Source organism: Anas platyrhynchos, chromosome 1, assembly GCF_047663525.1.
Source record: "Anas platyrhynchos isolate ZD024472 breed Pekin duck chromosome 1, IASCAAS_PekinDuck_T2T, whole genome shotgun sequence".
Taxonomy (NCBI): domain Eukaryota; kingdom Metazoa; phylum Chordata; class Aves; order Anseriformes; family Anatidae; genus Anas; species Anas platyrhynchos.
In genome coordinates this window covers 185,988,654-186,117,627 of record NC_092587.1, presented here as the reverse complement: position 1 = coordinate 186,117,627, position 128,974 = coordinate 185,988,654, and the positions used below count along the sequence as shown (strand labels likewise).

The 128,974-nt window shown below is 41.0% G+C and overlaps 2 protein-coding genes across 11 annotated transcripts; one reads left to right on the top strand and one right to left on the bottom strand.

The window, feature by feature from the left end:
- Positions 1-7,314: 7,314 nt before the first annotated feature.
- WASF3 (WASP family member 3) lies at positions 7,315-72,676 on the top strand. 4 transcript variants are annotated; one of them, XM_027469517.3, is made up of 11 exons: positions 7,315-7,409; positions 7,662-7,770; positions 27,471-27,563; positions 48,084-48,224; positions 53,667-53,801; positions 56,300-56,453; positions 58,213-58,330; positions 66,028-66,194; positions 67,043-67,306; positions 68,953-69,323; positions 70,049-72,676. In XM_027469517.3, the coding sequence occupies exons 4-11, from the start codon at positions 48,092-48,094 to the stop codon at positions 70,204-70,206; spliced, it is 1,500 nt and encodes a 499-aa protein (XP_027325318.2). In that variant the 5' UTR covers positions 7,315-7,409; positions 7,662-7,770; positions 27,471-27,563; positions 48,084-48,091; the 3' UTR covers positions 70,207-72,676. The 4 variants fall into 4 exon arrangements, with proteins under 4 accessions (XP_027325318.2, XP_027325304.2, XP_071888759.1 ...); XM_027469503.3 differs by lacking the exon at positions 66,028-66,194 and adding an exon at positions 64,022-64,197; XM_072032658.1 differs by lacking the exons at positions 7,315-7,409; positions 66,028-66,194 and adding exons at positions 7,555-7,579; positions 64,022-64,197.
- A 20,208-nt stretch (positions 72,677-92,884) lies between these two features.
- On the bottom strand, positions 92,885-104,917 carry GPR12 (G protein-coupled receptor 12). 7 transcript variants are annotated; one of them, XR_011806479.1, is made up of 4 exons: positions 104,729-104,917; positions 100,351-100,573; positions 97,701-97,822; positions 92,885-93,514 (listed from the first exon to the last, which is right to left on the bottom strand). XR_011806479.1 is itself a non-coding variant. In XM_027469529.3 (2 exons), exon 2 carries the CDS (start codon positions 104,121-104,123, stop codon positions 103,119-103,121), a length of 1,005 nt encoding a protein of 334 aa, XP_027325330.1. In that variant the 5' UTR covers positions 104,124-104,138; positions 104,729-104,916; the 3' UTR covers positions 102,194-103,118. The 7 variants fall into 7 exon arrangements, 2 of the variants coding, with proteins under 2 accessions (XP_027325330.1, XP_027325346.1); XR_011806480.1 differs by having other exon boundaries at positions 92,891-93,514; positions 100,503-100,573; positions 104,729-104,910; XR_011806478.1 differs by lacking the exon at positions 100,351-100,573 and having other exon boundaries at positions 92,895-93,514; positions 104,729-104,894.
- Positions 104,918-128,974: the final 24,057 nt, after the last annotated feature.

The following is a 128,974-nucleotide window of genomic DNA, read 5'->3' as shown; positions in this document are numbered from 1 at the left end:
GTTTCAGCCAAAAAGCAGAATAAAAGCTACAGAATTTAAGTGCCAAAGCTATGTGTTTAAGGCCAATTAAAGAACAAGTTTCATAAAAACATCCAAGAAATGTAACACTTTCAAACTGCATTACAAAGAAAAAAATTGTTGTTTCCAAAATTAAAAGCGTGCTTGCTTGTGAAAATAAACTTTTCTTTCCCGTTTCCAAGCTCTGCAATTTAGACTATCAGTTGCATCTCAGCTTTAGCTAATTTCAGTAACATTCCACACCATTGGGCAAGTCCGTTCTGTTGGAAGAAGTAATAAGTTGAAACTGTCTTGATAATTAAACAGTTTAGTTTTATATTTATTTGCTGAAAAATCCTCCAGTGACATATTAATTATGCATAAAGCTTTGCCTTGTAAAGAAGTTAGCTGGTTTTCAAATACCCATCTCATCTCTATTTATTTTTAGAAAGCTGATCTTTCAAACTGACAGCATTTCAACCATTTTAATACTTTGATGAAGATCTAACTTTCACTCGGATTATTTTTCAAAATTAATATCTAGCGTCTTTTTTTTTTTTTTTTTATCACAATACAATCACCGTTACTTCTGAAGCTGGAAATAGCTTGGATTTTTTTAATCTTGGTTTTCTTTCAGCTCTGCCTTATTCAAGCCATTTTCTTTCACCAGAGGGCTGCTCAGAAGATGACTTCAGTGTATCATAGCTGGAGCTGCCAAAGAACAAAACCTTTGAAGGGCTTATGGTAGAAAAATATGCATAGAGCAATACATCTCTTTGAGAAGAGTAAGGTGAATATTGAAATATCCTGAAGACTGCTAATTGTTCCAATTTATCACACCAGATATCACTGATCAGTCTTTGCAGTGATAATATCATACTCTTTATAAAGTCCAGGCAAAATTTTGTAATGTCAACTAACTTATTGCTGACAGTCAGGCTAATATTTTCCAGGAAGGCAATATTGCCTGACACTTTACTGTGGGATACTAGGGAAGCCTAGGGAAGTGATAATTTGCAGTATTAGAGATGGAAGGAGGCATTCCAGTTTGAGTAGAAGTGATATTGACCCTGAGTCATGTGAGCAAACACTCAAATACAAATTACGTACTGCATGCTCAAAATCTAAGGACCTTATGTGAGTGAAAATCCTGCTTTTGCCTACTGGTGTCCTAATGCCCAGCTTTCACCAACAATTTTGAAACATCATTTTGTGTCTCTTGTATGAATATGTGTTGTGTGTATACTAGATACAAGAGAGAAGTAATAGTCATTAACATAACCACGAATATTAAGGAAATGTCTAATTTCGGTTACCTTGAAAATGTTGGTATAAATAGAGGTTTTTTACATCGCTATGTGACATAAACAATATGGAGAAAACCTGGCTGATTTGCCTTCTTTTCAGAAGCTGGAGAAGACTGTTTGGAAAGCAATAATAATAGAATGGTTATCAAAGGTTCACTGTTACAGTGGAAAACTGTTGTCTGAGATTCTCCAGGGAGTTACCAAACCTGAGTTTGGTAATGTTTCGTATTTCCTTCAGTGACCTGGATGATGCAATAGAAAGAATGCTTATCACATTTACAGATGGCACAAACCTGGTGGAGTAGCAATCAAAACAATCTCTACAAATGGGGCAGCTGGTCCCAAAAATTAGGATGAACTTCAAAAAGGAGAATGCAAGGTCTGCACTTAATCTGGAAAAAATGAATGCATTAACACAAGATGGAAAACAGCTGACCAGGCAGAAGTTTTGCTGAAAAAGATGTTGAGGTTACAGTGACTCACAAGTTGAATATGTATCAACAATGTCATAGTATTACAGGAAAAGCAAACATGCAGCATCGGTATTGAGTGCTGCGTGTCTAGTTCTGAGAAGTGAACTGCAGCAAATGTGGAGGCAATCCGAAAGAAAGAAAGGAAAAGGACCAGAGAATTAGAAAACATGTCCTGTGAGGCAGGACTGAAAGAGCGAGGGGTTTAATTCATTGAATGACTGACTGGAGAGACATGAGAAGCCTTCAGACAATAAAAGGTTGTAATCTGTTGTCCAAGCCCATTGTTGATAGCACAAGAAAGGAACATGCTAAAATTACATCATGGAAAAATTATGTTAGACACTAGTAAAAAGTTTTTTGCCATAAACACTAGGCAAGAATGTGGGAGAAAATTGTGAAATCTCCTTGTTAGATTAAATTCTTTAAAACAACCAAATATACATCAGTCCAAAGTTTTCTCTCTCTTGTTTATCTAGCCTTGTCACGGGAAGGTGGATTAAAAGATGTCTTGATGTCACTTTTGCCCTCTTTTCTAAGTCTGTCTCACTAATATCCCCATTTAATTTTAGTATGAAGTTTTCTATTTGCAGTTAATTTATATACATTTTTGAAAGGTCGTCTAAATAAAAATCTGTCTCACCTTGTCCAAACTATTTGAGATCCATGCATTTGATTTTCTTCTGGTGTTCCCCTACTTTTACCTCCATACTTCAATTATTTACGTATCAGCTTTTTCCACTCTGGGACCCCAGATATCAAGTCCACTCAGAAAGAGGAGTAGGAGAAGGCATCCCAAATGGAAAACGTGGCCCTTAGCAAGGCACTGGGAGAAGTGCTTGCAGCCTGCAGCCTTTTGTCATTCCTTGTCGTATACCAGAATATAACAGTGCATGTAACAGTGCACTTACCATATGACTCTTAAACAGCTTCATATATTGGGCTAGGGAGAGGTTCAGAAGTGTTTTGTGCTAGCATTGAGAAAACTTAGACACACATTTGGTCCTTGCCATGAAGGCTGTAACCTAAGGATGGACTTTTAAATCGCTGCGCGTGTTTCGAATTTGATTTCCATGAGGTCAGTAATTGAGGTGTTACCATGATTTTTTTTTCTGATGAGTTAAGCATACTTCTATAGTTGAAAGACTGGTATTCTATTTAATCTTTCACATTTTTTACATTTTTATTCATTTTTGACTGTACTCTCCATATTTGTTTGCTATGTAATGTGCCTCCTAACAATTTCATGACCATATACTCTATTGGTACCCACTACGATTTTTACAGTTGAATAAAAATGATGGAAAATCATTTAACTTAACTTTCAATACAGCCATCTCCTTCACCATCCTTCCCTTAGCCTATCTTATACCCTAGACTGCAGCTAATGTCTGAAGAGGTAGGACACTGCTGTGACATTCCAAGATCTTGAACAAGTGTGGGTCTGAATCTGAACTTTTGCTGGAAAAAAACAGGGTATTTTTGACCTCTGTAGTTCCCATCTGCATCTTTCTATGGTTCTTGTTCTGAGCCACAAAACAAGGCAATACTGTAGATTCTGACTCGCTTGCTTGATAGTTTCATTAGTCCTACCAACTCTAAACCCTTGAGCATGGAAGAGAAAGAAAAGAAAGAGAAAGAAATGGAAACCTTGTGATAATATGAGATAGTTCTCTGCATGTGTGGACAGAGTTCCTACAGAAGTTGTATGGAAAGTAAGGGAGGGTACTTTGAAACTTGCTCTTTTGGGGATTGGTTCCTTGTATCATCCATGCATCATACCAAGTATGGTATCTGAGGAAAATGGCATCTAAGGAAAATGACAGAGGTTCAAATACAGGCCAAAGGCACACGATGGTCAGATAGCCTATCTTCATGCTCTGGCTGTGTCTAACTCTCCCCCTCACTTTGCTGAAGGGAAAGACGTTAGCGGAGTATAACATTGATTCCCTGATTCATTGGTGTGCTTCTGTGGACTAGAAGAGAGATTTCTAAAGGCACATATGTGAGTTAGATGATAAACTGTTGCTGAAAGCCCGTGGGAAGTGGATGATTGCAGCCTGAAATGGTAGACCTTACTCATGATACTACAAGAAAGACAGACAAATCAGATGGAGTGAGGCTACCAAAATCTATTGGACATCAGTATGGGAGCAATCATAGTTACCATAAATCTTTCAATATCCCTGTCTTTTTGTGGGCTCAGTAGAGTGAGAAAACAGCTATAGGCTTCCCAGAACTCAGCTGCATAAATCCTCTGAACACTGAGCAACATGCTGCTGCTCCTTACCCTTTCATTTTTTACCTGGGAGAGCCTATTTTTAACAAGTAGATTTCTTCTCCTTTGATACTACACCTCCATTATAATTAGTTTAGTAAAAGACTGTAAATAGCATACCTTGACAGTGAATCCAGACAGAAGAAATAAAACGTAGCTTATTCTTAGCTGTTGGAGAAGTGCTCTGTACAGCATACTTTGAAACTTCTCACATAGTCCTCCTCTCAGAGCTTCCCTTCCCTTCTCCTATTTCAGACTGGATATTTAGCCCATGGTTTTTGTTTCTTAGTTTTATCCCATTAGTCCCAAATGTGCCTTGCATAGTACAGCTCCTAAATCAACAGCCTATTCCTAGTTACAGCTTTCTGTATTTCATTTTTTAATCTCCAATGAACTTGGAACCGTGTCTTTTGTGTGCTTGTGTTTAAAAAGGGAGCTTGTTAACTGACAATGCCATAAAACTATTAAGAGACTATGTCCTCTCCTGCTATACATCACTGATCCCTGCTTCATGGGGTATCCTAATCCACTGCTGTACCAAAGCGTCAGAGCCAGCAAAGAAAAATGAGCATTTTGCATAGCAAATACTTTTTTATGACTTACAGTTAATGGACCTTACTATTAATTGGCAGAATTACAACTCTTGATTAGTTGATGAAAGTAGCTGTCTTGAAAAGTTATTAGCCTTCCTTTTGTTCTTGTTTTTCTACATTTTTTTTTTTCAGGAGATTGATTACACAGAGTGCCTCTTTGAACTTATATTGAATGTTTCCTTTGAGGATCCACTTGCATTGTGTTTTCATAGACTTTGTTAGTTTTTCATTATTCCAGCATTCTTGGTGTATTAAAAGGAAAAACAAAACAAAGCAAAAAGTAGAATAATTAATAGTCTCAGGAAAATATTCCTGAAAAATATGAATAGTATGAAAATATCAGTAATTAAATTTGAATATGCAATACCATGAGAAATACTTACACAGATTTATCAAGGCTAAACAGTTTGTGTTAATGGAAAACAAATTCCATTAACAGAGATGTAGTAATTCATGAAGCATCTTCTGTTGTGCATTGCATGCATCCTCTAGCTGTCTTAAATCAATTACCTCATTCAGGACTTGGAGGCCCTTTCTACAGGGTGAGGCTGTGGCTGGAGGGAAAGCAATTTATTGCAAAAGCTGATTCAGCAAGAAACTCTTCAGGGACCCATCAATGTTCCATTATTAATCAGAGATGCTGTAATGATTATCAGTGGTGTTGTAAATCATTTGCGTAACACTATTTATTTTAACATTACTCAGCAATTCTGTGTTTCCTGAAAGACAAAAAGATTTCCAAATCATGAAACATGCCCTTCAGAAGGAAGCAACAAGCAATATAACAGACTTTCAAAAGATTGTTTTGTCTTACACTTTCAAGGCCAGGCTGGATGGGGCTTTGAGCAACCTGGTCTAGTAGGACATGTCCCTGTCCGTGGCAGGGGGTTGGAATTTAAGGGGGTTGGTCTTTAAGGTCCCTTCCAACCCAAACCATTCTGTAATGTGATGATATGTTGTGTGAAATTGACTATTCAAGAAAAGGAGGTCCTTTTAAATTTGATCTAAGTCAGTGTGAGCAAATACTAAGAATATTTCATGCTCGCTTCCACTAACTCATCTTGACTTCAGTCTCCAATAACCCTGCCGTTTCATTACCCTCTGAAGCCTGATTCTACCTTCAAGAGAAATTAATAGCAGAAAGATCAATCCTGAACATCTCTTGGTGTGTCAATCCAAACCTGAAGGTTCTGGCTTCAGAGGGCTTTTCTGAAGCATAATTTTACTTGAAAATATTAATGGTTAGGACAAAAGCTTATTAAATTATTACTTGCAGATAATTTAACCACTTTCTTTGTGTGTGTGTGTATGTGTCTTAATGAAAACTTAATACGGATGAAATGCAAATGGTTTGGCAGATTTGCCTTATATGCAAATTCTAAGGCAAGGTCAAAATTGCAGTAATAAAGCTCTGCCTGAGTTCCATTTTTACAAGATTTAGATATTAAAAATAGCTATTGGTGCTGAAATGTCATGAATACAGAGGAGAAAAATGAAAGCTGAGAAGGAATGCAGGAGACTGGAAAGCAGGTGGAACAAAATAAATGTTGGTTAATATCTTGCACCACACAGGATACTTGCTTCTATTGATGGAGCAGAAAAAAATCACGGTAGCGACAGGTCTGTGAAATTAATACTTTTTCCAGCCTCAAGATCCCATTTTCTGTATGAAAAAAAAAGCATCACTGAATGAGTACGGTGTTTTAACAAGGCAAGGTCATTTAGCATGTTTTATTTCACAGTCTCTGAAGTTTCCTCTTTCTTGTTGCGGGTGTTTTAGGGCAAACAGCCTCCTTTTTAACAGGAGCTCTCTGGAAAGTTGGGGGCTGTTATCCCCTTACAATTTGCGTCCTGGCGAGCCGTGATGCTGGATGACAAGACCGCCACCTCCTTCTTGTAGGGTTGTGTTATTCGGTGATTCCTTTTCTGTTTTTTTTTTGCTGTATAACCTCCTGTGCCTACACTAGCGGCTGCCTCCTGCCACGAGGGGTGTCAGTGCCTTGCACACAAACCATTTAATGTAATTAGCGGCATTACCGAGTACTGTTTTTTTTTTTGGCGAGGAGCTGCCTGTGAGCCCGTCCCTGCTGAAGCCGGAGTTGAGCAAACTTCCAGCCCCCCCAAATGTCCGCCCCCATCACCTCCCCTCGCAGCCCTGACTCTTTTCCACAGCGCCCCGGGCCCTTAAAGTTCGCCTGGCGATTGTTCGGCGCCCGAAATGTCATTGGGATGATAAACCCGGGCTCATTCCCCCCCGCAGGCTCCACAACGAGCAACAAAAGCCGTTGTCCCAGCCACAAAGGCCGAGACCCGGCCGAGGGGGGACGCAGCGCGGGGGCAGCTGCGCCTCTCACAAAGCCCCGCTGGCACCGGGCAGGCCCCAAAACCCCCCCCTAACACTGCACGGGGCCGTTTGGGATCGGGATTCGCTGGGAACTGGGTCAGCGGGGCGGGCAGGGCGGCGGGGAGCGGCGGGGGCAGCGCGGCCTCTCCCCGTCCCTCAGCCCCCCCCCTGAGGGGAGGCTGAGGGGGGAGGCGGGAAGCCCCTCAGCGCCATCCCCCCCCCCAACTCCTAGCCATGATTGACAGCTCCAACCCCTCCCTCCCGGCCTTCCCATTGGGCGGCGCGCACGCCACTCACGAGGGGGGCCGAAGGAGGGTGGCGAGGGGGCGGGGCCAGCGGGAAAAGGGGCGGGGCTTGGGGGGGGGCGAGGCAGCGGCGGCTCGGCCCGCGCAGGGGCTCGCGCGGTGGCGGCGGCGCCAGGTGGGTGCGGGGCCCCCTCCCCCCCCCCGGCCGTTACCCCCTGAGGGGCGCTGAGGGGGTCCCGGCCCCATGGGGGGGGCTCCGGTTTGAACCCCAAAACCGAGCGGGTGGGGGCTGCTCTGCCTCCGGGGGTCCTCAGAGACCCTGGGGATAACCCCCGGGAGCCCTCGGTGAGTGAGAAGTTTTACAAAGCGCTTTATTTTTATTTATTTTTATGTTTTTTTTTCCCTCCCCCCTTCTCTGCTGGCGCAGATGAATTCCCGTGAGGTGTTTGCCCCGAGTGCCGCTGAGGAGGAGCGGCTGCAGCAGCCTGAGGACCGCGGATCGTCGCTGCCGAGTGCCTGAAGCTGGCTGGAAAAAGGTTAGAAAACGTTTACTTTTTCACATTTCCCACACAATTTACTAATTCCTGCGGGTACCTAACAGCTTGGGACCCGCTTTCATCCTCCTCACCAGCCCGTGAAGCGGGGCCGGTGCCCGTGTGATGGGCGCTGGGCTCGGCTGTGAGTTCCCTGACAGAAAACACTTCACAAACGGTTCAGTTTCTGTGCCCTGTGTGTGCAGGGGCAGGGGAAAGCGGCCTCGCTGCGCTTCTTTGTGCTGCTCTTCTGGACTGGAGGGAGCCAGAGGGGAAGCCTGCCTGTTAGAAAAAGATGGGAGCGAATTGTGGAAGCAGCCAGGAACTTCCCAGAGACTTTAAATTGAGGAGGAGGATGTTGTTTTGCCTCGCCTGTCACGCCAGGCTGGCCTTCTGTATTTTATTTTTAAAGCTTTACGTGGGGAACCAGAAAGTATTATTATGTTTATGTGAGGCAGACTGCTGTTTTGACTGCCCAACACAGTATTTTCCGTAGTAGCAAATAGTGTGTGCTTGAAGAAGGGAGTGAAGTAATGGAATAACATTTGCAGTCCTCATCCTCCAGCATGCTCTCCCGTGCTATGATCTGTAGTTCAGATGCAGAGATGTCCAGATACATGGAGATCAACATAACATAGAATAACTATATAGACTAATACCCGAGTTATTAACCTGTAAATATAAAGTTACAAGTTACAGTGCTTGCAAACTTAAAGATTCGAAGGATTCAACCCTCTATTTGAGCTGTGGAAACGAGCTTTTTTAGGTGTTATGTTCAGTTTCAGCTTACTTCTGTATTTAAGTTCCCATTCGAAAGAAACATTCATGTATATGTGGAAGGACCCATCTACACTACGATGAAGGCAATAAGTCATTTCTGCTCGGAGAGCATAGCTTTCATCAGGTCCTGAAGGAAGGATATTCAGTCTGCAGCTCTTCAGTTCGACACCAGGACCAGACCGGCTTCTCCTTAGGCAGTGTGGAAGCTGGATTTATTTCCAGCAGAATTCCGGGGACAAGTTGTGCAAAGCAAGCTCTTCTTACTGCTTGCTGAAGGGCTTTTTTGGTGTTTTTATGGCTAGTGGAAATATGAATGTAGTTACTAAGCAGTGAATGGAGAGGTTTTGTTGTACATGAAGTAATAGTTGAACAAGTCCTTTTTCTTTTTTTCCACAGCTATTTTCTACAAATAGAGAACAAATAGAAAACACTTTTTAATACAGAATACAGATACAGAAACAGTAGTCTTGGTTATACTCAATAGCTAATGAAATTACATGGTCTTTGCTAATTTTTCGGTTTGTCCATGGAAGTAATAAAACGACTTTATATGTTAGAAATAGAATTGCTTGTGCTTTAAAAAAGCATGCTTTCATATCAGGAGTACGGTATGGAGGCTGTGTGTTTGGTTTATATGGTTCAACATGTCCTACTCTCAATAGCAGCATAAACCTGCTTTGTTTCTCAGTGTATGCTGTCTGTACGCCGTACTTCATTTTCAGAGCACTGATACAAACTTCTTGTAGACTGGTTGCTCTTTGTGACTACTTTAGCTCAGGTATATACAGATGGGAAGGTGCAGACCACGTATTTATATGAAATAAGTGTCTGTGGGCAGTACTCCTCAGTGAAGGAAAGTGCAAGAAAGTCATCATGTGACATGGTAGAAACTTGGAGCTAATAGTACTTGTATACAGTGACTAGCAGGACAGGATTTCTAACAAGCAAACCAGAGCAGATATTTCAGAGCAGAATGAAGAGCTAATGGTAATTAAGTCGTTTGTGTTACCTGGGCAGTGGGTAGCTCGAATGCCTCTGAAAGTCTTAATTTCTAAATTAAATGTCCTGCATGGACCCTTCAGTCTTGGTGTAAATTGAAGTGAATGGAATAGTAACAAGCCTTGAAGAACCGCTCGTCTTGTAAAAAGATAAATGTATGCAGTTAGATCTTTGTTCTTTTGAGACCTCCCTTAGCACCACCTTCTAAATCTCTCCTGACTACTTTTAGTGAGGAATGAGCACGAAATTTGTTTCAGCTAAGGCTGTCCTTGCAGAGCTGTCTCTAGTTGCTGGTGGGAGTTCAGTTTGCATGGTGTGGTCTTGGTACTGAACCCAAATCTGAAACAGAGTGGATAACACAGCACTGTTTGTCTTTTTTTTTTCCATTCCAAGTTCTGTTCATATCTCAACTAATTGATACGTGGCGCCAGTTAAAAGTTTTGGGCTTCATGGACTTCATTGCTAAGACTTGGTTTACAATATTGACAGGGAGACACTGTCTTCATCTGGCTGTCTTAGTTCTCCAGTTCTGAAGCCATCCAGTATGTGGAGATGTTGATAGGACCAGACTGCAGCTAGGTGCCTTCCAGCCTTATCCGCAGCTGTACTCTACGTTCAGAGGCTTCCTTATGCAAGGGGTGCCAGGTCACAGGTAACAACTGCTTGAAAGTAACAACTTAGTCTCTTAAAAGAGCAGAAATGCAAAGAGGGAGAGGGTATTAATTTCTCCTCCATATGGAAGTCTCATAAACAGAATTTGTCATGTAGGAAAATCAGTGGCTTAGCTAAGAATCAAATAAAAGCACCTTGAACCTTAGCTTTGTTGCAGAACTGCTACGCCACACATTTTCTCCTGAGAACCTAGCCTGTGTTTAGAGATAATGATGAAAATAACGTGAAGTTACACCATATTTATTTGCTCAACTTTAACCTGTGAGCGCTTTCCTTCACACTTATTTTAGATCCAGCTGTTCAGAAGCCAGCCTGATGTAAAAGCTATTGAAATGTTGCATCGGAGTGTTTTTTTTAACTGGAGAAGCAGCGTGTTTTTTTCATCCTTCTCTTAGAAACTCAAGTTGCTGAAATATTTTTAGCTGCTGATAGATGTCATTTCTTTTTCCTCTGCCAAAAGGGGAACAAAACATTTGGGAAGAAATTAAGAAATTTGCGTGTAGAAACAGCTGAAGATTAAAATGGAAGACTTTGTGGTCACTTAAGTAGTGAAATAGGAGGTTGTCTTGCTTGATTTCTTTATTTTTGTCAGGTGACAGCACCGGAGAATTTTTGTTGAAGGCTTGTTAGTATGATGAGCATGTATTAGATGTGTTTGTGCTTCTGAAAACAAATCTAGTTTTAGGGGTTTCAGTGTTAGGTTTTTAAAGGGACTCTCAAACACTCAGCAAATCAGTTTTCCGATTAAATTTTCTGCCATTAAACATTTGGTATTTTCTGTGTCCAGAGTCAATTGTTGTATTTATTTTTTTAAGCAGAATTTTAGTTACTTGTCTTCAAGATTTTGGAGCGCCTTCCTGCCGGTTGATTACAGATGTCATCAATTTGTTCTCTTAGGGTTTTGATAGCCAAACATAGCCATAGGGGTCAAGACGGGGGGCAGTGGGTGTTAAGTATTAAGTGTGGAACATCTTTATGCTAAATGTAGTTTATTTTTGAGTTGTCATTACTCATGCCCCTTGAGAAGGCATGCTTTAACTCTGAGTTAATTATCTTTTGTAGTTTAAAGAATATATCTGAAAAGCAGAAAAGCTGAGTGTTACTTAGGATGAACTTGATTAATGTTTGTGTTATTTTTGACTGGCTTCTGTGTTTAAAACAAAAAAGGAGTGACATGTTTTCCCATCGCTTGCATGCTAACAAATGTGTTATATTTAAAGCGTGTTGTTTTTCTCCTAATCATTCATAGTTTTGAATCTCCTTGCAAGAGTGTTTTGGTTGTTGTTGTTGTTGGAAGTGCTGCAAAGAACTGGCACAAGAACTGTTGAGTGCTGAGTTACAGAATTGGCTAGGAATTAGTGAACACAGTAACATAACTAAAATAAATGTCTTGGACGTGGCCAGCATACAAATATTTTGGCCTCATTTTTTTGAATTAATCTTGCATTCTGTAGATAGTTAGGTTTTATAATAGTTTTCAGAATATGTTGCAGCCTTTAAAATGCTGGCAAATGACATAAAGTACGTGTAGATATCAATGGTAATTTGAATCTTTCCTGAGTTCATATTTTACAGTCATCCTAATTGTTACAAAGAGGAGTAATCTATGCTAAGGCTAACTTCCATTAATCTGTCAGAAACAGCATTTTAGGCTGACTCAAATTAATTTTTTTCTTGTCCTAGTAAAAACAAACAAACAGGGTTTCATATGTGTGCCTGTCTTTACTCTCTAGTTCCAAAAATGAAAATGCTATTTCACTGTTTCTTTGGCATGACCTTTTATTGCACATCCCTGTTGTTGAGGTTATCCCAATGTGGGAACTACAGAATAATTAGTTGTGGTAAAACTCTATCAAATGTTGTTTATTTACACAGCAGTACGCACAGATAAATTCATGTTGATGAAAATATTTATCCCCATGAAGCTCAAACGAGACAAATTTTCTTGGAGGCATACACAGTAGTTGTTTCTTCCCATGCTGTTGCAAAAGCATATTTAAAGTTGGTTTGACTGTTGTAACTAGTGTTAATATGCTTTTGGGGAGCTTTTTGGGTGTCTGAATATGCATTTGGTGTAGAGCTCTATGTGTGTTATGGTGACTTTTCAAGTTCTCTGTAAGCCTTATGCTGCTTGCTGATAGAACTTCAAAATCAGGCAGGAAAGTTTCTGGTGTAAGTAGTGAAAATGCTGTTTAATGCATGAGCTAAATGAAATTGGTAGATAAAGTCTTTAACTTCATCGCAAGTGTTACTAGTGATTATAATTCTTCAGACATTTGAAATTTTACATGAGCCTATTATATGATAATTTTCTGGTAGGTGAGGAAAGCTGAAAACTCTTCTGCTGTCATCTGGCCTTTTGTCTTTTTTTCTTCAACTTTCTTCTTCAAAGTCATTCCTCTATTCTTTTGAAGGCATTGTCCAGCTTTCGGGTTCTTGTCTACAAGCACATGTAACTATATTCTATATATCCTAATGCTGCTTGCTGAACAGTTACATATTAAAGCGGGGTGCTATTTGGATCAGGGCTGTGCTAGCAAGGTGCGGGGGCTTCTGCATCGTGTTGGCTTGAGGTGGTCTGCTTGGGTGACCGTGCTTCAGAGGGTGCTGCATGTGCTCTTCCTGTTGGGTTTGCCAAAGCCTTAATCTTTCTGGGGCACGTTTCTTAATACCTAACACAGTACTGCCCCGCTGTTAATGTGTTAGAGGTGGCTTGTGGGAATACTTCTTTCTGTGTGCTTGTTGGGAAATGGAGTGATGCTGTTTTCTTGGAGTGCTGTAACTTCTTTCTTGTGTTCATATCTTTCTACGTGCTGCTTTAGCATCCTGTCCTTTGGGTTGCTGGGTAATTAATTGGCTGTTAACATCCAGTAATATTATGGATTAAACTGTCATGTTTTCTTCATGGTTTGTGAAGCATGTTTAATGATCTTCTTGTGCTGGTAGATTATGAAGGCAGAGGTCACTGATGGCATAAGTATGCCCCCAGTGGATATCTAACATGACAGGTAGGATGTAATAACGTTCTGGAGGCCACAGAGGACTTGAGTTTCAGAGGCTGTTTATGAGATAGCGTGTGCAGTGTGTGTGATGATAGGAGCTTGAAAGTCACACGTTTCTGAGCTGGGATGTTAGAAATTTCTCTTTGACATTGGCAATGTTAGCGGTGTGCTTGTCTTCAGGAGCAGCCCTGGCATTGTGGCTGCCTGGCCTCAGAGGTGGAACTGGGTGTTGCGGTGTGATTGCACTTGACAGGAGTCCTGCTCTAGGCACTGGCTGTACAGGATGTACTTGGCCAATGGAAGAAAATTGGGTTTTCTTAAACACTGTCATTCCTACTGTCTTTTATGTGCTATATACAAAGAGAAGGCTGTATTTATTTAAAGGTAGTCACGTTATTTTCTGTATGTCATGGCAAACTGAAGAGCTAGTGGATGCTTGTGTGTCCACATCCTTGGGCTGATGAGGTCATCAAAGCATAACTGTGTGCTGATAAAACTATCTGCTTGTAGCATAGAAGTGCAAAAATATTTCCTTTTGTTGGTGATATATTCATAGAAACTGAAGCTGAGCGAATCACCACATCAGTGAAGACTGAAAACCTTGTATAACCTCATGAAAATGTTTTATGCAAGTCTAGTTGCTAATGCAAAGAGGGCAACGTGAATTAAGGCTGTGTGTAAAGGACATTGAGTAGAAGTTGGGAATTTCTGAGCTGTGCCATATTTATAGCTGGAGAACATTACATGAACTGTGGCCGTCAGGACTTTCTTCCGTTGACCAGTTAGCCGATTGTCTGTCCCTCACTTGCTGTAGAGGGACTGTTAGTAAGGGCTGGGCTTCAAAATGAATCCATGGGTGAAATTTATTCTGATGCTGCTGATGGTAATGGCCTGCATGAGTCTGAATACCCCCTCATGAGTGTCTGTAGTTTAATGCCTGCAGTCAGAGGTGCTGCATGCCGCTGTTGCTCACTCCTCCTTGTTCAGTAGCTTTTTCTTGCAGCCCAGAACTGCTGTTCCTGTTGCAACGCCTTCCTTTGGAGGTCAGAAAAGGGCAAACCTTCTTTTCTGTCTCGTGCTTCTTATGTCCGGTAAGGTAAGGACAGTTTGGAGTGCTGTTGTGCAGCTGAGCAGAGAGCAGCAGCACAGGTTAAGCAAGTGAGCAGTATATAACCTCTGTATCCATAACAGGCAATGGCTGGAGGATTTGTAGATTTCATTGATGACAGACACAAAATATCCAAATGTTAACAATATTCCAGCAAATGTTGGATTATTTTTTTTTTGTGTGGTTGTTTTAAAAACCTGTAGTGGAAAAGGTCACTATTTCATGGTGCCAAGCAAAACTGTTCATTTGCGACGGACTTGATGTTTTCCTACCAGAGCAGTAGGCAGTGGTGGAGGCCTGGAAGCTTGTTTTCTTCTGAAACTTCAAACAGATTGTTTGTTCAATCTGTTTCCAAACAGATTGGAAAGTTCTTCTGCATCATTACGTGTGAATGAAGAGTTGGAACTTCTGAATTAAATCAGGGGCTTTAGTGAAAATTTGGCTTCTTAGTTCTTTCTTCTAGTAGTTCGAGCTTACTGTTGAGCTTCCTAGCAAATGCTGAAATTCTCTGGAACTCCTAGCAGCATGGGTTTATTGCAGAATGATTTCCTGGGAAAGTAGTGCTGTTCATTTAAAGGTTGGCTGCTGCTCTGAATGCTTGAACAGATGCAATCGTGGAGGAGATAACACCACTTCGAATGAAGCCTACACTTGATTGTTTTAACTTCTGTGCCGAATTTGAAGGCACTCGTGTATTACTTTGTTTGCACACAGCTTGAATATTTAAATCCATTCTAGTCAACGTGTGCCAATTTAAGGGCTGGAATGGGGCTGCAATTAATCCTAACTTACATTTTAACAGGTTTTCTTGCTACAAATGTACTAAGTGGTTTAGCATCAGTTCCAGTTTATCCAACTTTGTCATAGGAGTTCAGTCATTTGCCAGGCTGTGCTAGCAAAACAGACCTGCAGGTATGTGGAAAGCCTCATCCTTTCTGTCTGCCCTTCTTTTTACAGCAAGCAGCAGGGAATAACATTTCTCTCAGCAGCTTCATTTTGTTCTTGATGGTGGGGATCCTGTCTCCTTCAGCTCAGCCAGCTTGTTTCTCTCGAAGCTCTCCATTCTGCAGATCCTAAAGGTCTTGCACATCCCCATTGCAGCGTTGCATCATATTTACAGCAAGCTGGAGAGCTGCTGTGTGGCAAGCATGAAATACCACAATGTTGAAGCGAGGAGGTACAAATGCCTTCAAGAGGAGAGTCTGAGAATGCACTAGGGTATAGCTGTCCAGTCCTGTGCAGATATGTAGCTATTACAACCTTTGCCTCTGTCATCAAACATTGCTCATGCTCTTGTAGAAAATCTGTCTTGAAAATTAAATCATTCTGTGATTTGGGCTGGGCAACTCCACAGGTTTGTAGATCAGATTAGGAGAATACTGGGTTACACCTCAACCTACTGATGCTGTGAAGACAGCCCCTTGTGCCTCGCTGCTGAATTTCTCTGCTGGATTTGCCCTGCTAATGACAGGAAAAACTTCCATGTTGGCAGACCAATAAGCAGTTGGGTATTTTTATCTGCAGGATTTTTATTAGGCTGAAATAGCTGCATCTGAAATGTTACTGGAAGATTGTTGGAATTTGATTTGCCATACAGCTGTATGCTGCACTTCAGACTCCTGCAGAAGATACACGTTTTGCAATAGTGTTGTTCTGATTGCTATACTAATAACTCTGATGGTCTTTATAAGCTCCTGAGGCTTCTGCTTGTGTTGTGTAGAAGGTGGTAGTTCTCGTGGTCACGCGTAGCTGTGTGGCTGAACTGCTGGCTGCCTGGCTGGGTGCTGGGACTGGGTCAGCAGCCTTCAGGAATCTCTGTACCTTCCAGAGCGATGGCAAGGTCCTGTATGAGGGGATTTACATCTCTAGTTGCAAAAGCTGCTGGGAAATATTAATTAAAATTCCATCGCTGGGGAGAGTTTCAAAACTTCATTTGTCTTAGAAGATGCTTCAGAAAGATTTTCTTACATTGCCTAGTGAATTGGTCCAGTTACCATTTCTGTGAGTAATTAACTTCTACAGCATTAATGAAGGATGAAATACAGTACTGCAGCAGCTTGAAATGTTGTCTTAATATCGTGGCTTTCTGAAATGCTCCGAAGTGTCTCTCTGAAGTACCTGGTTCAAGTTGCACACTTGTGTTACCTTTGCTGTCTCTTCATTAGCAAGTGTTGCAGCAGCAGTGGTGAAAATGCTTTTGAAAGGCAGATAGTGAGGTGGTATTGGTTTTTATTTTATTTTGCATTTTGTGGTAGTGGCAGCAGAAAACCCCAAATACAATCGTTTCCTCTCCCTGCCCTACATCGTGAGATAAAGCCGTTACCACTCTGGGTTGTGTGGTACTTCCTCATCTGGATTTTCTGTTCTGCTTCCTCAAGCTGCAGATTCACTCCTATGTGCTTCTTCGGAATTCTTCTTTTACTTCCCTTTCAGACTTTCTCTTATATCCTACTATTCCCTGCAAGAAAGAAATGTGTTGTGGTAAACTTCTGCTTTATGCCATTTCTGGTAAAAAGCCACAACCCACAGATGCTTTTTTTTAAAAGAGTGAAATGCTTGGAGATGTGTTTAAAAAACAAACAAAGAAAGAAGCACACAAAAAACCCCAAACAAACAAGAAAGTCCTCCCTCCCCTGCTGCAGTCATCCCAAAAGAAACTTAAGATGGGGGAATGTAGATGCAAGACTTCAAACGCCTTGCCAAACGTAAGCCCTTCTTTCCTCTGCCGAGCGAGCTGCCTACTATCAGATTTCTTCCAACCACAGAATGTTGTTTTTGGCAGGAACATCAGTAGGAGTATTCTCTCTTTTAAACAGTTGTTGTTTGGAAAACAAGCATATGTCTGGCATCATCAGGGGTTTCTAAAAGAGGAAAAAGCGACTCTATTTTCAAAATGTAGTAAAACCGTGTTCTCAGCAGAATCGGATGTTAAATGGTTTTTGGAAGCTTAAGCGTAATGGCGCGTCATTACAGCTGCCTGTCGGGGTTGGAGCAGGGAGCACAGTTAGACCTTAAGCTGCTGAGTGTTAATCACAGCCTGGCAGCAGTTCTCCGCTGAGTTACTGGGTTCTCAGGAAGCCCGGAGTCAGCCTTTTACAGAAAGTCAACTTCTTGTAATTTGTCAAAGCTAGAATTTAATGCTGAAGTTCGGATACAAACAAAGAAGCTGTCAATTTACAGTTGTTGTAATTTTAAAGTTACTTTAAAAACCTACGTCTATAAATCTGTAGCTTGAGCATCCCTACTCTCTGTTGTCTTGGTTAGAGCTATGGCTCTTAAAGCCTTTAAATAAGCATCAGGAAATACACTGAAGTAAGCCTTGTGTGCCTAAGGGGTGACAGCCTAAACAATGAACAGCTTGGATTTGTCGGTCAAAGATAACTTTATTCTGTTTTACAGGTGAATAAATACGGCAGGCAGCAGTCCCAGATGTCTAATGAAGTTAGCTGACATTCATTAAATGTCAGGATAAGAATGGAGAAAAATAATGTTTTAGTACAGGGAAACATTGAGGAGACTTAACTGTGAGGGTAGGAAATAGGGGTGTTGAACCTGCAGGAAGAAAAGCAGTGATGTTAATTGAGACTTACTGAAAGTGATTATATTCCCTTTATGATGTTCAACCTCCTGATATTTTAGAACTGAGATATATATGTAGAAAACCTTGACACTAAAGCTTGATTGAAATGCAGACCTTGAAGGACAAGCCTTCTTTTGTTAGAAATGCGTTTTTGAGTCTTCTAAATCCACTTTGAACAAAGCATTAATAAATGTTAAATAAATGTTATTGTAGGAAAGATAAGGCTGTAGAAATAATTGAATTCTATTGTGAATTAATTAATTCGCATGATACCACTAGCATTCCATAAAATACAACTTCGTACACTTGCTGAAGTGAGCAAAAAAGCAATGAAGTGTTGATCTTCTTCCCTTGTTCAAAGCACGCAGAACTTACCGATCTAAATCTAATTTTACAGGGTGTTGAAAGGAGAATAAACTTAGCCGAAGTGGGAAGCTTGAGTGTTAATTTTTTCTGTACGCTTGAAACAACTTCTGGTGATTTTTGAGTAAGGAAAAAAAAAGTGACTAATTGAACAGCTGGTCCACAAGGGTGAAGTAGTTTCAGGTACCTTATCTCCCCCACCCAAAGTGTGTTAGTTAATCGTTTTGTGTAAGATTGGGAGTAACAGCAGTTCTCTCCAGGGATGGCTACTGATACCATAAAGGGTTAGGAGAAAGTGAAGATCTCTCCCTTATTAATGCACAGTCTTTGCCAAAGAGATTTTTTTTGTAGCCAAGAAGAGCCTTCATATATCAATCAACTGCTCTAGTAATAGTTTTCACCCACTCTTTATCTATTTTTAATAGCTTTTGTTCCTAATGGACAAATAAATCGTGCTGGAGCTGTTTGTGCTTGGGGCTGAGAGCATATCATCACTTCCAGCCATTAAATCAGTGTCCTCATCTTGTGCAGGAGGAAGCAGCCAAGTTGCAAAGGGGCATGAAATCCAAAACCACGCCTTTTGTGTGGTCTTGCATACTTCTGTTTGAATTTTGCCTAATCCCTTTTATTTGGCTTCTTACTTCAGAAGTGCAGCTGGTACAAGATTACCAGTGGTGGGTGGTGGGCATTTTATTCTGCTTGTGGTTTTTGTTTTATGCTTTAGGGGAGGACATCGCTGGTGCTGCAGCAGCAAGGTGATATCTGGAAAGTTATCTTAATCCAAACTGTAGGGTGTTAAACCTCAATCTCGTGGGGAGCCCAGCAGGGCGAGTATTGCTCTGTGGGTTCTGGTGGTTGTTGCTCTGGCTTTTGGCAAGGTGCCCTCCTCCATGGCTGCCTACTTGGCTCTGGTTTCTTTATTTTGGCCTTGTTTTGAAGGACTTAAACATGAGGCTGTTGGCTGTCCTAACAATACCTTGTCTACTTGGAAGTGGCAAGGTGTCCTTTTAAAGTAGCAGTCCTGGTGCAGACCTTTTAGGTACTTACACGTGAACCTGATAATACCTACTCTTAAACAGAACCCGTTTTGGAGGGCAGGGCATCTTTGTGCTATTGCTGTCCCTGAAAGTGAGCTGGGTGGGAGGTTTGCTGCCTTGGGTTTTCTCTCATGCATGTCAGCAGCATGATTAAATCTTTCTGGAAGTCTTCTTTTGATCAAAAGACACCATGGATATAGCTGTCTGGCTAGTAAAGCACATGTGTATGTAGAGGCCAATCTTAAGTTTGCATTGGTATGGATGTCCCAGACATAAAGATAACACAGTTAGCACTAACTATTTAGTACCTGCTTGGCTTGGGTCTTCCCTGCGTCGTTTCTTTTTAAGTGGGGTTCCTATGGAAAATCTGTAACAAAACACCTAGAATAAAAAAGCCAATATGCATCTGTACGGTTAAAAGAGAAAAAAAAAAGGCAAAAAAACCCACAAATGTGTCCTGTGAAATCAGGAAACACTTTGTTCCTCTTTGTTCCTGCAAAAGATAATTAAGAAAAGGATTCTGCACCTTCTGGGATGACCTGGTCCATCCATGGTACTTGATGCAGAGTTTGCCAGGAGTTTTGTAACCTGTGATAACACAAGTGGTCAGCTCAGGTGATGGTGATGCTTATAGCACCACACTGAATTTTGCTCACAGACTTTAGCTATGAAGAGCTACATGAACATTTCACATCCAGATGACACGTGGTGGAAGAGCAAAGACCTGAGGAAGCTCTGAGTTCTCAATCTGCTGTGCCTGTACGTGCTGGCTTCCCCACATCCAGCATGCACGTGCCTGTGTTTCTGAGCAAAAGCTCAATGCACTTTAATACCAGCACTTCTCAGACTTTCAACTGACTCTCCCTTTTCTCTAGCAGTTCGTTCCTCTCCTGCTCTTGCGCCAGCCTCAGCAGCTGTTAAGCAGGAAGGAGGAAGCCATGTGTGTCACAGCTGTGCTGCTCCGTCCCTGTCCTCCGGGATATGAAGCCGCAGCCCCAGAGCACTGCGTGTTCCTATGGGAAGATGTGGATTTGAAGCTGTGCCACATTCCCTGCAGTCCTTTCCCTTTTTTCCCTTCCTGGAGCAGGGCAGTCAGCGTAACCAAAAGACTTGATAGCTTCCGTTTTCAAGCATGAGCCACACGCCTGCTTCGGACCTATTTGCTGCTGCCTGGCTGGGCATGGCATCGGCTTGGGCACGTGGTTCCCTTCCTTTCCCATCTGCTGAGTGGTACAGAGTAGCTTTTGCTCTTTGCCTGAACCAATTAATGTGGATTTCCAGAAGGTCACTGCCTTCCAGCAAGCAGTTATCCCTTATAATCTAATTTTTTTTCCTGAAGTCAAGATATTTCGCATCTTATATGTTGCCTTCACAAGTTAAATGCAGATTTACAATCTACGTGTGTCATTTTCAAAATCTTGAATAGAGGAAGGCAATGGGATAATTGCAAGCATCACTGGAATGGCTGTTTTTATGATTTTTATGGAAGACTGAAGGGGGAACATAGGCAAGAGACTGAGAATAGTGTGGCATACCTGCAGTTATATTAATACGAACTGCTAGGGGAGATCGAGAGTACACATATAATAGTGTACATACTAAGAAATTCAGGTGTTCTTTTGGAATATTAAATTTGTTCATTAGATACAGTGTTTTTCATTGTTTCCAACTGTCTTCATGGAAATTGTGTTTGTAAGATGCTGGTTGCTTCTCCCAAGCAGAAATGCCCTCCAAATAGAAAATACTGACCGTATAATACTGACCATATCTATGAAAATAATACTGAAACAATCTGAACAGTAAAACTTACTGGACTGGTGAAACAGGGAACAGGCCAACTTAATCTCTTGCTTGGTTGGTGTTGAGGCTGATGGTAAAGCAGTAGAGAACCTAGATGAGTTAAATGGTTAGGATAATGAAGTTCATGAACTGCTTTTCCTTCCTTAAACATTGCAAAGCAGAAGTGGTTTTAAAACTCCTTTTCATTAAAAGAGACTTTAATTAAAACCATAAAAATCTCCTAACAGCAGACATGATGGTGTTAAGCTACTTAAACTCTTTTTTTCAAAAGAAGTAGGTTCTATTTCAAGTGCTTCTCTGTGATTTGTTCAATCTTCCTGAACTGCTTCTCTACATTGAGTGAGACTAAGAAGGTCATAGATCCATGCAGAAGTGCTCGAGTGACTGGCCTGTAAGTAGAAATATTAGTAGTAAAAAAGGACCAAAGCAAACAAATGGTGCATCTGGCCTTCTTAAAATAGAAAGGTTTAAAAAAAAATTAAAACAAAACCCCTTGAGAAATAGGGATGAGCATGAACCATGTAGTTAATACTAAGGTATGGTAATCTCTTTCAAGAGCAGCTCCCTAGCTGGGGCGTAAAAGGAATAATTAAATTATTCCCTTTATTTTAATTAGAAACTTCAGCTGTTAAGAATACTGTCATTCTTCTTTCTCCCTTCTCACCCTCATTTTTTACACAGTAGTGCTCTTAATTGAACCTCATAGGTCACTGTGTCACTAACTATTTAATTCCATTGAGTTATAACTTTATAAGTGGTGGTTCTTCAGTGATTTGCAAGTACGATAGCTAGGTCTGTCTAAAACCAATTCAAAACACCTTTTGAAACTAAGGTGGGTTTCGTTTTTTTCCAATTTCTCTTCACAGATGTCTTCTACTATGTCCTGCTGACATTGGTTCTAAATAATGTAAATAATTACTGTAATTATAGAATAAGGGAATTTGAAGAGGTTACTTTGTTCACAAAGCGTTTTCAAGCACCTGCAGACTGTAGAATTTCCTTCTTTTTAGAAAGCATGCTGACTTTTCTGATTTTTTTTCAGTGATATACTTTATACACGCGTTTATCATTAAAATATGTATATGTGTAGATACTTCAGCCACTGAATAGTTTCTGTGTTTATATGCTAACGCTTTTAAAGGAGTTATAAGAACTGTATGGGAATGGGAATAAAGCAAAATGATTACCGTGGTGTCTTTTGATCGCAAGTTTTATATCAAGATATGCTGGATTACTGTGCTCTAAAATAAAAAGCTACAGGCTATTCTGTGGCACCTTTTGAGTGTTTGCCGTGTTGTCAGGCAACTAGAATTTTATTTTGGATATGAAACTAATCCACTGCAGTCAATGCCTTTTTTCTTAAAGTAACTCTTGTCTATGTATTGGATTTTCATCTGGTATGTATCTAGCCCTCAAATCTTTGCATCACTGAAGGAAAAAAATCAAGATAGCTTAATGTTTGTCTCGTACTTTTTGAATTTCAGAAATGTTTTATTTTCCTTCTTGTAAATGTAAGTCATCTCTCTTAAATATTAGGATGCCATTTAATTTAGGAGAGAAGACTACAGCACCTGCCTGGAGTCACTTTCAGTTTATTCTGTAGGCCTGATCCCTCTGACTGAAAGCAGGGCGCTGGACTAAAAAGTCAGTTTAGCTAATTCTGGCGTTTGCTGTAGTCTGCTTTTTCATTCCACATTCCTGCATAAAAACTAAGTGTTTGGAGTAGTTGGGAGATGTTGAGCAGATAGAATAGGTTTTAGTTGCTGTTTAGATGTTCTTAGGCTGCTTGGGACTTAGCTATCAGAAGTTTCAATACATCTTCTAGGTGAAAACTGAGGTTTACTTTTCTAAAAGTAGGTTACTAGATGCTATGTCTTGAATGAAATGGGGGAAGGGAGTGCACAGCAGACAGCCCGGTGCTTGCTTCAAACCTGAGCAGAGTCACTGACGCTACAGCAGCCCACTGCTGTAAGTCATTTTCATTAGCATATGAAGTGAGTAGATGAAGAAACTGGGAAATGACTCGTCGCTGATTATTGCGGTTTAGTTCTCACTGTAAAGGCCTTGTGTATAAAAGATGTGTGTACAGTGATTTTTATAGATATCTGTAGATATATCTATAGATACCTAAAGCCATGATAAATGGTTGGAACTAAACTGCAGTGATACATACATCTCATGCATACCAAAGTATGTACATATGAGAGAAGACTGTCGATAAGAGATGATAAATCAGTTTACAAATAGGTTTCTTATCTCAGCCAGGTGTTCAAATAAAGGATGTGGCCTCTGAGAACAGCACCAGAGTGAAGGGGAAATATTTCCATGATCCCAGGTCTATGCCACAAAGCATCTTTTCTGCTAGGGTGAGGGGTGTGCCTCCTGTTCTCTGACCAGTGTTGAACTGGAGTGCTCTTCTATTTCTTATACACTTCCCCACTACATGGAATTAACTATGGAGTGATGCGAGTGGTTACTTTCAGCTAAATCCAGAAGTGTAAATGTCTTGTCCCTGCATGGGGCGTGCCAGGGAGAGCAGCCGCTTTCCTGGTCCAGCCTGTGACCATTTTTATAGCTCTGGTTCCACAGAATGAAGCTGGCTGTTGGCTGTGTCCTGTGGCAGCACTACGATACCAATAAGGGCAGTCTCACTGCTGCTTCCTTCCCTGTTGTGCTGCTTCATAGATCTGATGTCTTTCCTTTAAAAAAAAAAAAAATCACATCAGTTCTGTTTGCCTTTTTTCTTTGGCATTCTGAAGCCTTCCAAACTTCACTTATCCCCTTTGCCACATCCACTGCTCTTTCTTAGTGGAGCATTTAACTTGAAGGCTTGTATCTCCATCTTTCTCACCTAGCCTTGGGCTAATCTCTTTAATGATCCCACAGGTTTTCTTTCTCTCTCGGGTACTTAAATATACATAGCACCTGCCTGGATGTTCATGCTTTGCAGTATCTGCTAACCACAAGAAATGAGCTTGCTCCAGAAAGCAGAATTTAATGGGTTGTTTTATTTTAAGAAGCATGTTCTTAAGTCTTAACTGACAGAACTATGCTATATAAAGCCCCTGTTGGGTGGGCAGGCAACAACTAAAAACACGGAGCCTCTGTCCTCTGGGGAAGGTCCATCAGAAGCAGCAGTGTTACTGAAGTGGATCTCCAGTTTGCTATAAAGCCAGCAGCACTCTTGAACAGAGTGCTAGGGGGCATCTCAGGGCACTGGGGTTGGAGCTAGGAGGGAGCTCCTTCCACTCTCTCCCTTTCTGTAAAGGTACGTTCTGCACGTCTCTGAAGAAGAGTGCTGGCTGTGCTGAGAGAAGGAGCAAGCTAATAAGATGGAAGAGTGCCGTGAGGTTAGGATTGTTCCTGATGAAGGTCTAGAGACTGTAAATGCTGCCAGAAAGCACTGTTAGGTGTTTGACATCATCTTGACATCCCAGTTGACTTTTTTTTTTTTTCCTTCTCAGGGATATTAGGCATATTTCTGTGTCAGTGTTTGGGGAATCTCTTCAGATTGAAGATGAGAGAGTGCAAGAGTTGCAACTGGCTGTTGTGTTTGGTACTGGTCTAGTAAGAGACCTAGAAGGCAGTCATATTTGTGGACTCTCTTTGGACTTGGCTTTGTTTGCAGCAGAGGATCGGTGCTGACTGCTAAGGAAGAGCACTGTCTTGGGCAAGCTCTCGTCACTGAGGTGCCAAGGAGGTGAGATCTGGGGGCTGCTCAGTGCTAGGATGCTCCTGACCTGCTTGGGATGTCTGACAAACCAGTGCTGATAGTGGCTGTCCTCTGTAGGTGGTGCAGTCTCTGAAGATCTGGTGGAATTTATCTGCCGTTAAACACTTCGTGTTTAAGATTTTGATAGCTTCTGGTTCAGACAGATCTCCTCTGTCAATGATGGTCAGGCAGGGAATATTTTTTCACCATAATCCAGTGATTGACAAGGGATGAAAGAGACACTGGTTATTCCAGAACAGGCTGAATGTTTTAGTTTTGTTGCCTGCTTTAAAGACAAGTTCCAAGAGCCTAAACTCATTTGGAGGGAATTTGTCACAGCATCCAGTGCTCCCACTGCCACCAAGGCATTTCTCAGAAAGATACAGAGAACAAAGTTGTCCGTGGAGAGCTCAGAGGGCAGATCACTCTCCGCAGTCCAAGGACGGCGTATTTTTCAACTGAGTGCATCTCTGGATGTCTTTGGAGGTTTGGAGTTCAGACTAGACAACAGCAGGTGAATCATAAGTTGAAGACCACTCGGCAAACACTGCTGTGTCTTCCTCCTTTGTGCTGCACCTCTGATATGCCTGAGTTTGAGACTGGGATCTTTAGACCTAGTCAAAACATAAGACACTTTCTAGTTACCTGTATCAATCTCAAACAAACCACTGAGGATGGACCACCAGGAACCCCCCTGGTTTGAAGTAATGACTTTTAATAGCTCTTCTGCAGGAAAGAAAACAAAAGCAAACAAAAAATCCCACAATGGAAGTACTTCAGACCAAATGGGACCTACTCACTCATTGATGTATGGTTCTGCCTTTCAAAGACCCCAGAAACTCTCTGGGTTTGCCAGATGACTGCTGTAGAGGTTCAGTAGTTCACAAGATTTTAGTTGCATGCTTTAAGATGGAATGCATGCAGGAAGCTACCGAGGCAAATCAGTACTGAAGATCTTAAATGCTTCCATGGTGAAATAGGAAAGCAGCTGCTGCTTGAATTCAAACTCCAGCTTTGGATGTCTGTATATGAAACCATGTTTCAAAAACCTTCCCCCCATCCTACAAAGCAGACTTGAACATAAAATCCTTGTTTTACCATTTTGATGATGACCCACTGTTTGGATACTTTTAATCCTCAATCTGTATAAAAGTTATGTCTTGCATTAAATCCTTTTTTTTTTTTTTTTCCATGGATTTCAGAGTTAATCCCCTGTATGGCATACAGCTCATTCTTTAGAGTGCTTACATACTAGGAGTCCTGTTTAAAAAGTTTTAAAGCATTGGTTTTAAACAATATTCAGCTATCTACACATTCGTAATCAAAGCTCAGCGTGTCACACATTCTGTACCTCTAAAGTCTTACCCTGTTGAAATTGTTCAGTACTTTCTGTAACTTAGTGACAGTAAATCAAATGGGACACTGAGCAGGGGAGTCACTGATACACTACATAATAAGCATGTTTTTTTTTTTTAATGCTTTTGTTGGGGTTTCTTCTTGAAGATTTTATGGGAAAGAAATAATCCATTCATAAGGGAGTGTGTGCATTCAGTTGTGCCAGTAGATGGACATTGCTGGGTTGTAAGGGTGTACTGAGATGTCTGTATCTCACATTGCGTGCACCTGCAATATATTTGTAGTCATAGTTGTGTCTTAATTATAGAAGACAATGAGAAAGTCTTGTGTTTCTTCTCTTATCCCCCTCCTGTGTTCTCTGCCTTGTTTTGCGTTTTTAGTTTAATATTTTATTTTTTTAAATAAATAAAAATCAGAAAAATGCCCATTGAGCACACAAAACTTACTGACATTGGCCATGTCTTGATTTAACTGTGCAAAGATTTATACCTACCCCTGAAATGTATGTATGTAAAGATAGTTAACCTCACTTCCCCATGAAAAATGAACAAAATTCGCATCATCACTGTTGATGTGGTAATTGTTGGCATCCTCCCCATGGGAGCTTCATGAGGACCAAAACCTTGGCCACCTGGCAGATGTTTGTAGCCAGTTAACAAGGGGGCAACGTTGTCTGCAGTAGGTGTCCACTGCACCACCACTTTCTGTAACTGAAGTGGGGGCACCATTGTGTTAAAGCTCTGATATTTTGAGGATGAAGGAAGCTTAGGAAGGGTGGTGAATTATTCTCTTGGAGCTGGGGTCTGCAATACTTCCATGGAAACAATTCTTAATTTTTGTAACAGGGTCTCATGTTTTTAGGTGGTTTGTTTTAGTGAGTATGTGTTTAGTAATATTTAATCTAGGGTGAAGTATCTCACTGGGACTTAAGCCTGGTGTTTTTATTATGCTTGACTGTAGGCCATTATCTTCCATTCTCCTATCCCCGTAGTCTTTAAATGGGCACATCATGTTTTCTCTGTAGATACTTCCAGTTAAAAACAGAGGCATTGATTATAAACTAACACAAGCAATCTTTTGACCTTTAAAAAATATAATTAGGCTCTAGCATGGTGTTAGTGCTTAGCTCAAAATAGTTAAAAGCATGTGTAGAAACTCATGCATGGTTTTTAATATTTTAATGGATCAATGATCCTGTGTGTTTGTTTTTTTTTTAATGCATATCTTCAGATTGTCATTTTGATACTGAAAAACAAAGTTAAAATTACTTTGATTTTGTCTTTCTCTTTTGCAGATAAAGCCACCTGAGTGCGCTACCAAGTTACGGAACAGCTGTCTTTTCCAACGTATAAACAGAAAGGATATTTTCTGCTTCCTTTTTTAAATGGTAAGTCGTTCAACTGAGCTCTTACTGAACATTGTCATGTACGAATCTGTTACACAAGCTTTGGAACTGTGATAAGTCCTTAAGCTGAAGACCAACGAGGAAGTCTAGAAACTGTCCAGAAGGTTTTGAATCAAGATTGGAAAGGAAGCTTATTTCTCTCATGTCGAAAATATGCTGTATTAGGCCGAGAAACAAACGTCAAACACTGCTAGCCCAGGAGACTGGTATAATCTAAATGCTAATCTTATTGTGTAGAAAACAGAAATACATTTGTGTTTGTGGATATTAATGAAATATCAGATTTAAAATTTGCATCTGCTAATTACTTTTGCCCTATATATTCTGTGCTTTGCTGATGTGTCATCATAGGGATTTAACCCAAATCTGATGAAGTTATGTTTGACTGCTTGCCTCGAAAAGTGTTAGCACATAATAAATTACTTAAATTTATTGATATTAAACTAGCTTTCTGTGGAAAAACCCTTCATCCCCCAACTATCTTGGCTGGGGTGTACATATCCCACAGACTTCTAGATGGGGAATACCTTTTGTGTTGGTGAGAGAGTATGGAAACAGCTGTGGAGCACTTTCTTCATTGTGTGATGCAAGATGATGCATGCTGATTGGCAGAAGTCCTACGTTTAGCACCAAAGTTTAGGCAATTTTTTTTAGCATAAGTAAAGCTGATTTTTTTTCTTTTAAGGGACTGCAGGTCTGACTACTACTGCAGTGGGAGGTAGAGAAACCTTTTAAGCAGGGGGATAACGTGGAAGGCAGGTTTAGTGCCCTTCTGCAGGGAAGGGGAGGTTAAAGATAGTATTAACTACTTCGTAGGAGAGAATGCTTTGCTTTCCTCCAGTCCTGCACCAATTTGTGTGAGCACAGGTCTTCCCTGTAGTTAGTCCTTACACATGGTCACTCCAATAGCTGTCTTTAAGGCACCTGATCTCTCCAGGATCTGGCCCCCGGACTCTCTAGTAGCTGATTTTACAGACTTCTACTGTGTATGGAATTAAAGATGACTGTCACATTAACTTTCACTATTTAGGATTTTTTTTACTACTATAACCTTAAATTGTAACAAAATTCACTTCAGATGTATTTCATCCTTTGCTTGTTTTTATTCATGGGAGATTAGAGATGGTTGTTACAGGAATAAGAACCTAGTTTTAGGATTTTTTTTTTTTCTATGTAAGTCATGTTTATTCATAAAACTTTAAGAATTATTTTGAGATTTGCAGTTCATACTCAGTGTAGTATTACAAAATATCTCGTGCAGGTTAAGCATGATTTTCATGTGGAGTTTAAATGAAATGTATCCAGAGTTCAACAGTCTGGTGTTTAATATAGCTGAAGGGTATTTAAAGACAATGCTGAACACACTTGAAAATAATCAGCCTTTTAACAACAAAGAAATGTTTTTTAGCAATTAAACATCACTTTGAAGGAAATAGTTTAAACAGAAAGGAACAGAAGAATACTAAAAGCTAATTATAGTAAACATAAATTCTAATTCTTTGAACACTGATTGTTCATGCATCACAAATGCTCTAATAGAACATACATTTGGCAACTCCTCCTGGTCAATAAATGACAGGCCTGTAGTCAAATTAATGACTGATTTCTAAACAAATGTAGTTATTTTCAGCTTCCAGGGATTTCCCTTTTAATTCATAATTTTTGAAGTGTCTTAATTGGCCTATTTTGCATATATAGTAAGATGTTTTCATTTTAAATCAAGTAATTCTTATTGTCACTTGGATTGCAATTGTGCCTCGTCTCTTATTTCTCTTATTGATTCTCTGGATTTTCTAGTGTACTTAAGTAATATAAACACCCCCAAAAGTTGTCAAATTATTCAAAATGAAATACAACTGTTAAATGTTTGAAAAAGGTACTGATTCCATAACATGCCATCCTATGTAAGTAGTGCACACTTTTTTTTTTTTAAGCTTCCATTGTAATCCTACAACGCTACACTACAAAAGTGAGTCCCTTAAAGAGCATGTAGCCAGGAAGGAAATATAAAATGTAGGGCTTGGAAAAAGGATTGTGGTGCTTACCAGCCCCAAATGTCAATTCAGTAGACCAGCTGAAGAACTCCTGTGTCATCACATACAAGTAATTCTAAGAAATAAGTGTTTATAGTTAGTATGGCAAATACAAATGTTTTGTATTTAATTAAATTTTATGAAGCCAGATGTTAAAATTTTGTATGTATTGCCATGTGGATAAGACTGTTCCAGTCTTTAGAAATGCTTTTATTGTGAGAGTACATTAGATTTTTTGTCAAGGTTAAACCAAATTTATTTGCAAAAACTTCTGCCTCTGCTGTTGGACTTTTCAATCATATAACCTGTGTTCTTCATGGTTGGCAAATTACAGAATTATTTAGTAACTTGTGTTCTTGATTTAAAACAAACTGTTAAGCAAAGCTATCTCCAGATCTTCTTCGGAAGACTACAATTAGCATATTCCCAGAAGGATGAAGCTTTTCAGCACAGGAGAGAACAAATGTGAGGCAGGTTGTGTAGAGGAGACATAGGCTTCTGGGAAGTAGGAGGAGGGTTTTGGGCTACTCAGCCAGCAAAAAGCTGAAGGTCACTAATAATGTAGCAGTGTATGGAGGGAGGGGTAGGACAATGTTACCCAGATGGTGTCCTGTTGGGCAGGGAGGGGGAAAAAAAGCTGTTTGAAAGAGGACCACGTATCCCAAAATCCTTGTGGTAAAGCCAAAATGAGGTGGAACACTTTTTGGGTAGAAATGACCTAAAACATCAGAGAAGTCTGATCACAGATTCTATCTTAATTGAGAGGTGCATGCGTTGTCTGTGAGCTTTGCTGCTTTCTGTCTGATTTTGATTTTAAGAGACTCAGTAGTTGGGCTTAACTGTTGTCAAAATTGGGTTAGAGTTCTATTCAGCGCTCACTTACTTGCTTTAGACTTGACTGATGCTTGGAGTTGAGGAGCTTTATATTTTTAAACTGCAGCCTGTCAAAATGGATTTGATGGTAGTACACGAGGAATAATTTGCAAAAGCTGGCATCTGCGCAGTGAGTAAGCCCATACTTCTCAAGATAGTGGTTTGAACACATTCTGCTTTATGACTGTATGTGGGCAGTTCAACGCCACTTCTGTAGGTCAAATAAATGCAGTCACAGACCTCGTCTTTGAACTTTCTGTGTGATTGGCATCATTGTAATTTCCCTTCTGAATTATACAGCTAGTGTTTAGGGATCTGCTTGAAGATGAGGTTTAAATCTTGGTTGTCTGTGCAGTGATTAACTAAATCAGTTTCTAAATTTAACTGATGCAGCTAAATTGCTTCTTCAACTGCGTGTAGATTAGTCTCTAGTGGCTCGATTTTTTTTTTTTTTTTAACATACATGCAGCTTGTAGTTTCTGTAGATTGCATTGACTATTTAAAGAGCAGTTGAATAGCAATGTGAGTATTGATTGGTGCATTACGTAACTTTGTGGTGGGGGTGTGGAGGGTCCATGTGATCTTAAATTACTTAAATGACACTTTCTGAATCAAAAGGGTGTCAAAGCTTTTGTGCCTAGCTAGTATTAACCTTCCAGTACACAAAAACTCTGGTCTGTAATGCAGTTGCACAAGTTCTGCTCGGTTTGGTGTTATTCTCAAGCAGCCTTAGGCTGGCTGCTGGCAGTCATGACTCTGCCTCATGGTGCCTCATCAGAGAGGTGGCGGGAGGAGTACTCATCGTGCTCAGCAGCCAGCTGCTTAGGGCTATCATCAAGAAGTCCCCTCTTCTTGGATTGTGGGGCCTCGCTGGCTCAGTGGGATTTAAACTATTTGTGTTTTCCAAGAGAATATCATACTCACCAGGATAACAGCAACAGCAGCACTGGGATAGAGATGTGCTTCTTAGCTTTTTGAGGCTGTGAGGTTGGGAATGCATTGTTTGAAGGGAAGGAAGAGGACCTGACTCTGCTGTCTGATGAGGGGCGTCCTTGCGTCTAACTTTTGCTCCTAGAACTGTTCACGTATCCTTCTTTTAAATAATATGTTTGGATAAAAATGTAGCCCTGGAGGGGGGAAAAAAAGAGTCTGCATAGAGGTTTGAAATATGGACAAGATGTTTTCAGATGAGCTCACTTTGGGGGAAGTGAGCAATGATGCATGATGATGTTGGGAACTGATGATGATTATCTCTGACCTGGTGTACAAAAAAAGATTGTTGTGTTGCATCATCTTAAGGATTTTTTTTTTGTTTTTAAAAGGCATGCATTTCACTAAAGGGAAAATATCAGCACAAGTCTTGTGACAAGATTTGTGTAGTGACCAAAGGTCACACAGGAGGAGAGCCTTTTGACTATCTTTGAATCCACTGGAGACCCTTTGTCTAGGTCAGCTGAGAAAAGGAAAGCTGGGATGTATCATATGTGTGGAGGTTAAACATTCCTGAACTGATACGAAAACTGTATGAAGCTTAGAAAGCAACATTTATATGTTCAACTCTATCTTTTTTCATAAGGCTTGGATTGCTATTCAAGTGCTAATGATTTGTTCAATGAAAAATTAATGTAGTATGAAATCTTAATGTATGTTTAAAAGGATTTAATTATTTTGTTTCACTGCTTGCAGTATTGAGTAATGAAGCCATACCTAATTTTCGGATGTTTTGAGATATGAAGGGTAGAACTAGTTAGGCACTACAATGAATGCATTTTTATAAAACTTTCTTCGTATGGGTGGATAGAGGCAATCTGTAGTGTAGTGCCCAAGCCTGAAATCTGTATCAGCTGACAAACATAAAACAATCAAACTTACTTTGGTGTTGCAATTTTAATGGAAATGATTAAGTATTTTAAGTGAGTAAAATGGAGTAATGAGCTATTGGAAGGGAGAAAATTTGAAAGGGCAAGCTTGTAGTAAGCTGTAGAGTTCTACATCTTGCTTTCTGTTACTTCAGGGTGTGGTTGTTAAAGTAAAACAATGTCATAGACATTACAACTGCAGAATTTAATTTTTTTGTTGTTTCACTTCAGTGTGTTTGGGTTCAAAATGTACTTACTGGTGTTAAGAATGGGCATCTGGTTGTAGGAGACATCTTCTCTTCAAAACGTTTTCATGATAGATGAATATTAAAAATGTTTTGTCCAATATGCAAAATATGTTGAAGCAACTCATGGCAGCTTTAGGACTAAACATTGTGGTGTGGGAGTGGGGAAAAGTAATCAAAACTTTCTTGGAAACAGCCATTTAAGAGTAATTTCAGTCTACTTTTCACAAGAGCCTGCAGTGATTGTCGGGAATCTAGATGGTTGCTATTTCCTCTTTAACTTCAGGAATGCAATTAAAGCATGTTTTATCCATGCTTGTTGCAGTCATCTGCCTTTTCTTGTAAATAAAACAAGCTTGGAAAACTTCTTTACTGTGCAGCTTGTTAGGCTTTTACAGAACTACCCTTAAACTGTGTTCATCTGATCGCAGCTACACAGCATTTTCATGTAGCTGCCTCAGCTATGTGTTAGAATGGTTTAAAAAAAATCCATGTTAATGTTTATACTTTAGACAAATAATTTAACATTGCTCGTAGGAAGCATTAGTTCATACCTCTCCTGTTAGATCCCAGTGGCTCCAGCTCCTGTTGGACCAGATGACAACTGCTGAAGGAGCTGTGAGATGTGGCACTGCCAAAAGCAAGGAGCACAGAGCAGAGGCCCAGCTAGTAAACTCTGCTGGGTAGAACCCAGGGGCTGTGGGGTGCATGAAGGGCACAGCAGCCTTCCTTGCTGTGTTGGAAGCTGGAGTGGAGAGTATACAAAAGGCAGCGGTCCTGGAAGTGAAGGAGAAGAGAGGCCTGTCGGTAGGGTTCCTGTTGAGGAGGAAAAAGTTGGGCTAGTGCTCTGAAATGTGGGCAAGGCGCCTTATTAGCCAGTAGCGTGGAAGTGATTGGCTTTTCGTCAGGTGTTTGCTGAATTTCGATAGATGGAAGTTCTCTCAAAGTATGAAATAAGAATGATCAGTTTAACATGTATATACTATTTGAAGATATTTGATGACTAAATAATGGGACACAAGTTATGTTAAGAAATGTTGTGTTTGCTGTGACTTGGAAGAATTGAGGTTTTCTAGACTGGTATTTCAAAACATATAGTGAGTGGGTTCCTTTTATTTTTTATTTATTAATTTTTTTTGAACGGTTTATTGTTAATTCAACCCCACACATTTGAAAGTTTTTTTTTTTTTTAAAAAAAAAAAAAAGGGCCATCAGACTTGAGCAGGAGTGACGAGCAACTGCTTTTCTCAAGATGTAATGCTGCCTTTCATCTGACTGGAGACGTGCTGTTCCTGAAAAGAAGGCAGCAGTTTCTGCTGAGTTTCTACCCACCCTTCTCTTTCAGGGTACTGTCTGTTTATTAGGGGGAAAAAAAAAACCACAAAATGAATCTTTTAAATAATTTGTTTTAAAATTTTTATAGATACATGCTTTTTTTTTTCCTTGCAAATGAACAGTTGAAATCAATATATACCACATTAACATTTACCAAAAGCACCTTTCTATGAAAAAGATGGAAATGATGCAGGTATGAATTTTTCATTTGGCTAACAAAAGACATAGCATTTGTAATGCATGCAGGAGAAATGTCACGTCCAAATACAGTCCTTACAACATGACAGATGTCTCTGTGACTCTGAAGAATAAGTGTATACAAAATGCCTATTTTCATATGTCTGATAAGATTTTATTGGCTTCAGAGTTTACTGGGACTCCTAGGTGGTTTTGGTAAGTGTGACAGCAGAGGGTGACAGAAAATTGCAACAACTCTGAGCTCTTTATTATAGTTCTGTTTTCCTACCAGTAAGGTGGACGAGACTTGAATCCTCTTTGTATGACAATGTGAAGAGTTACTTTCTTGTGGAAAGCAGTTATTAATCTCTCAGACCAATACATCTGGCAGGTCTAGTTACAATATTGTAAGTAATTGTATTCATTTAGCTTTCTATTCACCTGTGCAGCTAAATGTAACCTTCTTTTGAAGGTCTCCCTTCTGTTTCAGTATGAAATGAGGTTAACTTGATTCACTGTTGTTTTCCCCTTCGTTCTGAAGCAGATTGAGTGCTCTCACTGTCACTTACGTGTCTCAGCCATAAGGACAGTAACTCCATAAACTGCTTTGACTTCTTTCCCCCGGATTATGTTTCTGCTCACATGTGACTGATTCCAGCCCTGAAAGCAGCTCAGCCAGGAGCAGCAGCTTCAGTGGGAGAAATGTTGAAATGGAACGGGAAGAGGAATCCGTTTAATTAAAGCAAGGAGTGGTTGGCTTACAGCTGTCTTAAAAAGCACAGCTGTAAGTGGAGTGGGTCCTAAGGCAATAGCTGGATTTTGCTTTTGAGAAGGAAACACAACTCATCTTGTGGTTAAAGCTGCAATGCTAAGGATCAGTGTGATCTAGGTCCAATTTCCAATCCTTACACAGGCTTTGTGTGCTTCTGAGCATCAGCAAATAGCTTTGTTTCCCAGCTGTGTAGCTGAGATGCTGTCTGTCTGTGTCAAATTTGGAGAGAAAATTTAATGTCTAGGTGTACAGATCGTGTAGTAACACGGGTACCACGTAACCTTACTGTAACAGGCTTTCTGAAGCTGTTTTTTAGGCAGTCCATTTCTTTTTCTTTGCTGTGTTTTAGTTGGCCTTATTTCCACGGCTTTGGTGTGTAGCTTGCTGCCAGCAAGATGAGTGAGGTGAGGTTCTTCCCCCAACGTTTGGTGGCCAAATAAGTTGTAGGCAAAGAGAAGGTAGATAAAGCCATGAATTTTGCTTAGCATGGAATGCCTTTATTCCTTTCTTTCCCATGGAACCTTTATTCACAAAAATTGGAGGGAGATATATTTCAAAGCTACTGTGTGGCAGGTTTTCAGCCTTCAGATGATGGGATTTTATCATTTCAACCAGTATTTTCCCTTCCTATTTACCTTGTCCCCAGAAAAGCAAAAACAAATGAAAGTTCTTTTTTGACCTTTATGTAGTGAATAGACTTTTAGGGTGCATTACTATCGCCTTAGTTTGGATCATGTTGGAGATCTGGGGACTCCAAGTGTGTAACACTGCAAGTTGAATTTACATTTCAGAAAGAAGCTTTAATTATGACTCTAGTGAGAACATTGGGACAGCATTTCCCCCTCTGCAGTCACTTGGGAGAGAAGAAGGGAGCAGAGACCCAACCTGTATGCTGTTCCAGAGAAAGAAGGAGGTGAGGAAAAGCAGTCATTGCATTGTTACCAAGGTCAGATACACATCCCTGGGAGAGGTGTACTCCTGAAGGAGCTTGCTAACTGCCACAAATCCAGGACGGGATCAAAAAGTGAATATGGAGAGATGCACACCCAGTATTATCTGAGCTCAGAAGTGGGGGGTTGGAAACAACCACGGACTGTGAGCTTTTAGGCAAAATGAAAGTTCTTTTAGTAAGTATGAACTTCTTAATCACACTTCTCAAATTTTAATAATTTTAGCACCATAGTCTGGTATTTGTTGATGCAGCTGTGGAGTGTATCAGCTATTTTTGGTGAGTATCAAACTGTAAGGTTCTCTCTAGGAGACGAGAATCTAATGGGCTGTGATACTTTGAGAGCTAGTTGGGAACAGTTAGAGAGCTGTCAGTCAGTACGATGCTTCCACATGCTTGGTGTTAGGCACTGAAATTTCGTAGACTCATAAAATCCGAAGTTTGCATCTTCAAAACTGTGAGGAGTAGGAGTGTGTGAGGGGTGGGAGGAAGTGGGTGTGATAATTATATCAACAATACCCACGTATTTAAAAATAAGTTCCACAAAATATATTTGAATGCACCCATTTGAAACAAACAAAGATGACTTCAAAAAATGCGTTGGTGTTATTGGTCATCTCTATCCCCAGTAACTAACTGGAAAAAGTCACTTAAGCTTCTTCTAAGTGATAGGTTATATATGCCAAGACTTTTTTATTCCTTGAAGCTGGTTTCTGGGGCACTTCTACCCTGCCAGCACCATGGAGATGTGTTGATCCACTGCCAGATTTCACGGAACACAGCTTTTCAGCCTTCCGAGCCTTGAAAAGGGATTCTTACAGAAGGCCAACTGCTGTATTTGGTCTGAGACTCATGATGGTTTTATAGTAGCTTATTTGTCTCACAATGGGAGTTACTGTATGCGTAGTGAGGAAATCTCTTCAGTGCTGCAAATCAGATTTTGTAAGCCAGTATTGCTGTATCAAAACGTTACTTTTTCTAATGCCTAATGTACATTTTAGGCATTATTAGAAAAAAAAAACAAACACACACACAACCAAACAACAACAAAAAAGAGACAAAGATTATAGATTGAATTATTAGGAAGCTAAAGCAGAGCAGAATGTTGACGTACATATTTTGGATGCTAGTAAAAGGGAGAATGTGTGACAAAAGAAGCAGAGACACCAAGGGGAAGTAATGTTTTATATCTGGGGAGATGCAGCTGCTTTTGATCTTTGTATATTAACATGCTTCATGTACTAGTTAAATCAATGTATCACATAATTCAGTTTTTTTTGTGCTACACTGCAGATTTTTCTCTTAGTATACTGTTCCTGGTGGAAGATGTGAATTGGTATCTGTCCAGGTAACTCAGTTTTTGGAAAATGTCTTCAGTAGTGATGAGGCAGGAAAGGGGTATGATCCCTTCTGATCTCTGCTGGACCCCGCGTGTTATTTGATTATAATTCAGTTATTGATGTATACGGATTTTGTGTGGTTCTAATAACTGTGTGCTGTGCCATCTGTATGCATTATTATTTTAATTTATGAACTGGAAAATTACGAGTTGCTATTTTCTTGTTTCAAAGATGAATGGTTTTTGTGGTTAGCTCGAAGATGGTAACCATGTGGAAAGCACAGAAGAAGGTTACCTCAGAGAGGAATTGCATCATGAGTGCTCGAGTTACCAAACTGTGGCAGATAACATGTAGGAGAGATGTGAAAGGTACCCCTTCTCCGGGCAAACCTCTACTCAGAGCTCAGCCCTCCGTAGGCACAGAGGCAAAATAACCATGCAGAGCTGCAGAACACATGGCTGCATTAATGCTGGAGCTTAGTTAAGACTGCTTCGTGTTTCATGGGTTGTGTGCTTGTTTTCCCCACTGTCTTTTGATGTACTTCTGACACTCGTGGCATCTTTCTTGACTTACGCACCAGACCTCCATCACCCAAGGCTTTGTGATGTGCTGCAGTCCATCTTCTGGTGACTGGCGTGCTGTGTGGGAACAGATGGTGTGCTTGGCTCGGGATGGAAATAGTTGGGAGTTTTTACGTTGCTTCACTTAGACTCAACTGTTAATAACAAGATGTAATCACATAATATTTTCCCATTTTTCTCCCTTAAAATGAACCCAAAATAAACTTTTTTTTTCCCCACATAGACTTATCAGAGATTTGGAAGGGGCACTTACCTAGGGAAAGAGGAATATTGGTAGTAGTGTCCTAATCGGGAGAATTAGGGAAATCCAGAGTTCAGTGCTGGAATCCCTTGATGGGAGTGGGTGGGAAGCTCTGCCTTGAGGAATTTTAGGCTTGCTGGTTTATGTTATGTTAATGTAAATCTTCATGAGTTGTCTTATGCTGCGGACATGCCAGGAAGTTCATGCTGCTGTCTCAAAGGCCTTGGTTGTTCAGGTGCGCCCTGCGGTTGCTTGACTTCGAGGATTTTTAGGCATTGTGATGTACAGTGGTGGCCTGAACACTGTTAGAGATGCTTCCCAGTGGGAAAGTCTGTCCTGCCTGGTGAGATCTGGGACAACGGGAGGCACACTAGGAGCTGAGGCGAAGATTAATGCTGAATTGTCAGGGTACAAAATGGGTTTTCTTTTCCAGTTTGACCTATGTTATTGCACTCTTCCATCATCCCAGCAGTGGCATGTGTATAATAAACATATGTATAGATGTACACAGATATATATCAAATATATACATGCACATTATATATATACAACAACTAAATGTGTGTGTATACATGCATGTTAGATTTTTGGTCTCTTTTGAGAAATAGCTACGAGAACTTAGCACTTCCCCATGATATTTTAGAATAACTGCAGAGGGAAAAGTTTGAGAACTACATACTTTTCTGAAAAAATGCAGTCCTGAAAGGATTCCGATGGTAAATAAATACTGTATTATAAAGGAAATAGGGAACACTGTGTTGCTGTGAAATGGGTGTTATTGGACATGGAGTGGATCCTTCATCGCTTTTGTACTTTCCCCTGCAATTTAGGGTTAATTGGAGTCCTGAGAAGCAAATTACTGAATTCACTTCTGGTTTAGCTTAAGGTGATTTGAGGATTTGGACTCCGTGTTCTCACTGCGGGCTGGATCCTGAAGGTCTTAATGTTATGCCTTTGTCACATGGGCTGTGACCCAGACAGGTATTTCAAGCACTTTAAATCCAGTAAGGCTCTGTTAAATGGGATCAGGGTAAGTCAGCAAGGCCTATCTGCAATTTACATTTTCTTTAATCAAGGAATTAGCTTCTGATAACAGTTAGTGGTTGTGAAGGAGGAAGGTTGGTACAAGTGTGTTCTAAACAGGCTCCAGGAGCGATTTCTGCATTATTGTAGTTTAATTGTGAAGAAAAGGCATGTTTAGCAGTGCAGTTTGTTAGTATTCTCTTAGAGAAGTTGTTCCAGCATCCAGCTGCCTAAAGTAGCCTGCAATACCTTACAGTAATGATGCTGATGTCCTCATATTACCGAACTATTAAATTTTTGTAATACACAAAAAAGGTGACTTTCCATAATTCAAAGTAAACTGTTAGAAGACTATGTATTGAAATGCTTGCCTGAACTCTGGTTTGGTTGCCTAAGATACAAAAGATTCAAGATATAATTGGTTGCCTAAGATATAAATGATCATTATTCGGGAGACCTTATTGAAAGAATTGCAGTTAGTTACAGAATTGCAATTACTATAAACTCCTGGTAGTTTATAGTAAATTGGAAAGTGGTAAGCCGCTCTGCCCTTTTTTTTAATCATCAGATGGATGAAGAGGGAATCTGTGTTTTTAATGATGCTTTTGGGCTGAAGTCCTGTCAGATCCTGAAATGAGCAGGTGGTGAACAAGACAAACCTTCTCTAGGTGGGAAGGAAATGTCCTGGTATGCTTGACTGTTAGCTGAATAGCATTATTTGTGAAATAATGATTTTCTTCTTGTTGGTGTTAGATTTTACTGCCCTGTAAAGAGCAGAGTAAAAGAAGCAGTCAGTAGAAGAGAAAAGAGTAGCAGTATATGCTAGAAAAATTAACAGGTACTGTGTAGGTAGGAATCAGTAGTGTTTTAAGTGTATCACAAAGTGTTTGAGCCATGATTTCCTTTAAGGCTAGATTTATCTTAGCTATGTCACGGGAGTGCTGCTGCTGGGTGATATGACACGTGGATACTTTTCCAGATACCTGGGCTGCCGAGTTTCCCCGTAGTGAGGGTGAACTCTGTGACTTTATCTACACAATTAACTCCGTACTCAAACTTGATGAGATCCGTAGAGATGACATCTGGAAAGAATTTTGACCTGGTATTGGATGTCGGTTCCTGACCTAATTAGCTTGGCTGTATAACTAGCTCTCCACTGCTTTGTGATTGTGCTACTTCTGACCTCATACAGCTCTCTGTCCTCGCTGCATGTCATAAAGGTGAAAAGAAAATTAGATTTTACAAGATGCCGTTTTTCCAATCAGTGCTCTTTCAGTACTTGCACATTTTCATATGTGTAATCATTGGGTTTTCAAAGTAGCAAGAGCTGAATAAATCTACCCGACGTATGGTCTGCATATGCTGAGATGATACAGAAGCTGGGGGGGAGGGAGGAGATTTTCAAACCAAGTCTTTGTTGTGCCCTAGGACAAAGCGTTTTTGCTTTCTTAACTCAGTGCTGAGTTCCTTCTCCTTGTTCTGGCTGAGTGCTTCTTTTCAAGAGATGGTATGTTTAAAGGCTTGTTTGAGAGGTACACTCCAGTGCATGCAATGAAGTATCTTTGTGTTTAATTCTTTCACCTCTGCTTAAAAAATGAAGAGCTGCCACTATTTCTAAAATGCACAAGGAAAATATTTTTGAGTTGCTGTACAAAACTATTGAATAAAATTTAAACAAGCTTCAACAAATGCACGCTGTGTATATTTTCAGTAAAGTCAAACAGAAATAAAGAAAAACAAATGGTGACTCAGTTCAGTTCTGTTTGTTTGAATAGGAGAAGGGATGATAAATTCTTGGAGTATGATACAGATTTCAAGAAAGGTCATATGAAAGAAAAATGTTTTCAGTGCAGCCTAAGTACTTGCTTTATTGAAACAAGTCCATTTTTAAGATAGCAAAACCCAAGCAAATGCTCTTGTGTGACTTGAAAAGCCATTTTTTCTTCTGCCCACTTGTAACATTTACACTGTAGTTGGTGTTAGCGTAGTAGTATTAAGTTGGAAGAGTAAAACTGATGGAGGCAGTAAGGTTTTCTTTTTTTCATGTATAAAGGAAGCTGAACAGATGTGCAGAACAGTATGGGATATTCCTTCTTCCCCAGCCCACCATCCCTCTCACCCCACGCCATCTGGAGAGGACTGTGCAGGATGAGCAGCCATCACACTAAGCGCACCACCGACGTGTCAGCATCTTTTGTTGGTGCTTTACACTGGTCACCGTGTATTCAGGGGAGAGCAACAATGTGAGTTGTTGTTAATTATCCACCCGGATATGGAAAGAAGATGAGAAATTTTTGTTTAGACTGAACAATGAAATACACTTCATGGTGGTCAGTCTGGATTTGCACTCATGCAGGCACAATTCAACCTTTTTTTTTTCCCCATTGTTTACTGTGCTACAGTGTTGCAGCTGGCCACCTTTTACCCTTAAACACAGTGACCAGTTAAAACAGATTTAATTTTACCCATCGTTACCATTCAGTAAAACTTTTGTATGTTTTTCCAGTGCTTTATTCCATGCTTTTAGTATCCTGTTCTATTTTTAACTATTTTCCAGCAACCAGTGGTGGATGCCTCCCAGTTTACTTTGATTTCTCTAGTATCCTGTAGCCTTCCTTAATTTGAGAGAAAGCTTGATCAGTGTTTTGGCTTAATGAAACAGATTTTGGTTAGAGAAGGGACAGCTTACGATCTTAGAAATGAGGGACTCTGGTCATGTGTGAAGGTGTCCTGGATCATCTGTTTCCTTATACAGGATGAGTAGAAAGGAGTAGATGCAACTTGTACACGCAGAGTGATTGAATTCAGTACAGCGAGCACTTGTATTGTGCGATCTGTGAACCTTTACTGAATTTCAGGGGTGCAAATCTTTTCCTAAAGAGATATCTCAGTAAAAAGGAAGGTAACAAGGAGGACTGAATTATGTTAATGGATGAGAAATCTTATTTAAAAATATAAGAATTTCAGTGGGACGTTGTTGTTTCTTCCATTGTTTCATGTTTCTTTTTATGGAAAATATTTTAAAGAATGTGAATCTGACATTTGTTTCAAGAAGGCTACTCAAAAATGAAATGTTTAAAGCCTGAAATTAGTAATAATGTAGTACAATAAACTACTTTAAGTGAGAAGGTGAATCAGAAGTTGACTACCAAACAAATATCTCAGGTGGCTTTTGGAGGAAAGATAAAACATAGGGGTTGGGGGAAGGATAAAATTGTCTGGGGAATATTGTAAAATCCATTGATTTGGATGATGAGAAAACTTTAGTACAGGAAAAAATGATATTCCACGGATAATGCTGTAGTTAGACCTAAAAAGAAAAATAGTGCTGTTCTCCAGAAATGAAGATAAAAGCAGTAACCTCAGTCACACTGCTGATTGTCTGTATGCTTGCTTCATTAGCAGAGCATGAAGTATCTTTTATTTCTTCCTCTTACAACTGCAAAGCCACTTAATTGTATGAGATGAATGTGATCCTTTATTTTGGAGCAAAAGATGAAACATCACCATAATTTGTCTGTACTTCGTATTGTCACAATTTTTATCTCCTTGGAAACTGCTGGGGAAAAATGATTTGGAGAAAAGTTAGTGTTAGGATTGTGCCTCCAAAATGATTTATTTCTGTTGGGAAGAAAGAATGTAAAGCAGTAACATCCCTCGGTCTTGTTCCTTGTGGCGTGCTTCGTGGACTGTAGACACAATCACGAAATCATGGAATATCCTGAGCTGGAAGGGGCCCACAAAGATCATTGAGTCCAACTCCTGTCTTCACGGAGGACCACCCAAAAGTCAAACCATGTTTCTGAGAGCGTTGTCCAAACATTCTTTGACCTCTGGCAGGCTCGGTGCCATGACCACCTCCCTAGGGAGCCTGTCCCAGAGCCCGAGCACCCTCTGGGTGCAGACTCTTTCCCTAACCCCCAGCCTGACCCTCCCCTGTCCCAGCTCCATGCCGTTCCCTCGGGTCCTGTCGCTGTCCCCAGAGAGCAGAGCTCAGCGCCTGCCCCTCCGCTCCCCTCGTGAGGGAGCTGCAGGCCGCCATGAGACCTTTTGTCAACCTGCTCTGCTTGGGGCTGAGCAAACCAAGTACTTAAGTGGAAGTTGTTTGAGATCTTTGATGCTATTACATCTTGGGAGATTAATATCTTCTTGCACTGCAACCAACAGATAATGCAAAGTTGGGGTTTTAGAAAACTAAGAAAAGAAAAAATCATCTGTCAAACTTGAGAGAATATAAGGCAGATTTCTAACTTGCCTTCAAAGATGTTTTTAATAGTTTAAAACAACTTTTATGTTATAATCCTTAATTTAATGGAAAAAATAACTATTCAATTTCAGGTTAACCCATTCTCACAACTTTTCCTCTACATTAATGAATGTCATCTTGTGTATGTTTGTTTAGAGTTAATGTTAGTGTAAAATCCAGGTAATTGCAAACTGAAATGTTCAGTGCTGTGGAGATCTATTTACATTTTTTTTTCCACTCCCAATGCTTTAATTAGAGGAAACTTCTGAATTAGTGTGTTCACCTTTTAATGACTGAGTAAACTTTGTGTTGCTGGCCCATGGTGTTAGCACAGGTAACTACTGACTCAACAATTTTGTTACGCTTTCCATAGGATTTTTGGGTATGCAGAGGGTTGCCTAGAGAAACAGAGGCCCATAAAATAGGTTGTAAGTAAACAAAACCAAACTCTCTCCTTCTCTGTCCTTTCTCTTGTCGTTACTGAATATCTTTTTCCTTCATAATATCACTGAACCATACGATATGCTCTGAAGAGCTCAGTGCAGACAAAACCCCAGCCAAATTATAAAAAAAAAAAAAAAATAAATCAACAAAACAACACCCTCTAAGTTTATAAAACCTCAGAAATAGTTTACTGCAACAACTATTACAGTAAGAGCTCTGTTAGCATGGAGAAGGAGAGCAAAAACTGCTCTGGGTTCATTCATCTTCCTGCTTTCCCCCCTTCTCTCATTTAACATATGCAAAGCATCAAGAGTTATAAACACGACTAGGAAAACAGACAGTACTACCGAATTGGGTGCAATGCACAGATGGAAATGTAGGGTTCTCGGTTGGGATGGAAATGTAGGGTTCTCGGTTGGGTGTCAGGACAGCGGGTATTGCAACATGTAGCTGCCTGCAGACATCTGAAAAGTTACAGCACCCTACGCATAGAGGCAATGGGATTTAAGTAGGAGGCAGTGTGATTTAGAGGCAGGGAAACCTCTGACATTTCTGTCTTGAGAGGTGGAATTCATTCAGTTTTCCATTCAGCCACCTAAATTCAGGTGGCTGCATAGCAGAGCTTATGCATGAGGAATGCGGGCTCTCCTTATTGTGCTTGTAGCTACCCATCAGTAGATGCAGTAATGTAGCTCTGGGCTTCTGAATTCTCATGAGAGACACAGGCACGGAGCTGCTGTGTGTGTAATACAAACGTAGGTGTTTAATTTTGAATGGGATCCCATCCACTCCATCGCTTCCAATGAGCTGCATAATCAGCCATCTCTTTCTTTGCCACAGAAAGTGAATTGTGGTAGTTCCTCCTTTTTTATAGAGGGCTGTGAGATTCATCAGTGAAAAGCTCTAATGCTTCCTGACAATAATAGAATGTATTCAGAGAAAAATTGGGATGAATATATGGGAAGCTCTTTTTTTGTGGCAAATAGGTTCAGCTTTGTTGTATTCTGCTGGAGAGTAGAAGAAGTAATCTCCTCTCAAGAGCTTTAAAAAAAGGAATCGAACAATGTCTTTGAGGAAAATGAAATAAGGGAACATTCACATGGAGAGGGACTGTATAATAAATTGGTGTTCATTTCACAGAGTTAGTGATTATATAAAGAACTTTAATATTGTAAGAATCGTGAAACCCAGTCGCCTACTTCAGATGTTGGTGGGATGTTTTTAGTGTAAATGGCAGTGCCTGTGGGGGACGTGGAAGGGCAAAGGCAGGTTGTAGGAGCAGCTGTTGGTTTGAGTTTTTGCCAGTTCAAATACTTGAAAAACCCGGCCTGCCTCTTATAATAGCGCGGCTCTGCTGTTGTTTAGAAAGATTGCACATTGTGTTTGTCTTCTTTCATCTTTGTTACTGTACATCTGCTTCCGACTCGATTTTTTAAATCTGCCTCGCCAAGGCAGCGTCAAGCTCCTTGCACGCAGTTTAACAGCTGCTGGCCGCAGGGAGTCGGTCTGAGGTGACCTGGGGCGATGCTTTGGAGGAGCAGGAAAAGCACAGGAAGAAAAGCACCGATTCCTCAGTTATTGCGTGTGGAAATTGAGTTAACTGTGCTCTTGTTGATGTCTGTAGGGTTTGGAGAGCAGCGTCTGTTTGTGCTCCAGTCAGAGTTGGGTCCAGAGAGATGTCTCTGGTCTGCATCCAACACGCCAGCACACAGAAAGCATCTGTGGATGTAGGGAGATGTTAAGTGATGCCCACCCCTCTTTTTCTTCCTCCCCTGTATCATTGCTAGTGATAAGCTGAGGCTGAAGAGTGGCCTGAAAAAGGATAGAGAAGAACGTGGAACTCAGTGAGCCACCGTTACCATCACCATATTCACTGCATGCCACAAACCCAGGGAGGCTGCTTTTAATTCCCTGAGATTTCCTTGGAAAATACTACATCTTAGCCTGCCTAATGACTCCTAATGCTTAAATTGGGAGAGAATAATCTTGCTGATGTTTATTTTGGATACAGAGACTTAGTTACCTGTACCACGAGTTACAGGCAAGCTTTATTCTAGGACAGAATCCACTGTAGATTATACATCTAAAGCAAATGTCTGATCTCTGAAAGTCCATCCAACGTCTCTGCAGGTGGTTGTTGTTTGGGGATGGTTCTGCAGAACTGAAGCTAAAAGTGTGCTCCTCAGAGGGGCAGCGTGCACCCAGCTTCTGGCTAGCCCCAGCACCTGGCGTGGGTGGTGGGAAGAAGCCTGCTAACTGCAGAAGGTGAGAGGGGGCTGGCTTGGGGCCAGACAGAAAACCACAGGAAACCAGGTTTTATTCTGCTGTTTTGGGGTCTTTTTTATATAATATAAGTAAGACCAGTTTAAAAAAAAAAAAAAAAAAAAAAAAAGAATGAGCATGTATAGCAAATATAGCAATACAAATTTCCAATAACTTGAAAAACAAAACAAACCCACAACCCTACAGTATCATGGCTGCCTTCTTCAGTACTGTGTTTTAGTGAGGAGTTGCACGTGAAAACTTTTTCCAAGGAAAAAACACTTCGTGAAGGTAAGTCACCCATCAATATTTCAGAAAGGGCTTGTATTTCCCCCATAGTTGCAATGCTGCGTTCCTAAGATACTCCTTAATTATTTCCAGTAATACTCCTTAATTATTTCCAATAATTTCCAATTTTCAATTTATACCTATTTTGCTCAAGTTCAGCAAACTGATTGTTGGACATTAAGTAATACTTCTAAATATCTGTGTAGAGGAATCCAAAAATAGAAAACAGAAACAAGCATTTAGATGGTCTAATAGAATAAAAATTGTTCCTCTGTTGTCTTTGTTATATTACTTAAAAATTAGCAGGCTCAATTGGCTTTAAATTATGCTATATTCAAATGAACCATTTTATATTAAATATAAAATGTGATTCAAGACTGCTGCTTGGAAGTCATGAGCCTATTTCTCTCTGGGCTGTTATGAAGTCATCCTATAGTTCAAATAATTTGCTTTTTACTAATTAAGATTTGTCAGCTTTTTATAAGTGTCCTTGAGAAGAAAATATTTTAAACCTTTGGGGGAAAAAAGTCATTACTAAAATTGCTGTACCACATCTGAAAAGCAAAAAGGTCCTTTTTAATTTACTAATATGATTGTAATTATAGAAATTGGAAACCCGTTTTAATTGCTTTAGTGTAATAAAAAAGAAATGTTAGTTAAGTCTCTTCCACATGAACTTATGCCCTTGACAGTACTGTGAATTTGTCACTCCAGAATATTTTAGTGCTTCATGGTCTTTAAATGGGATGTTATTCATATTTTCATGGGCATTGAGTTGTTAGTACTGGAGCAGGCTAATCAAGTCGACTCCTAATTGTTTTAAGCGGTTTTGTTTAAAATGGCACTACATTTTTATTTTTTTTTAACATGCTCACCTTTTACCTTTTGGAGGAATTCTGTCGAAGTTGGGCATTCTTGTTGTCAGTGTTGAAGAGACATTTGGGCAATGCCCTCTGCAATATGTTTTACCTTTGGTTAGCCCTGAAGAGGTCAGGCAGTTGGCCTTTGATCTTTGCAGATCACTTCCAACTGAGCTTTTCTATTCTATTTTCTCTATCCTAGTTTTTTTTCTGGTTTTCCAAGAAGGCCAGTTCTAAAAGCCTTTATTTTCTCAGAAAAATGTCTTCCCTCATCTGGCTTGTGTCCAAAATCTGGTAAATACCCGCTCTTACCTGAGACTGCTGTTCAACAACACCGATGGAGAGCTACCTTTCTCATCACATTGCATTTTCTTTCTTAATCTCACCCGGTGTATTTCTGCGTAGGTGCAACGTCCTTATCTGTCAGATGAGTTTATCATTTTGATTGAAAACCTGTCGGAGCAAGGTTTGGTCAGCATCTGACGCAGTTACAGGGCTGTAAAGCGTGGATGGTCAGCCTGGGGCCTGCTGGGCAAGTGCTCTGTGCCAAGGCAGTGACCCGGCTCGCTCCAGACAGCATCCATTCCCGTGAGTCCTGGGGGAACTGCCACTTTTTAATAAATGCAAATGTGCTCTGAAGTCCAGTGATTCCACGAAGCATTTGTACGCTGTGACACAGGTCTCTGTATGCAATAAACAGGATGCTGGCGTTGGGTTTTGTGCACGTTATCTATGTTGACTGCATCCTCTGTGTGTACCTGCACACCTCTCATCATGTTCTGGCTCGAGTGCGTGACTCCCGTGTCTCTGTAGGAATGGCACAATATCTTACAGCAATATCTTAAGACTGAAGTAAGTGCTTTAAAAGAAAGATTAAGTTTTGTAGAAGAACACTGGATGCATGCTATGTAAATTCCTAGCTCATATTTCCATTGTTGTAAATACACTCTTTTTTTTGTGTGTGTAAATTCCAGGTTGAGCCATGCCTTTGGTGAAAAGGAATATTGAACCAAGGCATCTCTGCCGAGGAGCTCTGCCAGAGGGAATAACTAGTGAACTGGAATGTGTAACGAATAGTACCCTCGCTGCTATCATCCGCCAGCTAAGCAGCTTAAGTAAGTATCTGTATCTTCCTGCAAGCTTTTGATTGCTGATGGAAAAACTGAATAAATGGAAAGTGCTAAGATAGCTTGTTTTAAATAGCAGAACTACGATACAGGACACTGTTACTTACAATAATAAAATGCTACTTCATTGCTTTTATGCTCTCATGAATTTTCAGTTTTGTACAAGCAGACCCTCTCTAGGTTTTTTAATTTTTTTTTAAGGGAAAAAAACCCAACAACTATGGATAGTAAACTAGTGATCTGTTTTTAAAGTGTAAGAATTTGATGCAGGAAACAAAGCTAGCACTTGAGTTGTTCTTGGCCTTCAGTTGTATGAGATGAAGGCAGCCAAGTCTTCTGCTTCTTGTCATTAAATGACATTTGACTGAACTTTCAGTTTAAAGTGTTATTTCTTAAGACTTCTCTTTGTGTGTGAAGGATTAATATGAACAGAATAAAAAACATGCATCAGAAGAATAGAATTCACCATAACAAACCTGCAGACTACACTTAGCATTATCTCCACAGAGAAGAGCCTGCACTGTACACCCATCAGTTGACCCTACAGCTAGCAATTCTAGAAGCATGTCTGGAGTGCGTGCAAGAAGAATAATACTTCTTAATGAGAAGACAGACTTGTTCACAGAGTGTTTAACAGTCAGCAGCTGTTGTTTGTGTCGATAATTCTGGTCCTAGAAAAGAAATGATCACTTCATCAGTTTTTTACTTTGTAAATGTAAACGGTTTAAGAGCATTAGAAAGTCCCTGTGGTTAGACTGTGGGTCCCACTAGCCCGGTGTTCAATTTGTGATGATAGCAAATAGCCTATGATTAAGGAAAGAGTACAAGAAACACATCATGTTCCCCTTCCCAGTAGTCAATGATTAGGGAGTTTTCTAAGCTGGAGGTCTATCTGAATCATCCTACGTAACAAGCATTTGTAAACCTGTCATCTGTGGAATTGTTTAGATGTGCTCAAATAGGATTGTACTACTTTCACGCACGGTGACCTATGGCAAAATGTCCCACAATAGAAATTGTTCCATTTCTTTTTGATACCTACAAAAAATAATGGAAAGTGATTACCTCCCACATACTTCTGTATTAGCTGTGATTTTATAAATCATTATCGCGTCCTACTAGTGATATCTTTTAAAAGTTGGAATGTCCTGATCTGTTAACACTTTTTTTTTTTGGATTAGAAACCTTTTTTTGTAGTTCTGATGGTGGTTATTTCTGCCTTGTATATCAAAGTTATATTATTTTTAAAATGAGGAGCCCCATCATATTCCAAAGAGTGTCACAGTGACCTTTTCTCATAAGTTCCCTAGAAGTTTATAAATTTTTTTTCCCTGCTAAACTTCGAGCTGATGCTTTCAGAAAAGTCTCTAAGTAATTGTCAGATCTTTTTTGAGCAGTAGCTGCTAATTTAGAGTCTTAAGTTATTTATAGTTAAAGTGCATTTGCATTTACTGTCACTGAGTTTCACTTACCATTTTATTAGGCAGTTTCTCAGTATCAACATCCTTCAGTTTCAGAAGATTGAGAAGAAAGGCTGATGCCTCCTGATGACATTCAAGGATATCTGACCTTGTTTTGGTGCTATGCAATGATGGCCAGAGTGTGGGTAGTGCCTTCCACTTCTCTGGCTTGTTAAATCTTGCTAGAAATGTCTAGCTTTCACTTCTTCAGATTTGATCTTAGGGCTAATATTAATTAGTTAATGTTAATTTGTGTTTTCAGATCCTTTTATGACTTCTGCTGGGGAACAATTCATGCCATGCTGTTTTCATTTAGCAGATTTTTCAGGTTATCAGAAGTCTCTTCAGACAACCCTAATGTACTTTATTCGTGTCAAGTTAAAGATCTATGCAGATAATGATGCGTTGTTTGTTTTAACAGATGAATTGTTTTTTTTTTTAACGAGTGAAGTCTACAACCAGGCTTATCCGTGGTCTAACAGTAAAATCCGTCATGTTTGCAGAGGTCTTTTAGTGGACCGCACTTGTTTTGCCTGTTTCAAGCCAACTGGGAGCAAGGAAATGATTGCAGAAAAACATTGTGCTTGAGCTTAAGGTAGCATGTGCCACTGATGGTATCAGAGCTTGTGGGTGTTCCCACAGCTTGAAGAACAGGGAGAGAGTGAGCACAGGTCCATCTCGCAGCCGTGCTGTGTTTTAGTGTTGTACTGAGTCTGCTGTGGATTGTAAAAGCTGGCAGATCTGTGCTGTTGTGTACAAATTTGGCTTGCTTCTGCTCTTTTCAGGAGACATGAATAAGTTCCCATCCAAAGGGAATGTGCTCTCAGTGGAGCTTTTTTTTTTTTTCTTAATGTCTTCAGATTTGGGTTTGTTAGCAGCCAGCTGGCTTGGAGCACTGGCAGAGTGAGCAGAGTTCTGCATGAAACTCTGCACTTTTATGTAAGGCAAAAGCTTGCCTAGGGGAGTCACCTCCTCTGGGGGGAGAGAATCTGCTGTGTGGGAGGACTGGGAGCATTTGCAGCCTGTACTTTTAAGCATTATGTTTGCTTTACCTGGTAAGTGCACAGAGTGAAGGCTTTGAAGAAGCAGCCTATGCAAATAGTCCCGAACTTTTGGCAGTGGAGATGGACCTGGAGACAGCAGGGCTCTAGTCAATGAAAAAGCTGGACTCTGCAACAAGGTCTGTTGCACCATGGTTTTGTTACCAACTTGAGCTTATGTGGATATATGGGGAAGAAATAATTACATCTGATTACCTTTGAAGAGTGAATATTACCCTGTATTGAGCATTTTAAAATTAGATTTCAGCCTGTACATTAACATACTTCTTCCAAGTTACATTATCACTTCCTGGCTTCTTTCCTTTCCGTGAGTCTGTAAATATCTCTTGTTTTTTATCTTTGGCTTCTCCACTGATTCGCATACTACCTCTGAGGCTGAAGTCTTGTTTCTAGATGGACAAAAACCATAGCCAGTACAGAGCTCCTTTCTTTGAGCCACGTGCAAGTCTGATTGTACAACATATAAAGGGGAGACGTGTCATCTGTGGGGAGCTGAAAAACATTTTCTTCCATGGAAGGAGCAGTGCCCACCCAGTTGTTTCCTAGTATTTTCTTCAGGCTGTTGGCTCAGAATTTGGCTGTTTTGCACACAGGCCCGAGTACACCGTGTCCTGCTTTGTGTGACTGTTCTTCACTGCTAAGCTGGATGAAGTTATGAAGCTGGTTATTTTGGCATTGGTTACGATGATCTAGGTCCTGTGAGGAGTTGGGTGATTATCAAGGCCTGGTCAGTAACAGCCTGCTACTTCTGCTTATTTACACACAAAAAAATAGAAAAATGGAGAGTGCTCTGCTAATGTTAATTAACCTGGTTACAAATGGGTGGATGGAATCACTGTTTCCTGCTCCGTGTTATGATGAAGTGGACGCATCCTGGGTGAATTCCAGCTTACAAAGTGCCAGCTAGCTCTGTGGGACTCTGGTCCTTCTCTAGGACCCAAGGAGAGCATTAGGGCAGCACCAGCTCACCTGGGGGCAGCGCTGGTGTCATCTCTCTTCTGGTGTCCTTTAGAACTGACACATGAATGCCAGGTGATGACATGGCTCACCTTTTGTCATTGCTCACGTACGTTCATGGTAAGAAAAATTATAGGCCTTTAAATCTGTAAATCTTAACTGGAATGTGTTCTTCAGTGTCCGTGTGCTGTGGAGCAAGGAATGGAAAGGAATGCTGCACTTTCAGGATTTGAATCTGTGAAATGGAGGTAGCCAAAGTAATAACACAGCTGGGTTTCTGGACCTCAGATAAGCCAGCATCATTGTTTGATTTCTTCTGTTACAGCACTGCATGCTTTGATTGCGGACAAAAGATAGCTTTGGGGCAGCACGTTCAAAGTGTTAGTACCCACCTTTTTGTGCAGTGTGTGTGAAAATCAATTGTAATCAATTTAGATGGTGTCATGTCTCCACTAGAGATTTCATAAGGTGATGTGGCAAGATGACATTCCATGTAATCACTGCAGAACTTGACTAGAGGTATTATGGTTTCAATTATTTTGGAAATCGTGACCTCCAGACATATCTCACAATGCTTGGAAATTTATTTTTGTGAGCAATCGAACATGTAGCTGTATGGTGATTATCAGTGGAAGTGCTAGAGAGAGGCACTTCTGTTAGTTGATGTTAAAACCTTTTGAGAGCAGGGATTTGGTGAGGCAACTTCGTGACTACATTTCAACTCAACTATTTCTGTGGGTGGAGGAAGCCTTAAAAGGACAGACTATGTAGTCCTTTGGTGGTGGTTTTTTAGTTATTTAGGTTGCCTATACATTGAGATGCACTTAATGGTTTTTAAATGAAATCTTACGGTACCAAAACCAGCTCTTAAGTTGCAAGACGTATACTTGTAACTTAGGGTAGTTTTTCTGCTCGTTTGTATTGTTAAAAGTAATTAAAAAGCTGGTAGTATGGAAAACGCTAAGGAAGTATTGTTTTCTTCTTAAGTTAGAGGATCATGTTAATCTGAACAGCATGTTCCAATATTAATTTACCATGTTGCTGTGGGTTTTTTTTGTTTGTTTGTTTTTTACTGACAAGAGCAAATATTCACTTATTTTAGAATAGGAAGTGGTTTTTTAACCATCATGATGAGTGCATTCTTTGGGAGGAGGTAGGAGTAGGGAAGGAATGGGCAAGCACAAGGACCTCTGGACCAAGAAGTGGTTGGTGTTTACATATGGCACTCCTACCCACTGCAGCACTTCCAAATAGGATAGGATTCAAGGCTGCTGATCTGGACTTCACTATTTACTGTCAGAGTGATTAAAAAAATAGGACAGATGAAGGGAAGGCTGAAAAGGCTGTAGGCTTTTTTTGTGCTGTGTCAAGTCCAAACAGGCCATGGGTAAATGTGGGCAATGTTACCTCAGTCTCACAAAGGAATTCAGTGATGGAACAATGTATAGGGTGAGCATATGTCGAGGGAAGTGCATGAGGACTCTTGCATGAGGAGCCTCTTCTGGTTGTTTCTCTTTGCCTTCGTTTTGATGTTGGCTTGTGCTCACGCATATAATGAAATAAATCTTAACTGTGGATTACTAGATCTTAGTTCTCCGAATTTACTTCAGCAGCTTTTACAGAGAGCAATAACTTAGGCTCTTCCTTTTCCTTCTGGAAGCAGGTCTTAATTATCAGTTGTATGAATGTTGGCAGCCCCCCTGTGTGTGGGGTTGTACGTTTGCTTCATTCTTTCAGATGGCCAACCAGGAGAACAGACTTCAGGTAGCAATTGGGGTGCATTTTGAGATTTTGTTCAAATCTATTGTCCCAAACTTTGCTGAACTAAAGAACTGTGCTGTCATAATTCTACACATACTGTTTTATTATAACTGCAGGATATTAAAGCCATTTGTCTTATGTTTTATAAGTCTCTAGCAAAGGGATTTTCCTGTCTCTTTTCTTACACACAGGCAAACATGCTGAAGACATATTTGGTGAATTGTTTAATGAGGCTAACAGCTTCTACATCAGAGCAAATTCCCTTCAAGACAGAATTGATCGCCTTGCTGTCAAAGTTACCCAGCTGGATTCAACAGTAGAAGAGGGTAGGTAATTGCATGGAAGCGTTGAGCCAGAAGTGATGTTGACAAGTCCACGGTATTTAATTACACAACAATCTCTCTCTTTTCAAAGTAATCCTGAACTGATATTTCATCTTTTCTTAGTAAGACAAGCTGGGAAAAATCATGTTAGCAGGGAGGTGGAAGGGGGAGGGAATTCTTCAGCTGTATAGCTGTCTTCATTTTTGACTTAGCATTACTTGAAGAGCCCCTGTAGTAATGGAGCCATTAGCCTGCCTTTTTCTCAGGGAGGACTTTTAGTCTGTGAATATAATAAATCATAAGTGAATAATCATACTGGAAACAGATCGGTAAACTGGGAGAAGTTTGAGACAGTAAGACCTATTTGTTTCAAGATAGAGCTGTGACAAACTAATTACTAGTGTCTGTTCAGGATCGCTGATTACAGTTACCTAAGATCTTAATAACACTCCTTTCTAAAATGGGTCATTGCATGTTTGCCCTGACCAGCTGAAATTCTCTAGGGGGTTCTAGTTGCTAGAAACAGCAGTTTCTGCTGTTGTGTCCTCACTTGCTTATGTGTTTGGTCACTTATATCATAAATAGAGCAAAAATGAAGAATTTAGGTAATGCCATTTCATTGTTTGAAAGCACTTCACCGAGGTAAGTAGAACATATTTCTCTGTCTAGGCATAAAAGCTGTAATGTGCATGTTTCCTGACATGCTTAGTTTGCCTGTCTGAGCCAGCCATTGCATGCGTGTCCTGTTCAAGTAATTTCTTCTGTCTTCCAGAAAAATAAAAAATCTTGACATTTATGTTACATCAGGACAATAGTTTAATTCTTACACAGTAGTAAATACTACTTATAATATATAAGCTGTATAAATAGTAGTATTAAATATATTTAGTATTGCTATTTATGCCAATATTAAATGGTACTATTGGTATTTAACAGTATATTTAGCCCTCCATTTCTAGCTAGCTGGTGAGTAGAAACTCTTATGAGATGTATGATTTTTTTCTGTTTTAAAATTGTTAACTGGCAGAGTATCACAGTTGATGCTAGCACCTCTCTTTGTCTAGAGAGGTCATGAGCTACGTGGAACATAAGCTAAGCTTACAGAATCACTTTTTAGCTTAGATTTTGAGGCATGTTGTGGTAATACGAGCAAAGTAGATGATATTCGTAGAGGGAACTTATTCCATGCTGAGATGGATGTTGTCTGTTTTCATGACTTTCAAGTACATGATTTTTGGGAACACTGTCCTCATTGGAGGTGTTTTTTTTTCTCGTTTGAGCACCTTTGTTTACTTTTTCTAACATCTTCTCATTAGTTTACAGAGTTTGAAGTTATTAAGAGTCTGCTGGAAGGGGAAACTAGTGAATGGACTGAGATTGTCATCAGATTTTACATTAAACTGCCATCAGTTTATATTTAATGCTAATCATCTTTCATGTTAATAAGCTGTATGTACATACATATGTTTGTATGTATTATATACAATCCATTCAAGAAATGGTTAGTGTCATTGTAGACAAGCCAATGAAGACTTCAGTTCTCTCTTTGACTGTAGTCAAAACAAACACACACCACCAATCCATCAGTATTTTGGGTTGCCTAAGAATAGAAGATAACACGGAGAGCGTACTAGCACTGTTAAATCGTGATTGGCATTATCTGGATCTTTCTGGTGTTGGACATTCCATCTCAGGGAAATATCTAGTAAATGAAATATGTAGTAAGAATGAAAGAACAAGAAATATGTAGTAAGAAAGGAGAAAGAAAGAAATACATAGTAAGAAAGAAAGTCTATCCAAAAGTGCCAGCAACTTATATCTTTCATTCGAACAAATCAAGGAAGAGGCTAGTATTATTTTCCCCAGAATTGCGTACCATAAAAAAAGATGGAATGAAAGTATGTTATTGGTCTGTATGAAGAAGATATCTATTCCTCTCTGTAGAGAGATGAAGAAGACTTTAGATTGAAGGATGATCAATTATATGGAAAGATTGGGAATTTAAAGATTGTAAAAGATATGGAGCTCTCTCACAGGAATTGCAGAGGCCGTAATTTAGTAACCATAGAATGGGATTGAATGTGGATGGATACCAGATGTAACTATAAAACATGCTGTGAAAAAAGAATATCAAACTTTGTTCCATGGTTGAAGCCAGTCTTTCTACTACTAGAAACCCAGTTTAAACTTGCTAAAAGGGGAAATAATTGCACAGCTGCATGTGACAGGATTCCTGTCACGACTTCCAAGACAAACAGTTTGTGTTCCTGTTATTTTAAGTGAAATTCTGGATCAAGAGGGATGACGATTCTTATGTGCTCTTGTACTTAAATATCATGATTACCCCTGAAAGTAAAAACAAAACTTTGTTTTCCTTCTACAGTTTGCTACAGATATTTTAAATAGCTATTATTATTATTATAGATATTATTTTTATGGATATTTAAAAATTAATTTTCACTTAATTTCAGATGTGATAAATGTATTTCTGTTTGTAACAGTATCTTTACAGGATATCAACATGAAAAAAGCTTTCAAAAGTTCAACAATTCAAGATCAGCAGGTAGTTTCAAAGAACAGCATTCCTAACCCAGTGGCTGATATTTATAATCAGAGTGACAAACCGCCTCCTCTGAATATTCTTTCGCCTTATAGGTATGCAAACATTCAGTGCTTCCATTCTTCTGCTTTTTATATAGAGAACAATTACAGCCAAAGAGAAAATCTTTGTTGGTTATTGAGGTATGTTTTTGAGGACTTCCATGTTCATGAAAACAAAAATTGCTGTTACCACACTGAAAGTCATAGGCTGTACCTGACAAAAAAATCATCGTATTTCAGCATAGCAGTGTTACATGGCATCATGGGATCAGAGAGCAAGTGCCATTCATCACTTAAAAAGTTAAAAGAAAATTAATGCTACAATGAACAATGATTTCTTTGGTTTATTTATCTAGAAATTAGGATTTTCAGCTTTTGCTTTCTCTTCCCTCCCAACGTAGACATATGTGCCTGCGCACCATCTCTACCTTTCTTTCTCCTGTTTACAGACTAGTGAAGAGATCAGCAAGCAGGATTTATTTCACTTCCCGTTTCCTTTAAGTTTATAGCTGTTCATGAAGTCAGTATCATCTGTCTGAAGGGTTGTAGGCACCGTGCTTTTACTGTGTCCTTTAACATTTGAAAAGTACTGGATCACCAGATTGGTGAGTTTATCTGTAATAAAGCAGCTACTCAATCTGCAGTTAACTTACTGGATTTTTTTTAGTAATGTTGTAGAACACTTGCAGTGTATTTTTTTTTATTTTTTTTTACAGCTTTTGCTTGGGAAGTAAAATTGTTAGACTTGCAGCTGAAGTACAGTTTTTTCCACTGCTGTGGACAATTGTTCTGTTATTTACAATCACCCAGTGAGTTGTTATCCATCAAGTGTTTGGTACAGTTATGGTCCAATATGTGTCTGGATGATACTGCCAGTGAGCTTTATTGCGTTATTCCTTTTATATTAGGGATATGTTAGTGAAACTTACTTTACTTTTATTTCTTAGTAAGTCTTACACCTACTGAATTTAAATTATTTTTATTTGCCTCGGCCAGAGTTTACAGACTCTGCAGTGCACCAGTTTAGGAAGCTAGACTGGCATCACTGTTACATGCTGTTCAAGCCATGCCAGTTGCTCCGTCATGTTGACCCCCCTCACACACACACCTATTCCTTCTTAAGCATGTAGGACGTCAGAAGTTTTCATATTTCTGGGCCACCTCAAATTAGGATTTGATAGCATACCCTTTCTGTGACCTCTTAGTCTGTGTGACCATGGCTCCTGCTGCTGTTTGGAGCTACCAAGCCCAAATCAGCTCTGTCTCAAATTCTCCTGGAACAGTTTGGTAGAACTGTGGCAGAACTTCAGTTGTCACCCCTTTCCTAGCCCTTTTCCAAATTCAGAGTAGCGAAAATAAGTGCTTCCTGTCATAAGGGTGAAGGTACTCAGACTTACCTTGTTCCTAAATTTGGATCCAAAAGCCTGTCTGGATTTTGAGCCAAATTCCCCTTTTCTGTTTTCTTTTGAGTCAGTTGATTTCCATTCATAACATATGCTCCTCTGTCCCCTGTGCATCCTGTTTTGGCACGGATGTTCTTGTAGCGCCAGGGTAGTTCACTCCAGCAGTCAGCTCCTGCCTGGGAGCATGCCTCCTGAAACGCTGTTCATTCCAGCCCTTTTCCTTGAAATTCTTGGCATGAATTAAGCCAATTGCAAGCTGTAATTACAAAGAGTGGCACTTCGTGCACTTGGCATGCTGTCATTTTTATGATGAAAAAACAAAACATTTTGGATGATCTTTGAAGGTAAGTTTTGCAGGTTTAAAAATGCTGCTTGATATTTTCTTAGCTTTTATTCTACTGTATTTTCAGGGATGATAAGAAAGATGGATTGAAGTTCTATACCGATCCTTCTTATTTTTTCGATCTTTGGAAAGAAAAAATGTTACAAGATACGGAAGATAAGCGAAAAGAAAAGAGGAGGCAAAAGGTAAAAGCAGAAACAAAATAGAAAAAACACGTATTAAAATCCTGTGTACACTTGTCCAGGCATAAAAGTCGATAGGGCATAGTTTGTGTGTGTGGAAAGACTGTCCACTGTAATACATGGTTGTGGACTCTGAGTTGGTTCAGTTTTTATAGCTCGTGTCTGTTTTAAGTTGGCAAATTGAATGCTAGGAGAACTATAGTTATCTTCCAACATACTTCCTTTAATCCTTTGCCAGTATCTGCTTATTAATACTCAGTGAAGTAGCCCTGTTGTGCTTCACAAAAAAAGACCCTATGATTTAGGTGGTGGGGGGAAGGAATTAGAATTACAGTTTCATTTTCTTAGTTCTTTATCCAGCAGCAGCAACTGCTCTAGCAAAGCATGGGCTTATTCAGAAGTGCATATTCATTTTTAATTCCATTATAGTGACTCTTCACTTTTCTATGCATAACAAGCTAGCAAGATGTTAATACACAGCAAAAATCTCTGGTTTAGCAACAAGAGACGACTCACTCAGTAAGTTGTTCACTTCCTAAAAATTTGAAAACAACAAAAAGGCTTTTTCATAGACAGATGTCTTCAGTCCTGGACTCTTTTCAGCAGTTTGATCCAAAATGTGCAGTTTGAAGCAATCAAGATTTCTTCTTTTAATGGTTTTTAGTTTTGAATGAAGAAGTTGCTACTGCTGCAGCTTCTTTGCTGTCAATTTTTTGATCAAATCTGAGAACCATAATAAGACTTTTGAAGATAATTCTAAAAAAAAAAAAAAAAGTGAAGAAGGGAAGTTTGATGAAGCAATGACTGCCTATCTTATCCAGCAGCAGGTGCCCTTCTAGATGGGTTCAGTGAGAGATAAGGGATTTGAATTGAGAGGAGTCCAAACAAGGTGGAAAGACTGTTCAGAGGAAATAGAAAGAAGTTACTTAGTTTTCAGGACATATATATACACACACAGACATTGTAGATGAAGACTTGCTTTAACTAAAACAGTTGGTGAATTTGTGATTCTAAAAGTTTTGGGAAAAAAACAAATCAGATCTTCCTGTTAGGAGAATGAGTCAAGAAATGTTTACTGTTTTGACAGGTATCTCAGTATTAAAGTATTAAATATAGTTGAAAAAGCTAAGAAAACATTTTCAGTACGAGATACTGTCTGAAGTGTCGTATTGGAAAATTTTCACTTGGTTATGTGTATAATTGTAAACAAATGTATATGCAGGGTTATAATCCTACTCTATCCTTAGCATGATAAGCTGTAGAGTTGATAGAAAGATGGGAAACAATTACAGCAGCTTCTGTTTTCCAGTTCAGTTGTCTTTAAATTTAATTCAGTATTTCTATGTAGAAAAAAATACATAGTGGTAATTAGAATCTTTGACTTTTTTTTTTTCCTCCCAGCCTTTTTTCCCCTTCAAATTTAAAGCTTGTCACTAGAGAAAGGGATAAAAAGAAACTATTAACCGCTAAATTTTTCATTCTGATTTGAAACAAAAAAGGGGAAAATTACAATAGTGTTTTTTAAGCTTTAACTAATTTCATTTGAAAACACTGATAGCTTTAGAGACATTTTTACAGAACCCTTTAGAGACTTGCTTCCAGACTACTTTACGTAATACATCTCACTTACTTCCACCCATGGTATATTTTTGGTAGATTTTAATTGCTGTATCACAGTCTACAACCAAGATGCACAATGTGTTCAGTTACAGGATTATCAAGGTGTTTTTGTGATATATGGCTATAAGTTCTACCTGAAATGCTGTTTGGATCTTTTTTTACACGTATAACAAGACCATCTGAGAAGAAAGCAACACACAGATTTAGACCTGCATACATAGGTATGACTTTAACAGGTAGAAATCAGATTTCCAGAAGTTGGTGTGCAAATCAGCGTATTATTATCTGAACCTTGGTGGAGCTGCAGGGTTTGGGTGAGATGTGTCTCAGCCACTGTCAGATTCACAGGTTGATTAAGACTGGCCTTTTCTTTTGCTCTTGGCCCTACAATAGCAGTGAGTGGGAATGAATCCAGGGTATCTAGTGACATTTTGTGGCTAAAGTTATGTTTTGAATCTATGAACTGACACTTCCACAAACAATTTACATTTTACAGAAGCACAAAATATAAAAGCTGTTGATAAACTGTGTGCAAAAGAAATAGATATGTATAGGTTAGTATATTATAAATTAAGCATCCAAATGCTGTCCTTTTCAGCTGACCAAATATAGCTGTTTTTTAGCCTCAACTTTTTGTGGGGTCAGTGAAGAACAGGCATTGCACTGGAGGATTTGTTTTCCAATTTTATTTTGGTAATTCGTCTTAAGTGCTCGAGTTACTGTGGCAGGTTTATGAGGCATTTCATTTTCCTGCCTTGAAATATCACACTTCGTGTTTAACTATGGAGAATTCTAACAGACTTTCTTTGCTTTGACTCTTTCACATAAATGTTTTCTCCAAAGGAAACTGTGATTAATTCTTTTTAAGTTGAAAATCTGTGGTATACTGCCCATTTTTTAACTTCCAAGCTTTCAGTAGGTCAGTGCGTAGGAGGTCAATGAGGTTAGTTTTGACTTGTAGCTAACAATAATATTCAGAACTGAATGTCTGCAGACCGGTTATTAATTGCTGGTTAACTAAAGGTGAGTTGTTCTACCTCGCTTTTTATTGTTCTCCATATTTTCACAAGGAGTGATTAGTTATTTAAATAATTAAAAATCTTTAAATTTGAGTGTTTATATGCTTGCAATTTAAAAATTCTTGATGACTTGAGTTTGGTGTAGGATCCTCTAAATTTCCGAAGTCAGGAAAATATGCTAGGCTCATGCTTCCATTCTTTTTTTGTTTTGAAAGTAATGAAAATACTTGATGAAGCTCCTTTTAGTTACCAGTTATTCTTTATAACAATGCTTGATGTATCATTTGCTAACACTTGATGCAAATATGAAACTTAAAGTTACTTTGAGGGCACTAATACACTTGTGTGGCTGAAACCACTTCCTGCCAACAGATAAATCTTGTACCTGCTTTCTGGTTTAACCTGCAGCATCCATTTGTCTACCAAAGCTTCTACTACATTCAACTAAAAGGGAGTAACTCTTAACAATGCTTAACATTCCTAAAAAAATGTTTCTAATTATAGTTATTTTAAAGGCTTCAGCTCCCCTAGAACTCTGTCCTTGCTCTGTGTGTTAAAACTAGAGCTGTCACCATTGTTCTAGTCCAAAATATAAGAACATATATATTCCTTTTCCTGGAACAACAGAAAGCTGCTCTACTAGAGGTGTATATGGTTTTGTCTGCTGCAAATAATTGGCCTGCCCCACCATTTGGGAAGGAATTAAATGTTTTAATGAAAATAAATGTCTTTATACAGTACTCTAAAAATCAATACAAGTAGGGTCTACTACTGTTTGAGTAAAAAGGGTTCCAGCATATTCATTCATTACCATACCTATGTTTGGAACAACCTATCCAACTGAAGTATGAGCCAGTAAAATCAAACTACTTTGTATTTACGAGACTAAGTATTTATTTACTTATGCGCACAGTTTTATGAAAAAGGTAAATACATAGTGGTCTCTTAAAAGTTTGCTCCTTTTTAAAAAGGGTAATCATGTGTAAGCAGTCATGTAAGCATTCCTGATTTGTATCAAAACGATTCTCTTCCAAGGAGCATTGTAGATGGTTCAGAAGTCTGATACTTATATCAGAAACTTAAAAGAAATACATAGTAGTGACCTTCAGAAGATGGAGCTACTATCCTGTGAGGAGAAATAACTAAAGGAAGTTTTCAATTAACCTAGAGGTTTGCTTTTGCTTCTCCAGTGTTATGAATTGGTAACAAATTCTAAATAAATGAACCAGGATAAAAGATTGCAAATTAAATTTTGCAGTGATCAAATGAAAAAGACAGATGTAAAGCATTTTGTAAGCATATATTCAGACATGGGGATTAGAAAAAACTTCATATATTTAAAATAAAGCATGACTGATTCTACCTCCCTTGTGCTCTGATTCCTGTATTGGGAAATTTCAATATGAAGAAATGGTATTGAAGGAGAAGATAATGTTGTGTAACCTGAATAAATAGTGGATTGATGCTAAAAAGTTTGGGAAGGAAAAAGAGTTAATAGGTGTATAAAAAAACAAACAACTGAGGTACTGATCTTTACTGATATTAATCAGGTCAAAAATCTACTCCCTCCAGGATATAGGAACGAGCAAGTGTTGTCAGGAACATTTAGATGTTGAACTTCAGAAGGTTTTTTTTTTCTGTCATCCTTAATGCTAGCAAACATGGATCAGCAGGCCCAGGACATAGACATGCACAAAAAATCCAGAGGTCCAAAACAATGACAAGCATTTATTTGGTAATTTATTAATTGCATAATGCCAAATAAATTATTTCAGAATCTTTTAATTGGTGGTGTTTGACAGCTGGAGAAGTACCAGTGTGCATCTGTGAGCTATCATTTTTCCTTTTTTTTTTTTTGGTGGGACTGTTTGGCTTTCCAGCCATCATCCCTTACTTTGGAGGTAGAGACTCAACGTATGCTTCCGTATCAGTGTTTTTCTGAACTCCTGTCTAAATGAAATTGAGTATGAGTGCGTTATCAGAATACCAACATAATGATTTCGTAAAAATCTTCTTGTAGCAGCTGAAAGGTTAATGCCAAATTAGAAATAGATGAAGAATCTTTAACCTGTTCATGAACTAGTATTGTAAGATGTGGGATCTAGAGCTGGTTTACAAGGGCACTGGGTTGTTTCTTTTTTTAATGTTGAGAGAAGAAGTAGCACATAAATATGTTCCTGTTTGGATTGTTCAAACTTCCTTATTTTCCAGCTGAAGCACCAGTATGATCTTATATTCAAACTGAGAAGCTTAGAGGTAGGTGGACTTCCAGAGGTGTGAAACCACTGAGTCCTGCTGTTAGGGGAGCTGCTAGATGATCACTGACATTGACTGGGCCTGAAATGATATAGAAAAAGTCCAAAAACTAAACTGACTGCTTTGTCATGAAGCTATCAAGCTGTAGTATACCACTGGCCTGAATATTATTGACATGTTGCAGAGAGGATTACTGCAATTCATTTTAATTTATGATAATCAGAAACAAGGATGAGGAAAAACTAGGAGAAATTTTGGTAGTTTACCAGATCCATGAAGGGAAGGCATGTTACAATAAAATGAAATAATTTCCTATAGAATCTTAGCATGTGACAGAAGAACGTGTTTCTACTTTTTCTTTACTTATGCAGGGCCTCAGGTGTTTGTGACCCTAACAAATAACCAAAATATCCCTGAGCACACTTAATGTGAGTTACTTGCAGAAGGAAATCATAGGTGCTTCAGGACAGTCTAAATAAACAGTTGTCATATGATGTCAGAAGAAGTTAAACTTCTGGCTTTTAAAACAAGTCACATTCCTGTCTATACTGGGAAAAACAGTAAGTCAGTATCACACTGGCATGTGCATCCTACAGAAGAAGGGCAAAGCAGAGCAGTCTTACTAGTAACGAGGTTCATAGTTTTAAGGAGATAATCTCGTTTTCAGTCATTTTATGAAGACTTGGCTTCATCTGTAAATCTGGTCTTATTTTCATGCGCTCTAACTGCATTTTAACCTGCTTTTTTCCTTTCCTTTTTTTCTCTCTTTGCATGCTTTATTTCTTTGTTTGAACATCAGGAGCAAAAGCGTATAGATGGCACCACCCGTGAGGTGAAAAAGGTTAGAAAAGCCAGAAACAGACGCCAGGAGTGGAATATGATGGCGTATGACAAAGAGCTTAGACCTGACAACAGGTTGTCTCAAAGTGTGTACCATGGAGCATCTTCCGAGGGATCCCTGTCCCCAGATACTAGGTCTGTTTACAACAAAGCTGCTTGTTATGCCACAGTTGTATGTTCAGAAGCACTGAGTAGATTTAGGTGTTTTTACAGGCTGGGAGTAGTTAGAAGGGACAAAATGTACATTCTGCTTCTTAAAGCTCTTCTCAAAAATTATTTTAAAGCATAACTAACGTAAACTCTGTAATTAATGATTTTTTTCTTCCTCAGCATCAGATGAGCATTTTGTTGTCATAATTTGCTGTGCACTGGAATGAAATAAGTATTTGCTTTATGTTTTATATTCGATCTTGACTAGCTGTAGTTGCAAAAGCATTTAAATTGGCTTCAACCAGATAACGTCAATGCCTCTTTCTTCATGACTACTTGTCACAGGTTACACTGCTGATAGCTTAATAAAGATTTTTTTGTGATCAGTCCAATCAGGCACACTCTTGCCTTTAACAGAAAGCTTTAACAGGGGAATAGGCTGCTCAGCTTTATCCATGTTCTGTTTGTCTGTAAGACAAGCTACAAAACCAGATGCAACATTGCTGCTTGTGATATTCCTCTGAAGAAAAATCTCTGCTTAGAGAGAAGCAGCAGAATTCATCTGCATTGTGTGAGTTTCCCTTTGAGCTCGGTGGGAGTTACCTTCTCCTGGCGTGTACAGAAGTCTGAGTTTGTTCACTGAGCTGCTCTCGCTAAAGGATTTTCTCTCATTTTATTTCTGTTTGTCAAGGTTAATTGCTAGCAGCAGTGTTAGGAATGAACCGAACCTAGTGGAAAACTTGGGCAATTTATGTTTAAATTGTTGAATGCTAGGATAAGGAAACAACTGAACTGCAAAACTATGCACTAATACCTCAAATCTGCTGTCCAGCTGAGCTAAAGAATAGAAAACAAAACAAAAACAAACCTTCTGAAATCTCTGTAAACCTCGTATTTCCATGTTTTTGAAGATTCTAAGCAAAACAAAATTTGTAAAGACAATTTCTACCACTGTTTCCATGTGTTCAGATCCCACTCTCTCTAAAATCATGTAACCATCTTTTTTTTTTTTTAAAGTTTCTAATGCAAAATGTTGTCTCCTGGTTGTTGGTCTGTGGTATTTCATTAAGACTGTGCTTTCCGTAGGTTGATCTGATAAGATGACATTGATGTTCCCCTGTGAAATGCAAGATGTGGATTTTTATTATCTCTGAGCTCTGCCTTTCACATGTTTCAAGTCTCTTTTAGGGCTTAACACTTTGCTTCCACAGTTCCTGAGTTTAAATAGGTGCATTGGAGTTACTTGTTTTTCTAATCTCTGGGCAATGTCAAAGTGTATTTGACTATTTGTAGATACCCCTAATAGTTGCCATCTGTAGGATTTTAACTGCAACAGTTCTAAAGATCATGTTGGGTATAAATTTCGTGGTATGGTTGGATATTGGTGCGTATTATAAAACTTCAAGGGCTTATAAAGTGGAGAACTTCAAGTTTCAGTGAATCAAGTATCAGTGGTTAAATCCTAAAATCTATTCCATGGGTATGAAAGGTTAATTTTGTGACTAGTACCAACGTGGAGAGAAGGTTTCCTGTTGTATCTTGGGGTAGTGTCAGTTGTAGGAACTAAGCTCTGGAAGGCATGATGCATACAGAAATACTGATTTCAGAGAGGTTTTCATGCTGACAGCTACTGTGTGAGCAGTGTGTAACGCTTCTTTAGAACCTTATTTGTATTTACTTGTGTTGTTTTTTAATGTTAAAAAAGGCTTATTTCTCCTAGTTTGCTGACTGTAAAACTTGCATGTTAAAGGTTGATGTCCAAGTGTCCAGACTGTGGCAATTTACAATGTATTTGTTATACTTATTGTACTTTAGAGAGAGAAACACAAGCTGAATCCAAACAGAAACCAGCAAATTAATGTGAGAAAAGTAAGAACAAGAAAAGAAGAGTGGGAGAGAAGGAAAATGGGCATTGAGTTCATGAGTGACGCAAAGAAAATGGAGCAGGCAGGAAGCATGAAAGAGGACAAAATGCCCAAAGGGTTTGTCATTTTGTTTTACTCAAAGCCCTGGCTTTTTGTTGCTTACCTTGCTTCCAGTCTTACAGATAAGTGCATCAGTTTACTGTGTTCACTAAAAGCCAGGCTGCACGATTGCTTGATACTAATACAATACAGCTCTGTGCAGTAATGGGACGAAGAGATCCTTTTGCTCCCTCTCTTGGGCTTATTCGACAGAGCATCCTAGACTTTGTATCTTTATGAACTCTCTGCTCAACTAATATTTACGTTTCCCAGTTTCTCTAAGCCTTTGCAACAAAATCATTTGTGCAAACCAAAAGCGTTTTCTAACTTTCAAAATCAGTTGTCTCTGCTTTGGTAAAATATATTCTTCTGCATAATTGTGAGTGCTTGCAATATTGCTTTCCTTTTTCTGCTGCTGCTGTTAATGTGAGGCCAACCTGATAAGCATTAGTACTTCAAACAATGGACTGTCAAAGTCATCGACCAAAACAACGTGCTTCATCGTGGCTACTAAACAATTGTAAAACCTGGATAACTTCTTTTCTTGCGTTTTTAAAGTCTTCCCCTATAAGGGAGCATTGTGCATGCGGTTAGTATGCTGAAATATTTAGAGATTTAGTCCTTTTATGCTGACTTGTCAGACTAAATTTATTTTCAAGTCCTGTTAAGCTGAACCATGATTTTTTGTTGCGTTTGTTCTTGTGCTTTCCAACGGACTTAGATGGGAATGGTGCTTGACAATCAGGGAGTCCTGCTGCAAGAAAAAATAATTCTGATTATATTTTTAGGTTTTCTTGTGAGCTGTTCAGATAATGCCATTACACTTACATAATCTGTTCTTCTACATCCATTTACTTTAATTTTAGGTCCCATGCATCTGATGTTACAGATTATTCTTATCCTGCCACTCCGAATCATTCCCTCCATCAGCAGATAGCAATGCCTTCATATGGAACAGGAGATGGTCCACAGTACATGGGAGTATCCCAAAGCCATGAGCATGAATACAGACCACCTTCTACCACAGCCCGACATGCTACTTTAAACAGACCTCAGCAACCACCTCCACCTCCACCCCAGCCTTCAGATGGCCAGCATAGCTCAGTACCTGTGGTACCAGCAGAATATGGGTAAAACTCCTGATTTACTCCAGTGAATTCTTGACAAAGCTAGAGGGATGCATGTTTTTCATAACCATCAACACCAAATGGCATGCACAAAAAAAAAAAGTACTTCAATATCGAGTACATTTCGTTGAGGAGAACAGAACCAGTTTGATACAATTTTTATATATGAGTTGAAATTGAGTGAGGAAAGGGTGAAAGCAGAAATAATTAGCTTCATATTGAATGTGGTGAAATCAATATATTTGTAACACGTTAGAGGTCCCTAGTATAATTTAAAAAGGGCATAATTTTCCTTTGTAGTAAAAAGTAGTTACAACATAATTAGGATATTTTAAACTCCAGGAAAAGTATAGGGAAAGGTACTGCTGATTGTGATTAATATGACCATTTTTATGCTGCATCACTGAAATGATTTTTAAAGGAGCTTAGGCTAGAACAGGCAGGGATCCCTTCAGACACAGAATCAAGTTCCCTACTGCCACAGACGTCTTTGTAATTCTGTTTATGCATTTATCAAACTCCTTCGTAAATATTTTGCCTGAAAACATTTTGAAGAAAGACTTGCTCCAGGGTACTGGTTCTCTGATGGCAAGAAACCATTTATTTTCTAACAAGTCTGTACCTATTTTTTCTTTTGTCCTTTTGTTCAAGTAACTTACAGTTTCAGGTCACAACCCCAGTAAAGTTGTATTTGTTCTCGTCTGTGTCAGTTTGAGCTAAGCTAGCCAAGCTTTTTCAACCTCACTTGATGCATCCCGGAATAGCATTTGCCTGATTAATGACAATATCATGCTGTAGATGACTCAGTTATGCTATGAGTGACTGCTCCAACCTGCATTTTCTCTCTGTTATTTCCAGTTTTAGCAAAAATACTTGTGGTTAGTCCCCAGGTACATGACCACTGGTGGTGTGTCATTGCTGTCAGACACTGACATCTGTTGCTGAATGTCATTGACTTTACTTCATCTCCCGTATCTAGTTCTTTACCTACTTTGTAACTCTTATACTAATTTCCCATTTTTTCTGTTTAACTCTGTTAATGACATTTTAACAAATAAATTAGCTCTTCCCTGTTCTCTTCCCTGCTTCTTTAAATTATCAATTAAATTTACCAATTTAATTGAATGATACTTACATTGATAAACTTGACTAAAGAAGCACATGAGATGCATGATAGACTCTCGGGTAAATGTTGCCATTCCTACTTTCCTTTTTCCTCCATGCCCATCTCGTATTCTCTCTTAATATTCGTTCCAAGGTTGTGTTTTATGGAAGTGCTATGCACAGTATGCAGTTTTCTTGGTCCCTTGTTAATCATAGGCACTGTACGTAATATTTTTACAGAGTAGACGTTGAGTAACAAACATAGCTGTATAGTTAGCTAGGCAGCAGTAATAAGATAATTCTAATTTTTTTGTGGACTTCTAAAAGGAGGTTGCCCTTTACTACTACTTCTGCTTTAACTTTTGATATTATCAAGATTTGATAATTTACGTGCCTGTGGTCATTTACATATTTAATGCACCAGTTGAAATTCCTTTCAAATTTTTGGTTTGAGGTAAGGCTGGGTGAGAGCAGTTTTAAGGGGGTGATGATTCTGTAAATCCTAACTTCTGATGCATTCAAGATTTTTATTTTGTTTGATACAGGATGGTTCCAGCTCAGATCGTGGATTATTACAATCCTACGGGGCCTCCCCCTCCTCCTCCCCCCCCAATGATCCCTTCAGCACAAACCGCGTTTGTGAGTCCCCTTCAGCTTCCTGGGCCACCTTCCCATTCCGGACTGGTGACGGGCTCTACATACGCAGCTACTCATCCTCCTCCTCCTAGTGGGCTTGTTGTCACTGCTCCTCCTCCTCCTGGCCCACCTCCCCCCCCTCCAGGCCCTCCTGCTGCAACTTCATCCCTTTCTTCCTCCCCCATGCATGCTCCTCCCGCTGCTGAGGCGAAGCGCCATGACGCTGCACAGCCACCAATAAGTGATGCGCGAAGTGATCTTCTTGCTGCCATACGGATGGGTGAGTGAAGGCTGAATCTTGGCTATTTCTTTTTTTTTTTTCTATGAAAGCACTATTTTCCAGTGCTCTGAGTTCAAGGTTTCTGTCCTTAGTTAGGCTAAATTTCATCGAGAGAGTGAGTTGACCACAACAGGTACCCCACACACATTCTGACATTTGTCAACTTTGATCCGTTTCTAAAACCTAATTTTCCAAGATCTTCAGCTTTGTTAAAAACGTTCTGATATTTGTGTGGATGTAATAAAACAAAAATGGTATTCATGTTTATCAGGTAGAACTTCTGTTAGAAGCACATGGATCTGTTCAGAACTGAGTTACCCAACACCAGGTTTCAGCCTCGTGATTTTTAGTCCATGACCAATGGCTGTTCCCCAGTTGGGTTATGCTACAGAGCTGTACTTCTTAATGGTTTTTCCAAACACTTGTGAAAAGTGACCTCTTCAGATCAAAAGGATATGTATTGGGTATAAAGGACATTCAGTCTTGAATATTTAATTTTAACATACTGTTGGCAATTTTTGAAATCTAGAAGCACTTAGGCTCTGAGAATGGATCCCAGTCTGCCTTTTTTTTTTGTCTTTGTCTATTCTTTGCTTGGGAAAACCCTCTAATTCAATGCTTGTTTTCTTTTTCTTCCTGAACATACTGCTAGAATACAAAACTCATCAATAATGATGTGAAATGAAAAGTCTGAAAGCTTAATTTCGGCATATTTGTCTCCACAGGAATTCAGCTGAAAAAGGTGCAAGAACAACGCGAGCAAGAAGCAAAGCGAGAGCCTGTGGGCAATGATGTGGCAACCATCCTTTCAAGACGCATCGCCGTGGAATACAGCGATTCTGACGACGATTCAGAATTTGATGAGAACGATTGGTCAGATTGAACCTGCTCTAAGCACACTGGCAAGTTCGTGAAATACTTGGCTTCAGTGGTTGCTTTCTTAGCACGACGTAAAGCAGGATGTTGACATGTATTAAGGCTAGTGATTGAAGTGCTAAAATTGAGTTGGTATTATTCAGAATGCTGTAGCTTAGCAACTCTGGTAATAATGTGATTATGCTTATGCAGATCAGAAACTTGTCTTACTTTCAGTATTTACCGCATAATACTTAAGTGCCACTAAATGTAGCAAATCATGTGCTGCGTGCAAAATACGCTGCAGTTGTTGCACTGTTACAGAACCAGCATTTTATTTTACTTTCCTGATCTTAAGGGATAAAATATATTTTTTTGACTTTGCATCTTACTCTTTTAATTATGTAAACAACTTGGGTACTTGTGAATTGGTCTGCTTGTTAGTCTTTGAGGCCAGTTAACCGTATGACTGGGTGAAGTGCTGAGTTCCATAAACACACAACTTTTAGCTCTTTATTAGATGCTAATTATGCCCATGTTAAAATGCAGCAGACAGTAACTAAATACCTACTTAGTCTATTTTTAAGCACATCTGGGCTTAGTATTTTGCATACGGATTTAATTTTATATAACTCAACCTTTTTTAATATTAAAAATGTAGCAGATGATGAAACGTGTGCTTTGAAGAAAGACTCCACGTGATCCAAAATTAACTCGTTATGAGCCGACTGGACAAATTTGTAACAGTAATAGCCCTAGGTTGCTGCCTGCTTGTTGGGTAGAATGCTGGGAAGCCTCAGGTGGGTAGTGAATGTGTGTCGGTATTACAAAAGAGGGTTAAAACACCTGCACAGCTTTTCAGTTTTATGATACAGATCAACTGGACACAAAAATTTCAGGATAGACCCAACTGAAGCCACGTGGTTGTTGCAGTGTAGAAATGTTGTGCTGTTACTGCTGAGGAATGGAACTCTGCCAGTCTACATCTAGCAATCAGATACATTTCACAAGTATTAAACTCGGTCCTTATGCTTGTAGGTACAAATATTTGTAAATAAGTTTTGTTGGTTGATTTGTGTATGTATAGTCATGACAGATTGTTTTTGGTTTCCTGTAGCACATTTACTCAAAACTACCATTAATTTGAATGTATTTCTTTCCTAGTACATCGCATTTATGTAACAGTTATTGGCAGATAAAGCAGTTTTAATGGCTGTTTAGGTACTGTGCTGTCTGTGTGCATTCTTTTTCTCTTTCCCCTGGAACAGTTGCTGACATAGTCTGCTTCGGCTGTTTCCTTTAAAAGTAAATCATATTTTTTTTCTCAGTACAATACAGTATTAAAATGTTTTTTTTTTCTTTTGGACTGGGAGTAGGGCTGCTGCTTTGCCTAATGAGGCTTTTAAAATGTATTAATAAGAAGAGAAAGTTATTTCATTAACAGATTAATTTTAATCTTTGTTACAGAAGTCAGCGTAATTCCAGGTCTAAACATTTGGTAAAACACCTTTGTTCTGCGAGGCCCTGTCTGTTCTTAAAAATTACAAAGAAAAAGAGTATATAAAAATGAAAACAAATAAAATGAAATGGAAGATGATTATCTAACCTCTGTTTACACAATTAACAGTTTTTAGTCCTGAGAATGTAACAGCCTAACATGATGTTTGCATGCAAGCTGCTGGATATTTCATTGCTGTTGAACCTGCATATATTTTTTTCAATTTGTGATGGTTGTTTATATGGTAGGGTGGCAACGTGCTGCCTCAATGTTGATGTTAAAGATTTATCTTATAAAGTACAACCGATCTCTGCATAATGCAGTCTGCAACTACAGTTCCTGTTAATCAGTGGCAGCTGAAGGTACTCATCTCAGTTTGCTAGATCAGTTCTCGTCTTTGCCTTAAATACAAAGCTGACTTTTTGCTTTATTTTGTGCACTGGAGTCTGAGGTCTGCGTGTCCACAGAGGCCGTAGCTTGATGATGGTTTCATTAATGCACGAGGGATGGTTCATCCTGATCATAACGACGCACTTGCATGGTGGCTTGCAAAATGGTTCTCCAGATGAGTCGGATCGAGGCGCGACTCAGACTGCAGTGTTACGCTGCTGTACAGGTGGGGAGAGCACTCAGTATTCTTTTACTATGCGTTGAAATATATCAGCAGAAAATTCTTTCCATTCTCCTGAAGTTTGATATGACAGAAGATTTATTTTATGAGCACAGAGGCTGGGTGTATCTGAAATTTTGTAATTTGTTGTTTTTAAATAATAAACGTTAAACAAGCAACCAGTTGTGACCGGTTAAGGTGGTGTAGATTTTTCAGTCTTAGTAGCCAACCTGTTTTTCTGAACCTGCTATGTTGTCATTTTCCTTTCAGTATTAATTAATAAAAATGTGAATTTAGTGATGTAAACTAACATTCTAGGCTCTTTTTATCAGTTTTATCATACTTTGGGTTGTGAATAAGTAACAGATATGAATAAAATCTCACTTTTGAGCCTGTCTTTCTTTCCTTAGATTACTAAGATTTTACCGTTAAACGTCATCCCTTTGTTGAATAACAGAAATGAAAATAGAACACTTCTAAATGCTGTCTGTGATCCCAGGAGCCACAGTTTTATTGGGACATAGGCCAGAGTCTGCGAATACAGACTTCATTAAGGCACTGCTGTGCCTAACTAATGTTTTTTTCCTAATTCACTTTTGTTTTCTTTTCAACCTGGATTCAAACTCTGAGTTACAGTTCTTGGCTGGTGTATACAGGTATTAATTTCCCTACAGATAGGTTAATTTTTTTTAGGGAAACATTAAGCAGCACCTTGGCTCTCAGAGAGAACAGGGCAGAACATACCAATGGTATTAATAAGCCCCTTTCCCCCCACCTTTTTTATAAGGAAGAGTCTTTGTAGATTAATGATACCAAGCACACTACTGTAAAATGCAAGGCCATGTTTGCCTCCTACAGAGCATTTGTAATTAAATTTTTTAATCGAGTTAAAACCTCACATGGTAACAGGATAAGCTTTTCTATCATGATGGGAAGAACTCACATAAAACTATTGAGTAACCTAGTAGCCTAACTGCAAGTTAAACAGATTATTTGTGCATTTTAAACTTGGTTGTTCCCTGGAAAAATGAATTCATTTTTACTCAGAACTGAAAATTCCGTCCTTCTAGTGCACATTTTTTTCTCTGATTTGAACTTAATTCAGGTAATTGAGAGCAGAGACACCAGTTCTAAATACAAACTGAATATATGGACTTGCAACTCTGATTCAAAGGCTCATTTAGTAAAGCCAGCTGATACCAGTATTTAAACACGGTAAATACTCATGTATCAGTTGGACTGATGATTGACATCACTCAGCTTACTGTTCTCTACAGCTTTTATGGCTCTTTTTGGATATTAAATATTATTTAATATTTTGAATGTTAAAGAGTATTTCCCTGCAGCTAACCTGACAGACCAGTTGGATTGTTGGTTTTTCAGATTTCTCAGAACCAAGATGAACTGAATGGAGATCTTTATTGTAAGAGAGGTGCATGCAGTTTCAGAACAAGCTCAAATCTGATCCAAGTTTGCGGTGTGTGAATTGATTCAGCAGGAAAGGAAGAGTCCTTGTTGGAAAATCTGTTTTTGGGATGTATTTTTCAGGTGCTGCCTCATCACGTGCTGGGCATTGTTTTTAAGACGAAAGAGGTGTTCCTTTCCACTTGACACAACACACCTAAAGAGTGCAGCGAATGTGTTACTTTAAAACATCAACGTACGCTGAAGGGGGTATAAACCTGCAGATAATGGAAATTCAATGCCAGTCTTGCGGCTGAGAGCCATGCAAAGATTCCTCTGAAAACTACACAGAGCTCCAACCTGGTGGGGTCAACTCTGGGGAAAGTTTCTTGCCCTTTGGAGGGCAGCCGGGCTGCCTTGTTAATTCTGAGCGAGTTTGAGGGGTTTCTGCTACAAGTACTTAGGGATGTGCACACACACACGTGTACAAGGAGCTTCTGCAGCATCTTGATGCAGCTTTGTGTTCAGGTACTGAAGCATTATCAATGTGCCTGGCGATGTACGGGGATGGAAATAAATGATCCCTGCTGGAAGCCCTCAGGCCCTGGCATCAGCCACAAAAGAACGAGCAGAGCTTTGGGCAGGTTGTTCAATGAGGACTTGAAAGGAAGTGTGGGGACTTAGAAGGACTTGCTGTAGGTTTCCAGTCAAACATCTTTCTTTCAAGAGGGGAATAGAAAGAAGGGGAACACTGGAAAGAAAAATGTTAAGTGCAGGACAGGGAGAAGGAATTTTGTATTTGCCTTCTTTAGCTGGAGGCAGTGATTGCTCACGCGCTATCCAATATCTTCACATCTCTCTGGAGCTGTGAGTTCTTGTCCGGGTGATGCGGGTGCATGCTTGTACGTGGGGGAAGCAGTCTCAGATGTTTGTGCCGGGCTGGTGTTTTTTTTCAGTGCCGTAAGAAAACAAGTAGCCTTTAAGACTCTTAGCTAAATATAGTAGTCTCTGGAGATTAATCCTTAATGTCGCAGATAAATAAAGAAGTTCTTATCTGATTAGCTGGAGCAGGAGGGACTCGTGCTCTGCGCTCCTGGGGAGGCCACATGCAAAGTACTCCAGGGATTAGGGCTGAGGGCAGCCGCTCCTTAGAGGTCTGAGCAGCTTGGTGTCCTCTGCGTGGTGTGACAGTGCTGCTGAGTGCCTCGGAGGGACACACAGCTGCCGTCCCGCTCAGCGCTCACTCACACCAACGTGATGCAGGGGAAGGGAAGGAAATGAGGGTTGGGAATCTGGCGAACCTACCCTAAAGCAATAATCCTGGGCTGTCCGTCCCAAGTGTCTGTGAGAGCAGCTCTAGGAAGCAGGAGTCCCACAGTGTGTGCTGAGGGATGTGGCAGAGCTCACCTCGCTAGCTTTCCTCCAGTTCTCATGGAAGCTGTGATGCCTCGCAATGGCAGCCAACTGATTCATTCTTCATTCATTTTTCAGGGTAATTCTGCTGCTAATGCTTTGTTTCTGTAGTAAATTTTCTAGTAAAAACTTCCTAGTCCCTTATCAGTTACCTTTCTCTGACTTGAGTTGCCTGCAGCTCTTGCTTTTCACCCTTAAATTGGATGCAGTCGCCAACCCTTGCAGCATTACCTTTTGCTTTTCTGAAGTTACTAGTCCACTGCTGATTTTCGCCAGCAGCCTGTCCCTCTGCACCATTCTCTTTTCTTCCTTCTGGTGTTTTGTTTTCCTTCCAAATTTAGCGTACTTCCTAAAACTTTTTCTTAGGCTGGTTTCAAGCAGCAGCCTAAACCGCTTCTGATTTCCATTATGCTGTGGATGTTGCTTCTGCATTTGGGCAAGAAGAATTTTCTTCTGTGTGTTTCATGTTCTTCAAAGGGCAGCCAAAGGGAGGTGGTTGCACACCGATGGGCAGCAGAACCCCACCACAGCCCGTCTCTCCTTGCCCCTCAAAAGAAGAGGGAGAGAAAATATGTTGGAAAAGGGCTCAAGGGCCAAGATAAGGACAAGGAGATTGCTCACCACTTACTGTCATGGGCAAAACACTCAGTGTAAAGGAGCTGCAGCGTGGAGATCTGCTCCATGTGGGACCCATGGGCTGCAGGGGGACAGCCTGCTCCACCAGGGGCCTCTCCACAGGCCGCAGGGGAACTGCTGCTGCCTGCCTGGAGCACCTCCTGCCCTCCTGCTGCACTCACCTGGGGGCTGCAGGGCTGCTGCTCTCTCAGCTCTCACCCCTCTCTCCCAGCTGCCGTAGCTCACCAGATTTTTCCCCCCTTTCTCAATCTGCTCTCCCAGAGGTGCAAACATTGTTCATGGCTCGGCTCTGACGCGGGGCAGTTTCTGGATTCTTCTCACAGAGGCCACCCCTGCAGCCCCCACTACCAAAACCTCGCCACATAAACCCAATACACATGTGAAGTGCTATGCTTCGGTTTCTAATTTGAAATACTGACATACACTCAGCTTTCCATTATTTATAAATGTCAGTGGTTCCTGGGAGCATTTGGAGTTTACTCAAAATCTATGGCTCCTGCTGGTTGCCTCATTGCTTCTCTCGGTGATGGATCGCTGGCTTCCTTCCACTGTTGAAAATCACCACTGTGACATATCACAAACCTTTTTTTTACAAAGATACCCAAGATCGCCTTCTTTGTACCCACCTAACTTACATAAGACAAATTCTTATCTGAAAAATAAAGTTGTATTTTATCTCATCCTCCGTATTCTCTTCAAAACCCCTAGCGGCTGTCAAGTCACCCTTTGCTTTTTAAATGATTTAAGAGCCATCTCCATTCTTTAAGTTGACATAATCTGTCTGGAAAACTGAATTTAGGCCTACCACATGCTCCAAGTGAAGGGCATTCCACCCCTCTCCTCTGCTGCCCCTCCTGACCTATATTCCTCGATACGTTTCTAGAATTTGTATGAATTATTTATACGGCTTGATAGATTTACTTCATTCTTTGCTGAAAGAGATAATAAATCCTCACTTTGGGGATTTCTAAATCTTGTTAAAATACACCAAATTGGGAGGCAGCTGCTAACAGCTACGGTTGTTTGCGATGAGACACGGAGGCTTGTCTGGCTTTTCTTAGATGCTATAGGAAGAGAAAAAACATTGAAGTGCAGGATGCCTCAGTTAAACGGGGACAATAACACCATAAATTCAGGGTGTTCTTTCCTGTCTTAAATGGCAAATGGGAAAATAGAGATTTTAGGACCGAGATGGGGAAGAAGAGAAAGGCCAAGATCTTTCCTGTGCTAAAGAAGAGGTGAAGATATCTCAATGAATAATTGATGCCACGTTGTATTTGTTTTATCTCCACACCAAAATGCCCTCTGGATGGCGAGGCAAAGTTTTAACCTTCTCCCTGAAGGTCACCTTACATATTTTATTCTCTTCACCTCATCAGTTCCCGTATGTAATGACCTTTCCTTTCAATCCAGCCATCTGTGTGCTTCAGCCTTTATTTCTTTCATTGATCATACGAGGCGTGGGAGTACACACAGCACTGACACGCTGCTGGCCTTGCTACCCGATTAGGGCGAATAGATTAAGATGGCATTTAAATAGTAAATAGATCTTTTCTAAAATTCATGAATGCAGGAATTATTAAAAGGAGTGCAGTGAACCAGGGGTGTTTTCTGCTCGCAAAGTAAAGCACGGAAAATCAGGGTGGATGTTTAAGGAATGTGTGGGTAAAATGTACTTCCAAAGCACAGCTCAATTTTAAGGCTTCCAGGTGTGAGCTTTGCACGATTGCTGTAATTACCAGCCTGCTGCGGGCATTGCTTCTGTTTTGTTGGGCTGCAACCTATCTGTTTGCTAAATCCAGGGATACTCCAATGCTGCCCAGGAGATAGGGAGTGCAAAAAACTGTAGGCTCAAGAAGAGTAAATGCAATGGAAATGGAGAAGTATTGGAAGGTAAAAGCAAAGCTGACCCTGTAGGACACCTGACTTCTTGATGGGACAGAACCGAAGGTGTCAGGGCATCGTTTGTTTCTTAGAACAGAAGTTAAAAACAGGGATGTGGATTTGGGGGGTTCCATCTCTTCGGATATGTGGCACTGGGGACGGTCACACCTAACCACGCTTAATGCCTCGCGTTTTCTTGTTGGCGCCTAATTTAGACAGACGGATGGGTAAAAAGAGTCCTTGATAACATTAACGAGCTGGTCAGACCGTGTCTGTGTTCAGTGAACCTCACAGAGCGTGTCTGTAAATCCGAGCAGTGAGCACTGGTCAGCACTTCGGACATTTCAGGAGTTCTGCTTCATCCTGGTTTTAGTCTGGTTTGGTGAACAAAACCCAGAGAGGGCAATGTCTTAGGCTTAGCCTCACCTGGAAGGAGCTGAACTCATGCACTGCTCCATCACGTGAATTAAGGGATGGTGAGTGGGAACAAGCAGATTTGCTTCAGAAGCACTGGTGGCCCAAAATATTGGTATGGACAGTGCCCAAGAGCGGCTGTGATTAGTGCCTGACTGCCAAAGAGTTTTGCAGCTGTCCACACTTCCAGTACACGTTCACTCTTGTCCACTAATGCTGTCAGTCCTCAACACCTTATATCTCTAAGTCTGGGAGAGGCAGAAACCTGCATCTTCGCCCCCAGTGCCTCGTAAGGTGAAGCAGCGTTGCTGTCGTGCTTCTGAGGGCGATGTGGTGCAGCAGAGCTCTCCGGGGCACAGCGTGGCTGCCTGAGCAGGCGGCTTCCCCGGTGCTAATCCCAGAAAACGAGCCAAGTAGGATTAACGAGATAGTGAAAACCATCGTATGGCCATTACGTTTTTGAGTTTGGTTCAAATACGAGGCCAGATAATGAAGTAAGCCTGGAAATATCTGAGCGCGGTGTCACCAGCTACGAGCTCCCCGCTCGGTGAGGTGCTGACAGAGCTGGGAGGGGAGCGAGGGTTTGGCTCCCACTGCAGCTGGGAGAGGGCCCTGGCAGCCCCTGCCCTGCTGGAGCCTGCCCAGCACCTGGGAAAATGATGAATGTGGGCTTCATTCACTTCTTTGCGTCAGGATATTCAATCCTTAGCTTGATGGAGAAGGGAAGTGTGAGTGGAGATCTTCCCCTTGAGCGTGATGGACCCGCACCAGGCTTCTGCCTTCATCGCATTGCACCAGGAGCCTCAAAATCTGGTGTCAGAACTGGGTGCTGCTGTGATGCTTCTGTCCCCTGCAAACCTTGACACCAGAGAAGAGGAGCGGTATTTCTGTAGAAAGATGCTGACCTCCAGTGGACAAAAGGGGCAAGCCGAGGAGTTTCTTCTAATTAAGATTTAGCCACATGAGAACCCAGCCAAGAGATGGAGATTCACACAGCTCACTGCTCCCCAAACTCTTAAAGCCTGTATTTAATTCTACTGCACAGTCACAGAGTAAATGTTCCCGTGTAACTTGGTAAGGTTTCAGTTTCTTTTTTTTTTTTTTTTCCCCACAAATTAGTTGTGCAGACTGCATTTGTGCAGCAGGTTTCACCATCAGACTTCTGATGTCCATACCAGAGCCTAAAATGCCCAGCACAGACGACCTTGGTGGTCCCTCCCCAGCCTGGTTTGGGAGAAGCGCTGAGGATTTTGCCATGCTCACAGAGCTCCTAATGCCAGCCGTGGGTCCTGTCACTGTCTCCACCACCATTATGAGGAGGACAAAGCAAAGGCTTCCCGGTCTCCACGGGAAGAGCCTGTAGGAAGCACCCTCACCCGTGTTCCTGACCACACACTGTTAGGGGAGAAGCCAGCTAGCTGGGATTTGGGATTTGCTTCGTGTGAAAGATCCTAGCGCATTTATAGTGCTGCTTCTCTTGCTCTCACTACTCTGGAACTTCTCCAGTTGCTGGAAGGATGTGAGAAGTTGGTAGCTGGAAGATGTTGGCACCTTCTGCTGTCCCCCTCCAGTGAAAAAGGGGGATCACTTCCCTGAAATAAGGGTGACTGATGCTTTTTGCAGCACCGCTAAGTACACCACTCGTTCTTTCATAATAAAATAAAATAAAGTCCACCCACAATTTTCCTCAGGAAACCTGATGGTGTATCCAAACCCACAGGTGTTAATACTCGAAGGTGGGACCAGGTTTCATGAGGCGTGTTATTGTCTGGAAGCTGTCAGCCTGCTGCTGTACGAATAGATCAGGGCTTGAGTGACAACAAATCCATAACATGAAATATGTTATAGAATCTTTAATTTACATAGAGATGAAGCCTGCTTACGGGGAATGAAAATCAATAGCGGCTTTTATATCATCCTCTGGGCAGAATATTAAATCTGAAACTCCGTAATGTCTAAACTGCATCAGGAGATTACAAGCCAATAGTGCTAATAACATAAAAAGGATCAGTTTTGCCTTTCTTAATAAACTTGATAGATCTGCAGTTTCCAGATGGGGTTTTTGTTCTTTCAGAACAATAAATGGGTTGCAGACATTTCCATTTTATTAGCATTTGAGGTTATGGCCAGAAGCTTGCGATGCCAAGAGCCGTATAACCACAGAAAAATAAAAAAAAAAAAGATGAACGCTGCAGTCTAGCCTGAATTTGAGGGATAATTAGCAGGCAGCTTTGTTACCTGAACAGCAGTCTGGGAAATTTCATATTTAAAAGGCCACCCATGAGCAGAGAGATTTGCTATGTTAATTTTTGTGCTGCAAGGACACAAGGCAGGGAGTGGGTTCGGACTGCAGCAAGTCATCTCGGCACGCTCCGTGCTGTCAGTGCATGCGTGTGGCGTGGTGCCCCGTGCAGCCTCCTCCTGCTCTGGATCTGTCCCGGGAGTAACCTCAGCACCAGTCTGCGCCGTGTCTGGGAAGGGAATTGCTCTGTCTTGGTTGTGGTGTTCATTCCTTGGGGCTGGCGGGAGCCCCGTAACAACCTGCTTCCCCCGGCTCTGTTCCTCCGCGATCTGCTTTGATCTTGAATAGAAGGGAAAGGTGACAACGAAAGAAAACATTTCCATCAGAACAATGTCTCTTTCCAGGAGCTTGTCACAACACGAAACGCGATTAGCACTGACTGCACACCCACGGGAGGCACATAAAGCTGCGTGCTGAGCAGCTTGTGGTGAGTCACGGGAGCAGCGCGGTGAGCGCGGCACGCCAGCACCTTGGCTGGGTCCCCGCACCCTGTGCTGCAAGTCTCAGCCTTGCTATTTCACCTCTTTTCTCCCCTCTCTGTCCCTCTGCACAATAAATGCAGTCATTAGTGCCACGAGGAACTTTATTTGGGCTCTAGACATCATTTTTTTCCTCTGGTTTTAATCAGTTTTGCACAACTTGGGTCTGTCTTAAATCTGAGGGACTTAGGGAGATGCAAGAAGAAGCAGCAGGTGCCAGAGGGCAGAAGGAGGTGGAGGGAGGAGGAAAGGTGCGTGGTGCCATCCCTGGAGGTCTTTAAAAGACGTTTAGATGTAGAGCTTAGGGATATGGTTTAGTGGGGACTGTTAGCGTTAGGTCAGAGGTTGGACTCGATGATCTTGAGGTCTCTTCCAGCCTAGAAATTCTGTGATTCTGTGATTCTGTGCGATGGGAGAGGTCGGGCTGGCCGCAGGGAGGGGATGGGGATGGTTGGGCAGGGGCCTGCAGATGGGAATGGCTCTGGGGAGCTTGGAGGGCTGACACGAGGCCTGCTGGTACAAAGTGGAGATACCTGGAGCATGCAGAGACCCAAAGGACAGGCATGGGCCTCGTAGGCAAATCATCGCCACGCCTTGGGGTGGCACCCAGAGCCCTTCTGGGACGGGTCCTGGGGCCCAGAGCCCCCTTCTCCAGGTGTCAGTCCAGAGGGAAGGTGACCACAGGTCCCTTGGGAGGGCATTTTGGAAGGTTCTTCAGGCAGCCTGACTTAACATCTTGAAAAATTACATTTTTTTTTTCAGAGTCCCTACAATGATTTGCAAGAGGATTACTCAAAATTACGACGCTTCTGGACTAAGCTTTTCCCTACAGAATCTCTTGGGGGATAGAAATCAGCGTTGAGCCAGCCTGGTTTGTAACCATCCATAACACAGCTTCTGCTCATCCAGCAGACACCTGTGCAGGCAGGCTACTGCTTCTGTTCTCCACTGCGGCATTTAAAGGCCGTATCTCCTCAGCATTCCTTCTTTCCCCATTTCTCATGCTGCTGTGGGGAAGCCCTTTGATTCCTTCGGTTGTGCCCTATCTAGGCAAATAAAATAGGAAAGAAAGCTTCTGATACAGCAAATTCCACTAAACAGATTGATGCTTTAAAGAACAGGAGAGGGATTCGGATACCTTTATTTTTTTCTTTTTTTTTTTTTTTTTTTGAAGATGCAGCCCATTTAATTAGTTACTGCAATGAATGATTTCTTTCAAGGCGATTTATTTCATTTTGCCCGCAGATAATTCTATTGAAGCGCCCGGAGTCTGAATTGTACAATTATCGTATCATCCCATCTCTGCAGATATCCAGCCAAAACAAATTCGGGGGCTGACATTTTAATTTGTGTTTGCATTTCAGCTCTGCCAGATGACTGCAGTTTTTTGAAGTGAACTAAACCAAAAAAGCAAAAAAAAAAAAAAAAAAAAAAACACACACAAAAACCCCCCTCCTGTGAACAGGTGGCAAAAATGCAGCAAACAGCCTTCTTTTCATCATTCTCTTCCCATTATCTTCCCAGCAAAGAAATCTTTCTTAGGATCTGATGCTGTCAGGAGTGCACTCGCTTTGCTGCATTTTCATTAGCTTCTAGTGAAATCTTTTTTTTTTCTTTTTTTTTTTTTTTTTTTCTAGCGAAATCTAGTGAATCTATTTTCTCTGTTGAGAGAGGCTGCACAGTGCTGGGCACTGCATGAGCACTTGTACACATGCTTATCATGAAGCGTGTATTTGACACATTCCTAGCAATGTGCTGCTTGGCCCTGACCCACCAGTCGTTTTAATAATTCCAGTCAAAATTAAGAATGGACATGAAAATAGCCTTATGCACATCAAAACTTGTCTTTTTTTTTATTATTATTTTTATTTTTTTTTCCCCAGGCATGTTAGTTTTCAGTAGAGTGTCCCCTTTTCCTACAACTGTTTCTTCATTTGTAAGCACTGAAAACCTGAAGTTTTGGTCATGAAAACGTGGCGTAAGAACAGAAATGAACAGAAGTGAATTCAGCAGTAACCTGACATGGTACAACGTAGTCTGTACCATGACGGTAAAGACCTGAAAACCTCTTAGCATCAACCAAAAAGCTAAATATTTCTAAAAAATCTGTTTTGCTCCATACATGATGGAAGGAGGCAGCTGACACAACTGCTACCAACTTCTCATGGCTTTAGTCTGGGAGGGGTTCAGCGATTTGGTTTGCTCAAGGCACGTGGGCTGGGCCCAGAGCAGCGAGCACGGTGGGGCAGCAGAGGAGAGGCCAGCTGAGCACTGAGCATCAGCCCGTGCCAGAGAGCCAGCGTGCATCAGATTCGGGCCTCAGCCTCACACAGAGAAGACAATAAGCTGAAGTCGTAGCTTGAGTGTTGCAAGAGCAAATATTGCTGCTGGTGAGTGGTGTCAGGAGGCAGAAACCACTGCACGTCCCCAGCTGTGCTGTATCTCATCAAGAGGGTGAGCCTCTGCTTGCCACCTGGTTACGGTGCTGGTCTGCTGGCCTTTGGCAGCCCAGGCCCGCATCTTTACAGGTGACGTGTTTGGTATTTTTCCTTTTTTTGTTAATTTTTAACTATCTTGTAGACTTCCTGGGTGTTCCTTCAGTTGTTGGCTCTGGCTGTGCCACAGCCAGACTGTGTCAGACACTCTGTCAGATACTTGTGGTAGATGAGGTGCACCAAGGCCCAAGACTTGCTCTGAAACTCAGATTACCAGGCAGGAGAGTGAAAGCCAAGCAAACAAAGGTGCCTTCTGATTAAGTGTAATGACAGGGAGGCCAGAAAGTGTGTGTGACGAGGAGGCAGGAGGTTTGCATGAGCAGGTCTTGGCTGGGTGGGATGGTGGTGGGCCTGCGGCGAGCAGCCCTGGTGGCTTACGTGGAGATCTCCATCAGGTGGTTTTGAGTGTGTAAATGTGAAAGAATTCATGTAAAACATAACTCAGGAACAATTGTTGCAGGCCCGAAGCTTTCAAAGACGCTTTTCAACAGGACAAAACCCTAAAATCAGATGCAAAAGTAGTTTGTGAACAGGCCTCCCAGCAAGGGTTTTATGCAGTCACCTGGGACCCTGAAAAGCAGGGTGCTCCTTCACTTACTTGGGCGTTTTGTGTACTGTCAAACTGGAGCAGGGGGGAATTTCTATAAAACTGTGGGCTCACGGTATTTTATTTTATTTTATTATTTCAGCATTATATTTAAAGATAAAACGCCAGAGGTGCTGGAGATCACATGGAAAATAGCATTAGGGAACATATAATAGTTTAGCAAAACATTGGCTGCCATAGGATTTTATTTTTTTGATAAACATCAGTAATTGTTCATCAGTACTAGAACTAGCAGGATTTGAGTTGGTGGTGATTTTGTTTTTGTCTTTTATTCCCCTGTGCCTTCAGTGTTTCTGAGGATGCCATTTTGGTGGTGCTGGAGCTGGAAAGCCACACCATCCAGAAATTGTACACGCTTCTCCCTGTGCCTGTTACAGAAGGACAGAACACCTTTAACTAAATTAGATATACTCTGACGTTTTCCAGTCTGGCACTGTGAATAAAAGAGCCAGATGTTAAATCTGTTATGGGTCAGTCCCAACCAAATAGACTGAGACCCCTGAATGATTTCGAGTGGACTAGTAAATCATGGTTAATGGATAATTTTAAAATTTGCATTAAGTACAGGTTATCTACAATTCTAAGGTGAGGACCAGGGTACGTTGTGCCAAGCATCCTGCAGACACAGCACCTTACTTTGACTGATTTAGATGATCTGGCCTTGAGGACTGCAAGTATGCCTGCAGGTGGGGCTGGAGCTGAATGGCTGTGAGCCATTTGGTTTCTCAAAGGATACACTCCTAGTGGTATCTTTCTACCTGTTCTGGTCCATCTGCTGGGGAGACACTCCAGTGTTAACTTTTTTTTTGTTTTTTTTTGGTCACCTGCAGAGACCATTTTATAGGCTCGTTTTATTTTACACCCATTTATTGCTCTACTGAGTCCCATGGCTCAAGCCACCCCATCAGCAGCTACAGGAACCCCCACTGCCTGGGGACTGTCACCCCATGCTCACCTACCTGTGTGTTGCAGTGGACCTACCATGCTTCTGCTTCCATCCATGAGCTCACCTTACATCATTTTCTGATTGACTCACGGGCTTCTCACACCTCCAATTTTCTCCAAATGGTATTTCTGATATGCTATACTCGTATCACTTTTTAGCTCTCTTTGAATAAGAAAAATAATGTGTGTTCTTAATCCTCCCAGTGTCCATAAGCATTCTTCTTCAGACTCCTGATGTAAAAACTTACTTTCACAAGCATGAGAACAGACTGGGTGATGATGTTCAGTGCTCATTGTCACCTCAGCTGAAGGGGAAAAAAAAGGCAAAATCACAGAATTTCTAGGTTGGAAGAGACCTCTGAGATCACCAAGTCCAACCTCTAACCTAACACTAACAGTCCCCACTAAACCATGTCACTGAGCTCTACATCTAAACGTCTTTTAAAGGCCTCCAGGGATGGTGACTCCACCACTCCCCTGGGCAGCCTGTTCCAGTGCCTAACAACCCTTTCGGTAAAGAAGTTCTTCCTAACATCCAACCTAAAACTCCCCTGGCGCAACTTTAGCCCGTTCCCCCTCGTCCTGTCACCAGGCACCTGGGAGAACAGACCAATGAAGCCACCTCCCAGCTCTCACTCATGGCACCTCTCATTCCAGGACTTTTCATCTGACCTGAATGGTGGGACAGGATCCATGTAAGCTCGCAGATGACACCAACTTGAGAGGAGGAGGGGGTACACTGGAGGGCAGGGCTGCTGTTCACAGGGATTTTCTTTCTTTCTTTTAAAATCAGTTGGAAAAGACCTTCAAGATCATCAAGCCGAACCATCAATGTGATTTACTAATCCCACCACTAATCTACGTCCCTTGGTGCCACATGCACACATCTCTCAAATACCTCCAGGGGTGGGGACTCCACCACATCCCTGGCAGCCCACTCCAATGCTTGACTGCCCTCTACATGAAGAAATTCTTCCTGATGCCCAATCTAAATCTCCCCTGTTTGTAAAATGAATGCTTAACATAAAGAGGCAGCACAATGTGTTGATTTGATCAGCCTGATCAGAATTCAGGTGTCAAAAAGACTTTGCAGGACAAAGCACAGAGATCTATACCTTTCATGGAAATGCAAAAGCTTCCCCTCAGCTCCTCCCTGCTGCTAATTTTGATGTTGTACACTGGGAAGATGTTGTCTGGGGCTGCTCCTGACGGAGAACCAGAGGGAAAGCAGAGCTGGAGGTTGTTTCCTGAAGCCTTTTACAGCGTTCACCAAAGAGAGGACAGGCTCTCAGATTATACGTGGCTCATTACTCCCTTTATTTCTGAAACACCACATCCTAAAAGCCTGGCCATGATGATGTGCACGCCTGGGTACAGTCCTGCTCTTCTACTTACTTGCTCTGTGAGCAGCAGCAAAATCCCTCTGAGCCACAACCAGCCTGAGATCAGGCTTCTGGTTTTACCGTCAGCAGCAAACCCGTACGCTCTCCTGGGCAGGATTTTGTTCCTAGTTCGGATTCACACAGTTGGCTGCTGCAACCCAGGGGCAGTCGCAGGGCTCTGCACAGCTGCTAGGTGGTTTTCAGGTGGAGTTTTAAGGTTTGGTTTTCACTCAGAAAACTGTAAGTGGCCTTTCTGCTGGAAACATCAGCTCCGCTGCAGTTGAACCAATCGATGCTGGTTGCAAAATGCCTCTTGGGCTGTCTTCACTGGGAGCAAAATGAAGCCGTCCTTCTTCTGTGTTAGCAAGCACCTGGCAAAACCCTACTGGAGATGAGCCTTTTTGTAACTTTCTGTAAGTTAAGGGGTCAGGTAAGCCACATGCTTCTCACCTGATGCACTAGCTAACAGTTGCTGCATCTCCTGGTCGATTTTCACTGGTTGTGACTGGAGGCACATCCACAGCACAGGACAGAAGGTGGTGCCCAGACCCCAAACCCCCACAGAACCCACCAAGCATCTTCCCCACGGGCTGTCACTGGAAGCCCTTCACACTCCTGGCTCTTTTTCACACCGACATTTGCTTCTGCCTCACCAGAAGGCTGACGCCAGGCTGCAAGCTCAACGTGGTAACTTTAAGTTTTCAAGTTTCCACACAACTCTCTTTTGCAGGAGTGGAAATTGCTCAACACTTTTAAAAAGATGTTAGACTCACTGTGCTAATTTCTCTTGGGCATTTATCCCACAAACAGAGCTAGTCTTACCTGCCACCTTCTCACAGCAAGCACTGGGGCAGGAGCAGGAAGAGCAGCAGGTATTTGTATTTCCTACATGCTTGACACGACCTCTTTCTGTTCGTGTTGCCATCTGCTGTGAAGTGCTTTACGTGTGTTTGCCGAAGCTTTTTTTATCTCTGAAAACAACACTTTATCATAAATGGCCCGAATTATTCTGCGTACGGCCTTACCTTTCCATGTGTGCTGACATCCTTCGAGGCACTTTGCTGCTGTTCAGGATTTTTCCTGCTGGTTCCCACCGTGGGCATCAGCGCCCTGCTGACTTTTATCTCAGAGCAGCTTTCCAGAAGGAAGTGCTCTCCGCAGCGATATGATATCAGGGAAGCTTCACCTACTGCCGCAGCACAGCTCTGTCTGCTGTTAAATATGAAATCCACAGATATTTTGACACACGGAAAAGACCTGCGCTTGGGGAAGTCCTTTATCACACGATTAAGCTGTCATTTAAATGGTGTAAAAAATAACTTCTAAGCGGAGGAAAAAGCAACAGTCGTTTTGCAAATCACTGCTGAAGGTGAGATGATTGAAAGGGAAAGGGAGCGGCATTTTGTTCTGTTTTTAACTCGACTAGAATGAAGTGTCGCATCGCTTTGCACAGCAGCGGAAAAGATGGAGATTCCGCCGCTCAGATCTCTGGAGACAGATGTGTGCTGTAATGATGCTCATTAAAACAGAATAACAGAATCAAGCAGAAGCAGAAAAATGCTAAACAGAAGAGGGGGAACTACTGTCTGATGAATGCTTTGTCTCATCTCTGGAGAGGAATACAACATTGCCTCGTAAGAGAAATTAGGAGCAAAATGCAAAGAAAACACTGAGCTGACATGAGCTGGAGATCAAACAGCTGCTGTGGCTCTGCTGTGTCCATGGGATGAGCCAGGTTTAGGGCATGTGCCCATCTACCCGGGTGGCTTTTCTCTCCAGGAGATGCACCAGAGGAGCTCGAGCAGTGAATATATCCTGGACAGGCCGGTGGCTATTCCTGCAGCTGCTCACCAGCTGCTATCACACGGCAAAGATCAGCCCCTCTGCCCAGGACCTGTGCCAGCAGCAATCAGCACCCTGGGACCACTCTCCGGCCTCCTCATCTCACAGAAAAGACCCAATTTAGCGAATGCACAGAGGGGTGCTGGGCCAGCCTGAGCTGTCCTGTGTAAATTGTGGTGGCCTTAGCCAGGAGCAGCTGCTGGCAAGGGTGGCTGCATTTTGGTAAAGCTGTGGCTCGACTTACAGTGGCCGGAAAGAGCCTGATGAATGAAAGGGACTGAGCACTAAGGAGTCACGACATTTTTCTGTGACTTCTTCCTAAAAGAAAAGAAAAAAACACACAAAAAAACAAACCACAGAACCAGCCTCAGCACCCCGGGGACTGAAAATACGCTGCTTAATTAAAACTAAGAAACAATCCTCAACCGCCACAACAAAAAACCATCTGCTTTATTACTTCTCACTGAAAGCTGGCTGAAGGGGTTGGGAAGCCAGCACCGACAATAAATCCTGGAGTCCATTTCAGCAAGAAACCAGGCTGCGGAAGCAGCCAAGGCATCAAGGGAGAGATGAGCTGCTGCTGCGTGGCCCTGGCGTGGTGCAGCACATGCTGCCGTGCCAAGCAGCAAACTGAACCACATCTGCAGAGAAACAGAGGCAGCAGTGGGCCAGAAGGGTGTGCAGGACCTGATCCTCCTCTCCAGCAGACTTCCCTGCCTCTTGGTCGGTGGGAGCGAGGTGGGAACTCGCCCTTGCTCCTCCTCTCCAGAGCAAAGAGCCCAGGGAGAGCAGGCAGGGCTCTCCTACCCTAACTCGCCACCCTCTGCATCTTTCTGCATCCCCCCTGCTGTAAGCTGAACGATTAGGAGTGTGATGAGCCTTGTCCTGGAAATCATAAGAGGATGTTTTTGAGCTTGACAGCTCAAAATGATGATGGCAAACTTACTGCGTCTTAAAAACGTACTTATTTGGGCTCTGACAAGCATCATTTAGACCTCATACATCATGATAAAAAAATACGGATGAAACCAGTTCACCATGCCTCTGATGTGGAAGTCAGTGTCCTGGTACAGTAAAATCGCTTTTGTTGCCAGATAAAGGATCCTCTGAGTTGGAAGGCAATCATTACAATTAGCACAGAATAAAGGAATGAAACACTTTAGCAGGCATGAAAGAATAAAAGCCCGGTAAAGTCAGCAAGCTGAAGATGCTCGGGTCAGAGCTGACCTGTGTCTAACAACCAAGTGTTGGCTGTTACGTGCTCTACAGCACTGCGTTTGCTCCAATCGCATCCCAGGTCAGACGAATGCAAAAAGTAACAAATCAGGAAGCATTTAAGAGGACCGTATTTTCAATAAAAAAAAAAGGGGGGGGGGGGGCAGGGGGAAGGGAATTGGCTTGTTTTTACAAGCAATTCTAAAAAGAAATTTATTTCGATCCATATTATATAATCGTGGATCCTTTCAAAATAACTTTAAAAGGTATAAATGATTTGGGGTTTTTTGAAAGCCTGAGTATCTGCAAATGGAATTGTTTTTGTCATTTATACCAGATCAGTGCTATTTCTATGCAATTTTCAGTGATGAGGGTAGAATACCCATTAACTGCACGGGCCTTACACTTTGGATAGACATCAAGGATTCTGGCTACACGACACTGGTGAGGTTGTAGACACTCTCTGGTCTCCTGCCATTCACAGCAATTTAGTGAGATGATTTAGTAAGAGAATTGACAGTTTGGTAAGAAGGGGAGATACGCTCTACTTAGCCCAAATGTCCACCTAACCCAGCGACTCGTCTCCGATGTGACCTACAGGCACTTCAGAGAATGCAAGAACAGGCACAGGCACCTGCACTGCTGCAGCTGAGTCTCCTTGAACCAAACTCTAACACTGCGCTTTCATCTCCCCTACTGAACCCAATGAAACTCTATTTTGCTCACTACAGCAGGGCAATTACTTCATGTGCCTGACAGATAGCTTTCAATTATTTTATCCCTGCAAATATGCTGTTTACTACTGGCCACAAAAGTTTTCTGTTGCATATCCATTATTAAAAGTTCATCTGTTTCCCTCTGCTTAATTGCAGACACAGCTGACAAAGGTATCTGCTGTCCAACTGGAGTGCACAGAATGCTATCTGTTTGGAAAGGGGGCACAGAGTTGTGGCTACTGGGTGGTCTACGCATTGCCAACATTTTCAATTCCCAGTTAATCCAAAACCCTCTTAATAACGCTCTGTTTCCTTAGCCTGTGATGCTGCTGGATCACTCTGTGAGGAGGAGGACGTTATCTGTAAAAACGCAGCCAGGATATCCACCAGTTCTGTAACACCATGAATACTTCCACCAATTTAATAGGGAACCCTTTACAGGTCTGGCTGAGTACCATTAAGATTTGGCAGCTGTGTACAGTTTGATTTATTGATTTGGTCAGCCACTTTGCCCTCCTAATGATATTTCCATTTGAGCCTGCTAAGAAGCCACTAGGACGATGCCAGTGCTGTCAGGTTTGGAAGAGGCACCAACCTCTTGATGCCAAGACACTCAATCCATCCATCCCTGCTGCTCCCCTGCCAGCCAGGGCAAACACCCCGCTCGTTCCTGGCCCTCTTGAGAAAAGAGAAGTTAAACACACGTGGTGTGGTCAGGACAGGTTGGGTTTGTTGTCCTGCTTTAAGATCCTGATAAAGACCCTCAGACAGCCCTGGTGATGTGATGTGAATGTTTTTTGTCCGTTTTCCTGCTTCGCCATCTTTTCCACCACTTGTTTGTCCCACCTCATTCTCCACCCCAGCAGACAACTCCTCAGCTTCTTCCCTCTGCAAATAAAGTGTCCAGCGTGTGGATTCCTAAATCCCTTTTAGAAGAAAAAAACACAACGCCAATGCAAATAATTCATTTTACTTTCCTCCACAGCTTTTTTTTTGTGACTGTCTATTTTTTGTAAAGCCCTTACCGTATCCACAGATTGTCTGGGCAAGCTTCCTGCTTGTGACAGTTTTTATCAGAGGTTTCTTTATGCTTTGGCAGGCTGCTCTTCAAAGTCTTTTAGGATTAGCCTTATTATGGCTATCCATTTAACTAGTCAGAGGTCTTCACTTTGCATATTTTGTTTCTAACAGCCTTCATAACCTCTTGTCTAATCTCACACTCTTTTTGAGAGTCTTTTTTTGAGAGGAAGAATACATTTATTTTGTGTACCTTATTGGGGATCTAGGAAGAGTCTCTGAGCTGCCTGCCACCAATTCAACATTTTAGCTGCTCCTTTAATTGGAAGTAGAATTCATCTTTACAGCACTACCTCTCCTGATGCTAAACCTCATTGAAATATTATGGCTTCTCTTCTCTTCTCTTCCAAGGGTGCTGAGTTTGAATAAACAGTCATTATTGCAGAGCATTTGATACTTGCATGTTGAATCTCTGCCTTTTTTCTTCTTCCTGTTGTCTCTGTCAGCAACGAGAGAGAAAATGTGCAAAGCAGAACAAAATTTTAATGAACTGAGCCTTTACCCTTATGGAATACATTTGACAACAGTGGGTGTGGTACCTCCACTCCACTGTCTATTGATTTTCATATCTATTGGAACATGTTTTATGACACGTTGTGGCTTTTCTGTTAGGTGAAACATTTCTTTCTCCTCCCTCTTGTTTTTTTTCCCCATTGATTTTTATTAATTTTCCAGGTTAGCAGATAGAATGGCTGGTAGATCCTAAGGGTCTACATCGTGTAGTTGTGGTCATGTTAACTTAAAACCATTTGTTAAATACCTACTGATTGCCATCATGCTGTTTTGGCTGTAGTTTAACTGCAGAAAGATAACTTGGGCATGCCCCTGTTTGTCCCCTGCTCCGCTCCATCGTACTGATTTCTTCCTCTCTAGAGAAAGCCGTTAGTGCCTGTGTGTGATGTGATGTGGAGAGGCCAGCTGTGTCTGGTGGAAGTGAACATCACCAAGGTCTTCTCCAGATGTGGAGGCAGAGGAGAGTGCTGAGCTGCAGCACTGCAGCCCTGCCTCGTATAAGGGAAGCAGCCTCGCTCCATCACTTACCTGGTTATCTGCCAACCTCTAGGCAGGTTCAGAAGCCACATTTTCAGTGACTACAATAAGGACTAGCCAGCTTTAAAGTTAGAGATGTGGCTCTTTTCATCAATTTATGTGCCTGGAAAACAAGTTAGGTATTCAAGAAAATCATTCAGATCACTTGTATATATAAATTTGTTTTGAAAAATGAGACACTTCACCCTTTTCTTTTGGCCTGCCTGTAAGAGTCAGACTGGAAACACAGAACTCTGATCCCGTATCTGATTTGCAGTTACTTAACAGGAAGATCAGGACAAAATTTAAACTAAAAAAAAAGAAGGAATCTTTAGCAAGATCCACTGCAGATCCTCTTGCGCATGGCAGCTGATCTTTTTCCACAAAATTGAGCATATGCAACGAAAATAAATGGCAGTGGGTCAGAAAAGAAGTGCAGTAGAAGTAAATTAATTTGGATAAATAAAGGTAGACTTAGACACTCTGGCTTTCATTTACAAGTCTACATTCAAGAATTCCTGTTAGCTATTCTTTCAGACATTTTGTAGAAAGCCATAGCGCCTGGTATTTCCTTCTGCGGTGTTAGTGGAATTACAGAAGTTCAGCTGATATTTGCACATCTGAATTTAATCCCCCAAGTTTAGTTAGTAGCTACTGCCATCTTTTGCTCTAGAACATATGTAATTTTTATATTTTTAGTGAGAATACTGTTTTTTTATTTGAAATAGAATGTGAAATTCAATGAAATGGACAACCATTCTTTTTTTTTATATAAAGGAAAATTTATTTATAGTTACATATACCACATATAAAATTAACATTTAATTGAAACATGTAATCGTTTCAATCATTTATGACTAAACACTTACAATGTTGACTACAAAACTGTACAGTTTATTAACCGATTCTTACAGCATAGTGCAATTGTAACATTTTATAAACAAAATAATTTGTGCCTTTTTTAAATAAAGTGCATTAAATGACTATCTTGTATACAACAAGAAGCTCTGTAGTTGCAATCCAAAGCTTTAATCCTAAGGGAAACTGAGGCGAAGATGTTTCGCTTCCCTTTAAAATCACTTGATACACTGGCAAGCTATGGTTCAAACTTCAACCACAGTTAAATGGAAAAACCTAAACAGTATAAGAAATAACCACAGGCCCCTATTTACTAAACCAGTAATTGGTTCTCATACGAAAAGCACAACATGCAGAATTCAACTCACTGGTTTAAAGCCGCCTGGCTCCTAATGGGACGTGGGGAGTGCAAACTAGCACCGTGCAGCTGCTTTTGCTAAAGCTTGCGGAATTCCAGATGGAACCACACTGCAGTCAGTAGTATCAGGAGTTCACGTGCATTGCACAATGTTTCCTAGGAACAGCTCTCTCTGAAAAAATCATAGATGAGCATGGTAAACCAGAGGTTATTTTTAATTGCATTTGGCAACAGAAAGAAAGTAGGGGTCTAGTTAGTATGTCTAGGAAATTATGAGTGCTTCTACCAGCCAGAGTATTCTAAATTTCATGGCCTGGAGTTAAATACTGAGTTTTAAAGCTTTTTTTTTTTTTTTTTTTTTTCTCCAGAGGCACAGTTATAACGTTTTATTCTACGAGATTTCTTTTTATTTGTAAACACATTTAAGATCAACTTTTGTAGGTTTGGGCTGTGACAACGAAGCTGAGACCAAAGTACAACGTGACTGTAGATTTTAGCCTCAGAGTAAAAAGATGTAGGCATAGAAATTGGATAGATGGCTGATGTGGCTACTTCTAGAAATAATGACAAAAGAAGGGTGCCCATCTCCTAGAAGAGCCCATGTTCTCCTCCTCTATACATGCATAGAGCTGCTATCAGCTCCGATGGAAAACACATTTCAGCACAGGCAAGTGGCCCTAGGGACTGCAGGAATACTTTGCTGTGTATGTAACCCATTTACCTGCCTCTTCAGCTGCAATACCCATTCCGCATTTTTGAAGCTGTTTCCAAATCCTGGAAAACCACATCTTGCTCCTGTACACTCCTATACTGGTGGGAGCAGCCTGAGTTCAGGAGCAGACTAACACACGTTCAGCCCCTCTGCTCTGGGACAGCTGCTGGGTAACAATCTGCGTGCTGGAGCATGCTAATTCCCAACAGCGAGCTCCTCCCCTCCTCCTGGGTAAGGGCAGCCTCCGCTTCCAATGCAAAAGAGATGAAATTTGGTTGAAATGTCATTGAAGAAGGCTATTTTATATCTCGTCTTTAGAAAGGTCTCTGCTGAGAACTGAGCTTATTCCAAAACCAGGCTGTGATTAGCACTGCTAGAAATCCTCACCCCATGCTCTTTTCTCGTGGGCTCCCCGGGGCAGAGGCACCACAAGGTGGACTGAACGCTGCTTGTGTATGGAGGGAGGATGCTGTCAGAGAGAAACCAAGGAGCAGCAAAGCAAAAGCCCACAGATGGAGCACAACTCCCTGAGCTCCACAGGACACAAAGGGACATGGGTATCTCTTGTTTTCAGAGGGCCAGCTCACGCTGCTTTCACTTGTATACTATGAAATACCTCTTCCCTGAAAGCAGAGGAGGCTGAATTCCCTATTATTTTTGCTGTGTTTCATCTTAGCAAATGCTGCAGTAAGAGGAAACTTCTTTGAGGACCAAAAGTAACCAATGCATTAAGAGCTCCACACCTTGGATCCAACTCTTATGGATCCTATGAGCAGAGGCTGGGAGAGCTGGGGCTGCTCAGCCTGGAGAAGAGGAGGCTCAGGGGGATCTCATCCGTGTCCCTAAATCCCTGACGGGAGGGTGCAGAGAGGCTGGAGCCAGGCTCTGCTCAGTGGTGCCCAGTGCCAGGACAGGAGGCCATGGGCACAGCCGGGCACCCAGGAGGCTCCCTCTGAGCACCAGGCAGCACTGCTGTGCTGGGCGGGTGACGGAGCCCTGGCACAGGCTGCCCAGAGAGGCTGTGGGGTCTCCTCCTTGGGGAGCTCCAAAAGCCGCCTGGACGTGGGCCTGGGCAGCCTGCTCTGGGTGTCCCTGCTTGGGCAGGGGGGCACCAGGGGCCTCCAGGGGCCCTGCCAGCCTCAGCCCTTCTGTGGCTCTGTAGTGCCTTTCCTGGAATGCCCCTATGAGAAATGTTCATTTGCTGTATCCTTTAAAAATAAAGGTGAAAGAAGTTTTAGTTACTGCAATATCCTGCAGGTTAGCATCAGTCTGTGCAAAATGCACACCTGTGCCATGTGACTGTGTGGCACATTAGACTCGTGATCTGAGCAGTCCTGTTTCCAAAGCATCTGTGAAAGTCAGAGGGAGAGAAAACAGGAAACAGCGGTAAGTAGGAACATCTAACTGCTCTACAGGCTTGTTTTAGTGATAAATATCCCTCTTGTATTCTGTCCCAGATGTGGCCACACAGAACATACCTGCAATCACAGTTGCAGTAGGACACATCCAAATTAAAGACACAGGAATTCACACACAACCACACAGAAGGGCTGAGGCTGGCAGGGCCCCTGGAGGTCCCTGGTGCCCCCCCTGCCCAAGCAGGGACACCCAGAGCAGGCTGCCCAGGCCCACGTCCAGGCGGCTTTTGGAGCTCCCCAAGGAGGAGACCCCACAGCCTCTCTGGGCAGCCTGTGCCAGGGCTCCGTCACCCGCCCAGCACAGCAGTGCTGCCTGGTGGTATTCAACAAACAAACACCACCAAAAGCCTAGTTTGTTGGAGTCTGTTCCTTAAAAGTGGAAGGCCCCTCCATTTTCTAAGGTAAATCTTTGTAGCACAGAGTTTTCAGCACGCGTAGTTAGTACTGACTTGTTTTTATCTTGAGAAACCAGGACCAGGTCTGGGCTCAGACATCACAGGACATCGTATGTTTGGGATCAAATGGTTTGAGGGAAAAAAAAATAAATCACCATTATAAAGAAAACAGTGACAGTTTGGTCACTTTTTTCCCCTGAAAGTGAATCAGGTATATTTCCATGGTAAAGCAAACGCACAAAGGTATTCAGTGAGATAAAGTCCTGATGATGTATTTGAGAGAGTTACAGCAAACTGTAAAATTATGGGGTTAACAAACATTCTCTAAATGTTATTAGTTAAGAAATCTATTTGTGAAGCTTGCACAGAGCTAAGAATTTATTTTAATGCTTTCTTTGTTTGTTTTTTAAAGGCTCTTCTGAATAGAAATCTATTAAAACTTTCCCATACAGGACTTTACCTAAGAATGCAGCACCATGTTTATGGGAGAAAATAAGAGGCAGGTTCTTGAAACAAAAAGGACTGTGCCAGACATCTTACTGCTGGGAAAAAAAAAAAAAAAAAAAAAAAAAAAGTAACCCCATGGCCATCAGTTGGATTACTCTACACCTCTACACTATCAATTTGAGGAAGCCCTTAAATGTGCAGGAAATGTCCCTAAGTACTCCAGGCACAGAAAAGTCTCCTCCCAACCTGGGGGGAAACCCCTAATACTGTCTTGTCCAATTAAATACTCAGCTCTTCAGCAAGGGTTTGTAAATGCCTTCATATATGCAGAATGCAAAATAAAACGTCTGAGGAGGTGAGGAAAATTCCCTCAAAAGGCAACTCAAGGCATTTGGGATGGCAGGTTTAACCGACCTCTGATTTCAAAATATGAAATTTACTCTCTACCCATTTGCAAAACCTCCCCTAGAAACTCTCCCCCTATCCTTCCGATGGCACGGAATTACTCAGCATCACAGCAGCGAGGCACTAGCTAACCGTAACACGGTTTCATCTAACCTACATTCAGAACTCTTCCAGAAGAGGTCTGTATAGCAATAAAATACACAATTGTTTCTTCTTTTTGTCTGGCTTGCAAGACCCACAATAACTTTGTGACTAAACCTCATTGCAGGCATTTTTAGTGCAAAGGCACATTGTTTGCAAAGAAACAGGGACTGTGAAGTTATGGGCCCAGCTGGTCCTCAGAAGAAAAGGAATAGACAATGACTTACTGCGAGATAATCAGCTCTCGGCTCTACTTTAATATTTTCAATATTTATCCACAAAAATCCTCTGATTTCGAGCAGGGCCTTGACAGACTATAATAATCCAAATAAAACACATGAGGTTGTTGTTTTCAAGGGAGGAGCAGCTCACTTGTGATTGCATTTCCTCCTTTCTGTTCTCTGGACACCATCCAACAACAACAGCACCAGCACCAGCCTCAAGGACACGGGCACTGCTGCCCTGTGCCCCGCAACAGCGGCAGCTCCAGGGCATCGTCCAGGTGCTCCGTGTGTGCCATGGAAGGCTCAAAATGCACAGCTCAAAACAACCCTCTCACAGGGGATGCCTTCATTCAAACATCCTTCCTATCCGAGCTCAAGCACCAAGCTCTTGGCTGAGTCCCCAAGCCATTAAGGCTTGCTTCCCCTCGTCTGTCATTATCTACTTAACATGAAAGCAGACATCCTTGAGGTACACCCAGATCCGTGCCCATTAAAAGGATCTGCAAATTCCTGGTCTCAAGCAGCCTTTCAAGTTTGCTGGGCATCCCATCACTCTTTTACCGAGCGACAGGGGGACATGAGCATGCCTCAGTTATCTTCCCCATACTATTTTTACCTTAGTACGTATAAAGCACGACCCTTCCTTTTGGTTTCCTCTTCATAAGCAGAGATTGAGAAGTCTTACTGTCACTGCACTGCACATCTCTGGACTTCCACTAAGCCAAACTAAATGTGGCACTGAAAGAGAGGATAAACCACTGTTTTATGTAACAGCATTCAAAAAATGTAAAAAAATCAGAACATTCAAATATTATTTAAAACTGTGCCTCCCAATTACAGTAACACATTTATCTGCAGCAGCCTCTTAGTTCTAAGCACCAAATTTCACATGATTTTGGGAAACCCTGCTGCCTAACATCAGGCAAGTTACAGGGCTTCTCCCTAGCATGCAAGGACCCACTCTATTAGGACTTAATTTACAGCGTGCAATAAGTTATCTCAAAATTCTGTTTTTCAAAGCTTATCACTGAAGTTATCAAGCTCTTTTCTTAAGGTGGCTTCCTGCGTATCATGAAACGGATGCTTTGTAGTGGCAAACAGTCCTGACTGCAAGTAGCTGTTTGCTGCTTTAGGTAAATGCATAAAGGACAGATTCCTTCCTGCATTTAATGCATGCATCGGAGCAGCCACGTGTTCTAGAATGGGCAGCTCCAAAAGGCAGCCAGCTAAAACATCAAGATGATGCTCAGACCTTCTCCCAAACAGATGTGATAAAACTGCATGTAGATATTTAACATTAACCTTAATGAATCCTTTTACAAGTCTGGCTGAACTCCCCAACCCGCCCCCAACCACTGACACCACCTCCACGACAGCTGGCCAGCAGCACTCTCTTTAAATGTTCTTTAATTCCTGCCCTACAGGATCTGTATTCAGAGGGAGTGCACCCGATACAGCCTTCTTCAAGGAAATGCTGTTCACCTATTTCTGGTGCTGTCCCTATACACCTAGGGCTCGATCTGTCTCAGCTGGTGTGCAGATATCCTGCCCCTGTGCCCTCTTACAACAGAGCTGTTGTGTCAAACTGCTTTGTACTGGAACCATGGCAGTCCCTCGACTTTTGCTGCAAAAGCTTGTACGCTGACTCGTGGGCACTTGGGATTTTCAAGACATTTGCCCGAGTTAGTTTCTGTTTGAAGGACAGAGAACCATTCAGTACCCCAGAGGTGGCTGAAGAGCTGGTGTTTCTTAAATAGATTTCTTTCTTTATTGCACATAGAGAAGCAGACCATACTTTCTCTGCATCAAAGTCAGGGCCAGCATTTTGAAAATAAGGCTCTGAACATTGCAGAACACTGAATTTAAAAATACCGAGTGTGCAGTTATCTGTCGGGGCCTCATTTTTAGTGAGGCTGTTTTATCCCAACCCTCACTCACACTGCAGGTTGCTCAGAGCTTTTGAGAAATGAATCCACAGCTATCTTCTTTTTAAAAGCTATGTGACCCCTAAGAAAATGAGGCAATAGAACAGAAACTCTTTGGGGATGAAACAGCAGCGGGCCTAAGCCAAGGCTCACTGATGACTATGGAGGGGCTTCAGAGACTCCAGGATATTTCGAGGCTGGCCAAGGAACGCAAAGGATGGATACAATTGCTTGTATTGTGGAGCATCCTTGCTAGGAAGACCCAGCGACTGCAGCAGGCCTTTCATCTCGCTTCCAAACATCCAGGTATCGGTAGGGGGTTTCTTCAATGGTATCATAACCTTGTTCTTTTAAAAACCAAGCTGGCTTCAGAAGGGGCTAGCACCAGTTATCACATCCATCTCGATGGGCATCTTGGATTTGGGTATTCTCAGTATTAGTAACAACCAGAAATCCTAAACAATTAATTTATCAAGAGACTGCTGTAGAACTAAATGCCCGATGCTGAAAGAGTACAAATCCCTACTGCAGTACATTGCTTTCTCTAGCAAACAGCATGAATTCAGCATCCAAAACCTAAGGTAAACAGTTATTGCTGAGTAATCCTATCCAGTAACTCTGTGGCACAAGCCAACCAGAAATAATGTCCCACATCAGTCCTATAGCAACTGCTTAACAAAGGAAGACTTCTGCTTAAGTCCTTATTAAAATTACTATTATTATTTTTTTTTGCCTAAAGAATATATTGCTTCCTTTCTATTGCTCTGAGTTTACTCAGCAGTTTATACTACCTGCAACATGGAGGATTTTATTGCTGTTATATTAAAAAACATTCTTTCCTTATTGCTGAAATTCTTACTGTTAGGAGAAATGGTTAAAAAAAGACAATTAAAATAAACCTTTCCCTAAGCTTTGAGGTTGAACGGGCGACAAAAAATGACTGCAGTAAATTTTGCCCATCAAGACACAAACCTGTTATTTAACTTAAGGTCAAGTATGCCAATAAATTAAAATGAACTTTAAATCTTTAAACCGAGTTACTCATTCATTAAAAAAATCTTTTGTCACTATGATTAAGATACTTCACTGCACATAGCATTCTGAGTTCTACAATGGCCTTACGCACAGGTGCTGTTAAGTGGGGCCATGAAATGACAGATTCCTGCACGCTGCCCAGATTTCTGCCAGTTTCAGAAGGATTGTGGATGGACACTGGCGCCTCACCATAAAGAGGCGAGGCCTACGTGCTCTGAGGTAAGAGCACTGAGATGTTTAACTCAGAAGAGCCAACATCCTCAGTGGTCACAGCAGTAGCTCGGGAGGCAAAACCACGCTTCTCACCTGTTTGCAATGAAAGGCAAAACACGCGCTACTCATCAAATGAGGGCAAATCCCATCCCTACGAGCCAGTCGTGTGTGACTTCTATAATTAATCCTGCTCTCCTCTGTTTGACTCTGACTGCTCCTCAGGAGAGGAGCTTCCAATTACAAACCTCTCTGCTCTGGTACACGGATAAGGTCGGCTGCCCCAGCACTCTGGAGAGCCTCCGTGGAGTTGGGCAGCCTGTGGAATGAGGAAGATGACAAGGACATTAGGTGAACCAGCATTAAAGAGGGGACAACATCATTCCCTCCATGCTTTTTCTGGTTTGCCTACCACCCAGGTAGAAGAGAGAAGAACACTAGTGCCTGCGAGGTGATCCAAGATGAGAACAGGTCTTCATAAGCAGCTGAACAGTTGCCCTCGGGACTGAATTATGGTCGCAGTTGTAGCTGCTCATCCTCATAACACTGCTTGGCAATTTGATAGAGGTGAACAATTACAAAAAGAAAGAGAAAAAAACAAAAAGAGGGGGCTAGACCTTGCACGACTTCAACACACCTCATTTGTTATTTAAAAAGTGCCACTCCACATTATTCTGCCTCTCTACATTATTCAGTTCATGACTTTTGCTGCCATTTATTCCCAGTACTTTGCATACTTGCAAAACTGCACGCATACAGAGCATGGATATTTATGAAGTGATTATTTCTTATACAAAAATCCGTAGCAAAACAGGGACTTGGCAACGACTAGAGTTTCATTAGCATTCGGAAGTAGATAAAGAACACCAATATCCTACGCAGAGTAGGGGCCACAGTCTAACTGTGCTGAGCATCTGTAAATTGCAGCGAAGCCAAGGGAGCTGCACGCTCACAGCTCTACTAGACCATGCCATGCAATTATTGAACTAATCAGATTACAAAGTAAGAGCCAAATATCAGGAAGGTTGAATCAAGTAGATAATGGAATTTGAACCCAGCATTGCAACTTAAATTAGTTATTGCTCATAAAACCTCTACAGAGCCTCGTTTACAGACAATTCATTCACATTTGAGATTCAGCTTTGTGTATAGCATATGATTCCTAACATCACAGAAACTCTGCCACAAAAAGCTACAGTCACCCAAACACCCATGTGAGAAGGACAGATTCCATTTGGAAAAATCCAGACCAGCAACACAGTTGTCTCTACAATCTATACTATACAGGCATTTTTTTCTTAATTGAACTGTAAATATTGCTATTTTTACACTTGAGATTTTTTTTTTTAAACCGTAATGGAAGATACTGAAGCAACACCACAGTACACTGACTTTGACATTCAAGGGAGTGTAACCTCCTGCTGATGCCAGGGCATGGCCACAGCGAGCTCCCATGAACGCCAGTGGAAGCGGTGCCATGGGCTCCCATGCACTGACAGTAGCCTTAAATTTCATGAAGAAATCGCCCAGGAAGGTTTTCTCTCTGACAATCAAGTCTTCAGATTAGAAAACAACATTTTATTCCTATTGCATTCTAATGTGGCTTCAGTAAAAGGTTAGAAGCAGTTTTAAATTTAACCATGAGAGGAAGCTTTTGAGACCAGAACTATCGTCCTATAACGAAGTGAACTGCCATGCATACAGTGCACAGAATCACAATCTGTAATGGATGAAACTGCCAGAGAAGGAGAAAACGTCGTTTCATGTTGCAGTTCTGGTTGCATACAATTACGGACCAGATATGCTCTGAGAATTTATCAACTTCTGTATTTCAAATTATAGCAGAAGAGCAAAAAACAAGTGTAGTAAGTGCAAATAGTTTTGACTTGATAACAAACTTCGGGGGAACCATTTCATGCAGAAATGAACTAAATACATGTTGCAAGTAATTTGTAAGTGATTTTATTTGATATTTCCTTATTAAAAGGCAAACTTGTCCAAGAAGCTTGGAAGCGTTGCCTCTATTACAAATGCACAGCCGAAAGAGGCCATATTGTTTCATCAATTTTGAAACTCCCCACTGAATTCTTTTAAAATTAATAATATAATGAGCTCTGATGCCCCACATCTAAGTGAAAACAGAAGCCTGGCTTTTGAATAGGGAGACAAAGCATATCTTCTGTTTCAACATCCAGCCAGAACTCAGTAGAGGGCAGGTAACTCTTCAAAAATAACGATTGAGCTAATTCATGCTGAGACATAAAGTAAAAGCCATACAAGTACTTCCTCACTTAGAGCAAATTTGCTGCACTGAGATTATTACAACACATACCATATAAACCAGTACAATTGGCCATTATTTTGAAGAGTATTCTGATGATATACGTTTGGGTTTGTGGTAACAGGACATGTGTTTTCTTTTTTTTTTTTTTTTCCTTCTGCTTTAGTGAGAAAAAAATGAGGGAAAAAATACCCTGACAACAGACTGTAACGTGCAGTATGGCTGAACTCAATCACATAAACAATTTCAGATGAGGTATGCTGTTTCAATCTATATTTAATTAGCAAACTTAATGTAAAATTATGGCAAACGTGGCAAAGTCTGGATTATATATTCATAACAAAAGACCCTGAGCAACATTATAAATCTGTAAGAACACTGATTATTTTGATTTTGGAGATCTCTCTTAAACCGCTTGATTCATTTTGGTCTCTGGGGTTTGCTGTTTACACAGAGGTCAGCACATTCTGTGGTTTTTATACGAGCCCATCACACACCAGTTAATGAATGCATCTAAACCAAAGACAGTGTCGCAAGAATGTCTGGGAAGTAACGTGTTAAGCAGCGTGCTCCTGGCTGCCAGTCAGACATCACTGGGCGATCTTGCTCTCTGGGACAGGTTGGAAGGAATACAGCCACAACAGATGAGCCAAAGCGCTTTCTGGATCTCCTGGTTTCTAAAAGCATATATTACAGGATTGATGATGGAATTGTAGGTAGCTGGCAGGAGGGTGGCATAGGTGTATATAGAAGGATAGGTGTAATCTGCTATTAGAGAATAGAGTGTAAAAGGCATCCAGCAAGCAGCAAAAGTCCCCAAAATAATGGCCAAAGTAGACACTCCTTTTCGGGTGGTCACATAGTGGGAAGTGGCCAGGAAATGGTGTTGCAAGGCAATCTGATGGGCATGGCGCATCACGATTTTACAGATCTGAATGTAGAGCTGCAGCATGAGGGCAAACATAAGCAAGAAAGAGACCGAAAGGACAGCCGCGTTATTTTTAGTGAGCGGTCTGATAACACTGCAGGTGGATTCATCTCTGAGGCAGTTCCAGCCCATTACAGGCAGCAGTCCAATACAGATAGATGCTCCCCAGAGCAATATAAGCATGACATAGGTAAAAGTGACAGTCCTCTCCGAATTGTAAGTCAAAGCGTAATACAGGGAGAGGTAACGATCGACAGTAATGGCCAGCAAGCTGCCGACAGATGCTGAGAAAGAGGCAACAATCAGTCCAATCGTAACCAGTTTCGTAGCTTCTGATTGCAGCAGGTACGCGAAAACGAAATTGATGATCAGTCCAATTCCCGCTAAGAGATCTGCGAGCGCCAGGCTGCCTATCAGGAGGAACATGGGGGCGCGGAGACTGGGGTTATGGAAAATGATAAGGACCACAACGGCATTTTCGCAGGAGATGAGGGTCCCTGAAGTGCACAAGACAATGTCCCAGGGGTTTACCAAGAGCTCTGGCTCTGGGTCTACGACAGGAACCAGGGAGGAGCCTGCAGCTGAGGCATTCTCGGGGGAGCTGGCTTCTACATGGTCCTGAGGCAGCCAGCTCAAATTAACCTTCAGATCTTCATTCATTTTAACCCCTGTCTTCTTCAACAGAAAGACATTTTTTTTTTTTTTAATGTTCAGACACACAGCACTGGAGACAGCACCCCGAGAGCATGCAACGCCCCAGAGACAGGCGACACCAACCTAACGTGCGGGGCAGGCACTTGTTACGTAAATGTGACAATTAAAAAATAAGCGAGGAAAAAAAAAAAAGAGGGAGAAAACCCTGAAAACCGCCTGAGATTATCCGCCAAGGGGCCGACACCCTGAGGGATCCTCAGGGCAATTCCCTTCACCTGCAGAGGGGAACAGGCACAGGACAGAAAGCTGAGAGCCCATAAAAGGGGTTAAAAAAAAAACAAATACACAGATTTAAGGAAAAAAAACGTACAATCACACCCCAATTTGAGGGTGTAAACCCGTTATTCCGCAGCCCAAAGGAGGGGGGGGGGGGCTCCTTCACCGACCCCCTGTGAGAACCCCGCCCGGGGATGGGGATGGCGGGGGGGGGGGGGGGGGGGGAGGTATTTTTCCTCAGCAAACTCCCCCAAAAAACTCCGCGCAGGTACCGAAGGGGCACGGCTCTGACACCACCACGGCCCCCCCTCCCCACACAGCCCGGCGGCGGTCACCTGCGTTATCCCGGAGGAGGAGGAGGAGGAGGAGGAGGAGGAGGAGGAGAAGCCGAGGGTCGCCAGCGGCGCCCGGCCGCGCTCGCCCGGCTGAGGCGCAGGGGGCCGAGGGAGGGCGCAGGTGCGCGCGCGCCCCCCCCCCCCCCCAACTGAAGCCTTGCGCGAGCGCGCAAGGGTTTTCGGAGGGGAGGGGGCGGAGGGGGGGGGGAGCTGGCCTCGTGCGCGCGCGCCTGCGCAGGTGCGCCCCGCCGCGTGCGCGCGCGCCTGTGAGGGGATGGGAGGGAGGGAGGGGGGGGGCGGGCGCTGCTGAGGGGGCGGCGGTGGCGGTGCCACAGCGGCCCCCGCCCGGTTGTTTAATATTAAGATTGGACAAGACCTCCAAAATGATCAGTTCCAAGCACCCCTCGACCACCAATGTCACCCGCATGTCCCCAAGCACCACGTCCAACCTCTCCTTGAGCACCCCCAGGGACGGTGACGCCGCCACCTCCCTGAAGTTCTGTGGTGCTGCGTGTTGTAACAGTGTGAAAATGAAAATATTGCATAAAACATGCAGGGACCGTGCAAAGCATCTGGGCAGGAGCAGGTAGCACCCCTCAGAGAGCATATGGGAGGTGAGGGAAGCCGGCTGCCACCCTCCTAGGACATTAGGGACGTCACGTATTTAATAGCGCAGGTCAGCACTGTTCGGGGTTTTTGCTGAGCTGGAAATTGCAATTCCCCTGAGGCCACAGGGATGAGGAACCACGCCACCCATGTGTCCACACCACGCCACGCACAGATGTTTGCCTACAGAGGCTGGCCTCCCACCATCCCCTGTATTACCAATGGACAGAGGCATCTCCTCCAGGGCATGCCAAAACAGTGGGGTCAGTTGGGATGCTGAAACATCTCTAGAAGAGCTTGAGCAATTTTAAGAAAGCTTGCTTTGTCCTCATTTGCACTGGCATATACCTGCAGCACGTTGGAAAGCCTGGACCTGGAGTTGGCAGAGAAGAATTTCCTCCTCCCTTGTTGAGTAATGGGCTCAGACCTACCCCCGCCACGGTGCTAAGGCTTGTGAGGCTCTGCAGGCTGATTCACGATGATTTATCCTTACTTCTGGTGACCCTCCTGCTTTGTAACGAGGATTAAAGATGGATTTCACCTTGCTGCTGATTGCGGTCTTTGTGATTTATCTGTTGATTTCTTATGTGACAGTGTAACAAATGTTTTCCCTTCATCTAGACTGAGTATGTCTGTTGTGTTTCAGCATCCGTCACTCTTTCATTTAGAGCAGTCGCATTAAAAAATGGCAAAAGCTTTTCTTCATCCAGCTTCAACATTTGTTTCACAAATGGGGAAAACCAGCATTTCAATTAAATATTTTAATTTAGGACTTTAGAGAGCTGTGTTTATTCACTTAGTTAATTTGCGAACGATTTCCATTCCAATTAGGACACATTATAAACAAGCTAATGTTTGTATCCTGTATTGCCAGGTTGTCACTTTTTAGAGAGACAGTGGACTGTCTTAGTCATTAGGGCAGATGGCATTGGCACAGATTTCACTCAGCAGCACAACAGAGCAGCTGTAATTTAGAGGAGGATCTCTCTTTTTTTGTATCCTGAAGATTAACAGATGCAAAAATTAGCGATGGGTCATAGTTAAAGAGCTCTTGTACCACTGTCTTAATCCTGATCTCGGTCTCTCTCTCATGAGCATGCTCCTACAGATGACGTTTGCTTGACCCTCGTGCTAGCACAGAACAGCCTGGTCCTGGATCAGGAGACCAAGGTCGGGCTGTGCTGGCTGTGGATATGAGGTAGGGATGAGGTAGGATCCCTGTCTGACGCTCTGACTGCCATGGTGATGTACAAAGATGCTCTGGCCTGTCTCAGGTAACACAAAATGGCTTTCATAACATGGGTGTACCCAGAGGCATGGGAAGTCTAGTGCTTTTATCTATCTCAGGGCATGGTTTGGAAGTTATTTACTCTTCAGGCAGTCTCTGGCCTGCTGTCTCCAGGACATCTGTGTGATTTTGGCCACCCAGTCCTGTGACCTCATGGTCTGAGTGGAGGGAGCATCAGGCTTTGGGATGCATCCTGATTTACCCAGTGTGTAAATACAAAGCTGACCATAGCAGCCAAACAACCCCATTCAAAGAGGAAAAAATGATCCTTAACTAACACAAGATATTCCTCACCTGAAGCCTGACCGCTTTGCAGACCTTCCTTCAGAAAATCCAGCAGGGTCCCATGCCTTTGTCTTGCTTTTTCCTAAGCACTCTGTCTTTTTAATGCCTTTTTATAGGTTCCATTATAGGTTCCTAGACTCTCACCTGCATAGCCAAAACCATCAGGTCAATTGACAGTCTGGAACTCTTTACTTCAGATTTTTCCCTATGCGTAGTTTCATAGTAACCTAAACCAAAATATTAAAAAAGTTAATATTCTAGTGACAACTCATGCAGATAGTAATGGGTAGTTGAATAAAGGAAGCATGAAGAACCCAAATATAGGACAATAGCCTTTGTGTGTTTTAGAAATGTCTTTTGTTAAAATTTTCTTTAAAAAGATTTAGAATCTTCTTAACTATCCACAGTGAACTTATTGAGTGTAAAATTCATTGAAACCCAAATATTTGGTAAAGCAGAGAAATAACTTAGAATTCTATATACTACTGTACAAAGAGTTATAAAAAACATCGTGTCACACTGAGCTATACATAGTGTTAAAGTACATACCGCTACCTTATCCCTGAACTTACCTCTATAATTTCTCTAGTATGGAACATTAACAATTTTAGACAGCAATAAAAAGAAGGATAAGTTTTATTTTTAACTGTGTATCCATCTTCTCCACCTAGCTTTGGCCTGTCTCTTAATTACTTTAGAGATTCCCTCCTGCAGAGTGAGAAGTGACTTGAGGTTCCACAAATGAGTTTGTCACTTCTTTTTAATTCCTTCCTCATTGCCAATTCAGTTTCTATTTTGACAGGGAGCTGGCTTTACGTTGATTTAATCTTCAGTGTCACATGAGTGTCATTTAGATGCTCCGACAACCTAAAGAGCCAAACACTGCCCCTGCAACAAAACTGTCCAGTTATCACTGACCTTTCAAAATCTTTGAGCTTTTATTTTGCTACATTTTTTTTTTCTCCTTCTGGTGGACCAAGTGTTGAGGTCTTCACTCATTTTATCTCAACTACTTAGACAAGCTGAAAGCAATAGGAGCATAACTAAAGTAAGAATTATATAGAGGATGCTTTGGGTGCACTCCTTTAGCCCAAATCAGTCCTTTGTCAATTTTTGAAGGAAAGAAAGAAAATGGAGAGTAAAAGAATACTTGCCAACATATGTCAATTTAATGGAAAATAAATCTTGTCAAACAGACCTGATGTTATTACAAGGGGAAGATATATTTTATTCCTCCATAGGTGCAACAGATTTTGAAAGGCATTTGTCTTACTGTATGGCACCATAATAAAAGTGCCAATTTTAATTAAAATATATGGGAAATACCTAGTTTAATAAAATCTCTTAAAACACTAGTTGGCTGTATATGAGAGTTCCCCATGCAGGGCTGTAACAAAGAGGGCTGCTGTGACCTAGGGAGAACCATGACCAGAAACACGGAGGTGATATTAACTCTGGACAGGGCATTGATGAAATCAGTATTGGAAAGCTGGATACAGTTCAGACTAAAGTATTTTTAAAAGGTACTGAGAAACAAATGAGAATTCAGGAAAGAGTCACAGGTATGATACTGAAGATATGAGAAATTGTCTCAGATTAAGGACTTACAGAATTTACTGTTTTCAGTTTCTCTGAAAGAAGATTGAGAGATGACTGGGTTACAGCATACTTTCACCACACTTCGGATGGCTCTGGAATCTAACAGAATAGCATATCTTCCAGAAAATTCCTGGAAGCCAAAGTCAGAGAAGTTCAGATTCAAAATTAAGCACATTTAATAGCATGATAATTATGCACTGGAACAACTCATCCAGCACAAGAATGGATCCTTTACTCATTTCCTCTTTACTTTTTTTTTAAGAGGATGCCTTTATCAAATACAAGTTCTACATAGGCACAAGCCAGAATAAAAAAGTTACCTGAAAGTAATACCAATTTATTTTATTTTATTTTTTTATAGCTTACTTTAGCAAGGAAAAAATTCCTCTAACTCACAGTTTGTTCTCTTCAGGTAAACAAACATGATATTCTGATGGATTTAGATGTTTGAAACCCTTTTTCCTTGGGTGCCAGCTGCTCTCTATAGCCATGGCTAGTTTGAGGAGTCCTCTGCCAAAGGGCACTACTCTTTCCTGTCTGGTAAATAGCTTGGTATTCAGTCTTCACAAATTGTCCGACTTGGGGACATGTTTCCCTGCATATACATTGCCTGTTTTTCCCTAGCTCTTTCTTACTTCCTTTAACAAAACACACTGATTTTCTTTTACTTCTTCTGCATATGGTATACATTAAATAACTTATTTCTCCTATTTTTTTTGATGATTTATTGTGGCTGGATTATTCTGGAACTGGGGACAGTGTACTTTGTTTCTGCTTTTGTGCAGCTTTCAGCTATTTTTGGTTACATCTGCAAAAAGTGCTTTCATGCCAGTCTCCGTTTGCTAATTGGGAATAAATCTTGAGATGAGCATGAGATGCACTGAGCTTCTTCAGGCCACCATAAAGTACCTGGAGTTCTTCAAAGCACCACAGAGAACATTGCTGGCATGCTAACTTCTCAGGGTTTCTAAAACAGAAAACAAGGCAAGCGTAATAAAAATACTAAAAGGTGTATGCTATTATGGCAGAAGTTTGTACTACAAACCATTGGCTTGAACATGCTTAAGTGGAAAGGTTGGCTTGCAGCTATATTTGGTTCCTCTGTTTGCTGGCAAAGTAATGTCCCACAGCTGAAAATGATTCAAGGCACATTGATAATTTTAGTTATTTAAAATGAGATAATGGGCATTCTGACTCTTAAAAGCATGGGCAATATTTCTGAGAACGTTTCTGAAAAGTATGTTCAGTTATAATAGATGAGATGACCAACTTCTCTGACAGAAAGGCTAGTGCCTATATTCCTGCAAAATGTAGATGATGATTTAAATGTTCAAGCTTGTACATTGGTAGAAATTGTGGTAACAATGCTTAAAGATTATCTTATCACATCTGAATGTTGGAACTGGCAATTGTTGGAGGCAATGTAGTCATAGTGTCTTAACAAGCTGTATAACCTATATGATGCAAAAGAAATAAATGGCAGCTAAACATGTTCATAGTCTGAGCATGGTACAACTGAAACTGTTAGTAAACCCACAAATGTAATTAAAAAAATGTCCAAGTTAAATGTATTGCAGTGCATAACAGCAAAAATTAGCTGTTAGGATGTTGGATGGAGGCATTGTCCAACAAGATGCACTCTTTATGCAGAAACATTAGTGTTCTTGCCTGCTGACTGCTTTTTATGACATGTGATGTTTGATGAAAGAGCTTTCTTTAACTGTGAGCTTGGTAGGTAGCCAAATAAAGTAAATGGAAAAGTTGGACTTCCTCTTTTGTATCAGAGGAAACTATCTCAGAAATTATTGACAGATCCAACATGTCTTTCACAGAATTAATACCTTTATGAAAGGGATGCTCAAATTTAATCCATGTAATCAAATGAAGTTAGAATTTAGTCTAGGAGGAATCCACTCGAAAGAAAAAGGTTGCAGCTATACTCTGAGATACACTCTGAATGGAAGCACCCTTCTGAATTGCTGCCTCTCAAACTTCAAACATAAGGTGCTTATTGTCTCTTTCAAAGCTCCTCAGGGAGTATTTCATTTGATATTGAGAAGTGTTCATCATTTTTGATTGGCTTCGGGTGCCAGCCTCCACTGTCTATTGATTAGGTATAGTTGAGCAACTCACTTTGCACTTTTTCTTGTGCTCCCTTTGGCACTCAGCAGCAGCCTTCTATAAACATCTCTGCCACTATCTCTGCATTCCTTTTCCAGTGACTTGTTAAGTATGTTAATTGATTTATTAAAATCTAAAGAGTATTAGAAGTCGTCTTATATTAATTGGACTTGTTGATCCAAAGATACATCTTTGTCTTAAAATACCATGAATCTCCAAGATTTCTGAGTTTTATTTGTTTGTGCTGAATGCTATTTTTTTCCATATCTGTCATGTAAGTGGCTGGAAATGTTTGTTATGCTTTACTTTTGTATATCGTGTTTCCAGAAGTGTTATTTTCTACAAAATTGAGGTAGTTATTGAGCCTTTTCTGTACTCTTCACATAGTTAATATGACATCTAATAAACCAGCTTCTTCAGAATCCTTCCTGCTCTTCTGTCTGCCTTTACTTTACTACATTTGTCTAATACAGACCAAACTGATACACAAACAAAACTGTTATTGATGGTGCTGTACATTAGACAGAAGAGCTTGATCCCAGTGACAAATAATCAAACACATGGGCTTTTAACTTTTTAATTACTTCCAGAATACCCTTTCAAAGATAAAGGTGCAGTGACAAGGAAAATCTGTGTTTCCTATTAGCTGATCTTATATTCATTTCCACCCTGCAGTTAAACAAAAATTAATAAAGCTATTAATGTACTTTTCATTGATGCTCTGACCATAGCTCCATCCTGTTTGAATCCTGGACTAAATGCTGTTATTCTCCCTTTTAAAATGCAATTAACTCCTCCTAGCCTACAAAGCTCTAATTCCACTAATGGCCATGACTCTGGCCTTATTCCATTTTTCACACCTTTCCCTTTCCTGAAATACCTCGTTAGGATTCAGCTGGGGACAAACGTTTTGTTAATCTGAAAAATAATGTTCTTCCTCTACATTAAATATTCTTTTGTCTTGTTTGCCTATTCATAACCAGTGTTACTTCTTCTGTGCTGTAGTCCTTGTTCTGAATGGTCTATGAGAGCTGAGGAACATGATCAAGAGACAGTAGTTTATCAGATTCCTGTATGTACTAACTGCCCATTTCCTTGTTCTTAGACCCAACTGAGTAGTTATATGACTTAATGTAGTTTATGACCAAGAATAATTAAATGGCATCATCTTTCATTTTTCATGGTCCAAGACTGATGGCACAGGCAACTCCAGAGATATTCGGTGACTTATTAATCATAGAATCATAGAATATCCCAAGCTGGAAGGGACCCACAAAGATCATAGAATCACAGAATATCCTGAGTCCCATAAAGACTCATAAGGATTCTGTAAGGATCATCGAGTCCAACTCCTGGCACCACACAGGTCCAGCCCGAACCCAACCATTTGTCTGAGAGCATTGTCCAAATACTTATTGAACTCCAGAAATGTCAGTGCCCTGATCACTGCTCTGGGTGCAGACCCTTTCCCTAACCCCCAGCCTGACCCTCCCCTGTCCCAGCTCCATGCCGTTCCCTCGGGTCCTGTCGCTGTCCCCAGAGAGCAGAGCTCAGCGCCTGCCCCTCCGCTCCCCTCGTGAGGGAGCTGCAGGCCGCCATGAGGCCTCCCCTCAGCCTGCTCTGCTCAGGGCTGGACAAACCAAGGGACCTCAGCTGCTCCTCATGTATCTTCCCTCGTAGACCCTTCACCCACTTTTTAGCCCTCCTTTGGATACTCTTTAATAATTTTATGTCCTTCTAATACTGTGGCACCCAAAACTGCACCCAGTGCTGGAGGTGAGGCCGCACAGTGCAGAGAACAATCCCTCCCTTCGCCCAGCTGGCAGTGCTGTGCCTGATGCACCCCAGGGTATGGTTGGCCTTTTTGGCTGCCAGGGCACACTTTTGTCTCAAATTCAACTTGCTGTTTACCAAAACCCCAAGATCCCTTTCTGAAGGGCTGCTCTCCAGCATTGTCCTTCAGGTATTTTTCAAAATTTCCTCATTCATCCTCATGCATCCTCATCGAGCAATGGATCAATGTTTTCTCTGGTCTTCCTTTTTATTGTACCCCACAGTACTGGCCAACTTCAACTCTATTTGAGCTTTGGATGCATGAAAGTTTTTCCTTGCAAAGGCCAACAGCAACCCTGTAATTCTCTCATGTTGCCTTACCACACTTCCAGCAACCATACACTTTCTTTGTCCACCAAAACTGAAGAAGATCTCTGCTCAGCCAAGCTGACTTTCTTCCCCACCTAGTTTGAATTCTTACATTTTGGAATTGCCTGTTCCTGTGCTTTAAGGAGGTGGTACTTAAAAAGTGACTGGCACTAATGGACCCCTATATCTTCAAAACAGTTTCCCTGAGCAGCTTGAAGTCTGCTCTCCCCACATAAAGGGTTGAAGTTTTGGTGGCAGTTTTCCTTCTATTAGCAAAGATTTTAAACTCAACTTCTTCACTGTCACTGTGGCCAAGACAGCCGTCAATTGCCACTTCACCCTTGAGCCTTCTCTGTTCACAAACAACATGTCTAGGAGGGTACCTTTCCCAGTCAGCTCCCTTAGTACCTGAACCAAGAAGTTATCAAGGTGTTTTAAGAATCTTCTGGATCTGTTTGTATGAGCTGTGTGATATTCTCAGTCAATGTCTGGCAAGCTGGAATCCCCCATAAGGACAAGGACAGCTGATGTAGAGGTATCTCTTAGATCCTTAAAGAACAATTTGTCAGTGTCATCATCCTGTCTGGGTGGTCTATAGGAGACTCCCATAGTAACATCCCCTTTATTTGCTTGTCCCTTAAGCCTTACAAAGAGGCTCTCAACTGTGTCATCACCAACTACAAGCTCTTTACAGTCCAGCCCCTCCACACCAGTCCAAGAACTCTTCCCACCAAGTTTCACTTATGCCAATGTGATGTTGTAGCTCTGGGACTGAGCTCTGGGACTGAGCCAAGACTCCTATCTCCTCTTGCTTGTAATGGTAGCAATTTGTCAGAAAATCAATAGGTTAGAAATTCTGGAATCAGTCAAAGAATCAGATTGGCAAGAAGGGCCCCATGTAGGTCTCTGGACCAAACCTCTGCTCAAAGCAGGTCTGGTTATACAACCAGTCACCCAAGGCTATGTCCAGTTTAAATATCTCCAGAGATGGAGATTCCCCTGGCCCTCTGGGCAACAAACATATGAGCTGGAGTTTCACTAAATATTGAAAAAATGTAATAGAAACCCGTAAGACTTGATAATGGGCAATATTGCATTGCTTTTTAGCATAATAGAGTAATAAATGTTGCTAATTTTCTTTTATTTTTTGCAAATATGCTTTTTTATTTTTTCCTAGCAGTTAAAAAAAAAAAAAAAAAAAAGTAAGAGATCTAAGATACTGCTAATAACTTTTTGGGCTTGAGAAAGAAATAATTTGTTTTTCATTTAGAATCATGGAAAAGTCTTCACAGTAACACCCGTAGCATAGGACTATCAATGCAGTGACTATGGATATATTCATAGTGATGTTTGTTTAGTCTATGTCATGTACATAAGACTTAAAGACAGTAAAATTTTATTTGCCTAGTTAGGTATTTTTATATGTTCAACATGACTGAAATTTTAATTTTTATGAGGAAATGATTGGATATATTGCCATTCATTTTTCTTTTTATGTCCTTGGGAGCAAAGCAGTTATGGGCAGCAAGCATGTAAGTCCTGTGATTTGTTTTTGGTTTACATGCTAATTTCTGCCTCATCTAGACATTAATTTTTGGCCTTCCTGCGCTATCAAAACATCCACTGATGTTTCCTGAAGAACTGTATACCCATGGAATACACTGCTGGGCTCAAGTATTTCACTGTAATTGTATTGTTAGTCATACTGATAATGATTATCTCATGCCGAGTTTCCATGTGTTTGCAGAAACACTGAAATTTTAAGAGCTAGCTTCATTGATGCATTTTCTTTTGGGATGTACATCTCAACTAATCAACAATTTATTCAAGTATTTTCTAATTTACAGGCAAATATTAATCAAATGATTGGGCTTGACATTTAAACTTTAAGCTGCAGAAGTCTCTTGAGCAATTTCAGTTTCAGGATGTGCAAGAAAATGATTTTTAATATCTAGAGGGCTAACTATAACCTATGATGAATTATAAACTAGATCATAGGCTTCTAATATTTTACTATCTGGACAGTGACCCAGAACAACCTCTTTCTGTAGCCATAAAAGTGATTAATTTTCATGGCTCATTCATCCATAGGAATATTTTCAGCTAAGATAACCAGTCTCTGTAATGAGAATGATTTTAAGTAACAGATTTCTGAACTTCACAGAGAATACATCTTCTCAAAAATCAATTATTTGTAACCAGTGTCAGTTCATACTGTGCCATACTGGAATTTATATGCACACATGCTAATTGTGCATTTATGCATATTTTTGGTTCAGTGATCATGCTGATATGTCATTTTTTTATACTAGCAACAGTTCTCATTTAAATTTTAAAATGCTTTAAATTGGTGATTTTAAATTATGTATATTAGGGTTGAAATTAAGGCTTGAAAATTACATGCTTATTAGCAGCTGTTGTCTGAAAATTAGTGCATGGTCATAACTTTGGAGAGTTGTTATAATGCTGGTGTTTCCCTAAATGTCAAGCGCTTTATACAGCTGACATTTCAAAATTGTGAAGGAAAGAGGAATGGCAAAACGTATGACCACAAAGCTGATAATTGAAAGCTGGCCTTAATAAGTCAGGTCTACAGGAATGCTACCCTGGTCATAGATGCAGTAGGTGTGTGATTAAGTATCTGAACCTGTGAAGATTTATACGAGCAATCATTATTCACAGCAGTCATATGAATAAAGAGGATATAAAAGAAGATTTTAGGATCAGCAGGAAAAGGGTGATGAGCAGAGCTAGTAGTTCATCATGATCTCATTTACATGACTATAAATCTGTAGCTTCTTGGTGTCACTTTTACATATCTGAGATCAGTGCCTGATATTTAATCATCCAGCAGTTCTGGTAGGGAACCTGGGGCTGATACAGCCACAATATAAATAGTGCAACTGTACAGCTGCTGTACACATGTACCACTGTATATCATCTGCCTGAGAACATGGGGCTGCACTGGCTTGCCCTAATTGGACAGTAAATACATGCCCAGTAGATACAGCTAGTGTTTCTGTTCCAATAAAGCACGGACAGCTCTTCCTTACAGTGTGTATTTAGAATACTTCAGTGATCTCTGTCCCTTGCCGTTTAAGGGGAATGAATATTCAAGAAATTCCTGAGATGAAACAGTTGTGAGAGCGATGCTTGATTATGATGAAGGCTCTATCCTTCAGCCTGATGGTTTGCAGTGTAATTTTATCTGCTCATTCTGTTAAAAATTGCTCACTGGGGAAATCACAACCACTAAAAGCATTTGGGGATTTCAAGCCTGGTAGAAGGATTTTTCTCTCATTTGTCTCTCTCTGGCAAGAGCTGAAATATAGCACTTCTTTCCAGGGCTGAAGAGGAGGGGGGATGAGCGGGACAAAAGCAATTGGAAGTGCTTCTCCTGGGAGCCTTCCTTGGGGAGAGCACCACTTCTGAATCTACAGCAATGCTGTTCCAGTGCCTTTGTGTAAAATTAGTCCGTACTGATAGCTTAACACTCTGTAACAAACTCATTCATGGAGCTGAAGAATCTCGCCTCATTTTTTTCTATCTTTGTCTCTTCCTTTGATGTGGGGTTGGTGTGTATCTTTCCTGGCAGGTCCTGAGCTCTCTTTTTAACAATCTTGCTACAAAGGCTGCTATAACCCATTAGGTTTCAGCTGATCCCAGGCGAACTGCTATACATGCCAATAACCACCCTAGCAGTGGCCTGAAAAGAAGCTATAATAATTCTCTGTCCTCGTTTATGGATGCAATGACCGATACATTTCTTCTTTCCATCTATTTCTTCCGAAACCTGTGTGGCACAGCGATGGTTTGTAGCAAATGAATCAGGACAGAAGATAGCTAAGTGGCCAGATGAAGAAGTACAGTGCTGACTAACTGCAACATGAGAAGTTTCTGAATTCCAGCACGGTGGCTGTTGTATGAAAAAAGTAGATGTACCTTTGTTTATGTCTTTGCAACTGAAATGTTCCTGTAGTAGAAATGCTCCAAGCCATGAACTGCAGACATTCTCGCACAAGTATTTCTTCCTTTAAGATGTTTTTGAGTAATTCTGTGGATATTTGTTGTCAGCTTGAGACCAGCCTGTTCTGCTTTTATTACCATGTGTGCTAAGCAGTACAGAAGTGAGTATAGGAGCTGGGACAGCTCTGAGCAACAGGCATGGCTTAGATCCATATCCAGGAAATATCTGAGTGGTGAATCCAGTGGAAGGACCTTGATGTTATTGCCACTGCTTGTTGTAGCACTAGTCAAATTCAGATAGACAAGTTGCAGGAAAATATATTTTGAGGGTTGTTGGAAGTCTTCTAGTATCAGAGAACCTCTTGGAGACATTTGAGACAAAATATTTTGAGGAATATTAGCTTCTTTTGACATAGGCCATAGACTGAAATGCACCCCAATTATGACTGTTATTTGCTACTTAAATTGGGCATTTGGAAATATGACAGCTGTAGTGAGACAAGAAATATAGGAAATGTGTTATTAAGCAAGGAATGAGTTAGAGAGCATAAGCCTTGCTACCCTGATTGTAGGTGGCTGATAATGAATATGAAAATGTATGGTAAAAAAAATAATAAATGCATACAATTACAGCTGGAATGCACAGCAGTCATTGGACTCAAGCTGCTGGACAGTTCAACCTCTTTGTGTTCATTTTGCTTCCTAACTTGCCATGTTTTGTCTCAATGTAAATTCAGTCTTTGTTTCCAGATAAGTTCAGATCTGTGACTGGTGAAAGAGGAAAATTTTGGACCACTCAGCAGCTAGGCAGAACTTGGTAAGAGCCTTTACTTACAGGAGAAAGAGCTTTAATAATCCGTAGATGACCCCATACATTTTCAGTTATGCCTGGAATGTGTTTCCTTAATATTTATTTTTTCTCTAAGTATATTTTTCTTGGTATTTGTAAGAAAAAGGAGCAACATAATAGACTCTTCATATAAGTGGTTAAAACACACTTGCATCCCTTTTCAGGAAACAAATTTTGCCCACTAAAGAGAAACCTCCAAGGACTAGCCCACTGACTGACTTGTACTATTTATGAGATATATATTATTTATTTGACCTAAATATTCTTGTATGACTTCCCATCTTGTAAAAACAAGCACAAGAGATTGTATGGCTGGTGTATTGACAAGTTGCCTGGAACTACTCATCTAGACAGTAGGAGCACTCTGCTATTCTCTGCTATTCTTTTTTTTTTTTTTTTTTTTTTTTTTTTTGCTCTGTAGCTGCTGTCGTGTTGTTGTGTATCGATTCCTCAGACTGATTTCTTTGGTCTGTTTCTTCAGTGCTTTGACATTTCATTGCCTGTGCGGTGTGTAAACTGTGATTGCCAGAGTTAAACAGTGTTCGGCATAAATTTATTTTAAAGCATTTCAGTTCCTCTTTAAATTAGTAGATATATGAGCTGGCTAATTAGAAGGATTTGAGAATGAATAGAAATATTGAAAAAAAAATCCAGTTTTGTAAAAGAAAATAAAAGATTTCTCCTCCTAGATTTCTCTGCTGCATGCTTTCACAGCATACAAAGACAAGCCCAGCAGAAACCAGATCTTTATCTGAATTTCATGATTGATTGCCTTGTATGTTGTCAAACCATTACAAAAATGAAATAAATAAGATCACTATGTTAAACCCAAAGCACTTTGGCTGCAACTTGATTTCCAAAATGTGGAATACATTTTAATACTAGTTTAAATAGACTTACAGTTTGGCCACCCCTCTCCTGTCTGTTCTAAACACCTGCTTTCATTTAACTGTATGAGATGGACAAAATTCTGCACTAACTTTTTGCTCCAAACAACTTCACTGAAATCAGCAATACCAGCTGATTTTGAACACAATCCATAGTATCACACTTCATTGCTTCTGGAAAAGAATGGTTATGGAAAAACCACAGTGCAACTAGCCAAACTGATGGGAATTTTACAAGATGCCTGTAACACTGAAAAACCAACCATGCTCTTGTGGATTCATTCCCTCCCATCTCTTCAGATGCTAGCTCATTTTCTCCTGCCCTTGTGTTACTTTAAAGCTGCCACATTTCATGCGGTAGCTCTAGGAAAGATCTGTGATAGAGGATTATTTTAAGGAAATAGAAGGAATATAAATGGAAAAGCGAGTAAAGCTATGTTTAACAAAGAACCCCGATATGTTCTTAAATATGTGAAGCGACTTGATGGGTACATTTTAGTCCAAAAATCCAGCCTGTTTTTTGACCTTAAATTTTCATTTGTTGTCCCAGTGGATGCAAAAGAAAAAACAGTTGCATGAACCATCGGTGGGTTTCATGACTTACTGAATGAAGTTTCGAAACATTTTTTTTTTGTAGTCTTGTCACTGTTTTTACCATTTTTATGTATAACAATCTTTTCATGCATTGCTATACCTATCAGTTTCAGCCAAGCTACTTCAGTCTGCATCTCTAATAGATGTGTTGTAGATTTAATGATAGATTAAACCTATTTCATAATTTCCATATATATTGCATCAAATCCATCCAAGGAGATTTTTAGCAAACGTATTTTACTATCTTGTCCAGTTTTGAGTGTTTGGACACAGTTTTTTGTGCCTCAGCAGTTAAGATTTGGGCTCAGCTCTTGAGATGAGTGCCAAATCGTGTTGATTTTTTTTTGCACAATTCCTTTTCAATCCCAGTAAGTCTGCATGTGTGGGAATTATCTAAACAAATTAATGTGTTGTCTTCTGTAGCAAATAAGTTTCCTTCTGTAGCCAGCTTAGGCATAGATGATCTGCAAGGATAATTTTAAATTATTTATCTTAGGAAGGACCAGTCACCCTTTGAAAGTGCTTACTTCTCTTTCTGTTCATGATGGAAAGAGCTTAAGTTACTATTTAAGACAAAGTGTCTAACTTCTGGATGCTTAAAGACTATTGAGATGAACCACAGCCTTTTGGCTCCTCCTTGTAAAATGAACATAGCAGCATCACCATGCCTCAGGAAGCCACCACGAGGATGTTAGTAATTGTAAATAAAGTACAGTAGAAGTTATATGAAGATAAGGATTTAGCTCATGGAAAAATGAGAATTTCTATCTCTCCTTAGGAGAGACAGAACTCTCCATTTCTCCAAATGGAGAATGGATTCTCCATTTGAGAGTCCATTTGAGATTTCCTTGCTCTTTTGCATTTTATTAAAGATATGTTTGCTACAATTTAATGTAAGAAAGATTTTTACACATAGCATATGAAAAATACTCATTTTTACATATTGATATAGGAAAGATTTTTAGAGGCTTATTTAAAACAAAAAAAAAAAAACAAAACAAACAAACAAAAAAAACCCAACAAATTTTATGGCATCTATTTTACCAAACCTTTTAAAAAAAGCTCAGGCCCTTAAACTTTCTTACTGCACCTTAAAAAAAAGAAATAGCAACCCAACTGCCATCTCTGTGAAAAGTACAAGGAGTACAAGGAGCCACTACCAGTCCAAGGAGCCACCGAAAGGAAGATTTTGAGACTTGCTAAATGACACTATGGAGGTTTTGATCTAGACTGCAGATTTCCATGGGCATTTGTGTTCTGCTTTGCCATTTCTAGCAGCAGTCTGTGAATGTACTAAAATGCAGGCAGCTTGAAGACCTCACGTCAACTTGCAACAAAGATGGGATGCTGCATAATCAGACAGTGTGTTAAACTGAAGAAAAGTAGCTAAGTATCACAGAAAACTTTTTCCTAAGTTTATTTGATCTCTCTCTCTTTTTTTTTTTTTTTTTTTTTTTTTTTTAAATAAGAGAATTTAAGAGAATTGACTCATGGAAGATGAGTCAATCAAATGTCTCAGTATGAATCACTGCAGCCAAGGAAAATAATTCATGTAGTGGCAAAACTGATGGTAACCTCACAAGTCTGTCCAGTGGGCTGTGTTGCTGTTCCATATAACTTTCTCTCTGTGTGTGGGGGAGTGGATCTGTGATAAATCTGGGCTGTCTGAAGCTGGTTCTTCCTCAAAGTGAATGGTAGAGGCTTTGAAAATCTTTACAAGCAGGGGGTTAATATTGGTGCAGAGTGCTTAACAGGTTCTCCTGCATATGGTACAGCATTCACAGTGCTGTGTCGCTTTGCATTATATCAGTTCTTGCTCTCTTTGTCCTACTGCAGCTCACCAACTGATGAGTTTAGAGTTAATGTGCAGCAGTATCTCCCTGTGGAGCAGATATTTAAGACCAGTATTTCAATATCAGAATCCCATAGGCACAAATTAAAACCAACCTCACTCCGTGCAAGATTTACAGCTGTTTTTCCCATTAGCAAGAGCCAGACATTGTTTCCTGGAACGTCAGTGCTGCTGCAGCTCAGTAATGGCTGTGACACTAATTAAAGAAAGCAGAGGAGACAAAAGCACTCCTGTAGCAACTTTAGCAAAGCCACAGACAAATATGGATTTGACCCTACTGTTGGATTTTGGACACTTGCACAGAGTAATACTTGTGTCTGTGCCAGCAGTTTGTAACCCCGCTTACTTCTCGTTGGCTTCCTTACTTTTGTATTACCTATTGACAATGTCAGAAGCATTTAGTTTCTTTTTCTGTGGAATGAGCTGTGTGACGCAGGGAAAACATTTTTTATTTCGTGTGCATTTTGTTAAGGAGCAATCTGCTCTTTTGTCTTCACAGTTTAAATGAAAGAATTTCAGAAAAAAAAATATGTTAAAAATAAGTTTTCATGGTTCACATGAAAAGTAAAGTAAACTTGTGATACAAACAGGATGTAATAAGTGAGAAAGAAAGTACTGACATGCAAAATTTGAGCATTCTATTTCTTCATAACTATCTACAAAAATGAGTTGAAACAATCAGGATTTTGGGAGAGGGTCTTGACCCTGATAGCTTCTCTTGTTCTACAACACTGACCTGGGGCTGTCAAGACGTAATCTGAACTTCAGAAAGTGCCAATAGCTCCGTATGAACAAACTGAATGCGTATCACAACATTGCTGTGAGGGGGGATTCACTCCGACCTTGGAGTCTGGATGCACCTTGTTTCAGCCCCTCTTTATTCTGTTTGGAACAGGATGGTTCCCTGTGAAGTGCTGCCGTGGAAACTCATCCCATCAATCAATGAGTATTTTTTATTTTTATGGTTGTTGATATGCCATGGCTTGTAAAAGATGGGGAGGTTAAGCATAGCAGTCATGATTATGTTCCTGATTATGCAGCTTTTGTAGGATACATTGCTGAGCTGGTAAGTGTTTCAGAGGTTGGACTCAATGATCTTGATGTCTCTTCCAACCTAGACAATTCTGTGATTCTGAGTGTAAGTAACTGGGATTTATTTGGCTGTGCCAGCAGCCAATGCTGAGTGAAACACTGGGATGGACACAGGTTCTAGGAAGCTGCTGTGCTCTCCTCAACAGTCTTCTGTCTTTGTCCAAATAGTTGGGTTACTTTAGAATTGATGTCAAAGTTAAGAGAATTAGTTACTTCTTCTGGGAATCAAAGACTTCCACACACAGGAGGAGAAATTCCTTATTTCAATGTTACATAAAAGTATAAAATAACAAAAAATTCCTATGGCTTAAGCTCCTTTTTCTAAAAGGAGAGGGTTACAAATATTCAGCTTGCTTATTCACCTTGGCCTTATGATGTGGCTGGGACAGATGGAGGAATTGCAGGTGGTTCCCCAGTTGCTTTATATTGAGATATCTACCTATGTGGACATATATAACTACATCTGTGTAGATGTGGGGTGTACAAGGGACACTCCTTTGGTCTCTAGAGAAGGAACCAAAACCTCCAGACTTCACAAACTCTTCCCTTCCTGACATATTGTGCTTGCAGCAAGCAACTGGAAGTGTGTTCAGTACTACGTTCTCCACAGAGAGATTACAGGGTTAAATGTTTCGTTCAGTTCAACATCACTGTCACGTTTTTCAGATCGTCTTCTGGCTGGTCTCATTGCTGGTTGTCACAGCGTGCTGATTACCACCACAGAGCAAAAGCAGGCCCGTCTGTTGTTACCTACCAAGAGGTCAGCGCTGTACTGAGCAGTGCAGCAGAGATGTGTTGCTGTGCAAACGGAAAGGTTTAGCACTGTCAGTAATGGTAGAAATGGATAAAAGAGCCAAGAATAAAAATCCTGAATAAATAAAAAGCTGTGGTATCAAGTTTGTTTCCTTTTGGTGAGTGAATTTACCCGATTCAGATGAAAATTGTGCTGTTCCAGGGTCTTGTTATCATCACTCTACTGCTAACTTTGTTAATGCCTCAGCACTGGCACGTGTCATTTTGTGCTAATTACTACACAAACATGTAGTACATTGTACCAGCGAAGGCAGTGGAAGGCACAACAGATGGAAGGCAAAAAAAAAAAAAAAAAACAACAAAAAACAATACTCAAATGAGCCAGCAAACAGGCAGTGAGTGTGAGGAGGGACGAGATGACATTGCAGCAGATTTTTCTATACCTGCTGGTTAGCTGGGCACACATCGCGCTATGTGAGATGTGCTCAGCTAGATCTCACAACCGAGCTCAAACTCAAGGAGTTTAAGGCTGTAGTGGCTTGATGAAGGAGAACTTTTGCCACATGTGAAGGGCAAAACCAGAGATAGTGCTGGTCCTTGAGGTGTGTAAGAACAGCGAGGAGGCAGTGAAGGAGCCTCTGGTTTAGGTGATCAGGAAGGTCACTCTTACTTGCTGGAGGGCTCTTGGATCTTTTGTTACTTGAGGACGTGAGTGGCAGCTTTCAGTCTTCTGTTTCAGTGTTTAATCAATTCTGCAGGCGTTTCAGATGGAGATTCACTACACAGCTTGACTCTGAAGTTGGAATTCCTTTTTCCACGCAGCTGGTGCTGATGTGGCTTCTTCTGGCACCGCTGTGTTCTGGAGCAAAGTGCACCTATATCCTGTTATCAAAGCAGCAGTTGATGAGATGCAGTGTTATGTACCAAAAATAAAAAAGAGAAAAGTGAGGAGAACAAGGGGATTGTGACGAAAATACATTAGAATTCTTTTCCTGTATTCAAATCCTAAAGTGAAGAAAAATTCCTCCTCTGTTCAGCCAAGTAAGCAAAAATTCCTGAGAGGTAAGAAGCTAGTAATTCCCACCCTAAATGAATTACATTTGCAAATAAAATTTTTAATTATGCTTGGCACATCTGAGCCTCCAGCTGGTGGGAGCCCAGTGCAAGAACCTGTAAACAAGAAACCAACTAGTTCAATGTTCATCTAGAGTTCGTCACCTATTATTTCAGGTTAAATTGGTTCTCCTTCTTGATGAAGGAGCCATTCTCTAACAGAAAAAGAAACATGTAAGAATTTTGCAGATTCATACTTTTAAATGTACAGATTTTAAGGATTGCAGTTCTTTACACACTGCAAAATAAGATAAAGAAGGCTGTCAGCAATGGGACTGCTGCCCCACTCAAAGGCAGCAGTAACAAAATACAAGGGCAAAGTCTGCGGCTCCAAATGTTCAAAACCATGACTCACGCATCTAAAACTACTGAGAATGGCCTGCATGCTACAAGTTTTTGTTTGTTTACTTTGTGTGTTTGTTTTGTTTTGTAATAAATTGTTTGTTGTTGTAATTGTTTTGTTGTTTCATATTTTTTTATTCACCTTGTGTGTCTTTGAGCCCTTAGGATTCACAGCAACACACAGCTCGTGTTTATAAGTTACTTGCTAGGGCTTCTGCGTACAGCATTGAAGCTGTGTCTCTGGAGAAGTCTTTTAAAATCAGAAGCTATTTAAGTCTGTAGCTCTCACTATTTTCTATGGTAAATACATGTCCAAGTATTCTGAGCCCCCAAATCACTGTTTTAAAGGTGATAAACTGAGGTGGAGAGATCAAGAGCATCCTCCCTTTTCGTTTCGTTGCAGGCTATAGTTATGACTATAAGCTCTATGTTGCGAAGAGGACTGATTTCATCTATATTGCACGTTGTACTGTATACACAATGCCCCTGGTATATAAATAGTAAACAAAGATGATATACAAATTCAGATAACTAAGTAGCTGTCTCTGCCTTTGTTGCTTTGAGAACTGGGGATCTTCTCTTTAGCATGGGAATAAGGCAGACGTAAGAATTGAAGCGTTCCTTTTGAGAAGAAGCTTTGTACCTTATGCTTGAAAGATATTGTGATTATTAAGACCCCAAGAGAAATTAAATTGTGTATGGCTCAATTTGAAAAATTGCTTCTTCAGGCATCCAGAGAGCCATTGCCAATTCCAGAGATTTTGTTGGTGTTAGGGGAAGGCAAACAAACAGAAAACTCCAACTTACATTGCGAGAAACCCAGGAGACAGGAAAAAAACAAAACAAAACAAAACACCAACAAAACCAACCAGCCCCCACCAGACTAAATCTCAGAAATACAGAAGATTTGTGAGCTGCTATAGAAACAACCTATTTACAGTGATCACATTTTATAAATAATCTACCAAATTCTGGTGTGTGTTTCCCCATCCCTCGTCCTCATGGGGCTTTGCTTGGTTTGGTTTCTGCTATTGTACGTAAGTCAGCTTGACCTTCTGCTGAAATCCATGTGACCTGCCAGCCCGCAAGGTCCAGGAACAGCAGTTTTAAGAAAGCAGGACTGTTTATGCTGTGAAAGGCATGTCTGAATCACTTAAAACATTACAGAAGGAAAAAAAATAATAATCCAACGCTTTCATCCAAACAGCTAAGTAATAAATGCAAAATGCTGAACCCTGAGCTGGACGTCACTCAGTGCAGAGCTGCTGAACTCTCTTGTGCTGGTTACCAGGATAAATACAGATGTAATGCATATTTCTGTTTGTTTTTGTTCGGATCTGTCTATTTTGCTAACGGGAGTGCTCTCCCCTGACCCAAGCATTTTTATAATGCATGCAAATAGTTATTTTCATGCTCAAACAATTTATTTTCATATTACTGAAAGCATTACATAGATATATATGGCGCACAAGCTCTGAATATATGGGAGCTTTAACTAGATACTACTGTAAGCTTTGAAATAAACGTGTTTGAACTGAGAAGTTGTAGAAAGCCTTTGGTGTAGAAAGATAGCAGTAACATAAAATTAAACTTATTTAATCTTAAAGTTAATTCAGTTTGTTCTCGAAGATACGTCACTGAAACTTGAATGGCTCAGATTGGAAGGGACCTTAAAGATCACCTAAATTTCCTTTTAGTGTGTTCCTAGATTGCCTATTTTGCTGTACCAGCCTTCAAAGAAAAATAAAGCAATAATGAAGAAAAAAAAGAGGACAAGCAGGGTTTGTCATGTCATCCCCATAAACATCTTTATGCTTTTATTGGGAGTGAGCCAAGGGTCCTGTCTGACAGCTTTTCCTCTTGTATTGAATCAGTGCCCTCAGAAATGCAACCACACCATCAGCCATTATCTTCTAGCCTCTGTGAATCCTCACAGTCCCCACTGAACTGAGAAGCACCTGTGTAATTTTTCTCTCCATGCCTGTCTCCCCCCTCTCCTGCCCCTCCCCAGCCCCTAAATCACAGCCAACGTTTCCTTCCCACTCCATGGGTGCTTTCCTAGGCTCTCTGCCAGCCAGCGTTCGCCAGCTCCACGTCTACATAAACACTGCCAGGCTGTCCTTCAGATGTGAGGGAAGTGGAAAAATTATAGAAACATGCTTCCAGTCATCCACAGGCTGTGTCTACACAGTGCCTGTCAAATCAACCAACAAGAAAAAAGCCCAGGCAGGGTAAAAGTGGACATGACCTCCTCTCAGCTGAGTACAGCAACAGTGCACATCTTCTTAAGGGCAAAAGCAAATCACAGAATCCAGTGTCCTTCGTTGCACGTGTTTAATGACATGGGTGCACACAGCCATGGCAGGGTGGCCAACACACAATGCCTTGTCACCACGCAGCAACCTGTCTGTGTGCCTGGGGCTTCTCATTTTTTGGCCGTGTTGCTAAGCTACATGCAAGTTCGCCAACGGGCAGGGAAGAATAGTGATGTTTGAATCTGAAAACATGTCCTGAAAATGCAGTCTCTCAGAGAACAGCATAAATTCCCTGGTTTCTCCACCCATTAATGCGTTGCAAGAGGAGCATATGCGGGGGAATCCATCCTGGTGCAGGAAACCAGGGAGCAGGTAGGCGAGCAGGGATATAAAGCCATTTCAGGGTGTGCTGTGCTGCAGCAGCAGCTGTGCTGATCACGGCTGTGCAGGGAGTGTGGGCATGCACGACCTCGGGGAGGGAGCAGCATTGAGGGAGCGATAGATACAGCGCTGCAGGCTCCGGGGAAATCCCTGCTGTGCAGCTCCCCTCCTAGCCCAGCACATCAGGACCGCAGGAGCAGCACCTTCACCAGCTGTGAGGAACAAAGAATTTGTGGCAGTAGATTTTTGGTGAGACAAGACTGTTATGTTAGGAGAGATACTGGTGTCCCCAGTCTGCACTGAGCGCAGCGCATGCGTAATGTGCTGCATCATTTTTTACTCTCTGCGCACCATCAGTTTGGCTGTGGGTTAGCTTTTCTCAAGCCAAAAACTCCCATAGAAGCAAACAAATGACAAAAACCCTAAGTCTCCGTCATGTTTCTGAGAAAATAATTTTTCTCTGAAGTTAATGTTAATCTTGATTTTGAAGATTGGCTAGTAACTTATTGAGAGGGTAAAAAAAATAGCAGAAGTAGTATTTTTTTTTTTTCCCCATGCTCTAGCCTAAAATTTAAAGCCCCTTTTGTGTCCAGATCATGGATGCATAAAAAAATTGCTAGGACTTGGTGTACTTCAGTACAAGATGTGGGCAGGGGAGAGTAGGGTCTGCTGTAAGTAGGACCTACTGTCACTAGAGGAGTTTCTATTCTGTATTACTGATTGCTTTTGGGGGGTTCACATATCAAAGGGGAAGCCTCTGGTTGTTCACACCTCCCTTGGCACTCTGCAGGAGCTTTCCACAGTAGAACAGCCCCTTGAAGGGCAGATCTTTCCTTCGAGCAATGGGGTATTGAACTTAGATTAGAGCTCCCAAAGAGCCCAGGGAAACCAGTTTCCATGTCATGCTAGAGGGATTATCTTGCTGCCCCACTTCTGAGCCCAGCAGAGCAGACTGCATTCTTGCAGTACACGCTTACACTGGAACTGCCCCCTTAGCGTGCTTTGATTCACATCTAAAAGTGATCTTGGAGCACATGAGTTGAATTCCTTTCAAAGGAACTAAACCAAAAGACGCCCTCCGGGAGCATCCCCAGTGCACTGCTGCTGCTGGCAGCATTTGATCCATGGGGCCTGGATCTTTGGGCTTGTTTTAAGTAGGTTTTCAATCCTGCCAGGTTCCCTCTACAAATCCATTCCTTTTGCTCCTCACCATGCCACAGGCAGATGTCACTTTAGCATCTGCATAGCCAGTAACAAACTTTCCTACAGGTTTTCCATCTTGTCTATAATTTCCTTGTTTGAGTAACAACTGCAAAAACAGAGGTTCAGGGAATCACCTTTATTGGCAAAGTCTGGAGAAGTGCAATATCCACAATATTTAGTAGAGGTATCCCAGTCACTACCACCTTAGGAGAGGGGGAAACAAAAATATTATTGCTTTTTCGGTGGGAGCTTTGTCATTAGTATTGCTAAAGTACTACAGTTTGTTCAGGCTTAAGTCTGCACTGAGAGGAAGATTAATGAGAATCTTAGTGGTGCTTTTCAGAGGCTTAATTAATAGATTCAGACCTCATGTGACAAATGAATCTTTAGCATAAGGGATGAGGATAAATCCATGGAACAAATCAAGGAAATAAAGGATGTTTAAAGTAAAGAGGGGATAATCATCTACCTGATCCTGAAACCAGCTTACTATTGTATGGGATCTATAATGTTTACGGACTCATCTTCAAGCTGTTTTATTTGATTTTGCTAATTTTATTTAGATTTCTAGCTCACACCTAACTTTCTGATGAGCTAATTTGTTGTTCTTTTCCCAATTAATTTTGCAGTCACCTGGACACTGCATTTATTTTCAAAAGCTGGCAATAGCGTTTGTTACATTTCATCTTTCATTTTCTTATTTGTCTATATTGATATTATTTTGGCATTTTCTTGACATGTAACTTGCTTTTCTTTCATGTGCTTTGACATAATTTTGTGTTTTCCTGAAAGTATCAGGTGCTCCCCATGGATCTCAATTAATGTTGTTTGAGGTTGAGTTTCTGACAAGACGCAGCTGTTGTGACAACGCTGTCATCTTCAAGGGAAGGCGGATGAAGGTGGCTGTAGCTGAGCAA

Coding starts and splice junctions, on each gene's coding strand:
- WASF3 (XM_027469503.3), top strand. CDS start 48,092: ATGCCTTTGGTGAAAAGGAATATTGAACCAAGGCATCTCTGCCGAGGA. Junction 58,331..64,021: donor AAGAAAAGAGGAGGCAAAAG/GTAAAAGCAGAA, acceptor TTTGAACATCAG/GAGCAAAAGCGTATAGATGG. Junction 64,198..67,042: donor TCCCTGTCCCCAGATACTAG/GTCTGTTTACAA, acceptor CTTTAATTTTAG/GTCCCATGCATCTGATGTTA.
- GPR12 (XM_027469529.3), bottom strand. CDS start 104,123: ATGAATGAAGATCTGAAGGTTAATTTGAGCTGGCTGCCTCAGGACCAT.